Consider the following 144,179-nt stretch of genomic DNA (forward strand, 5'->3'; position numbering starts at 1 on the left):
TTTCTTAAATATGGAGAAAATCACTATTTGAGATGGTAGCTGGTGTAACAGTTTTCACATTGGTCGTGTCCTACTGCCTTGAGCCCTCTAAGGTCGTGCCTTTAGATGCCATGGTGGGAGCGAAGGACCAGGTTACAATTCTATTAGTCCTCGTGTTGGCTTGGAGTAGGTCCAAATATTACTTACTAATTGCATGATAGAAGACAAAGAATTCGATTTTCAACACTTGATGAGATGATTTGATAAATTTGGTAAACTTGATTTTGATTTTTTATTTTGATTTCTAATGAATTTGATAATTTTGATTCTATTGTGGGTTGATTTGATGAATTATAAACTTAATTTCAAATCTTTATGCTTTGATTTTGATTTTTGATATTTGGTGAATTGATTTGAAGAATTTGATAATTTTATTTAATGTGTTGATTTGATGAATTTGATAAACATAATTTCGATTTTTGATATTTGATGAGTTGATTTGATAATTTCGATAAATTTAATAAACTTAGTTTCGATTTTAATGCTTTGATTTTGATTTTGGCTATTTAATGAGTTGGTTTGCTAAATTTGATATTTGATGAGTTGATTTAATGAATTTGAGAATCTTGATTTTATGATTTTGCTACTTGATGTTTTGTTTGGTAACTTTTGATTTTGCTGATTCGATGAATTTGATACTTTTGGCAATTTTAATTTATGGTAATTGAATATGTTCAATTTGGATTTTAAAATTGGATATTTGTTTTGACATAAAGTTTGTTAGAAGTTTGATGCAACCTAGTGGAATGGTATTTGAGTGAGACAATAATGGCCACAAAAAAAAGGAAGTTTCTTCATTATTATTCACTACATCCACTTTTTCTTCAAAACTAAAATGAAATACTACAGCCATGATCAGTTGGGAGGGATGTCAATGCCATAATAATCAAGGTGCCTTCGAGTGTCGCCATTCAATTTGCTACTTGCATTGTATATGCTTCCATGCGGTTAACTAACTCCTCATATATGATGTTGGCACTAGTATCCTCATTCCTAGCTTGATGGAGTTGGTGGTGAGTTTCCTTAGTTTCGACTTCCAACATTTACTTCTCTTGAAGTGCCTCTGCTAATTTCCCCATTGTTTCAAGATGGTTTACATGGGCTTCACTCAACTTTTTCCTTTGATTTTCCAATCTTTCTTTTAGTTCCATAATTTCCTTCCTTAAATCCAACTCTTATATTTTCATTTGTCGCTTTTGCTTGATGTGCTCTCTTATTTACTTATTTATAAAATCATTATGCCTCTCAATCTTTACCTCATGCTCCTCATTTATCCTGTTTTGCTCATGAAGTTCTAGTAGTGCTTTCAAATATGGACAATCTAAAGGTCATTTGATAGATTCTTTTAATATAATACCATTGGATGGATGGCTTACCATGGTGGGGAGTTTGGGCGGTGGCGCCAGAGCTGACGAGAAACTTTAATTGCACACCCAATCCGTGTATGTATGATCACACATCGACTTGGAGGTTGGCAACAGGGTCAATAATTCCCTTTTACCGGAAGCCTAATGCTCTCTGAACCTCATTTCCATGTTCTTGCAATATTTAATAAAGTCAATAATGTCCTCTTTGATGTCATCGATTGTTGGAATGAACTGTAAGAAGGTTAGTTGCCTTAGGACTCGTATTGGGACATATGGCACCGATTTGTATAAACATGTTGGAACCATGCTTTGTCTTACTTCTGCGAATAAATGGGGTTGATTACACCCTTCTTAGATGGACAACCCAATGTTCCAATTGATCCTTCCCTCCGTGGCCCTTTGCAATAATACCAAGTTTTGTTCCTCTATCAAGGTTGTTGCATGTAGATTAATGCTCAATATTTCTTTTACCTTGTACGTGGGTTAAGATAAAAACTTTCCAGTGTGGATAAACCCTTAGTGCAGGAAACAAGGTTCTGGATGAGAGGAGAAGTTGGTGTTAGGCTGTGTATGGTCTTAGCTCCAATCAGATTGATGTACATATACATTTACTGTAAATGAATAAAAGTATATAATTGATTCATGTTATATTTGGTGTGTTTTTATGTAATTACCCTTAAACTGGACACTTGTGAGACTCGTATTAGTTTAGAATGTTCTCAGTCGTTTGATAGACTTGGGGAAGTTTATCCTGCCAAGGTTGACACTAATGTGTTGCCAAGTAGGTTGGGGTAGTTTGTCTCAGCTGCCAGGGTTAAACCTGAAGCACATGTAGTGTGTGTTTGTTTGAAACACCGAATGCATACCATTTTCTACTTATGCCCTGAACTTTGGAAACTGGTGGGCAAAACTGAAAAGTTACACATAACCCCTAGACTTAATTATGGTACTTTACTGGGTGTTGGAATTCACTCGAGCAGGTGATCCTTTAATGTGCCAATCAGTGAGATCTTTTGGGGGTCAAAACCTAAGTATGTTGGGGTGGTCTGAGAATTCACCCGAGTGGGTGATCATAGTGAGAATATCAGCCTCTTTGTCAGATAAAGTTAATGATTAGGACTGCACTCTTTCTGATGGAAACCAAAATTGCCAGCAGTCGATTTCAAACTTATTTGAGATTTGTTTTGCAATATATATATCACTAGGTGTTGGAATTCACTCGAGTGGGTGATCCTTTGATGTACCAATCAATGAGATCCTTTGGGGGTCAAAACCTAAGTATGTTGGGGTAGTCTGAGTTCACTCGAGTGGGTGATCATAGTGACAAGATCAACCTCTTTGTCGGACAAAGTGAATGACCATGACTGCACTTTTTCTAATGGAAACCAAAACTACCAGCAGTCGATTTCAAACTTGCAGCCAAGGGAGTGCAACACTGCACCTTGCAGCCAAGGGAGAGGTCCTTCCCTGTCGGATAGTGTTTGATTATTAAAGGGTGAGAGGTTAAGAGTATAACCATTTAGAGTTGTTATACCTGATGGGCTAATCTAATTTAAGACCATTGTCCTTGGGCCTTTATAGAAATGGCTAGACTCAATGACCATTTAGTGTAAATGTTGGGCCTATTAAGAGCCCATACTGATGGGCTCAGGGGTTCATTGTGCTTAGCAGTGAATTCGGCCAGGTTTTGTCATAGAAGATAGGCCGAACCCATATGGACTTATGTGAGATCATTGTTGGGGTCCCACGCCATACAAAGAGAGCCAATTTGCCCAACAACTAAAAGGGGACATGAACCACTTGTTAAATGGGCCTAAGGCCCATGGTTAATTGGATTAATTAGGGTGTCCCATGATAGTTTAATTTAGCAAATATGGGCCTTAGGCCCATGATTAAAGCAATCACGTGACATGGGTGAATATGGGTATGGATATGGGCTTAGATCAACACTATAATAAGAGCATAGCTCTTATCCACTTAAAAAGTCCATATCCAAATAAATATTTTGATTAGGAAGCTCCTAATTGGATTAGGAGAGCTGATCTTTAAGACTTATAAATAGAGGAGGGCGAATTGCTCTAGAGATCACCTTTCTGCTCTCAGTTTTCTCCCTTTACTCTTGCCACCCAAACCTTAGTTCGTTCTCCATCTGGTGACTGATCTTGATCAGTCTTGGTTTCTGATTTTTGTAAGAAAAATCATATTTGCATCATGCTCACATTCCTTGTTTGACCTAAGCTGTTTGATTGTAGTGCTTGCTGAAGGTCTACGTTGCTGAACCGACTTCAATTCAAAGTGCGCCATCTTCAATGGAAACTGGTTTTGGTACCCTCTTTGGATGTGAACTACCACTTTGAGAACTACACGTGTGGATTCCATATCAGGCATTCTTCTCCCTTTCTTTTGTTTCAGATCTCGTCTGGTTTGATACAATAATGATCATTGAAAAATGCAGTTTTTCTAAAACTATGAATACGATTCCTGTAAGGGTAAAAATAAATTTTTGAAATTTTGCCATACCATCAAGCACGGTTCGGCCATCCATATGATGGATTTCCCCTTCCTTTAGTTGGATGAAAAATGAAACCTTGGAGGTGTGTATTTGGCCAAAAGATTGATTGGATGTAGAAGATATATTGCAATGTAAATGAGGACATGACACATCATCCAATGTATCACCAAAAGAAGAAGAAAGTGGGACTTTAAGAATTTTTTATTATTGTGAATTTTGAAATTATTATAAATTTTGGGATTTTCAATTTTATTTGTAATTTTTTCAATTCCGTTGTAAATTTTTTAATTTCAATTTTATTATAGCATGTTTTCAATTTCATTGTATCATTTTATATTTTTGTATAAATTGATTATTCATGTGGAATAAAATTTTAAGATAACCTTTTTTTTCAAATTATTGTTGCAACGTGTCATTTTCTCCTTAAAATTTTCATTATTTTTTTATAGTTTTTTGAGTATTTAATTTTTTGAAGTGAAGTAAAAAAATAATGGCAAATTTCTTAAACTACCCCTAAGGTTTAGGAAATTGTTTAATTTTACCCCTACTGTTTCAGTATTGTCTTAAAGTACCCCTATTGCTTCTAACAATTGACTAGCTCTACCCTTACTGTTACCGTCTATTAATATTCCATCAAAATGTGTACACACATGCATATACTTTTTTTAAAACCCAATTTTACCCTTACCATCTTCTTCCTTTCAATAGCAGCAAACCAAGCTGGCTCGGTCCTTACCATCTTCTTCGCAGAACAATCCCTCTCGAAAGCATTGATGAGGACACTGAAAAAACTCAATCACCATCATCAATAGCCTCCATCAAAGCGTTCTGGATCTTATCCAAGCTGCCATGGTCGATAATCTTTCTCCCATGTGAGTCAGTCACGAAGAACTTCTTAACAAAGAATCCGCCCTCAAATTCAACAAAGGCCTTCTCGATTTTCAATACTCTAGTAATGATATGAAGAAGATCGATCCTATTGCGAGCTTTGATCTAGTCATCATACTCATTGTTATCAACGCTTATGCTTGAAATCTCAGTTATCATCCCACTAGAAGCTCAAAGAGGCTTAATTTGATGAGAATAGTTGCGGCGAAGAGGAAACGACGAGCATGGCTTTGATGAGCCAAAAAATGAGGAGACTGAAAGAAGGGAAGCCGAAGAGGAGAGCATTGTATGGTGCATATAGAAGGTGAAAAGAGACAATGGGATCACAAACATTGAAGAAAAAACAAAGTTGTAGAGAAGATTACAAAGAAGACTATGATTTTTTTGTGGACTAATGGATTTTCCACAACTAACTGATTTCGTTTGTTCGAAGGAGATGAAAGCAGTTTGTACAGGCTACAACAATAGCTGAGTAAGCTAGTGGAGAGTTTCGAGAGTGGGGAAGAGAGACCATCGAAGGGAGAAAAATGCACACACCTATTTAATGTTACCGGTGGTTGCTGATGATGGTTGGGGAGGAAAGAAGGATTCTCTACCATAAGTCGTCGTAGTTGGACACAAGTCGTCGGAGCCAAAATTCTCTAAAATGTCATTAACGAGATCTATGGCTAGATCTCACCTTGAAATGCCACTAACATGGTCAAATCTCACCCGATAGATCTTCGTTCCTGAGCATATAAAGGACTTGCACATACTCCTGCTCATGTTCCTTGAAGACGAGCTCTTGCTTCTCGTCATCTGCTTCGTCAGCGGTGTTTGATGCTATTGTTAGAAATAGGGAGCAGTCTAGATTGAGGTCATCAATTGTGTCTGACAATGATGATCTTCACACCCCCTTCATTTTTCATCCATCCTTCTCACTCCCTCTTCTCTCCTTCCTCTCTTCGTCATCTCAGCATCCTAGCTGGTTGGAACCCTGTTTACTTCTTTCTTTTACCTCCATGGGTTTTCTCTTTGTTGCTCTGTTACAAGGCACATCCCGACGAAAATGAAAAAACATATCCAACCGAAAATGGCTGCCCTCGCTAGTGATTCCCTCTTCCCACTTGGGTTCCAGCACATCGTTTTCCCAAACCCTGTTTAAACTCACCAGTGATGCCCTTTCACCTCTCTCTCTCTCTCTCTCTCTATATATATATATATATATGTGTGTGTGTGTGTGTGTGTGTGTGTGCGTGTGGAATGGGAAACCTTCCACTTTGGGCTCCTATTGTCCGTAGCTGCCAAGATACGTTGGACACAACACTGGACCTGGGCGGTGAGATTCATGGTGGCCAATTCTTCTAGATTTTCTCTTACAGGCTGAATGTCTGACAGTGAGATTTGTGACGGGCTAGATGATCCTGATGAGGGGAAGGGGGTGGGTGAAGAAGATCGTCGATCGATGAGTACTAGACACTTGGTCAGCGAAGACCATACTGAAGAAGATGAAGAACTGAAGATTTTAATTTGATTTAAAGGCAAAATAGACATTTCAGCCCTTCCATCAATATTTTAACGGCAATAACAATTTTCCAAAACAATAGGGGGTAGTATTAGACAATAGTCAAATAGTAGGGGTAGAGTTAGATCAATTTCCTAAACTTTAGGGATAGTTTAATACGGGTTAGTCCCTACCGGCCCTTCCTGCCCAAGGCCAGTGGGCCAGGGCTTGTCTGGCCCCACCCCAACCTTCACTGGCCGGTCGAGTGCGGGCGGCATGAAAATGTGAGCTGACCCACATTACACTTCTAAGCCTCAGGCCGTACGTACCTATGTGAAGGGAAGGAAGAAGGATTGTTTTGGCCGAACGAATCGTGCCATATGGTTCAAATAAAACCCGAATTCTGCTATGCCTAACGCATGTTTTTTCGAGTCCACGTTCTATGTACCCCACTGGACGCATGAACCTGCGAATGAGAAAATGGCACGTCAACCAAGCCAATGTTAACGTCTGTTTGAGCGTTAACGTGGTCTGGTCAATTCAATCGGATGGTTTACGCGGACATGAACCGATTCATGCGGACACGAATCAGTCTGGAACACAGACAAAAGGGTCTCATTTCTTCGATTTTGTTTCCCTTGGAGAACTCCTACCACCGAACCCTACCCTTCCTCCATTGGCGACAACAGAGTTCCGGTGGTTGATCGACGATGACAATGAGACCTTCGGTGGCAATGTGTTCTTCTCTCTTCTCTCTTCTTCTCCTATTCTTTTCTTCTTCTTCTTCTCCTCTTTTTATCGTCTTCTCTGATGGTAGGCGGCGATGACCAACCTTTTAACTCTTCTCTTCTTCTTTTTTGTTTAATTTCATCTTTGGTTTTGTTGTTCTGATGCAGGCTTATTGATAAAACTGTATAGTAAGATCTTTTTCATTTTTGTTGTTTGTTGTTCCTGTCTGTAGGAAATCTCAGTTTGCTGTACATGTCTATAGGAAATCTCAATTTGGAAATTAAGGTATTGCTGTTGAGATAAGCCTACAAAACATTTGGATGGATGGATGCAACCAATCATTTCGAAAAATTCAACAAATTCAACAAATCCCTAATCTCTGAATGCTCTGTTTTTTGATGTTGTTAAACCCTAAAATTTCCTACGGATAAGCAATTGCTGCATCTACCATATGCCATTAGTCCTGTTCATGGGCCGGCCCGGCCCCCGGATGGCCTTGAATGTGGTTATAGGCCCGCGGGCTTAAATTCGGGCCAAAAAGCCTGGCTCGCAATAAATTCGAGCCGAGCTCGGGTTTTGTTAAAATAGCCCGACCCGACCCGACCTAATATTAGACTTAAAGTGAGTAATGTGATTATGTCCATTTGAATCAATTTTTTGATTTAAGAATGTAAAACTGTGTTTTAAAATATAAAAGAAAAGGGGAAAAAACCATATTGTAGGCCTATTGTTCATTTAAATAGGAAAAAAAAAACTATCTGAATTTTTAATTCTAATTTGAATAGGGAAACTTGTTTTTTTTTTATTAGGTTGGGCTTCGGGCTCGGGTTCGAGCTTTTTATCAGGGCCAGGCTTGGGCCCAAGTTATAGACCCGTTAGTTGGGCCGGGCTCAGACTCGGGCTTAGCATATTTCCCTTAATGACAAGTGAAAGTCCGGCCCGAACTCGGTCCAGCCCGGCCCATGAACAGGTCTATATGCCATATGATGCTTAGATATTCGGTCTGAATACTCTCATTCTTCTTTTCCTTTTTTTTTGTTGATATATAATCAAGTTTAGGACCGTATACTAGCATCAAATGTAGTTCACTTTTTTGTTTCTGGTGTGGAATCCTCACTCACGCTCATCTATTACTGTGTTTCAGTACCGGTCCTATCACCTGTACCTGTTCGTCCTTCGAATCGGACCTATGATCAGATAAGACGAAGAAGAAGAAAAATGATCGTCGGTCCTACCACGAGAGTTACTTGTCGAAGAAGAAGAATGAAGAGTAGAAGAAGAAGAGAAGAGGAGAAGAAGAATATGTCGCCGCTGGAGGTTTTTTGTCGCCGTTGATGAACCGCCGGAACTCTATCGCCGCTGATGGAGGAAGGGTTTGGTGTATGAGTAGGGTTCGGTGGAAGAAGCTCCCAGTGAAATGAGGCCCTTTTGTGCTAGACCGGTTCGTATCCGCGTGAAGCATCCGATTGAATCAACCATACAAGGTTAACGCTCAAACGGACGTTAATGTTGGCCTGATCGACGTGTCATTCTCCCATTCGCGGTTTCACGCATCCAGTGCACCGACGGGTGCACAGAACGCGGACTCTGTTTCTCCGGTTGACTTTCGGTAAATTCACACTATAAGGGCATAAAAGTCAATTTAACTTCAAAAGAGAAAACTGAAATCCAACGTAGAAAACCAATGATGGCCAAAAGAGCAACATTCACCCGCCAATTTCCTACTAATTAATTACTAGGCGACCCCACCCGTTAAACATCGAACACGTTAATTTTCTCTCTGCCGCTCAGACAAAGCAAACGACCGTTTCTCTTCTCGAAAACCCATTCGATGTTTAACATACGTAATAGCTACGGCTCCGGACCTATTAAACATCGATCATCTCCCTATCCGAAGCTACAATCTACTTCCCGAACTAAACTAAAAACCAAAGCGGAGACACCTGGCGTACAAGTACAAAACAGACGCGGAACCCGAACCACAAGCTCGTCGGATATTTGATATCGAGTTCAGTGGAGAAAGAATCAAGGAACTCGGTTTGATTTTTGATTTTTGACTTCTGGCCAGGCGGTGAATGTCAAAAGATGTTTTTTTTTTTTTTTTGCTTTCGTTTGCCGGTTAAAGGTCCTGCTGCTACTTGAGCTGTTCTCACCTCTGATCAGAAACCCTAAATCATTGTCTGTTTAATATAAAATGTCTACGTTGAATGAATTTTCACTTTAGTTAAGCTGTGAAATTTCTGATTTTTATTGAGTATAAATTCGAGAGTTTAAACTGTCTGAGCAGTCTGGGTATGAGTTTGGATCATGATTGTTGCTCGAAAGGCATTCATTTTTGGAATTTGTTTTGAAGATCACAACTTTATGTTTGAGTTGCTTGCTTGTTTTGATTAATTTGGTGTTCGTTTAGTTCCTAGAGTTTGAAATAGGGTTTGAATATGGAGATCAAATTTGGATGGAAGCCAGGATCAGTAATGTAGGCTTTGATCCGTGTAGATAGTGGGATCTGAGGTTAGTTTTTGCTGAAAGCAAGTCTCTTTGTTCATCTTTTTGCGAAATTTCTGTTTTGATTTTGCTCAATCTTCTTCTCCGGATTGAAGTGGGTTGAATTCTTCCTCCCGAGATCAATGACGCGAAGTTGTTGTTGACTGCAGGAGCTACTTGCCATTGTTTTAGCTCTTCTCATCGGTTCTTCAGTTTCTATTTTATGTTTCTTTTGCCAGTGGTGGAATCCAACCATGGCTCAGAGCAACTGGGAAGCGGATAAGATGTATTGCACTGTTCTAATTTATCTGTTTTTCTCTTGAAAGTCAATTTTTTTTTTTTACAGTTAAAGCTTACCAATTTTTTATCGTTTTTTCATTTACCTGCCAGGCTTGATGTTTATATTTACGATTATTTATTAAAAAGAAATCTGCATGCTTCTGCAAAGGCTTTCATGGCTGAAGGAAAGGTTGCTGCAGATCCAGTAGGTAATAATTTTTTCTGATGCTTTACGGACCATTATGCATATTTGATAGTTCTTTCTGTGATTGAATTGGAGCATCTAAGGAGGATAATTAAAGTATTTGAAGTCGGCCCTTTATCTAGCTCATGGATTGGAGTTCGATATGCAGCAATTGATGCACCTGGAGGATTTCTATTTGAATGGTGGTCTGTCTTTTGGGATATCTTTATTGCGAGGACGAATGAGAAACATTCCGAGGTTGCTGCAGCATATATAGAGGTGCTTTTTAAATATGGCAATAATTTTATCTCTTCTTTCAATTAGGCATTTCTTTTGATTGGAGTATTTTAGGGGAGTGGTTAGCTGAACCTTCCCAGAATTTCTGAACGATGCATAGGCACAACAAATGAAGGCAAGAGAGCACCAACAACAGCTCCAAATGCAGCAGTTGCAACTCATGCAGCAAAGGCATGCTCAATTACAACGAAGGGATGGTCCTACTCTTGGTGGTCCAATAAATTCTATGAACTCTGAAGGAATGCTGGGTCAGTCTACGGCCACTGTTTTGGCTGCAAAAATGTATGAAGAACGTATGAAACATCCCCACTCGATGGATTCAGAGACATCCCCACAATTTATTGATGCTAGCAGGATGGCCCTTTTGAAATCGGCAACTAATCATGCAGGGTAATGGCTTCAGTCATAGACCTTTTCTTGTGTATATCTTCTTATGTATGTGCCTGTGACCTTGAGTTAGTAGCATGTTCATTTCTTTTGCTCTTATTGCTGGCACAGTCCCTTGGTCCAAGGTAATTCTGGAGGAGTGTCTGCTGCATTGCAGCAAATGCAGGCACGGACTCAACAGACCACTGTAACTACTTGAACTATATTTTCTTCCTTTTACTGCTTTCCCATTTTTAGGTTTTATGCATCTATTCCTGCAGCTTTTGAATTAATTACATTGTTTTGTCTTGGTTACATTTTGGCATTATAGGACATTAAAGGTGAAGTTAACTTGGGTGTGGCTCAAAGATCTCTGCCTATGGATCCTTCATCAATGTATGGACATGGAATAATGCAATCAAAATCTGGACTAGCTAATTCGGGTATTTTTTACTCAATTACTTCTTCCTTCATAATGAGGAATTTTTACTAGGATAGGGATTTTCACATTGGAAAATAACTTTTACCTATTTGGTTTGATTATATCATTTTGATATGGATGAATTATATTTTAGAGGGTAGCTTGCTGGTCAAAGTTTCTTGACAAATTTGCTCCTTTACTTCCTAGTATGGCAACTATGGAAAGCTTCCTTAATTTTCTTGGGAGGGCCACATAACTTATGTTCTGAATTTATCACAACTTATGTTCTGAAAATTGTACTTTGTAGTAGAGAAAATCGAATCAAATCAAATCAAATCATGAATCATTATATAAATATATATGTATGCATGTATGTGTCATTATATAAATCATGAATCATTAGCAGGATCCATTATTGGATCCCCAATAGGAATGCACCTTCGAGCATATACATACAAACTGTGTTTTGAATTCATGCGACAGTTTGTACTTACACGCTTGAAGGTGCATTTTTATTGGGGATCTAGAAATGGATCCCACTCATAGGTAACCAGAAGGTCTGTGCTCTTTAAGATGATATAATCAAGTTTGACTTGAAAATCAAATAACCCACATACAATGGTTCTTTAACCTACATATGACGGAAAATAAACTCAACATCTGATCTTAAATAACCTAAATAAATGATTAGAAGTTAGAGCTTTAAAACGTTTCCAGACTCTCCCTTGACAAAACTAAATAGAAATAAGTAAATGATAGTGGATAATTAATTCTTAATTAACTTGATTTGGATCACATGGATCGTGTAAATTGTAAGATTCATGAATCAAATTGTAGAAACAAGCAAAAATCTTATTCAATTGGAACAATTCAAATTCATGATTCAGATTGTAAATTGTATCATAAATCGTAAAATTTGTGCAATATTATACCTAACATTAAAAATTTCCATAATATAGGCCCATAGTATGAACCTTAACTTGCAAATTGCAATGAAGAAAATGGTGGTCTGTTGTTTCATCTGTTTCTTGCTATAAAACGCAGAGGAAATTTGGAAATATGCCTGCTTAGAACCATGAAGGCCATCTTTGTAGTTGCCATAGTTGTCAAGGCGTTGCCTAGGTGACTAGGCACCTGCGTAGGCAATAAGGTACCCACCTAGGTGACAAAAATAAACAAGGTGGGAGATATTGCTACATCTTATTAACATATGTGTTAATACATTCTATTATATACAGTATATATCATTTATACTTTGTTTTATAGTTTTACTATTGAAATTTAAAAGATAAAAGAGTTTTAAGAAGAGAAAAAGAAATAAATAAATAAAGAAAGAATAGAATTATAAAGAGATTTCTTTCATTTTTGGTTTTTCTTTTTCTATTCTCTCTCTCTCTCTCTTGCATTAAATAAAATAGCAGCTCCATTCTTGTTCCCTTTCTCTTTTATTTTATATCTTAAATTCTTACCAAATAAAATTATATCCTTCCTTACTTGTTAATTGTTATGAAATTATATACATATTATATTGGTATTGTTTTTGAAAATATTGATTTATTAAACTATTTTTGTTTTTCAATCAATATGTTTGCTAAATGGTATATAAGACTAGGGAACTAGCAAAATGTTATTTATTTTTATAAAATTCTTATTGCCCTAGGCAACCTAGGTGACTTGGGTGACTAGGTGCCTTACTGCCACCCAGAATACACCTAGACACCTTGACAAGTATAGTAGGTGTCTGGGTTCCATTTGAGCTTGAGAGGAATCTTCCCTATGTGGTTGCAAAGTATAAACATCTGGATTGGTTCCAAGAGCAACCCTAGAATCTTTTTGGTAAGCCTTGTTTTTTTTTCTTTTGGTGGGGGTGGGGCAGCTGGCAGCATTCCTTGTTTTAAATTGCTTCAGTGGGACCTATCTTATAATGATGTTTGATTATCCCTTCTCTGTCAGTGGGCATTAACATTAAGGGCTGGATAGATCTTTTATTTTTTTTTCTGGGGTGGATTTTCCTTGAAATTTTAGCATGAATGCTGTGAAGTCATTGATCTCCAATTATTTATCCAAAATCTAGGGTGCCAAATTGCTCCATTAGGACCCACCCATAATAAGTTTTAATTAACCTTTCTCTATTAGTGGCATAAGCATTAGGGGCTGGAAATATCTCCGAGGGAGCTGTTCTTGGTTTCGGGCAGTTTTGTTTCTTGAGTTTTTGGTGGTTTTGTCCAAGTTTGTTTCTGTAAAACCTTGGTGGTAGGTGGTGGCTGTTTGTTTGAGGGTTGTTTCTTTCTCTTAGGTGGTGTCTTATCACCTTCCTCTTGTATCCTCTTTTTGTAATGAGAATTTCTATTTTACTTTAAAAAATTGGAAGATTATTGCAGGGACTGTACCAAACTGGACCCTGGCACCGTCTCCTAATCTGTATTTGATGCCTGAATGAAGAAAGGATTAGGCTTTCCAATACCCTTCCACATTGGACAACCATAGGAAATTTGGGACTTCACTTGGATCCCACCCTAGTTGCCCAGTGCCATACTTTTTTATTTTTTCTGTGGGGATTGTTGCTGAATCTCCATCATCATTTTCCAAGAAGAGATCAATTAACCTTCCTTAGTTGTCTTGGGCTAGGTTCCTTTCATTTTCATAGAGCAATCCTTCTCTAGTCCATCAAGTGAAGTTCAATTAATCCTTTAAACTATGGAAAGAAAAAGAAAAAACTCTAGAACTTTTCCAGTATCAAGCCTATAGACCATTTCAATTAGGACTAGAAAATAGGGAAAGAAATCAATGGGAAAATTTGCTAAAGCAGAGTTAGTTAATCTCATTTTGATAATTATCTGATTTTTCAAGAGGCTGGTCTCATTGTTCAATTGTCCACTCCCAAATGGGCTTCAATATGAATCTAGCACCCAGTGGTAATCCCAGGCATGTTGAGGGGATGCTTCCTATATTGCATCTGATGCTGAAATTAATTGTACTATATGATTTAATATGAATATTCTTTTGGATTATTAATGAGATCAACGTAATTTATTGAAAATGTATATCTGAAAAACACATTCTAACCCAAAATAATGTGGGAAGGGAAGGGCAACAATGATAGAGGCCAACCATAGTTGTCAAGGTGTTTAGCCGATTCTGGGGGACATTGAGGCATGTAGTTGCCTAGGTGATAAGAATTTTATAAAATAAAGAGAACTTTTGGCTAACTCCTGTTTTTATATTCCATTTAGCATGCATATTAATTGAAAAGTACCAATTCTCTTTATTAAGAACATAAAATTTCCTCTCAAAACATAGCAACACAAATCATCATATTTAAAAGATAAAACATTTAAATATATTAATTGAATATTTTCAAAAATAATACTAATATAATTAGTGTATAATAGAACAATTTCATATCATTTAGCAACGAAAAAATGCTACAACTTTATTTGAAAATTTCAATATGGAAAGTAAAAGAGAAAAAAGAACAAGGATGGAGCTGTTATTTAAAAAAAGAGGGGTTTGGGCAGCACGAGGAAGAGAAAACTATTAAGAGGTAATTAAGAAGTTTAATCCGGATGTGGTAATGCTTCAGGAGTCCAAAAGAATGGACTTTGATTGCAGATGGGCTAGGAGTGTGTGGAGATCCAAGGGAATAAAGTGGGTGGCTGCTCCCTCGTGGGGTTCCTCAGGAGGGATTGTGATCTTGTGGAAAGAAGAATTACTCCTAGGAGTGGAGGAGCTAATCGGAGATCATTCTGTCTCCCTAAAGTTCAGACAGGTGGATGATGGGTATGAATGGTTACTAACAAACGTGTATGGCCCCAATGACTATAGGCAGAGGGAGAAACTTTGGGAAGAATTGAGTGATATTAGAGGCTTTTGGGAAGGTCCTTGGTGTGTGGGTGGGGATTTTAATATAGTGAGATTTACAGAGGAAATAACAATCCCGGATAGAGAGTGACAACAAGTATGAGGAAGTTCAACCAATTTGTGGACTCTTTTGAACTTAAAGAAATTCCTCTCCTAAATAATAACTTCACTTGGTCCAACCTTCAATCTAGGCAAATTTGCTCTAAGTTGGATAGATTTTTGTTCTCAACAGATTGGGAGGAACATTGGGGTAATCTAACTTCTAGAGCTCTTCCAAGACTTACTTCAGACCACTGGCCTTTAGTGTTGGTCAAGGAGGAAATGAGAGGAGATGGTCCTACCCCATTCAGGTTTGAAAATGTGGTTGACTCATCCGGGTTTTATTGAGAAGGTCAGAGAGTGGTGGGAGTAAACTAATCCGACAATTGAATGGGAGGGAATGAGGTTTCACAAGAAACTCCAATACTTAAAATCACAATTAAAGGAGTGGAGTAAGCTAGAGCTTGGAAGAATAGAAGAGAGAAAACAAGTGTTGATGGAGCAGATTGAGGATTTGGACATGAAGGAAGAGAGAGGCTCCTTTGGAGAGGAAGAAAGGAAGTTGAGAAAGCAGATGGAGGACATCCTGGTTAAGGAGGAAATCAGCTGGAGGCAGAAATCCAGGTGTAAGTGGCTCAAGGAGGGAGACAAAAACACTAGGTTCTTCCATTCAGTGGCAAATGGGAGGAGAAAGAAGAATTTCATCTCTAGTTTGGAAGTTGAAGGAGCAGTGTTGTCCCACCAAGTAGAAATTGTAGAGGCTCTAGTTAACCACTTCAAATCTATTTTTAGAAGACCTCTGAATGGGAGAGTGTGGTTGGAGGGATTGGATTGGCCGACTCTAAGTGCAGAGAAGAGAGAGTGGTTAGAAAGGAGTTTTGATCTATAGGAGATAAAGGAAGTAGTATTCTCAATGGATAGGACAAAAGCTCCGGGTCCAGATGGTTTTACAATGGCCTTTTACCAAGATTGTTGGGATATACTGGAGAATGATCTTATATCAGTTTTTGAGGAGTTCCATAGAAGGGGAATAATAAATCCGGGTCTGAACTCAACTTTCATTGCTTTGGTCCCAAAGAAGAAGGAGGCTTCTCAACCAAAGGATTTTAGACCTATCAGTCTGGTTACTAGCTTGTACAGAATTATTGCTGAAGTGCTGTCTCTTAGGATACAGAAGGTGCTTCCCTCTATTATTGCACCCAACCAAGGTGCATTTGTGGAGGGAAGACAGATCACCGATTAGATTCTCATTGCAAATGAGAGCTTGGAGAGTTTTAGGAAGTCAAAGAAGAAGGGTGTGGTCTGTAAATTGGACTTAGAGAAGGCTTATGACTTGGTTGATTGGTCTTTCTTGTTGGAGGTTTTGAGGAGCTTTGATTTTGGAGGTAGATGGTGTAAGTGGATTTGGGGCTGTGTCAGGACCCCTGTCATTACTCTAACCTGCTAAACGGCACTGTGGTTGACTTCTTTCCTACGTTGAGAGGCCTAAGACAAGGAGATTCTCTTTCCCCTTTTCTTTTCTCCCTGATTGCTGATGTTTTTGGGAGATTGATCCATAGAGCAGACTCGAAGAATCTGATAAGAGGGTGGAGAGTAGGAAGGGAGGAGGTTCCTTTAACACATCTACAGTTTGCAGATGACACAATTTTGTTCTGTGAAGAAGGAAACCTTAATTGGATCCGAAATCTAAAGTTGGCAATACGTCTCTTTGTATAGATTTCTAACCTCAAGGTGAACTTTGATAAGAGCTGTGTGGTGGGAGTGAATGTGGATGTAAGGGACCTAAGGGAATATGCAGGTGAGCTAGGATGTGCAATCTTAGACTGGTCCTTGACATACTTGGGCCTCCCTTTAGGGGACAATCCTAAGAATGTAAGCTTCTGGAATCCGGTAGTGGAGAGATTTGAGAAGAGGCTGGCGGCTTGGAAGAGAAATTATCTTTCTCTAGGAGGGAGAGTCACTCTTATTAGGTCTACCCTTGTCAACCTACCTGTCTACTATTTGTCAGTGTTTAAGATACCCTCAAAGGTCTCCAATCTTTTGGAAAAATTAATACGGAATTTTTTGTGGGAGCCTGGAGAGGAGAAGAGAGATCATAGGGTGAGTTGGAAGGTGGTTACTAGGTGTAAAAAACTAGGTCTTGGGATTGGTAACTTCAAGAAAAGGAATATGGCTCTGCTGGGGAAATGGTTGTGGAGGTTTTCAGTGGAAAGGGATAAATTGTGGACTCAGATTGTGGCTAGCATACATGGGATGGAAGACAATGGTTGGGATCCTGGAATCATGGCAAGGGCTACAACTACTTCTCCTTGGAAATCCATTCACAATCTACTTCCCGTCTTCTCCCCTTGGATAAGGTATGGTCTAAACTCTGGTAAGTGGTAACCTATCTCTTCTTTCTTGGTTCCTTCAGATTCCACTTCTGGCTTTGGGTGGAACCTAGGCCTGCGTAGGGCAATTAGGGATACAGACTTGGATAGCTTGGTATCTTTGCTTGCCTCCCTTGAGAATGTTTTCCTAAATCCTGCTAAGGAAGACACCAGATTTTGGACTCCTAGCTCTGGTACTTTTTCTTGTGCTTTGTTTTTTGAAACCTTAACTCAGCCTCCTGTCCCCTTCAGGTTGTCCTTTCCGGCTAAAGAAATTTGGAGCAGGCTTATTCCTCCTCAGGTTGGCTTTTTTTGTTGGGAAGTTTTGTTGGAAAGAATTAATACATTTGACTTGCTTCAAAGAAAGAGACCCAACTATTGTCTACTTTCTAATAGATGTACTCTTTGTAAAGCCAATGGGGAATCCGACTACCACCTCATGGTCTCTTATAAGGTTGCTAAAACTGTTTGGGAGTGGGTTTTCTCCCGCTTTGAGTGTTCTTGGTTTCCTCCAGAGAGTGTCGAAAGGATGTTCTCTCATTCTTTTTTCAGATGGCCTAAGAAGTGGGGGAAGACTATGTGGAGGAGTATTAGGGCAACAATGTGCTGGTCATTGTGGGAAGAAAGAAATTCACGTATTTTTTTAGACAAGGAAAGAACCCTGGAAGAACTATTAGACCTAATTCTTTTAAGGGCTGCCCACTGGCTGAAATCTTTGGAGTTGTTTTCAGACTTTCCTATGGATGACTTGCTAAGAAACTGGAAAGAGATATCTTCCACTGCTAGATGCAAGAGGACTCTTTGTCCCTCTTGGTCCCCTCCCCCCTTGGGTTTCATTAAGTTGAACTTTGATGGAGGAGTTTTCAGGAACTAGGAAGGGGTTGTTATTGCTCTATTTTCTGGCCCTATTGGAGAAGGTGACTCTCTTAGGGCTGAGATCCTTGCAGCGCTTGAAGGAATTCAAAGAGCAAAGGAATTAAATGTCAGCCGATTGATCCTGGAAGGTGATTCGAAGGTGGTGATTAACTGGTTGAAGAAAGAGGACAGTGGTTTGTGGAACTTTAACAATGAAAAGAAGCAGTTCTTATGGATGTGTAGGGACATTGAGATCCAATACAGCTGGGTGAAGAGGAGTGCCAACTCATTTGCGGATGGGTTGGCCAAGCAAGGGGTGAATAGGGAGTCTGTATTTTGGGCTATTTTTTAATTTTTTCTCTCTATATTCTCTTTGTATTCTGTATTTGGGGAGCTAAGATATTTTATCTCCCCTCTTGTATACATACTTCCTCTTTTCTCTTAATTTAATGAAGCTGGTGTTATTGATCAAAAAAAAAAAAACTCTTTGATCTTTTAAATTTTGATAGTAAAACTTTTAAACAAAGTATAAATGATGTATAGTATATAATAGAATGTAATCACACATATTTGTAAGATATAACAATATGAATGGTATATAATAAGGTGCTCACCATGTCATTTTTGTTGCTTAAGTGGGTACCTTGTTTGTTAGCTCAAGGCGTTTAGGCAGAAATATCTAGTCTGGGATCACAATTCCCCAAGGCAATGAGTTCTATATGATCTTTACCTAGTACAACATGTTCCGTCATCTATGCTATATTTTATAATATGTTTATATACTATGGCCTTAATTCATGGGTCTAAGTTGGAATTTCTTTCTTTGACAAATTTTACTTTTCTATTTTTTAATTGTTATATTTTATTTTTTGGTAACATGACTGTTAATTATCAGTGGATGGGTAGAACAGCTAATACCATAGCGGATAGGTTAACTAAACAAGGGAACATTTATTCTGGGCAGCGCTGTAAACTTTCTTTTCCTAGTCTGAGGTAGTACTTTGTTGTTGTTGTGGAGAGGTACCAGCTCGTGCCTCTCCTTTGGGCAGGCTGTATTGTAATATCATTCTGATTATTATGAATAAATTTTCAATCATTTATAAAAAAGAGGAATTTTTTATTAATAAAATTTCAAAAGTACATCCAGACCGGTGATGAGAGATCATCAAAAACCAAGAGGTCCCCAGCAAATAGAAAAACAATACAAGTTAAAGAAGAATACCTCAAAAACAGTTTCTCAACTCTCAACTCTAGTAAAGACCAAAAACCACTTCCAAGCTTTTCTTTGGAGACTCCTTCAAAAGTTCAAATTCTGGTAAAATGATAATCCACTCAATAATTCTTTTACTGCAAATAGTACTATTTGATCTCTTCTCTCTTTTTCTTCAAAAATCCTCCTATTTCTTTCTTTATGGACTTACCCAACATATGGCATAAGGTACACAACTCAACAACTCCAAGCAATTTTTGCCTTGATATTTACTCACATTGTAGGTCACTAAGCAAAGTAGGGGTGCTCATAAAAAACCAAAAACAAAAACCCGAAAAACTGAACTGAACTGACAAAACCAAACCAAAAATTTCAGTTAACTGAACTGGTCAGTTTGGTTTTGGTTCGGCATTTTTGAAAAACTGAAAGTACCAGTTTAGTTTCGATCAACCAATATGAAGAACTGGCAATTAACTGAAGTACTGAACTGACTGCCATATATATATATTTATAATATAATTATTATGTGTATTTCTAGTATTTATAAATTATATATTTATAAATAAATATGAGAACCAAAGAACCAAACTGGGTAAAAACTGAACCAGTTTGAGATTTTGTTCACTTGCTTTGTTGATCTGAGACTAGATTTTTCAATTAGTATTGTTGAAGTAATAATGCAATGTCAACACCCTGATAAAAGATTTCTTCCAAAACTTGTCTTTTAAATTACAGGAACTCAAACTGTGATTAATTTTTGGCACAATCTTAGACCAATTAAACTCTGAAGTCCATCGGTGGATTCTGGAGCCAACTTGGACTTATTTTTATCAGCAAAGGATTGATTATAATGAATGAATCAGAGAATGGTTACAACTTTGGGTCAACTTGTGGTTATTAACCTTTGGCAGAAACTGATACGTGTAGTTTCTCCTCTCTTTTCAGGATTGAGTCAAGGTGTCAGTGGGCTTCCTTTAAAGGGTTGGCCTCTAACAGTAAGTTACATATTGGAGCCTCCCTTTCTCCTGGCCCCCTCTGAGGATGCCAAGCATTGATGTTTTAAGTTTGAATATTCAACATTCTGACTGGTTATTAACAAATCATGCAGGGTATTGACCAATTACGACCAGCTTTAGGAACACAAGTACAGAAACCTTTTCTACAGACCCCAAGCCAGTTTCAACTTTTGACCCCACAACAACAACAGCAGCTCCTAGCCCAGGCTCAGGCACAAGGCAACATTGGTAGTTCCCCTAGCTATGGAGACATGGATCCCCGGAGATTAAGGGTTTTGCCTAGGGGAAACTTAAACACAAAAGAGGGTCAACCTGCAGGAACTGATGGATCTATAGGTTCTCCTATTCAATCAACTTCACCAAATGTTAGAGTACCCTCCCAGGATCAAGCAGAGTATCTGATGAAGGTCAGCATTTATGGAGATTTAGAATAAGTTTAGTGTGGCATGTCATATATATCTATATCTATCTATATATGTATATATATACATATATATGTATGTATATATGTATATATATATGTATGTTTGTAACAAATAAATACACCAAGTAAGCCCAACCTAGAAGTTCCAAGATTGATCTGCTAAGGCCACTTCCACCTCTATTCTAACAACTACTCATAATCATATGATCCTCAATTACCTGAAAAAAAATTGATTGATACCATATCCATTTTTATTTTATTTTTTTCTATACCTCTTCTGCTCCTCTCTCTTGGAGCTGCAGATATTCCTCTTTCAAGCTTACTATGCTTCTTTTTAACTTTTTTTAGACTAGACAAAATCTTACTAAACAGTAGGACATTCCTCTTGCTATTTTTCTTCTTCTCTGTCTCTAACTCCTCTCTATCCTTCGCAACAAGTTGCTTGAAAACTGAGTTGGTAAAAACTATCAGTAAAAACCATGTATTTGTTGTTAACCATCTACTAGTATGCGCTTGGAGGGTGGAGAAGAAAAAGGGGGGGGGGGGGGTCAAACAAATACTTACCATAAAACATGTGGAAATGTTTGGACATATTAGGCAAAAATAATAAGAATATATTGTCTTCAAAATGCTTTCTTTTTGTCCTGAATACTCATAGCTTGAATTTTCATCACTAAAAACTACAAATTTGTAGAACCATTGAATTTGAGAAGGTAATTAGTTTTAAGGTGCTTTTTCTATGACATCTTTTTGAGTCATTGGTTACTTTAAACAGATGAAGATGCCTCAGATGCAACAGTCCTCTCAACAACAGCAGGACCAGCTCCAACAGCAACAATTACAACAGGTTGTGTTACTCACATCTAAACCTAATAAGGATTTTATAGTTGCAGTTAACATTCTAGGTGATGATACAAATCCTTTCCTTGAAGCAATTTTCATCTATGCCTTTTGCACTTCTCATCATGTTTCTGTAGATTGGTATAGTCTATGTATCTTTGTTTTGCTTTGCACGATCCTGTTTAGCTATCAGATGATTTGTCTGTGCACCAGTTATGTAAAAACCTAATTACTGTGAAAGTCATAGGTGCAAAAGGCCCTTCTAGTTAATATCATTTAAAAGATATTCTTTGTTTGGTTAATCTCATTAATGTAGTAGTTTTTTATCGTATAACAGAATAATAGAAAAAGGAAACAGCCTACTTCTTCTGGGGCTGCTAATAGTACTGGCACGGGAAACACAGTTGGCCCTTCCCCCAACTCACAGCCCTCAACCCCATCAACTCACACACCTGGCGATGCAGTGGCTATGACCAGTGGATTACAGCATGTTAACAATATGCAGAAAAGCTTGATGATGTATGGTCCAGATGGGACAGCTGGTCTTGCATCTTCTTCAAATCAGCTGGTATACTAAATAAAATTTCTCGTTTACTTCATACATGTAACACTTACACCAAGTTTAGAAGTAATTTTTTTAAACACTTGCACCAAGTTCAGAAGTAATATTTTACTTTTTGTTAGATATGCATTACAAGCAGTTCTGTCAGAATTCAGACATGTTATGAGCATGGGGGCATTTTGATAAACTCATCTAAGTTGCTTCCTAGTCTATATTGCTTATTATATTGTATCTATATACCTTCATAATGTTGGCTTATTTACCAGCCTAAAAACAAGAATTTAATGTTGTTTTTTCATATGGTAAACAATTTGAGCTTTGAGGTATGATTAATTTATAAATCAAGTGTTTTGACCTCTTGGGTATTATCAGAGTTAGTGTCTTGTCAGTTTATATCTGCAATGTTCATACAGTTACCTGTATGTTGCATATCTTAGGAATCAGTCTATTCACTTTCTGTCTTGCTTCTTATAACATCCTTACATACGACAGGAAGATATGGAACATTTTGGAGATGTAGGTTCCTTGGATGATAATGTGGAATCATTTCTCTCGCATGATGATGGAGATGGGAGGGACTTATTTAGCACAATAAAACGAAGTCCTACTGACCACAATACAGAGTCCAAGGGTATTTATTTTTTATCCATCCACTATTAACATGATTGTTTGGGTTAACTGTAACTTTACCATATTCAGATTCACTATTGCAGGTTTTACTTTCAGTGAAGTTGGTTGTATTCGGACAAGCAACAGTAAAGTTGTCTGTTGTCATTTCTCATCAGATGGGAAACTATTGGCTAGTGCTGGCCATGAGAAGAAGGTACTGCTCCTTTGCCTATTTAATGAGCGATAACTGTGGAAGGCATTATCTTTCTTCTCTGGGACCACCTGCAGTTTTGTTTACCTGTTGTGACTGTAGGACTTCATATCAAACTAAGTCATGTTCTCTTCTTTCTTTTGATCTGTTGATTATACTACTTTCCTTATCATATATAAGGTGTGGAAAACACTAAACAAAAAATAAGTGGATACTTATTTGTCTTTCATGTCAGTAGGCTGTTCTTTGGAACATGGATACACTGCAGACAGAGAGCACTCCAGAAGAACATACACTTATAATTACAGATATTCGTTTTAGACCGAATTCAACTCACCTAGCAACATGCTCATTCGATCGAACTGTGCGCCTATGGAATGCAGCAGAAGTAAGGATTTCAACTTCTTTCTTTTATGTAACACTTTCTCGTCTAAATTGATTGCTTTTCTGTTTCTGTATTTATTTTGTAGCTATTGGTTTCTGTTCCATCTTCCTCTTCTTTTACTCTGCCAATGGTTTGTAAATCTGAGAAAGAACCTGTCTGTAATCCATGCCTTCTCTTTTTGTTATCTCTCAAATAAGTTGATTTTTGTACGTGCAGCTTCTAGTCATTCTCTTATTGTCCAGTTTTGAGCATTTGCTATAGAACACCATGAGGCTAAAGAATTTATTGTTCCAAAACACAACCATATTGGTGTACTTTCTTTCTGTTCTGACAGACTGTACAATACCATGATGTACAAAACCATCTCGAAGATACATTAGTGCATGGCCAATTGGCAGGAGTCTGTTCACCTAATTGCCCTTTTCATTAAAATTAGAACTGTTGAATCTAAACTAACTTTTCTTTTTCAATTTCATTATCATTTTTGTGCTAAAATCTAAGAATTAGTAGGAGGTTGATAGAATTTTATTCTTACCATATTGGTTCCATTGCTTTGACACAGATTTTTCACAGCCTTTACCATCCTTTGTCCATCTAAATAGAAGACTAGTTTATATCTAGATATAATCTTCACAGATTCAATTTATTTTTGCAGCCAAGCTACTGTTTACATGCTTACACTGGACACAGTTCACATGTGATGTCACTAGATTTCCACCCTAAGAAGACTGATCTTTTCTGCTCTTGCGATGGCAATAATGAAATTCGCTTTTGGAATATCAGTCAATATTTATGCACTCGTGTCTCCAAGGTTTGTCCCTGAACCTTCACCTGCGTGTGTGATACTTGGTTCTTTTTGTTTTTTTTGCTTCTAAGTCTAACTGTTGTTTATTGGAGTAGGGAGGTACAGCACAAGTGAGATTTCAACCAAGAATTGGGCAACTATTGGCAGCTGCAGCAGATAACATTGTGTCTATCTTTGATGTTGAGACTGACAGGCAGATAAATGCATTTCAGGTAGTCTAAAAGCACAACTACATTTTGTTAGCTTCTAAAAGGTTGAAAAATGCCACTCTTTAGTTCATGGTTTTTAAAACTGACCTGGAGACCGAACCGGTCAGGGGTCCGGTTACCGGGTTGAACGGTTGGCCCGTTCTGACAAAAAAAAGAATTAAAAAAAATAAAAAAAGGTCAAAATCGTTCGAGCGGTTCGAACGGTTAATCGCCCGGGTCAGTGGTTTGCTGACTAAAATCAACGTTTTTTTGAGAAATCCTGGTTTTGGGGAAAAATGAAACCAGCCACCTGACTGGTTCCTGGTTTTTCCAGTCCGGTCCAGTTTTGAAAACTGTGCTTTTGTGATGCACTGTCTATTTATATTGGAGTGGTCGTTACATCTCTATTTGTAGTTGATTTTTATTTACCACTTGGTTTTGTTCTCAGGGGCATTCCAAGGAAGTACATTCTGTTTGCTGGGATGCAAATGGAGATCTTTTGGCATCTGTCAGCCAAGATTCCGTAAGGGTGTGGTCAGTAAATACAGGGGAGTGCTTGCATGAGCTTAATTCCAATGCAAACAAGTTCCATTCCTGTGTTTTTCATCCAACTTATCATTCTCTCTTGGTGATTGGGGGTTATCAGGTATGGTGTACTATTACCACTATGAAATTTATATGTCTTTGCTATATGAGATTCAATTTGAATATTATTAGCACGGTGGTATATTGCAACAGCATTTATGTTGCACTTCTGTGGAGACATGCTGCATTCCTACGTGCTGAACAATTGTAATTGTCATGCCATGTAGCATCCATTGCTGGAGTTCCCTGGGGCTGGGGGTATGGCATTAAGTGGATCAGATTCTACTGTAGATCCACTGTGCTCAAGGAACATCTCTCTTCATGCTGCATTCCTACAGTTTTTCATGGGTTACACCCCAGAAGACATTCCAAACTCCAAAGATATGTGCACTTGGGTGGACATGTCTTTTGCATGTTGAATGGATTTCAAGTACATGAGAGTTCTATCTTGCAGTTGATGTGGGAATGTTTCATCTTATGGTCCTCACTCTCTCTGGTCCCTACATGAAATCCAAGTCCAGTCCCTATTGTACATTTCAGGCATGTTAAATGCATCTGGTCACCCAAAATTAAAGAAAGATGAATTAGAATGACCCATATCTATCCCTCAACTTGCTTACCATTCCCCCAAATACTTGTGTAAGCACGGTGGACATTGCATGGATGGCTGAGCTCTGAATGTTCGAGGAATGACAATCAGGAAAGGCGGAGCTCTAAGTCTGTGAGAGAGAGAGAGAGAAACTGGATCCCTCCCTAGAAAGGGGTCTTTGGATCCCCATTTGGGCATTGGGCCCCTATTTATATTATTTCTCCCTTCTAGAATGCTCAGGATGCTAGGTTGGTTTACATAGCTTTGACCAAGTGACTTGGCCTATTGCCTTGGGTTGGACCCAAGGTTCAAAGTATCAATATGATATGTGAGGGGGAGAGGGAGAGTGGATCCCTCCCCAGAAATTGTTCTTGGGTCCCCATTTGGTTATGGGGCCCCTATTTATATTATTTTCTCCCTTCTAGAACGTTATTGATGCTAAGTTGGTGTAGATAGCTTTGACCAAGTGACTTGGCCTACTGTCTCGGGTTGGACCCTAGGTTCAAAGTATTGATATGATCATGTATTGGGTGTATCGTATTGTATGTTTGGGTTTCTTAATGTTCAGAGAACCGGAGTAAGCATCAGCCCGAAAAAGGGAGAGGTTCATGAGTCAGAGGTTTAACCAGGGTCGAACCGGGATGATGTAATATTAGAGATGACAATTTGACCCATCCGGGTTTTTTGACCACTGATTTGGGTTCAGGGTGTGTTTCGGGGAAGCCTGAAACTCTAGGGATCGGGGACTGAGCAAGGATGGTATTTGTCCACCCAGCCCCAAACACACACACACACAATTAATTTATGTTAATATATGTTATATTATACTATGTTATGTTACATAATATAAAATTGTTCTAGGTATGTTTAAAAAATAAAAAAATTGCAAATATGCAAGTAGGAATGACCGAGTTGGGGTTACTGGTTAAGATTTGTAGCCCCGGTGGGGTTCGAGGTGGGGCATTTGAGTTTGGGGTTGGGGACGGGGCATGCAAAACCTAGCCCCCCATATATATATATATGTATTGAATAATTATAATATATTCAAAATATATAATTATATTCTGTTACAACATATTTTTATATTATAATGTAATGTATATAATTTATATAATATATAGTATATAATATGCACAATTACATGATATACAATTATATACATAATAATATTAATTATATGCATATATTTAAAATATATAATTATATTTCTTCTATAACATATATTTTTTTATTTTAGTTTCAATTTTTATATTAAAAATTAGGATTTGAGGAAAAAAAGCGTTTTTTTATAAAAAATCATAGGGGGCAAGGCGCCTTTGGCCCTTGGAAACATGTAGATTTCGAAAAATAATCCAAAATAAAAAAAGACCACCCCAATCAGACCTCCGATCGCAAACTTATGGATTTTAGAAGTTCGCATTTGTGTTCTAAAAAATTTCAAAAAACTGGCCAGTTTTCTAAAGCCAGGACTGGGTCACCGGTTTTCCGATTCGACCATCTGGGTCAGCGATTTTGGCCGGTTTTTTACCCAATGCAGTTTTGGGGGTATGACCGAACCTGCCAAGGGCTGGTCATGGTTCAATCAGTCCGACCTGCTGGTCTGGTCTGGTTTTCTAAACATTGGGGTTTCCGATACACCAATTTGAAGGTGTTTTCAGGAAACTGATGTTTTTAATTATTAAACAATCTTAAAATATCTGTAAAACTGAAATTTTGAAAAAAAAACTAAATTAAAAGTGTGGGCTAAAAAGTATCGATACCTTAAACCTTGGTTGGACCAGGGCAACTTGGTCTGGGCTCCAGTCTGGTCAGCTGAGTGTATGGAGCTTGGGGGTCTAGGGGTTTTGCAGGCCTATGCTCTTAACCTCTTACAACTTGAATACTGGACTTTGATCAAACAATCTGAACAATAAGGTACAAGGAGGGGGAGCTAAACTTTCTTAACTCCCAACTGAGGCTAGAGCCCCACAAAAACTGAAATTACAACTGAGCCCAGAAGATAGGTTCCCTACCCACCCCCTGCTTTACTAACCTATCAGCAAAGGAGTTAGCAGATCTCTTCACCCAGCTGAGTTTGACATCCATGTCCTTAACCATCCACCTGTACTTTTTCTTTTCATTGTTGTAAGCCCATAACCCATCACTGTCATCTTTCAGCCACCCTACTACCAGCTCTGAGTCCCCTTCAATTACAAGTCTTCTAATGTTCATTTCCTTAGCTCTTTGGACACCTTCCACAACATCATAGATTTTAGCTCTGAGAGAATCACCTGTCCCAATTGGGCCTGAGAACAAGGCAGAAACAGTCCCATTCTCGTCCCTAAACACACCCCCAATTCCTGACAGCACCGGGTTCCCTCTACTACTACTACACTTGGCAATCTCTCCCCATTTTCTCAGCAGATCATCCACTGTAAAGTCTATTAACAACTCTGAAGATTTCAACCACTGTACCACCCTCACATGAATCAAATCTATCAAGTTTTCAGCCCTTCTCTCCTTTTCTGAGAAAATCCTTAACTCCTTTCTTCCCACAATGACCAGCACACCACAGCCCTTGAGCATCTCCACATAGTCCTGTTGCCCCTTCTCGGCTGCCACCTGAGAAAGGAAGAAGAAAATAAACTCTGAAAGTTCAGTGGGGGTCCAGCTGCATCAAAAAAGGGACAATGCTCATTCCCTATTAGTTCTTGCAAACTGGCAAGAGACCAAAAGGTGAAAACCAGTCTCCCCATCAGCTTTACAGAGAACACACCAGTGAGGGGATAAGCATGTCTTGGATCTCTTCTTTTGGAACAAATCACTTGCGTTGATTCTTTCCAGAGAAGTTTCCCAACAGAAACTCCCAATCCTAGGAGGAATTGGCTTACACCAAATCTCTTTAACAGGGAAAGAAGGGTTAATGGGTCTGGTGGGCTGGGTAAGGACTTCAAAGAAAGAGGTGCAAGAAAAAGATCCCGAGGGTGGGGTCCAGATTCCAGTGTCATCCTTTTCAGGGTACAAGAAAACATTTTCAAGAAGACCAAGGAGAGTTGAAATGCTGTTCAAGTCTGTGTCTCTAACAGCCCTCAACCCCAAATTCCAACCAAACCCAGAGTTTGAAGATGAGGGGACAAGAAATTTTGGAGATTTGCTGGTTTGTTGCGCAATGAGTCTGCACCAGCATTAATTCCTTCTGTAAGCCCTAGTGACTCAATACAAAAAAAAAGCCCTAGTGACTCGAATCCAACCTGATGAGTTCATATTTCAATGAGCAATCTCTTGCTTGATAAGAGAGGGTTCAGAGGCTACCTATTTGTGTTTACCCTGGTAGGGTTCTAAAGGGAAACACATTTTTTTTGCTCCGAAGGGCTATACAACGGGGGTTAGCCCATGGGAAACACTTGGTGAGACCCAGATTGGGTCTAAATTTTGTTTTGATGAATATTGATTTCGTTTCCAGCTAATTATGAATAGATTTTTCATTGTCCAAACCCATAAAATATGGGTATGGATGGAGCATATCATATTCTGTGAATCTGCTTGCTTCACAGGGTATACCCATCAATGACATTATTTTGAGTGTTATTCATTCTACTTTTTGTAATGGGTGGGGTTGTGATGCAGTCACTGGAGTTGTGGAACATGGCTGAGAACAAGAGCATGACAATTCCAGCACATGAAGGTGTTATTGCTGCTTTGGCACAGTCACCGGTAACAGGGATGGTTGCTTCAGCAAGCCACGACAAATCCGTCAAGCTTTGGAAATAAGTTGGGTGTTTGGATCTCTCCCTCAGAAACAGCTAGCGTTGCCCCAATCTAGGGGATCCCAAAATTGTGAAATCGTGTCTTTTTTTTTCTTTTTACCTTCTTTTTATGCCCCCCTCCTCTCTCTCTCTCTCATTCTTCTTTTAGCCTTTTAAATTAAATTTAATAAATTGGGTGGGGGTTTCTATACTTTTTTGGGACGGTACTTGGGGGTCAAGAGGTGTATGTGCAGCAGCAAAGTGTGGGTGCTAATATTATTTGAACAGAAATATAGGAAAAATTAAGAAAGGAAAAATTGCACACTTAAGCCAAATAGCCTCCTACATTTGATAAGCCAAAAGCCCTTCTACGTTTTTACAGATTGCCCCTCTTTTGTCGTCCAACAACATTGGCTCAAGCTTTGCTTGCTCTCTAGGAAAAAGTTTCTGGAGTAGGCAATATTACTCCGAGTTTCTCTGCAAAGAAATTATTGGAAAACGATTTTCATTCTCCTTTGTGTTTATTTAGGTTCGGTCTTTACAGGCACAAACTCTCTCAAATCCTTAAGGCTGTGTTTGATTTGAAGGAAAATGAAGGAAAACCTGTACAAAGTTACAAACCTTGTATAGATTTACCTACCTTCTCCTTCAGACCAAACATAGCCTAATGAACCAAGATTGCCGTCAGGGTGATCTCCAGATTATTAAGGAACTCAAGTCACAACCACCTTAATAACTAGGTTTCTTTGTGATCTAAAGAAACATTTATGTTTTTTTCCTTTCACAGGAATCCGAGCATGATTATGAGAAACAGTAAATTGCTATTCGTTTTTAGACAGGAACTGTTCGTTAGTTGTTACGGGCTGTTGGGATTATATATCTGTAATTCTGTAGGAGTGTATTCTCAAGTCAACCAATGAGATGATCCCGAATAAAAGGATGGTCCACAACAATTATTAACAAGGAAGTTTAATTGTGAACAAGATTGGAAGTCCCACCAAAGTGGGGGGCGTCCAAATTGACCTTGATGTAGGAGTGCAACTTCGGTGGGCCCATCCTGAGCCAGCCTGAATATTGCACGGGCTGGGTTTAGATTTTGGGTCCTTGGGCTGGGTTTGGGTTGGGAAGGTTAGGATTAACCTTGGGCTCGGACTGGGTTCAGGTTTTAGGCCCAAATCTTAGGGTTCGGCCTGGGTTGATATTAACCTGGTTTAGCCCGCCCTACTTGCTCTTCTACTTTGATGCCCACCTTAATGATCTAACCTTGATGGAGGATTATTTCTTGTTTAGGGCTTAATTTTCCTCTTAATCTGATGTTGTGGACTATCCTTTTATGTGGAATCATCTCATTGGTCAGTGTGAGGAAAGATTCATGGAAATCTATGATGTGGGAAAGATATGGTATCTGAAGAGTTTTGATCAATCAAAACCCAAAGGTGCATACAGATGAGCCAAAGTGAATCAAACCTAGAACTGTTACCGATCTCTTTAGGCTAGTTTTAACGAAGATAGGTTTAGTGCAAATGTGCAACGGAAAGGAAAGACAGAAATTGCTTAATGACCTAGTGGGTAAGTTGCATTGTTCTCCAAAATCCAAATCCATGGGATTGAATCAATGCTGAAGTCATGGAGACTATGTAATGAAATCACGGTATCCATGGATTTCTTCTATAAGAGAATCGGGGATTTCCTTGACAGTGAACAATCACCGCCCATAAAGTGATGGTAGCCTGTTTGTGTGAAAGGAAACCAAAGAAGGGAAATTAGGATAAATGAATCGTTCTTTACACGCTGAGTTTGTAAATAGTGCAAATAGAAATATGATCAGTGCAAAACCTTCTATTTTATATTTCTAAATATTGTATTTGCACTCTTCCCCAATTGGATGATCAGAGTTGGTTACATTCTATAGGTTGTTGCAACTAACTTGTCAAATTGACAATTTCAATGGTTTGGATACGATTGCTTATGATTGAAATACTAACGATCAAGTAACCCATTCATTGGATCATGTACTGGCATTGAATACTTGATGGGCTAGATAGATATTTCTCTTAGGCTGCTTTTGGAACCGATGTACAATTTTGTCGATATTTGGAAGGAGTGTGTAATCATGATTGATGTAAAACTCCATTCTGATTCAGTTTTGCATACATTTGGGTGGAGTAGGGTTTTACGTCGTAAATCGATGTAAAGGTTCATTAAAGCAGAGTTTTATATCAATTATAGATGCAAGTATTACATCGATAAAACCGATGTAAAACTCACTTTTTTCAGCACAATTTTTGAAATTCAAACAGTTATTTTATTAATGGTTCGATGTAAAATGTCATCGATGTACTTTTACACCAATGGTGTTTTACATCATTTCCAAACGTAGCCTTAAATAGGCAAACATTATTGGTGGTTTATATTAATCCCCCTCCCTTGAGACTAATTTGCATTAGTTGAACTCTTTAGCTGTGTAGCAAGCTGTGGAAATAATGATAATGCCCCACACCAATGACAAAATACAAGGGGCTCGTTGAGAGGATGAATGGTTGTGGCCCCCATGTATTTTATGACTGGTGTGAGTGTTATTATTAGTTCCACAGCCTGCTAAGAAGTTATTGTATTTAGCTAATCCTAAGACTGGCCTTGTTCTCTTGGCTAAAGTCTACAAACTTTCACACAAGATCATCCCATCTTTATGACGCAGAATCTATTTTGATGTACCTCCTAGTGGACTATGACCTCAGTGATAGCTTTTGTTCCCTTTCCCTTTTTAAGTATCCATTTGTTGAGTATAGCTGGTTGTCCCTTTTAACCTAATAGGGGTGAATTGGGTTTTTACCACTTTTGAAATTCAGTTTTCAAAACTCCAATGTTAAACCTGAAAGATATTTATAAATGTTCAATGAACGCAATTGTAAATATTACCTTAGCCTAAATACCTATAGTGCTGCGTTGGTGTTCAAGTGGGAGATGAGATCTGCTCCTCACAGAGTGTGCATCACACCAACCTCATAGTGCATTGCAGTCGTGTATTGAGAACATCTCCTGCACATGATATTATCATTCATGAGAAGATATTCCCAACGCAAGGTTGTGATGCACTATGAGGATGTGGCAAGGCATGCTCTGCGAGCAGCAGATATATTAAATAAAGTTGAGAATAAAGGTATTAGAATTCAGAATAGAAAAGATAACGAATTGCAAAGGATTTATACAAGTTCGACCAACCAAGTCTATATTCTCTCCACAAGGATGTCACGATGAGAGTTCTAAAACACTATTCACAATAGTGATTACAAACACTGCTTCTATCCTTGAAATAGCACACCATTCCAACCTTTTCAAACACAAAGATGTATTTACACAAGAGAGTAGCTTGAATCCCTTGTTAGATTTGATATGAAAATACAATACAAAACTCTTCAACTTATGTTCTAGAACTTGGGCTTAAAGAACTTAGTAAAGAATCAAAGTTTATTTAGCTAAGAGTTTAAAAAAATTCCTCCTATATTTTCTTCTTTTAACAATCATATATTTTAGTTCAAGAAGAAGTTGTATTTCGGTTCAAATCCGCTTGTGTGGCTAATTATTAATCATTAGCGATTATCAAAAGGTTAGAGCATTTAATGCTTTTTAAATCAAAGCATTTAATGCGGGTTTAAACGGTTATAAAAACAGAGCATTTCCCTTCGGCTGTGTTTGGTTTGAAGGAAAAGGTAGGGAAAGAAAGGAAAAGACAGGGAAATCTACTACAAGATTTGTAAAGGTTTCCCTTCCTTTCCCTACCTTTTCCTTCAAACTAAACACAGCCTTAAGTCATCTCTTCAACCCTTGGAAAATAACCCCCTGGAGAATTTTGCTCGAATTTTTTACTTGGGAGATGACTCCTTATAACTCTAGAATCATCTCCTCACTATTCATCCTTTTGAGTCCTTAATCCATTTTCTTTAGCTGATTTATAGACTCTAAATAGGACTGAATTTGATCGAAAGGTTTTTTGACTCATTTTCCTACTTTTTTCTCAGTTTTGAAATCTCTCTTGAGCAGTATTTTTCATTCCTTTTTCTCTAGATAAGCTCTTCTCCTCTTTCCTTTTTGTTTTAAAAAAAAAAATCAAACCTATATGTATTCAAGAATTAAACCATGACAAGGTTTGCTATCCTTCTCCCCCATGCATAACCAAACCATTCTCGCAAAAATGTGGGAATTTATTTTGATCTATTCTTCTCCCCTTTTTGACATCATCAAAAGGTGGGAAAAACTCTCCCTTGACAGATGTTTCTGTTCATAAACATGTAATGAAAGTTTATATGCCCCTTCCTACCACAATAGGACATGTAATTGAAAGAATGCTAGAAGATGCTGATGCTTTGACAAGATGATTCTTTATATTAGATTGCTTAGATGAATTTTTGTAGCCTAATCCTTCTTTATCAAAAGTCAAAACCATTCTTTGATTTCCAAACATTTTTATCCAAGTTTTGCTTACCTTGAGTAAACTTATTCACAATATTTTGCAAATTATCTGTTCTTTTTTAAGAAATTAATCTCATTGTTTGAGGATGATAGTAAAATATTTTGTCTTTTCAAGCTCTCATTTTTATTTTTCAATTCAAGATTTGATGGTGCAAAAATTATATTTTGTTTTTCAAGCTTCCAACTCGCTTAGAGAAAATTTCATTTTTAGCCCTTAAATATCTATTCTTGTATGAAGTCTTAATGCTTTCTCTAAGTGGTTCCTCAAATGCATTTAATAAATCATCATATGAAATTTTCATATTCAGCCTCTTGCTTTAGATTTACTTCTTCATATTCAGCCTCTTGGTTTTCTCTTCACTCTCGCTTGAGTCATCCCATAAAGCCTTGCGTGCCTTATCTTCTCTTGCATGAGATGGCAATCAAGTTCAATGTGTTTGGTTCTTTCATGATAAATGGGATTGGCTGCAATTTGCATAGCGGACTAATTATCACAAAACATGGTAGCGGTATTGAGGGGAAATGCCCAAATCAAAGATAAGATATTGCAACCACTACAATTCATAGACAGTGTAGGCCATGGCCCAGTATTTGGCATCAGCTGATGACCAAGAAACGAATGGTTGTTTTCACTTGACGGGGCTATAACCCAAAAAAATGCAGTAGCCGGAGAGAGAGTGGTGTGTAGTAGGGCAAGAAGCTCAATTTGAGTCTTTCTAGTCTCTCCAACTGTAAACCAGAGGTGGAAGGTAGAATAATGCAGATGCTTGGGGAGGATTTGATGTAACGAACAACCCAAAGGGCAGCATTCCAGTGAGAAGTATGAGGTTTGGAGACAAAATGACTTAGAATGTTGACACTGTAGAGAATGTCCGGCTTTGTAACTATGAGGTACAACATCTGTTTGGCATCGATGTTGTTGCTCGAGAAAACGACATCACATCAGTGCCATGTTAGAAAAAACGGTGCTTCAAAAAACGTGTATTTGTTTGGAACCATTTTTCTATAAAAAATAATGTCCCAAGCCATGCCTTGAAAATCGGGAAGGCATGGCTTGGAGCAACGCCGAATAATAAATTCTTGCAAATAGATGGAACATGGCAGATATCCTTTAATGTAAAAGCATGCTGATCAAATAAAAGAGACAATGGACCAATATGATGTATGCACAAACCTTGTCCATTACCAATTTTGACTTGATTTGATCCCACATACTTAGATCCGTTTTGTAAATTATCCAATTCTGGTGTCATGTGAGTAGCATCTGAGTTCGGATACCATGTTCGATCAAACGAGGGAGCACTACCATTATTTGGATTTACAAATTGCATTTGGGGAGAACTAACCCCTCCATGAGAAGCTGCTGGTTCATTGTAAGAGTCATTTTGAAGACTGAAAATATAATGTGCACAGCGGCATTGAAGGGCACTATGTCCTATCTTGTTGCAGATTTGACAAATAATTCCAGATTTCTTACCTCCACGACCACCTCCATTAAATTGTTGTTGTTGATTAGGAAAATTATTCTCAAAGAATTGATGATGATGATTGTACTCAACGTTTCCGCATCCACGACCGCCTCCCTTAGACATAGTGTAAAACAGTTGCCGTTGTTGCTTATTGTGCTGAGAGTTGTTATTTCCCTTGACTCTAAGTCCGGCAAGATTGGCATTAGGAGATTCAGAAAATCGGGCATGATCTTCAAGATTCATGATTGAGTAAAGAGTCGAGTACCTCTGAGATGCTGAGATCTGCTGCGTCTGGACGATTGGTGAGAGTGGTCACTACTGATTTGTACTCGCTACCCAAACCAACAAGGATGTAGAGAACAAGTTTTGACTTCGAAATCGGTTTTGAAATAGTGTAATGGCTATCTGCAATTGAGTTGGCACGTTGAATGTAGGCTGAGATAGACTGTGATCCCTTCTTGAGATTTTGAAGTTGCCTCTTCAGTTGAAGTACCCTTGATTGAGAGTGTGTTAAGTAACTCTGAGCCAAAGCACTCCAGAATTCGGCCTGAGGATGTCAGACCCACGATATGTCCCATTACGCTTTCGGTGAGGGATGAGATCAGTCAGCTGAGAACAAGCTGATCAAGATCCATCCATTTGTCGAACTCTGGGTTCCGCATGCTCCCTGAACCAGTGGGATTAGGAACCTCTTCTGGTGGTGGTTTCTTTTTGCCTTTGACGAACTCCACTAGATGGTGATGACGAAGGATGGGTAGAAATCGCGCCCTCCGTAATAAACATTTGTCTGTAGTCAACTTGATTGGCAGATGGTGCATCACGTTCTGCATGGAGGGTATAGGACTTGTAGTAGCCGAAGAACTGAGTTCACCGCCTTGTGCATTTGAGAACATGGAGTCGGTGCTATTGTTGTTTGAACCAGTCGAGATGGCTCTGATACCAAGTTTGAACAAGAGAATTACTGAGATAAAACTGAGTTATAGATAAACAGTAATTTACAAGTAGAGTTATAGATAAACAAGAAAACTACTGTGATAAACTATACAGGGATAAGTTTTATCATGATAAGCTTATCAAGAGGAACCCTTGTCACGATCCAGATCTAACAGAGTCAGTTTTGGATAAGTTAGTTATCGGTGTTCTATCATATGGATGAACATACTTTGGAAAGCAATCTGCACATAGTTCCTTGTTTTCAAGTCCAGATTAGATGGTGCTTGTGAAAAGGTCATTTAATGTTTTAAGATGAACCTTACTTCCATGGTTGCTTCTTTGTATACTAGTCTCTATCATGCCTATGACAGGAGAATTGAAGTAGCTTGCAGTGGCAGCTAGAAAACTTGCCTAAAGGACATTCTCAGTCCATCCAACCTAATAAACTCTCGACAGTCTTGCTCGAAGAAGAGAAACCAAGGTTCTATAAACCTCTGTTTTGCTCCATCAGACCGATCCATATGTCTGAACCACCCCCGCTTCGCACCATTGCATCGAGAGACTTCACCTTACGACTTTGTGGTGGTCCTAGGGCCGATCCTTGATGTTAGTTTAGACAACCTTATGCCCTTCTGGTACAACTTCAAGGAGAGAAATCGTGCTTTTTGTTTTTGAAATTAATAGATGTTGGATTAACTTCATACAATAGTATTAATAGTTGCTGATTAATGGAACACTTCACCATTGAGAAACCAATACCGTGTGATTTTACAACAACACGTAAAAACTATTTCTTTTTCCTCACTGACTATCTACATGAATGTCGTTCTTACTCTAAGAGAACAATTTTCCAAACCCGTTTCGGCTCTTTTTGAAAGGCAACTACATGATTTCACGTTGGGATTGAAGCTCTCTCAGGCTCAGCTTCATTTCTCTTGATCAAGAACTAATCCTCTAATTTCTTTCTTACGTGTGGCTACAGATTCTGCTGACAAAGCACATTCCTTTTAATTTTCTTTTTCCGATGAACTCACCTTTCTTTTTTCGATGACTCGACCACTTATCTCTGTATATTTTCACCTTGGCGAATGTAAATGTCATTGTAGATCCACCAAATTCTCCTCAGCTTCCCTCATCACTCGGTTAGGGAGACATAATGTCGCTTAATAAGGGAGTTCCACCGTGGGGTTGAAAACTCAGGGACGAAGAACTACCGGGGACCATGAAAACGGAACTAGTTCCCGTAGCAACGACTCAACTGGAAGGAACCAACAGAGGTGGTTTTGAGAAGAAGAAATCTCGAGCAAGGAAACAACCGTGAGGGGCATTTTGGTCAAAGTATAGGTAACGTTACGTGTACAGGGGGTGGAGTTGAATTTAATTACACGTTATTAAACCGGACACGGGAGACATTTCAGCCACCGTACAAGGCTAGACGCAAAAAAATTTTATTTTCTGCGCTGGAGTAGAGAGTGGAGTCATACATAAAATCCCGAAATAATAAAAAAAATTCCGCGTTGGGCCCGTGCGGCACTCGTAAAGGAGAATAAGCCTATGCAATAAAACAAACACACAAAAAGGAAACAAATGATACACGAATTAACAAAAGATTATTTGTATTGTATTAATACAGTTTAATGTCGAAGGAATATTATATTTAACTTTTACACGCTTATAAATTCATTCGATTAATTTTGGGCAAATAATATAAAAAAAATAAAAAATTATATTACAATATTATAATAATGCCATCGACAATCTCGAGTACAAAAATCATGTTCTTCGTACAAGAGTGGCATCTGAAGAGAACACTTGTTACATGTTGTCAGTATTGTTAATCACGCCTTTTTGGTGTCAGCAGATCCGATCCGGGTTCCGATATCTTCAGAGTCTCTTCTCCACACAACTCTCACCACCAGCCAGCGGCCAAAAATTTTGACCATTTTATTCTCCCTGAGATATCTCTTCTTTCGATCTCTGTTTTTCTCGTTATTTTTGCGAGGGTTTTAAGAAGGTTCTGCATGAACAAAAAGCAAACACCCAATGGTTCTTCTATGGTGTCCTTTGGAGTTCCCATGGATGCTGAAGGCAGAGATTGTGACGGTGAAGAAAAGGAAATCGACGAAGCTTTTATTTGTTGTATCTGCCTGTGAGTTCTTTTATATTCAACAACTCAGTTTTGATTCATCTTCTCTCTGTATATCTGTACATATTTGTTTTGTAGTCAGTAAGTTCATTGCAAGTTTTCTTTTCTAAACTCTAAAGTACTAATGGATGATGCACCGAAAAAACAAGAGAAGAGGAAGAGAAATGAATTTGGGATAGTTTGTTTTCTTCATGTATTTAAGATTTATTGTATCACAACGTGCGGGTATGGGATGAAGTGAATTAGTTTGTTGTGTTTGCTTTCCCTTGGGAATTTGGATTTGGATTTCTTTGTTGCTCTGCTTGAATTTGGATACTGGTTGGATTATAATCCGAAGTTGATTATTCTTCTTCTTTCTGATTTCAGTTGTCCAACATGTTCTCTTATTATTTTTTGATTTGTAGTTTAAATTAGGAAACGATTTAGGGCCTTATATGTTCCCACTTCCCAGTGTCTGGCAATGATTATATTCTCAGTTCGTTCTTCCCACTTTAATTCTTCTTGAGTCAGAATAGATCATTCATTGTTCCATTACTTTGTGTTGTTATTTTAGCTGGTGGAAATAGTGAAAAGGCTTCATGTACTCAAGATAGTGCTTGCGATCATTTCTTTTTATTTATGCCAACGAACTGTAAAAAATACATCATTTAATAGTAGAAAAGAACATGTTGATAGACAGGTATGTGTGCAAAGGCGCAGCCAGTGACTTCTAATTAGGGAAGAGTGGAAAAGCCTCAACAGGATAGCTTATGCCGCCCATCATTGTATAAAAATGTAACCTAAAATACCGTACACAACAACCGGAACAGCAAGAGAAAAGCTACAGAAAACCTTCTTTACCTTTGCCTGGATTCACAAGCACATGCTAACGAAGTTACATCTTATCTGCTAAACCAACATGAACAAGAAAATGTTTTAAAGATGACAGAGAACCAACTCTGCTAATAATACAAAAATTACAGGGCTTGATCTTCAAATTGTCATTTTCTGAACGTTCCATAATCAGATGCCATTTTCTCCACCTTTTATATCACCTTCAACTTCTTACCATCTGAAGGGTGTCTACCATCTACCCACATCTCAATATGATGATAATCATCAATGCTTTCCCTTACCTCACGGACCTCATCCCTTTTGGATTGAACTTCAAACCACTTAAAAAGGTCCTTTTATTTATTTTTCCCCTCATGAACAACTCTTCTCCTTCACCTTTTTCTTCCATTCTTCTTCTCTCTTGTGTTTTGATTCTTCTATCCACTTTCTTTCACTTCCTCTGATTAAATATCCATTTTTATTTCAATTTTGATTTTCTTCTTCCAAAAGGACCTGGGCTGCCTGTACTACTGTCATGGTGTCACCAAAGTTTAATTTAATATGGTAATCTTCATGTGATCTCCATTGCGCTATGATGTGCTAGTCTATTTTGTAGTAGAATTGGCTATCCAAAACTAATGACTTGTTGGCTCGTCCATGGAGAATATCTCAAACAATTTTTAAAGTTTTACCCAATCTGCTACCTTGATTTCTATATTATCAATAGTGTTACTTCTATTACATTTCCTCCCCCTAAAAATTTGCCATTCCTTTCCTTCAACTGTCTAATGGCTTCCCTTGTACATCTCCATAGAATCCTTCCTCCTCTCTTCCTTGATTGGGAATAGGATGGAGAGAAAATACTTTCCAAATCCTGAGATGGGTTCTACCTACACCCATACAATGATAGAAAGCATTCCCAAATGGTAGCAATAAAAGGGTAGGAGATTGGCAGATGTTAAGTGGTCTTTTCACTAGCCAAGCAAGGAGAGCACATGTGTGGAGATAGAGTCTAATCTGTTTATTTTCCCTGAATCAATTCATAGGAATAAATTCCCTGTCATGAAACACCTCCCAGCAAAATGCCCTTATTTTAGTTGGAATTGGGTTATTCCAATCTTCTTTGGCCAGAAAAGTGAAGTACCTAGATGGTGTTGCCTCAGATAGCTAACCAAGAGGGGGGGGGGGGGGGTGAATTGGATACTTGAAAACCTTTTCCCCCTTTTACCTATAGCCTTCTATAAGATATGAATGCAAGAACAATAAAGGTGAAGGTTGTGTGTGCTATGTGAATGTAGCAGAATATAATGCAATCAAATAAATAATAATAAGCAAGAAAAGTAAAGCACATAGAGATTTTTATAGAGGTTTGGCCAACCCTGGCTTACGTCCTCTACTTAGGTGTTAGGTTTCTCTTGAGATTTCCACTAATCAAACCAACCAGACTTTCCGAGTGCCAGCCGTTTACAAAAAGTAAAGCACATAGAGATTTTTATAGAGGTTTGGCCAACCCTGGCCTACGTCCTTTACTTAGGTGTTAGGTTTCTCTTGAGATTTCCACTAATCAAACCAATCAGACTTTCCAAGGGCCAGTCAAGTGTTTACAAACTAGTAGGTCTTTCTGGTGCTTGCTATACTTGGATAGGCTTTCTTTTTCTTATTTTGTTTTGATAGATTATACCTAGATAGACTTTCATGGTGCTATTTTTACCAGCATCAATGCTTACTTCTTAGAACACCCTAAATGATTTAGCACAGAGAATTCTTCTTTTGCAAGGGCTCTTGCTCACAACATGCTCTCTTTACTTAGATGAATATTCACAATTGAAGTTCTTGTTTTCTTTTAGTCCACAAACATCATTTTATAGATGTTGAGAGCAAGGTTCAAAGTATCAATAAACCTTTGTGTATCGGTACTTTAAACCATGCACCTTTAATGTTTTTTAGTTTTTTTTTTAAATTTCAATTTTATATACATTTATATATATTATTAATTAAAAAAAGGGTTTCGGAAAGCACCTGTAAATAGGTGTATCGGACCCCTAAAGATACGATATGATATGCCTAGGGGTGGATTCGAGTCGAGCCGAATAGTCAGAGGTTCGAGCTTGGCTCGCCAAGATTGTATAAGGCTCGAGTTCGAGCTCGAGCTCGGCTCGAGTAAAAAACTCATAAGTTTGAGCTTGATTTGAGAAAAAATATTTTATAAAAATAAAAAATTATATATAAAAAATATTTTTTATTTGATATTTAAAAAATTAAGAATTATAATATTTTTATTATATATTATTTTCTATAATTTTATTATATATATATATATATATATATTTTTTGATCAATAACTTTGAAACTTTTATCGATTAAAATACTTTAGGATACAACAATAAGTTACAAAAGAAATTGGCATATTAAGCTGACCCAATACAGAATTACAAGGGTGCCCAAAACATATCTGTTTTGTGAACCCCTTGCTTTGCTAAGCTATCTGCCAAACTGTTGGCAAACCTCCTTACCCATCTCACCTGAATTGATAAGTTACTTGACATCCATTTAAATCTTCTAAATTCATTCTTGAACTCTCATGTCACCCCTTCCCCTTTCTGCAACCATTTTATCATAGTTTTTGAATCTCCCTCGATGATCAGTCCATTGATCCCCAACTCTTTAACCTTCTCAACCCCATATACTGCAGCTAGAAACTTTGCCCTTGTCACATCACCTACCTCCATAGGATCGGAGTAAAGGGCAATGATGGAACCATTTTTGTCTCTAATGGCCCCCCAATACCTGAAGGGCCTGGATTACCCACACAATCCCATCAAAATTTAGCTTCTTCCAACCCTCTGTTGGAGGGGACCAAGTCTCAACAAATTGTCATCTCATAGATGATGAAGCATTAAGTCCCCAAACCCTGAAAAAATCTTCAATCTTGAAAGCTGAAAACGACTTCAAACTTTTTACCCAATGAGCTACCCTCAATGTTATTGTTTCAAATAAAGCTTCTTTACATTTTTCTTTACTTTCAAATATCCTATCGTTTCTTTCCTCCCAGATGGTCCAAAGTATTGCTGCTCTAGTGCATCTCCAAAGAATCCTTCCCTTTAAATAAGCCTTACACCCTGTCAGGAGAGGACCACCTGCACCCAAAAAGGGAAGTAAACCAATTCCAAATAAAACTGACAAAAGGGCAAGATGTAAGAAGGTGGAAAACAGTCTCACCATTTAATTTACACAGGACACACCAGTTAGGGGACAAGCACTAGTTTGGCCTTTTCCTTTGAAGTACATCAAAGGTGTTAATACAACCATGAGAAACTTCCTTACAACAAGCACCGACTTTAGGGGGGATAGTAGGGCACCAAATTTCTTTGACTGGAAAATGAGAAGAAGATTGTGTGGCAACCATTGAATGAAGAAAGGATTTACAAGAGAAGGACCCTTCGGCATTAGGACCCCAAATTCTAGAATCTAAGGTGGAAAACAGTCTCACCATTCAATTTACACAGGACACACCAGTTAGGGGACAAGCACCAGTTTGGCCTTTTCCTTTGAAGTACATCAAAGGTGTTAATACAACCATGAGAAACTTCCTAACAAAAAGCACTGACTTTAGGGGGGGAAAGGAGGGCACCAAATTTCTTTGACTGGAAAATGAGAAGAAGATTGTGTGGCAACCATCGAATGAAGAAAGGATTTACAAGAAAAGGACCCTTCGGCATTAGGACCCCAAATTCTAGAATCTGACCCATCTTCCCCCAAACAAACTGAACTCAACAATCCTAACAGCTCGGACATTGCAAGAAGTTCAAACTCTCTAAGGTTCTTGTTAAATACAAAGTTCCAATTCAACCCTAGAAGGTGAGATGGTTGACTTAGGAACTCAGAAATAGGCTTACTTTTAAACCTGGACAGGTCACAAAGAGAAGGAAATTTATCACCCAAAGGAATATCCCCGATCCACACATCTTCCCAAAATCTGATTTTGCTACCAGTAGACAAGTCATACCTGATAAAACTTGGGAGTGTAGGGAGAACATCATGGATGGCCTTCTAGGGAGCAGCCAAGTTAGCCCTACGGAGACATCTAGCATCCTATCCGTTGCTCGACATGCCATGAATGCTTGCAACCACTCTGTGCCATAATTTCTCATTTTCTTTTGGAAACCTCCAAAGCCATTTGCAACCACTCTGATTTTTGAGTCTAACATTCTCTATTCTCAAACTCCCTTCCTCTTTCAATTTCCTTACAACCAAATGATCCTTCTTCTTTTCCCCAGGCTCCTAGAGAAAATCCTTCATGATTTTTTCAATTTTCCTCACTATCCCTTGTGGCATCCTAAACACTGACATGTAGTACATTGGGAGATTTGCTAAAGTGGATTTAATTAGGGTTATTCTCCCCCCCAATGAGATATGGTTCCTTTTCCATGCCGCCAACTGTTTCTCAATCCTTTCCACTACCGGAGATCAGAAGCTAGTAGATCTAGGGTTATCTCCAAGGGGTAAACTCAAATATTTCATTGGCCACTCACCTTTCTCGCAGCCTAGGGAATTTGTCAGATCTCTCACTTGATCCTCTTCAATATTAATTTCAATCAATAAACTCTTTGACCAATTAATCCTCAAATTAGACATCCTCTCAAAGAGTTTCACAACCAACATCAGATTTTCCACTCCCTCCTTGTTTCTCCATCACAAAAGGTAAGAATATCGTCTACAAATTGTAAATGAGTGACTAGCACATTATCCCTCCCAACTGAGCATCCCCTAAATAATTGCACACCATTTGCTTAGGGCTTCCAGCAATCAGAGTAAATAGAAAAGGAGAAAGAGGGTCACCTTGCCTAAGTCCATGAAATTTTTCAAAGAAATCATACACTGTCCCATTAACTATTATTGAAAAGTGACTAGTTTGTAGGCATCCCATGATCCATTTACACCACAAATTTCCAAATCCACATTTCAATCAAGGAGTTCCAATCCACTAAGTCATAGGCTTTTTCCAGATCCTGTTTTATAGCCACTCCCTTTCTCTTTAATCTTTTTTGAGCCTCCACGCATTCACTGGCAATTAAGATCTGATTAATAATTTGTCTATCCTACACAAAGTCCCCTTGAGCTTGAGAAACGATTGGGGAGATCACCTTTTTAATCCTTAGAGACAACACCTTTGCTATCACCTTATAAATACTAGTGACTAAACTTATTGGCCTGAAATCCCCTGGTTGGTTGGCATTATTCTTCTTTGGGATTAGAGATAAAAAAGTAGAATTCATTCTCGGCTCGCGAGCCTCACGAGCTCGCTCTATTAGGCTCGAGCTCGCTCGTTTATTAATCGAGCCTATAAATTAGGCTCAAAGCTTGATTGAAACCGAGTGAGCCGAACTTTTCACGAGCCGAGCTCGAGTAGCTCATGAAGAGCTCGGCTCGTTGCCACCCCTAGATATGCTCGATACGGGGCGCATTCTATCGATACTTTGAACCTTGGTTGAGAGCATATGACCGTTAGAGAGACACATTGGGAAGGCTTCAAATCAATCTTAGTAATGTTTTGGATCAATCTCCCAATGAATAAAGGCATACCAAAATTGGAAATAGCCGTTATGCTTTCTAACAATCCATCTTTATTGTAATTAGTTGATTGATAACTTTTATTGGTCGACTATCACTCACAGATGGGAATTTTTTTCTTTGGTAGTTGATCAACCCTACTTATTAGTCAACTAACAACTTATGCCAATTCTCGGTTGTCCAAGGTGGCCGTTGACTCATCAAGAATCTATAGTCGACTCATGAATAGTCAATAGTGACAACATATTTCATGCCTCGGTTGTCAGTTAAATCATGAACAATGCTCCCATAGACATAGGCCTTGATTGTCAAGGGTAGTCGGTTACTCACTGTTCGAAACCTTAGAACCTTGCATAACTTCATTTTAAAGGAGAATTTAAAAATAAAACAGAAGAAAAACAGTCCTTGAGAGTGTGAGACTGTTTAGAATAGATGCAGAAATCAAAAGAAATCGAAAAACAGTAGAAAATACTTCTTCTATGGAGTATAAGAGTTTCGAACCTTCCTCTCTCTCTAACACCCTAACACTATTTTATTAAGTTAAATTTGAATAATTACAAGGAGACCCTTAGTTGGGCAAGAAATTACAAAGAACATAACATAGAAAGGATGAGCCCAGAATAAGGCCCATTACAGAAAGGAACATAAACAGTAAAAAAGGATAAACAGCCTATGGGCCATTCGGCCCATCTTCTCTACACTCCCCCTCAAGCTGTGCATAGATGTCAATCATGCCAAGATTGCCAATATCATGCTGAAGTTTTGCCTTGGGAATGCCCTTGGTGAGAAAATCTGCTAACTGTCCTTCAGATGTGATGAAAGGAAGACATACTTCACTTGAAGAGACCCTTTCTCGAATAGAGTGTCTATCGACTTCAATATGCTTAGTTCTATCATGTTGCACTGGGTTGTGAGCAATGTTGATGGCGGCCTGATTATCACAGTACAACATCATTGGCTTGTCATGCTCAACCCCTAGTTCCTCCATCAATGATTTTAGCCACAATAGTTTTGAAACTCCATGTGCCATGGCCTTGTATTCTGCTTCTGTTGAAGATCGAGTAACAACTGATTGTTTCTTGTTTCTCCAAGAAACAACATTACCAGCCACCAAGCTGCAATACCCAGAAGTAGATCTTCTGTCATCAATGTTTCCAGCCCAGTCAGCATCAGTATAGGCTTCAAGTTTCATATGACCATGCTTGGTAAACAGAATTCCCTTTCCTGGGGAGCCCTTCAAATAACACAGGATTTGCTCTGCTCCTGTCGTATGAGTGTCTCGGGGAGCATGCATGAATTGGCTAATGCAACTGACAGCATATGCAATATCTGGCCGAGTCATGCATAGGTACAGAAGTTTCCCAAGAAGTCTCTGGAAGACTCCTTTGTCTTCTAACAATGTTCCATCTGAAGTAGAGAGTTTATGACTCATATCAATAGGAGTAGCAACTGGTCTAGCACCCATCTTCCCAGTTTCAAAGAGCAAGTCAAGAACATACTTCCTTTGGGAGATAAGAATCCCATCCTTGGATCTAGCAACTTCTATGCCAAGGAAATATCTCAATTCCCCCAAATCTTTAATCTCAAACTCTGTATGGAGGAAAGATTTGAGATCATGAATTCCTGAATCATCATTACCAGTCACAACAATATCATCTACATACACAATGAGGTATACTGCCAGAGGTCCACTCCTCTTCACAAAAAGAGTATGATTAGACTGTGTCTGTACATAGCCAAAGTTAACAAGTGCTGTTCTAAATCTCTCAAACCATGCTCTAGGGGACTGTTTTAGTCCATAAAGAGATTTCTTCAACCTGCATACCTTTCCTTTCATATCTGTTCCATACATTCCTATAGGAAGAGACATATAAACCTCCTCATGTAATTCACCATTCTGAAATGCATTCTTTACATCCAATTGATAAAGGGGCCAGTCAGAATGAGCAGCTAGAGATAGAAGAACCCTCACAGATATCATCTTGGCTACAGGTGCAAAGGTCTCCAGATAATCAATCTCATATGTCTGTGTATAGCCTTTTGCAACCATCCTGGCCTTGTACCTCTCAATGGTGCCATCAGCCTGATATTTGATGGTAAAGACCCACTTGCAACCAACTGGATCATTCCCTTCAGGCAAATCAACCACTTCCCAAGTGTCATTCTTGTGTAGGGCATCGATTTCAGATCTCATAGCATCCCTCCATTCTGGAATATTAAGAGCTTCTAACACAGACCTGGGAATAGGGTTAGAGGCAACAGAAGAGAGGTAGGCAAAGTATGAAGGGGAAAGCAGACTGTAAGAAAGGTGTTTGGAAATGCAATGTGCACACTTCCGTTTTCCTTTCCTAACAACAATGGAAGGTCAGGGAAAGATGGCTCCAAGGGGGCTGAGACAGTACTTGTTGTTTCATCTGTGACTGAAAGTGCATGAGGCTCATGTGTTGTAGGGGAAACAAGCTGCTCATTTCTGGATCTTTGCCTTTGATACACCTTGGGATTGAGAATAGGACGATGAGGTAAAGGAGGAAGAACACTGGGACAGGGAGAATGGAACGACTGATCCTTCCTTGATTCATTTGAAGGAGAAGTAGACTCATCAAAAGACTCAACTGGGACAGGAAGAGGAAGAGCAAACACCTGTGACAAATCCTCCCCTTGTGGACAATGTTCTTCCAGAGAGGAACCATAAAAGGGAGAAAGCTCATCAAAGGTAACATCCATTGAGACATACCGAGTGCCAGTCTTTGGATCAAAACAATAGTAACCCTTCTGTGTGGGGGAATAACGAAGGAAGATACATTTGTGGGCTTTTGGTTCAAATTTATGCCTTTGGACACTTGGAACATGTACATAACAGGTGCAGCCAAAGACACGAAGAGGAATAGGAAAAAGGTTCTTGTCTAGATGAAGGAGATTGAAGGGAGACTTAAACCCTAAAACCCTAGATGGCATACGGTTTATAAGGTAGGTATCAGTGAGAACAACATCACCCCAAACCTTGTAGGAACATGTGAGGCAAACAAAATACTTCTTGCAACTTCAACAATATGCCTATTTTTTCTTTCAGCAACTCCATTCTGTTCTAGGGTCATAGCATAGAACTTTGATGAATAACCCCCATGTCAGAGAGATAGCAGGATAAGTTCTCAAAATATTCTTTTGCATTGTCAGATCTGAAAATTTTAATCATGGTATCAAACTGGGTTAGAACAAATTCATGGAATTGTCTTACAAGTCTTGGAACTTCATCACGGGATTTCTTCAGGAATATCCAAGTGAATCGAGAAAAGTCATCAATAAACAAGATAAAATATTTGTAGCCACTCATAGAGGGTAAGTGGTAAGGCCCCCACACATCAGAGTGCACAATATTAAAAAGGAAAAAAAAGATCTTTTATTGCTCAAAGGATAATTGTTTCTACAATGCTTTGACAACTCACAAGATTCACATTGAAGATTGGACAAACTAATACTCTTGAACAGTTCAGGGAATAAATGACTCAAAGCAGAAAAAGAAAGATGACCCAAAAGAAGATGACACAACATAATTTGACTAATAGACTCTGAAGAAACAGGCCCAAAAGCTACATTCCCAGGATGATCAGGGCATTGTCTCGGAGTATCAAGCAGGTATATTCCGTTCGCCTCATGGCCACTCCCAATCACCTTCTGAGACTCCAGATCCTGAAAAACACAGTAGGAAGGAAAGAAGGTTACACAACAGTTTAATGACTTGGTTAGACTACTTACAGATAACAAATTTGTATTTAGTCTAGGTACATGAATGATAGAAGGTAGGAACAAGGAATCTGTAGCCTTGATTGTTCCCTTGCCAGAAATAGGGGCAAGAGAACCATCGGCTAAGGTGATTTTATCACGTCCAGGAAGCAAATCATATGAAACAAACAAGGTAGAAAGGTTGGTCATATGATCAGAAGCACCTGAATCAAAGGGATCTTAAGATTACCTGAAGTAGTTGCATGATTGGCAGAAGCCCTTATACCTAAATGAGCAAATGCAGAAGAAGCTGAATTTCCTGAAGGGTTGGAAGAAGAAGTCACACCCTCTAGATGACTGATCATCTTCCCAAACTTTTCATATTCTGCTTTCATGGTTGCCAACTGTGCACAAGCAGACATCTCTTCAGTATAGTACTTGTCACTATCTGGACCAGTAGCCACATTTGCACTCCCTGTCCTTTTACTATCATGCTTTTTTTGAAACCGAATGGGAACAAGATTAGGATGTAATTTCCAGCACTTGTCTTTGGTGTGCTTTGGCTTCTTGCATTACTCACATACAACTTCTTTCTTCCCAGAGCCACTAGAAGTTCCTGCAACTCCTTTGGGTTTAACCCCCATATTCGCAATGTGATCACTAATACCAGCCCCTTGAACCTGGACAATCCTTCTACTCTCTTCACTTCTCACCAAAGCATATGCTTGTGACAATGAGACACTCTCCTTGGACAAAATATTTTGTTTTGTGATATCATATTCTGGGTTTAGTCCGGTTAAGTACTCAAACACCCTGTTTCTTTCAACCAGTTTCCTGTAGGTCTCTGCATCATTGGTGGTGTCCCAAGTTACATCTTCTATTAGGTCTATTTCTTGCCACAGAGACTTCAGGGTTGAGAATTATACAGCTAAAGGTTTCTCCCATTGCCTTAAATTCTTCACATCACTTCTCAATTTATAGGCTCTAGCCACATTTAGTTTTTGGGAATAGGTTTCTGCAACACTGTCCCAGATTTCCTTTGCTGAATTCATCCATAGATAGTGTTGGCTAATCTGTGGCTGCATTGAGTTCACAAGCCACCCAATAACAGTGTAATTCTCTTGCATCTACTTCTCATAGGATGGATCATCCTCTGGGGGAGCCTTCTTGCTCCTGGAGATAAAGCCCCACTTTCCTCTACTACATATATTAATCTTTACCGATTGTGACCATGCCAGATAGATGTGAATCAGTCTTCTAATATCAGGTTTAATATCAGTAATTAACAGTGCAAATCAGATCTTAATAATAGTGCAAGAGCTGTGTATGTCGAAGAGAAGAGGTAAGAGAAGAAGTTGAATAATTCACCCTTCTCCTCTAACCCTATTTTATTAATCTCTAAAAATTAATGATGACAAGTATGCCCTTAAGTGGGCGGCCAACTTGGCAAGTACATAAAGAAAATAAAACAAGAACAAATAAAAGGCCCATTAAGTGAGGCCCATCAACATAAAATAAAAGATAAAAATAAAGGATATCACACAAGCAACTGTTAGGGCCCATTCGGCCCAGTCTCTTTACACTCCCTCTCAAGCTGAGCATAGATGTCAATCATGCCCAACTTGCTTATATAGTGTGTCAATTTCCCTTTGGGAACTCCCTTGGTCAAGATGTCAGCCAGTTGCTCTTCTGATGTAATAAACAAACTTCACCTGAAGAGACTCTTTCCCTTATGAAATGCCTATCAACCTCAATGTGCTTAGTTCTGTCATGTTGAACAGGATTATGTGCAATGTCGATAGCAGCTTGGTTGTCACAATAGAGCATCATTGGTTTCTCGTAGTCCACCTCCAATTCCTCTAGAAGGGATCGTAGCCATAGTAGTTCTGACACACCATGAGCCATTGCCCTGTATTCTTCTTCAGTTGAGGATCTAGCAACTACTGATTGTTTCTTACTTCTCCAAGACACAATATTCCCAGCAACTAGAGCACAATAACCAGAGGTGGACCTTCTGTCATCCATACATCCTGCTCAATCTGCAGCAGTAAAGGCCTCCAACTTCATGTGACCATGCTTAGCAAATAGAATACCTTTCCCTGGAGTACTTTTCAAGTAGCACAAAACCCTTTCCACAGCAGCTAGATGAGTATCTCTAGGCGAATGCATAAACTGACTAATAACACTTACTGCATAGGAAATATCTGGCCGAGTCATGCAAAGATACAACAATTTCCCAAGCAGTATCTGAAACACTCCCTTATCAGACAAAGGTTCACCATCTGTGGCAAAAAGTTTATGATTAGGATCAATGGGAGTGGAGATGGATTTAGCTCCAAGTTTACCAGTTTCAGTAAGAAGATCAAGGACATATTTGCGCTGAGATATGAAAATACCGTCCTTAGACCAAGCAACTTCAATGCCCAAGAAATACCGAAGGTCTCCCAAGTCTTTGATTTCAAATTTAGAATTGAGAAATCCTTTTAGTTTCCTGGCCTCTTCAATGTCATTACCCGTGACCACAATATCATCAACATAAACAATCAAGAAGGTCACCAGAGTGTTATTTCTCTTCAAGAACAATGCATGATCAGATTGTGTTTGAATGTAGCCAAAGGTGACAAGAGCAGCCCGGAATCTCTCAAACCAAGCCCGAGGTGATTGTTTGAGACCATAAATGGATTTGTGTAGTTTACACACCTTGCCTTTCATTTCTTTCCCATACACCCCTGGAGGTAGAGACATATAGACTTCTTCATGCAGATCTCCATTCAAGAAAGCATTTTTAACATCAAACTGGTGTAGGGGCCAATCAAAGGTAGCTGCTAGGAGAAGCAAGACCCTAACTGAAGTCATCTTAGCTACAGGAGCAAAGGTCTCAAGATAGTCAATGCCATACGTTTGGGTGTAACCCTTGTTAACCAACGTAGCCTTATACCTCTCAACCGAGCCATCAGAGTGATATTTAATGGTAAACACCCATTTACACCCCACAGGTTCCTTCCCTTCCGGCAAGTCCACAATATCCCATGTATGGTTCTTATATAATGCTTCAAGTTCAATCATCATAGCATCCCTCCATTTAGGTTGAGATAATGCTTCCAATACAGACCTGAGTATCACATGTGAAGAAACAGAAGCAAGAAAGGAGTAGTAGGAAGGAGAGAGAAGGCTGTAAGATAAATGTTTGGAGATGCAATGGGCTGTACACTTCCGCTTGCCCTTGCGAAGAGCAATAGGAAGGTCAAGGTCAGGGATGGTCGAAGGTGGGTCGATAGAGGGCTGACCTATTTCCTCAAGAACTATGGGAGTGGCAAGATGCTCTTCTGAAGGAGTGGAAACAACCTGCATATGTCTGAATCTCCGCCTTTGGTAACACCTTTGGAGAGTAGGAGCAGTAGCAAGAGGAGGATCAGGGGTGGGTCCAGTGGAAGAGGTGGACACCCCATGATCAGACTCACAAGGGATGGGAAGAGGAACAACTGGAGACATAGCAAAGGGTTCATCAGATGTCTCCCCCTCGGGAGGAATACTAAAGAAAGGAGTCAACTCTGCAAAGGTGACATCCCGAGATACAAAGCGGGTGCCACGAACTGGATCAAAACAATAATAACCTTTTTGTGTAGAGGCATATCCCAGAAACACACACTTATGAGCCTTAGGTTCAAATTTATGCCTTTGGTGACTATGAATGTGCACATAACAAGTACTCCCAAATACACGGAGAGGGAGAGAAAAGAGATCCTCATCCGGGAAGAGAAGACTAAAGGGGGTTTTAAAGCTAAGGACCCTGGAGGGCATACGGTTGATTAGGTAGGTAGCAATATGAACAACATCTCCCCAAACCTTACAGGAACATGGGATGCAAATAAAAGGAATTTGGCAACCTCAACCGCATGTCTGTTCTTTCTTTCTGCCACCCCGTTTTGTTGTGGAGTGTAGGAATAAGAACTTTGATGAATAACCCCAAAAAGTTTCAAGATAGGTGGAGAGGGTTTTCTCAAAATACTCCTTAGCATTGTCAGAGCGGAATATTTTGATACGGGTATTAAATTGGGTGAGAATGAGTTTATGAAAATTTTTCACAATAATTGGTACTTCATCCCGGGATTTCATGAGATAAATCCAAGTATAACGAGAATAATCATCAATAAAAAGGATAAAATACCTGTAGCCCCCCATGGTTGGCATGTGATATGGCCCCCACACATTAGAGTGAACAATATGAAAAGGAGAAAGAGATCTTTTATTACTGATTGGATAGGAATGTCTACAATGCTTTGCTAGCTCACATGACTCACAATGAAGACTAGATAAAGACACTCCTTTAAATATATCTAGGAACAGATGACTTAAAGCAGAAAAAGACAAATGACCAAACTGAAAATGACATAACAAAATTTTGTTAACAGACTCTGACACAACTGACTCTAAAGCAACTCCATGAGGTGGTCCCAAGGCTTGATCTGGTGTGTCCAGCAAGTATATTCCGTTCACCTCATGGCCACTCCCAATCGTCCTCTGAGACTACAGGTCCTGAAAAACACAATGAGTGGGAAAGAAGGTTATGCTGCAGTTCATGGACCTTGTTAAGCTACTAACAGATAAAAGGTTTGTGTTAAGCTTAGGAACATGGAGAACAGAAGATAAGAACAGGGTGTCAGAGGTCTTTATATCTCCTTTACCAGAGATGGGGGCAAGTGACCCATCGGCAAGGGATATTTTCTCTTTCCTAGAGAGGAGATGATATGAACAAAAAAGGTTAGATAGGCTGGTCATATGGTCTGATGCACCGGAATCTATAATCCAAGGGAGTTTATGATTACCTGAAACTGAAGCATGATTTGCTGAGGCATATGTACCTGAGTGAGCAAAAGCTGATGAAGAGGATGTACTGTTGGAAGGGTGGGCTGAAGAAACTCTAGCTTCCAGGTGATTTAGGAGCTTCCCATACTTCTCAAAGTCTAACTTCATTGCAGCCAACTTCTCAGTGGTTGATGTTTTCTCACTCTCCTTATTTCCCCCTTCAGGTACTGTAGCAGCATTAGCAGTCTTGAGTTGTCACACTTGACTGCCCTTCTTAGGATTGTTCTTAAACCTCTCAGGGAGTAGTCCAGGGTGACGTTTCCAGCAGGTGTCCTTGGTATGCAGTGGCTTCTTGCAATATTCACACACCTGCTCCCCCTTTTCAGTAGGCCCCTTAGATTTCATTCCCGCATGTGCAAAGTGTTCTGTAGGTGGACTCTGCAACTGAACTTGTCGTCTACTTTCCTCACTACTTATCATGGCATGTGCCTGTGATAGAGTAACCTCATCTCTGGCCAAAATATTCTGTTTGATAATATCAAACTCAGGGTTGAGTCCAGTGAGAAACTCGAACACCCTATTTCTCTCCACCAACTTTCTGTACATTTCAGCATCCTTTTTACTCTCCCATACCACAGTTTCCATAACATCAATTTCCTGCCATAGGGATTTTAGTATAGAGTAGTAGATTGCTACAATCTTCTCCCCCTGTCTCATGTTCTTCACATCACTTTTCAATTTGTACATTCGGGCTACATTCAGTTTCTGTGAATAAGTCTCAGTTACACTGTCCCATATCTCCTTAGCAGAGGACATCCAAAGATAGTGCTAGTTTATATGGGGTTGCATAGAGTTAACTAACCATCCTATAACGGTATAGTTCTCTTGCATCCATCTCTCAAATTCAGGATCTGTCTCTTCGGGTTTCACCTTACTGCTTGTGAGATACCCGAGTTTTCCTCTACTACAAACAAATTTTTATAGACTGTTCCCAGGCAAGATAGTTCGTCCCATCTAGCTTAATCATGGCAACACCAGTCAAAACGGAATCTACTGGAGCAGGTCCAGAAACCGGCACCTGCTTGAACTCACTTCAGTATGCCTCCATTAATCAAACGGAAATCAAACAACTGAAATTTTAACTATGCAAACTTACTTGAAGTCAAACCAGAAATAGGGTGCTTGAAAAACTAGGGTTTTGCTCCGTCCAGCAGATGGAAGGAAGAGAGAAGATGGTGCCGCACCAACCAGACTGACCCAAACTCTTCCTAACCTGAACCGCCCTCCTTTAGCAGTCACAAGACACCTTCCAAGCACAGAGCGCCACACCCAAGCTTCACCTTTCCTGGTAACCTCGAAAATCTCTAGTTGGCTAGGGTTTCAGGCAGCGGCAAAACAACATTACTTCTTAGAAAAATTCGGCCAGAACTTAAATCTCCAAACCCTTATACCAACTAGGCAAGTGATTCTCTATACTATAGAGAACCTATCTTTCCATGCACTCTCTTGATTTTAGAGTGTATAGGAACGAAGAAAAAGGAAGAAAGAAGAACTGTACCCACTCTGATACCAAAATGTGAATCAGTCTTCTAATATCAGGTTTAATATCAGTAATTAACAGTGCAAATCAGATCTGAATAATAGTGCAAGAGCTGTGTATGTCGAAGAGAAGAGGTAAGAGAAGAAGTCGAATAATTCACCCTTCTCCTCTAACCCTATTTTATTAATCTCTAAAAATTAATGATGACAAGTATGCCCTTAAGTGGGCGGCCAGCTTGGCAATTACATAAAGAAAATAAAACAAGAACAAATAACAGACCCATTACGTGAGGCCCATCAACATAAAATAAAAGATAAAAATAAAGGATATCACACAAGCAGCTGTTAGGGCCCATTCGGCCCAGTCTCTTTACACAGATAATTAGTTCCATCCAGCTTGACTGTGGTCATAGTCAATAAAGAATCAACTGGAGTCCCCTGAACTTGTCCAAATTCAGCAACATTCTTGTTTTCAATCTCTGAGGAGTCCATCATGTAAACACTTCAAATAGGATTTCAGCCGACTTCTATAAGTGTACTGAATGAGGATGGAGCAGGGACTGTGTTAAACCAGCCTCAAAACAGCAATACATAAAGCCAAACCACACCCGGAAGCTGTGAGAACCAAGTCTGAAGCAGCACCTTGTTGTCTACACGAGACACTAAACAGCTTGATTCGGCCTTCAAGAAGTAATTAGAAAACCTCCAACCACTGTGCACCCAGTCGAAGCTCCTTTTCTAATCAGAAATTCTAGGTACTCACCAAAAAGTACCCCAAAAAGAGCAAAGACCAGTCCGTATTGATGAAGAGGCCTTTTTACAAACACAGTGTGGGCAGCAGAGAGGACCCCATTGTCTAAGGTGAGAAACACCTCAGGAACAGTCCGTACAGGGCCCAAAAACAACCAAATAGAAGCGACAACTCGCAGCACTGAATCCAAAGATGTTTCGGCAGTTTGACAGTCCAGAAAAGGAATGAAAACAACCCAGAAATCTCTAGGTTAAACCAGATTAAAAATAGTCGAATAGCTGTACAGTTTTCAAAGAAACTTCAGACACTTCAACAGTCCAAAAACAGAAAAAATAACCCAGAAATAACTGAGCACAACTTACAATCTCTGACTTAAGCTCCAAATCAGAAACCGAACTGTTATTTTTCTCTGATTCTTCCTGGTCACCGAACCACTCTCCAAGAGATTTGAGTCTTGGGCACCCTCCAATGACCTCCAAGCATCAGGCGACACAAGCTGAAGCATCTAGCCCTAGAACACTCTCATGTAGTCGGCTGGACTACACCCACATGAGAGCCCAAGCCAAGTTCAGGCCTGCTCTGATAGCAAGAAGAAAAACAGTCATTGAGAGTGTGGGACTGTTTAGAATAGATGCAGAAATCAAAAGAAATCGAAAAACAACAGAAAATACTTCTTCTATGGAGTAGAAGGTGAAGAAGGAGATGGGCAATAAGGGTTTAGAGTATGAGAGTTTCGAACCTTCCTCTCTCTCTAACACCCCAACACTATTTTATTAAGTTAAATTTGAATAATTACAAGGAGACCCTTAGTTGGGCAATAAATTAAAAAGAGCATGACAGAAAGGATGGGCCCAGAATAAGGCCCATTACAGAAAGGAACATAAACAATAAGAAAGGATAAACAGCCTATGGGCCATTCGACCCATCTTCTCTACAAAAACCAAACCTATTATCTAAAATTAAAATACATAAACATAACATGTAAAGGAGATTTGGTGTCAGCCTTTACCCCCAAAAATTCGGGCTTTTTGTTAGGAGGTGGTTATCCATAAAATCAATACTCTAGATATGTTGCAAAGAAAGATGCCAAATGTATGCCTATCACCCCATGTTTGTAGCCTCTGCTTGGGATCTGGTGAAACGATCACACACCTATTAATTTCTTGTCCATTTGTGTACTTTATTTGGACTTGGTTCTCTTCTATCTTTGGTTGTAGGTGGACACCTCCCCCAGATGTGGCAAGCCTTTTTGACCCAAGCTTTTTCAGGCAACCGAAAAGACATGGAAGATTAATGTGGAGAGCCACAAGAGAAGCTATCTTATGGTCAGTTTGGGAAGAAAGGAACAATAGAATCTTTAAAGGAGTTGAGAAATCCAAGGAGGCAATTGTAGAAAGGATAATTATTATGACTATTCAATGGTTGAAAACTTTGGATTTGTTTAAAGACTTCTTAGCTGAAGACATTTTCAGGAATTGGGAAGTGGTGGCATCTACAACTTCCATGAAACCTATTGTGCAGGATTTGTGGTCCGCACCCACACAACAAAGAGTGAAATTGAACTTTGATGGGAGTCCAAGACGTAACCCGGGCCCTTCAGGGAGGAGTATTCAGAGATGAAAATGGCAGTATTGTGGCTTTGTTTTCAGGACCAATAGGAGTGGGGAACTCATTGAGAGTGGAGGTGATGGCCTTGCTTCAAGGTGTAAGATATGCAAAACAATTGGGGTTACACCAAATTGAGATAGAGGGAGACTCTAAATTGTTGATTGAGTGGCTGCAATCTAGCAAGTTGGGAGCTTGGATTTATAGAGAGTCCATAAGGGAAATCCTCAACATAACAAGAGAGATCGGTGCATGCTTCAAATGGACAAAGAGATTAGCTAATGGTTTAGCTGATACGTTGCTAAACAAGGGACTGTGAGGGAGAGAATGTTCTGGGCAGTTTTGTAAGAAAGATTACTGGGGGTCAACACCTACTTAGGGGTTGACAGTTGTACTTAAATCTAGAAAGTTATTCTTAAGTTATATTAATGAAGTTATAGTTTCCAATAAAAAGATTCAAATGAGAATTTAAAAATAAAATCAAACATATAAAACATTTTCAAGCATGTAAAACCCATAATATCTTTTTTTCCTCAACTGCATTACTTCAAGTAGCTAATGTGATGTAAAACATATTACATTCCTGATTTTACGAGCCACCCTTTGAAAGGGCTGCACCTATGACCTAGGTGAGGTGCATACCCTAAAATGTGCCTCGCCTGTGAGGTGTGCCTTTTGAATCATTGGATTAAACATTATTTTTTTTTAAGTTCAGGAATGCCTAAGAACCAGAGTTTGGTCATGATATGCTCTTAATGTGCATCTCAAGCTTGTGATTCATATCAAGTATTAGACATAATATGACATGACACAATGTAGATTTCTTAGACTTAAAGCTTCATCTTCTTTTAGCTCATGGTAGCCAATGTCTTCTTTTGGAAAGATTCATCATGATTGACAGCTGCTCAATATTTTCATTCATTCTTTGCTTTTTTTTATCTAGCATTTTTTGATCATTTTCAGCTCAATGGAAACAACTGTACACTTAGCACAAACCATTAATACTCTCAATGTGTTTGTTATCATCAAAACACATAGGGTCAAGAGAGGGGACAAAAGTAACTTGAAAAGGGAAGTATAAGTGAAAATGCTAGAAGAGTTTGGATTCCAGATTCAATAGTCATCAACGGTGGAACAATGTATAGTTGTATACTGCATCCAGGATTTTTAGAAGCTCACAAACTTGAGGAAATTCAAAGTCCCCAGTCCTTCTAGACGAGATCCTATGTGAGTTCTGTATTGTATTTTTGTTTTTATTTATTTTCATCTATTTAGTGGACTCTCACTTTTTCCACTTTCCCTAACATTCATTGGTCGTGTCTATGTTCATTTTCCTTTTCAGACGGTGTGTCTGTACAAGTTCTTCTATTAACTTATAGATGGCCTCTTTGCTGTTAAATCTTTTGTGAACAAGTTGATAGTGCAGCTTTGGCTCAGTTTCTGCTTCCATGATTTGGAACCCACTCCCCCTCACAAGTTAATGCTCAAGTGTGGGCAGCAACTCTAAATATGTGTCTTACTAAGGCAAATCTGATCAGAAGGAATGTCTAGATTCAAGATCAGAGCTGTAGTTTTGAAGATACTGATCACCTCTTTCTCCACTGCAGTTTTGTTTCCCACTTCTGGTGGCACTATCTAAATTCAGTGGGGATTGCTTGGGTCATTCCCAGCTCTGGATCTGCTGTGGGGTTGGAATCTGCAAGGTCTCCCAAAGTTAGCTTCCTATATCTGGGATTCTATTCCTGTGGCTGTAGTTAGCACTGTGTGGGCTGAAAGAAATAGAAGAGTGTTCCATCAGAAAACTTTGGATGTGGGGGATATGATCTCTTTGTCCTTTGGAAAGTCAGTGTCCTGGATTTCAGCTGCTAAGGGTAATTCTAGGAGCCTGTGGGAAGTCTAATGTTGTTGTATTGTAGCTCTTTTTCCCGGCCAGGGTCTTTATCCTTGGGGGCTGTTTGTACTCCTTGATTAATAAAATTCTTACCTTACCTTTCTTCAAAAAATGCAAAAATATAGAATGCTATTTTATGAAATGGCAAAAGAAGCATAGGCACAGCTTTTTTAAATCATTATCTTGTTGCAAATCAAAATAATACGTTGTGAAGTTGTCTTGTAAGCATTAAGAGTCAAGACTACATGATAAGGGGTTTGATGGGTTGTCTGCTTGATTGGCTTTGGAAAGATGGGAGATAAGTCTTAGATTGGGTCTTTGGTTATGTTTTGGGTTGTGCATGTGGGAGGTTTTGAGTTTTTTTTTTTTGTTTTTTGTTTTTTGTTTTGTTTTGTTCGAGGACTTTTTTGGATTTGGGTTGGGCTGGTTTGACTATGGGGTCTTCGGGTGGTACCTAGTAGTCACCTTTTGTAATCTTTGTCGTTTTCTTTAATAAATTTTCTTCTTTATTTATTTTCAAAAGAAAAAGGAGTCAAGACTATAGGAGAGAATGAGTTCAAGACTCAGAGAAAATGCAAATGATTCTAATAGATCAACCAAATAATCTATTACATAGACAAAATCTACTATTTAATTTCATGTTTGAAAAGAATATCAAGCTGGCTCAAAGTGGTAATCATGTCACCAAATTTAAGTTATAATACTCTCTTGTAGCATGGTGCTGATAGTAAGGGTGCAAATGGATCGGATCATGATCCGATCCAATCCTATTTGGTCAAATTCGGATAACCCCTGGTCGGATCTTCGGATCGGATTGGATCCATCAGAAATCAGATCGGATTTGGATCCACCCCTATCCGATCCGAGAAGATCCGTTCTGATGTGCTATATATTTATAAATATATATATATATATAATACATATATATATGTTATTTATTTATTTATAAATATTATTTATATTGTATTTTTATAAATTTGTTATATTATTTATTTTTTTTTATAAAAAACATGTATATATATGATGAAAATAATTAAAAAAATACTTGTATTTTTTGTTTTTTCTTTATTTAAATTGGTATATTTTATTTTTTTTTTTAATAATTTATTAATTTTTAAAGAAAACAAGTTGGATAAAATCAGATCCGAAGATCCGATAGGATTTGAATTCAGATAGAGTCCTATCAGATCCGATTGGATTGGATCCGACATGAACAGTGTCAGATCGGATTCGAATATACCCTGATTTGAATCCAATCCGATCCGATCCGATCCGTTTGCATCCCTTGCTGATAGTGTTCATCTCCAGTAAAATTTTGGTTTGGTACATGGAAATATGTCATGGAAATATTAGGAAATTTGTGGACATTTTAAACCATGTCTATAGGCCTCTCTCTCTGAAAATACAATGCATACAGTTTTTGAATAGTAATAACAAAAATTTTATCAACGGAAAAAAGATTACAAAAAGGACGTGACAAAATGGCACCTCAACAAACACAACAACTAAAAACCAATAAAAACATACTAATGGCTGTTACAATTCTGGATTTCAAGTACATTCCAAAAATTCTCCCCCAAATCTGATCTACTAATCAGTACTGGTCAAAAAAGAAAAATATTTGATCTACTAATCAGATCAAACTCAGGGAGCACCAGAACCCAATCCGAGACAAAATGTCCTACTGAGGCCACCAACGCCTTGATATTTTTGGATTTGTCTTCAAACAGTCTCCTGTTCCTCTTGTTCCAAATGACCCAACACAACAAAAGGGTACAACTCCAGAGTATTCTTCCTTTCCTGCTCCCACTAATCTTTGGCCAAGAAGAAAACAGCTCAGCTGAAGACCTTGGCTGGAAAGTAACTGCACCAAATAGGGATGAGCAGAAGTTCCAGATGAAGTTTGCTAACCGGAATTTGATGTTCTGTCAACCTGTATATCTTGGACACAGCTCACATAATCTCCCTACCCCACACCAATCATCCTCCCAAAATCTTACCCTGGACCCATCTCCCACATTGAAACTCACTGAGTTTCTAAATTCTGGTGGAAGCACATAATTTCTTTCCAGACGCTTAAGACTCTGAAACCTCTCTCAATTACCACCCAAACCTCACCACCCCATACTTTCCAACTACCACCCTTTTCAAAAGAGAGTCCCTTTCCCTCTGACTCAAACCTCCATAGCCATTTGCCCAGTAAGGCTTTGTTAAACAACCTTAGCTTCCTAATACCCAACCCACCTACTTCTTTAGGCCTACACACTTTTTCCTGTTTTACTAGGTGAGATTTCTTAGGACCTGCACCCCCACCCATAGAAAATCCCTCAGCAATTTCTCAATTTTCTTAGCCACCTTAGCTGGAATTTTCAGTGAAGTTGGCAAACTCGAGAGAACACTTCTAATGAGGGTAATCTTGCCCCCCCAAAGAAAGATATTTAGCCTTCCACCGCTCCAATCTTTTTCCCATCCTATTCACAGTTGGCCTCCAGCTCTCAGCTACAGACACCTTGCTCCCCATTGTTTAGCCCAAATAGAGGAAAGGTAACTGTCCAATTTTGCAATAAAAAACAGTCGCCAATTGTGCACCCTTCTCCAATAGCAATTTTTTTTTGATGAATAAAGAAAAAATTTATTACTTCATAACTTAATAGAAAGCTTTAAGCTCATACAACAGCCCTTGGTGAGGCGTGATCTGTAGCCTCTGCCAACTGAATACAAGGAAATTAGCCAATTGTGCACCATTCTCCAATAGCAAGTTCAGTGCTTCCATAACTAAAACAAACAGCAAAGGGGAAATTGGATCCCCTTGCTGCAAATCCCTAGAAGTTTGGAGACAGATGAGATGCACAAAAACATCCAGCTCCTCCACTTTTCCCCAAAACCTATCAATCTTTGGATTTCCTCTAGAAAGTCCCACTCCACATGAACATATGCTTTTTCAGCATCAAGCTTACACACCAATCCTGGTCTCCCACTCCTCAACCTTGAATCGTACATTCACTAGCCACTAACACCCCGTCCGAAATCTGCCTCCCCTCCACAAAGGTCACTTGAGTTTCTCCCACCAGGCTCAACTGGTGGTCTATTCTCACTTTCCATCTCAAATGGAGACTCCTGCTACCACCGGTGAGTTCTTTTGAACATTCTGTGGTTTCTTTCCATCTGGATAGGCCAAAAGACAGCATCTGGGATCAATTGCCAAATTATCTTGCCTTTTCTGTCCAACCCATCAATGTGCTAGCTGGCTAAACTTAAAAGGTAAATATCAGGAACACCCAGTTCACCTGCAGGCTGCTGAGGAAAGATCAGCTGTCTCCATTTCATTAGACTGCTAGCTGTCCAACCCCTCAATCAGCTGTCTCCATGTCAAAATTGCAGAAAGATCAGCTAGTGGAGGGAAGGAAAGGGTATGATTATCTTTAGTTAGACATTTGTGAAGAGCAGCTATCCAAAGTAGAAAAGAGCTACTTTAGATGGAACTTTGTGGGCCCAAACAGTTTTGTAGGAGAAAACAGAGGAAGTAAAATTGTTGATCATAGAATTGACTGAGATGGAGCCAGACTTTTCCCACATCCAAGCTCTACTATCCTCAGAATTTATGTTCAATGGAGGAGGCTGAGCAACCCTTCCAAATACCAAATCTCTAGTCATGAAGGTTTCTCCTGAAAATAAACAACTTATATTCTACATACCTATTTATAGGTGGAAGATTTTATGCAAATATCTTCTTTTGATGTGACTTCTCTCATATTAAAATTTTCTTATTATTGTCTCCTCTCTCTAGTTTAGTCTTGATAAAAAATTTGTTTGCAAAAGAGGTAATTATAGGGATTAAGGTAACTATCTACCATCTACAGTTGAGTTCATTAACCTTGCTGATAATGGTCCCCCTACTAAAGATACTTTGAAAAATATAGGGATTAAGGCAACTACAGCATTGTTCTTTAAATTGGCTGACTATTGCTCCTTTTAAATATAGATACGATGACTGATGAAGGGATACAAATTGTCTACAGCGATTGTTTAAAAGGATTGACTATGTCTCCCCTAATTCAAGATCTGGAAGAGTGATGTTGTCTATGATCAGATTAATTAATCCAGTTGACTATTGTTTACTGTGCAAAGAAGAAATGAATGATGGAACTTGTAATCCAAGAAGTAGTTGTATTATCCTATCTGTAAAAGAAACGTGATGCTGTAAAGTTTCTTGGTTGTATTTCTCATTTCTGTAAAATTTGGAGTTTTGGATATGTTGGTTTCTTTTGTTCATTTATTTCCCCAATTCAGAATCAAAAGGTTTTCTTATTGCAGCGATGTAATTAAGAGGATGATCTATTTGATACTCCAAACGGGATTTACCCAAAATAATAAAAACTTAATTATTTAATGTGCATTTTGTTATATGATAATTTGTTCAAATATGATAACCAACACTAATAAAAAAGATGTACTAGGGCTTGGCTTTTTTTCTTCAGTTCTTTTGGGTGTATGAGACATTTACTAGGTTTAGCCTGGGGTTTCTTTGTGGTCTCTGTATTGTAGATTTTCCATGTTCATTTGCATGTAAGGTAGTTTTTGGTCTTACGATTTAGATAAAGTAAAAAAAGAATTCATGTTTACACGTTATGTTGTTAGTTTGAGGAGTTGTCTTCATGGATCCTTGTACTTATATTCAAATTCTAATAAGTGGAACCCTTTGTTTATCGTGTTACTTATTTATCATTTTTATAAAAAAACCCATGTAAATATCTATTTTCTTTCTTCTTTTCAAAAAAGAAAAGAATAAATAAGTGGTTACCTACATTTTTTTTCTTCATTGCTGACATTTGTATTCCCATGTAGTTGTTGAGATTTTCTTTTGGTTAATGCTCAACCTGTCTAATGGCAATTTCTGTTTGATATTGACAGGGATCTTTTATACAAGCCAATTGTACTTGGTAAGAAGGTATTTCAAAGTTTTCAACTTGAAATGGTGTTATTACTTTACTAATTTTATATTCATCTTGTCACAGCATGTGGCCACATTGCTTGTTTCTGGTGCGTTCATAGAGCCATGAACAATTTGCAGGAGTCCCATTGTCCAATATGTAGGTGCCCATATAATCATTTTCCTAGCATCTGTCATCTACTTCACTTTTTGCTCCTGAAGATGTATCCTGTTGCCTACAGGAGAAGGGAAAAACAAGTGTTAGGTAAGCTTAGTTTTTAATGATGGTAACTTGGAATTTTACAAAATCTTAAGTTATAATTTATAAATCATTAATATAGTATCGATCTTTAAAATTTTTAAATGCTTAAATTAATTACCTGGTTAAAAGAGCTCCAATTTTACTCACAATTGGATGAACTACATGTGAGACTCAACAGTCTCACAACAAATCTAGTCAATTTTGGAGTTTCATCAACATATGCTAACCACCAATTAGCTGTAGAAAAAGTAAATACAAATTAATTCAAGTTGGTAAATGTAATTTACAAAAACAAATATAATGGCTCTTGGGACTCCAAGAATTATAACATGCCAGGGTCCCTTTTCTTTCTTAAAGAAATTGCCATTTCCTTCCAATAATTCCAAGATACTTTCCAAAATGCATTTATTTGAGATCAACCTTTCCCTTTCCTTTGGTTTTGGAATCAATTTCTATATGCAGCTTAGCAAGCCGAGTTTGGTGTTTGGATGGTTTAAAAGATCTGACTCATATTGGAAATGTGGATTAAGAAAATAAGTTGCAGCATGCAAATGCAGTACATTTAATTATCCCACCTTCTATCATTTATCTCCCAAATAGGTTCATATTTGCTACTTCATTGCTCAAACTTTTAGCAACTTCTTGTTTTGCCTTATCCATTGCATTATAAATGAATCCCATGAGAGGTTTATTAGAGTCAACCATCCTTAACACCATTACTAAGGGCTTTATAGTCCTCAAAACAAGAGAAATAGCTGGCTGAAAATGCCTATCACTTTAAAATGATTGATTTCATTACTTTTCCTTTATACTTGAATATGTGCTATGCTTCCATTTTTCTGATGGAACATTGCTTGCAACTTATCTTTTGCTTGGCACAAATTTGTAATGTAAGAAATGTGGTTGCAAAGCATACTTTATAGTTAGCTGCATAAAATTTTTCTGAACATACTTCTTTTTTTGGTTAATAAAGAAAATAAACTTTCTTTAAAATAGAAAAGGAAACATTACAGACCAATTGGTTGTCAAGATGACACGTCAATACATCAATTACAACTAGTCAAACTGAAAATGATTCTACATTACACGGTTGTAATTCAAGAATACTCCATAAATTTTCTAGAAAATCAGATTCTACATTACTTGGTCAAAATTTGGAAGGACTAAAACCCAATCTGTTACCAGTTTTCCCACAACTGCTACAATTAATTTTCATAATCTTCGATTAATTCTCAAATAGTCTTCTGTTCGTCTTCTTCCATAGTGACCAACAGGATGCAAATGGGATGTAGCTCCACATGATTCTGGCTTGCTTGCTTCCTCTTTAGTCTTAGCAACATAGAAAAAATTTCTGCTGGAGATGATGGCTGAAAGACACTTATTCCAAAAAGGGAAGAGTAGAACTTCCATATGAAATTTGTCACTTTGCAGGAGAGCAGATGAAAAACTGTCTCCTCATCCATGTTGCACAAATGGCAGTAACTTGTCAAGCTAAATCCTCTGTTTTTCAAGTGATCAGTGGTTAAAATACTGTCGAGAGTGACCAACCAAGCAAATGCTTCTACTCTTGGAGGCACTGGATTTCCACACACACCTTTTATATGATCTGAATCCCAATTATCTCTAACCAAGGCCCTATAAAAGACTTCATCGAGAATCTTCCATCTTTACATTCTTTCCCCTAGAGACCATCCTCAGGAGTAGTAGAGATACTGGATTGTTCTAATTTATCCAACAGTATAATAGACTTCCATTTGTTGATCATGCAAAGGTCTTTTGAATTTTGGACTCCCAACCAGCTGCTACACCCTCATCTCGTAGCATTGATCAATTGTTACTTGTTGCTCAGTCAACCTGTTGAGGGCCCCGCGAATAGGATCTTGTCACGGGTCGGTCCACGGGGAAAACCTCCTGTTTTCCCTTGTTCCTCCATGCTCTTGATGAACCTATCTTGGCCGCCCTAATGGTGATTTGTCCAAGAGATCACCAACTCTCCTCACTCTCTTCTTGACTGAATATTCGATATTCTCATTCAATAATGGTGTCTCCTTAAATAGGAGATTGCAAGAGTCCTAATCCTAGGGAGTCTCCTTGCTGAATAGGGAGATTTCTAGCTCTATCTTGATAAGGATAAGATAAGTTAATCCTAATCTGATAAGATAAGATAATCTAATAAACTAATAAGATAAGATAGGAACAATAAGATAAGAACAAGTAAGATGGTCTAATCTAATCTGGATAAGTCTGCTGTTGCCGAACTGGGTAGGATGAGAACATTGAATCACTGTTGCTGCTGGCGGTGGTCAGGTCTCTGCTGCTGTCGGCGGTGATGATACTTCTTCCCGAGGAATGCATCCATAACATTACTCCCCTCCTAGACTACGAGCTTGTCCTCAAGCTCGAACTCCGGATATGTGGCTTGGAACTCTGCCAAGGGAATCTAGGTGGCTTCGGCTGATGGTAAGCTATCCCATTCCACCAAAACTTCAAGAATACCTCGATTGATACGAGAGCGGATGAGAGCCCTAGGCTGGGGAACAAGTTTGGCTTCTTTCAAGGGTGGCAGGGAGGGGACTTGGTCCGGAGGAACACCCGTAAATGGTTTCAGCAAGGAGATGTGGAAAACATCATGAATCTGACTGTTCTCTGGCAATTCCAGCTGGTAGGCCACACTGCCAATCCGCTGCAGAACCTTGAAGGGCCCATAGAACTTGGGGGCCAGTTTCAGGGCGGCCCTATGGCACAAGGAGCGTTGCCGATAGGGCTGGAGTTTTAACCAAACAAATTGTCCTGGTTCGAACGACAATTCCCGGTGGTGCTTGTCATAGTTGAGCTTCATGCAGAGCTGGGCTTGCTGTAAGCGAAGGTGTACGTCGGCTAGGAGGGCGTCGCGTTCTTGTAAGGAGTGATCAATTTCCTCCAAACGAGTAGAACCGGGCTCATAGGTCAGCAAGCGAGGAGGGTCCCGGCCATAAACGACGCGAAAAGGGGTCATGCTGAGGGAAGAATGGTAGGCCGTGTTGTAACAGTACTCGGCCCAAGGAAGCCAGTCCACCCATCGTCGCGGTTGATCCCCTACGAAGCAATGGAGGTACATCTCGATCGTGCGGTTTACCACCTCCGTCTGACCGTCGGTCTGTGGATGATATGCTGAGGAGAAGGCCAGGGTGGTGCCGTGTAGCCGAAATAACTCCTTCTAGAAGGCACTAGTGAAAATCGGGTTCCTATCGCAGACGATGGATTCTGGTAACCCATGTAAGCGGAAAACATGCGTAAAGAAGGCGAGGGCAACTGAAGTGGCACTGTACGGATGTGATAGAGGAATGAAGTGGGCATATTTAGAGAAACGATCTACTACCACGAAGAGGACTGATTTGCCGCCTACCTTGGGTAGCCCCTCGATAAAGTCCATGGAGACGTCGGCCCAGATCTGTGTCGGGATCGAAAGGGGCTGAAGGAGGCCTACTGGGTGCAGGTTTTCCCATTTATGCTGTTGGCACGTGGAGCAATGTTGGACAAAATCCCGAATAGAAGTCTTCATACCTCACCAATGGAAATCAACCCGGACGCGGTGCAGCGTTTTCTGAACGCCCACATGGGTGGAGTTATGGATGCTGGCGAGGATGGTGGGAATCAACGGGGAGTTTGGCGGAAGATGTATCCGGCCTTTATACAGTTCCAACCCATCCTGAAGTGACCAATTGGAGTCGGTAGCGCTGGACTGGATCTTCTGAACCAGGAGCGACCATTCCGGAGACTGTGGCGTTGCCTTCTTGATGTCGTCTAATAGAGAGATTCGGGGTTGGGAAATTTCACACAGAGCCATCGCGTCTTCATCGCGCCTAGACAAGGCATCAACTGCGCGATTTGAGGTTCCCGCCTTGTATTCCACTCGGAAATCGAACCCGAGCAGTTTGCTAACCCAATGCTGCTGAGGGGAAGTGGTGAGACGTGCTCCAACAAGTATTTTAGGCTGTAATGATCAGTTTTGACGACAAACGTCCGCTCCCACAAGTACGGTCTCCAGTGCTGGATGGCTCGAGCTAGGCCGATTAGTTCGCGCTCATAGGCTGGAAGTTTCAGATGTCGGTCGACCAGTCTGCGGCTGAAGAAGGCAATCGGGTGCCCTTGTTGTTGCAACACGGCCCCAATACCCATTCCCGAGGCATCACACTCGACTGTAAATTTGAGAGCGAAATTTGGTAATTGCAGGACTGGGGTGGAAGACAGGGCATTTCTCAGTGTCAGAAAAGCTGTATCGGCTGCGTCGTCCCACCGGAAGGAATTTTTCTTTAACAGGTTGGTTAACGAGGCAGCCAACAGTCCATAATTCTGTACAAATTTGCGATAGTAACCCGTTAATCCTAGGAACCCGCGTAAGGCCTCGGCGGATTGAGGCTTGGGCCATTCCTTGATAGCTTGAATTTTGGAGCTGTCAACCGTCACACCTTGCCCGTGGATGACGTGGCCTAGATAAAGAACCTGCTGCTCCCCGAAGGAGCACTTGGACCATTTTAGAAAGAGTTTGTGTTGGTGCAGGAGCTCGAAGACGGTCCGCAGATGGTGCACATGCGCTACCCATGATTTGCTATAAACGAGGATGTCGTCAAAGAATACTAAAATAAATTTGCGCAGATGGGGCTGAAATACCTCGTTCATCAATGACTGGAATGTGGATGGGGCGTTGGTGAGACCGAATGGCATGACTAAAAATTCAAAGTGGCCGTGGTGGGTTCGAAAGGCAGTTTTCTTCACATCATCGGGAGCCATGCGCACCTGGAAATACCCGGACCTGAGATCCAACTTAGAGAAGTACTGAGCACCATGCAGCTCGTCCAGCAGTTCGTCCACAACGGGAATAGGGAACTTATCCTTGACTGTCCGACCATTGAGCTCTCTGTAGTCAACACAGAACCTCCCTCCAAGTCCCATCCTGTTTCGCCACCAACAGAACCGGCGAAGAGAAGGGGGAGTGGCTCTTGCGTATGATCCCTTGTTTCAACATCTTTGCACATTGTTTTTCTATCTCGTCCTTCTGTAGGTGAGGGTAGCGATTAGGCCGGACAACGAATGGTTCTGAACCCGCCACCAGTGGAATTCGATGGTCTCATGCTCGGGGAGGAGGGAGTCCCTTGGGTTCCTGGAATACGTCTGAAAACTCGACGAGGAGTCTTTCCATGGCCGCCGGTTCTGTCTGAAGTGCATGGACCTGTGGTGTCTTCTCCTTAACCCTGCAACCGTGCCAAGAGACTTGCTTCCCATTTAAGTGGAATGTCATTGTGAGTGCGCTGAAGTCCCATAAAATCGGACCTAGGGTAATCAACCATTTGACCCCAAGAACAATATCGAACCCATCCAAGGAGAGTACGGATAAATCAACAGGAAATAGTTCAGAGTTGACCTGTATCTGGACGTTCTTACAAATTCCCGGACTATGAACTCTTTCACCATTTGCGACGGCTACCTGTAGTCGTGGCCGGAGTTCCATTGGTAGTTTTAACTGTAGGGCTGTTCACTTATGAAGTTGTGTGTGCTCCTTGAATCAACGAGTATGCGCACCGGATTAACTGCTATCTGTGCCTGTAACTGCATGGTTTGAGAGGTTTTTATACCGGTGATTGCATGGAGAGAGATCTCCGGCTCGAATACGACGGGTTCTTCTTCATCCTCCTCTTGCTCATCTACTAGGAGGCAAAAAAGCCTCTTGCACCTATGTCCTGCCGAGTAGAGGTCATCGCAGTTGAAACATTGGCCTCTCGCTCGGCGTTCTGCCATTTCTGCCCTGGTCAAACGCTTAATGGGTGGAGCCACCATGTTGCTTCCTGTACTTGTCTCCGATCTAGAGGCGTTGGTTGTGTGGGATCTCAGTTCCCGGCTGGTTGCAGAAGAAGGGGTTGCTGTCGCCGATTTCGGGGTTGCCCATGAGTTCGGTGGACAACCCATATTGTAGGTCTCGCGGCTGAGTTGCAGCTTGCGCTCGAACGCACGGGCTAAGTTCATGGCTGTAACCAGATTTGGGGGATTCTGCATCTCTACATCCACTTGCAGGGGTTCTGTTAACCCTGCCGTGAACATGTCCACCTATTGGTCCGGTCGAATTGAGGATGCCCTCGCGAGGAGGGTTTGGAACTAGCGCTGGTATTCTGCCACCGTGCCGGTCTGTTTAAGGTTAATCAGCTCGCCTAGGGGGTTGCTTGTCAGTGGGGGTCCGAACCTAAGGAGGCAGTAGGACTTGAACTGGGGCCAACTGAGCCCGGGTTCTTCCTGTTCTAACCGATAGAACCAAAGTTGTGCTTCCTCTGTTAAGTGAAAGGCGGCTAGGCTTACCTTATCTCGGTCGTCTATCCGTTGATTCTGATAAAACTGCTCGCACCGGTACAGCCAGCCCAAGGGGTCTCCGTTGCCGTTGTACGACGGGAATTCTAACCTGCTGTACTTGGGGATGACTGCGGCCCCTTGGCTAGTGAACTGCTGTTCGCCGGAAGACTTCGGCAGATCTGGTCGGCAGCCGCTAGTGGCTGTCCCCCCTTCAGTGTTCCTTTCCTTGCTAGAAAGGAATAACTCCATCAGACGCCGTAGCTCCCTTACTTCGTCTTTGATCTCATGTACCTCTGAACTGGTCTCCACGAGTTGGTGCTCGAGGTCGTGGACCCTGGATGGCAGCTGCTCCAGATCTCCCATGACACCTTGCTCTGATACCAAGTTGTTGAGGGTCCACGAAGAGGATCTCGTCACGGGTCGGTCCACGGGGAAAACCTCCTGTTTTCCCTTGTTCCTCCCTGCCCTTGATGAACCTATCTTGGCCGCCCTAATGGTGATTTGTCCAAGAGATCATCAACTCTCCTCACTCTCTTCTTGACTGAATATTCGATATTCTCATTCAATAATGGTGTCTCCTTAAATAGGAGATTACAAGAGTCCTAATCCTAGGGAGTCTCCTTGCTGAATAGGGAGACTTCCAGCTCTATATTGGTAAGGATAAGATAAGTTAATCCTAATCTGATAAGATAAGATAATCTAATCAACTAATAAGATAAGATAGGAACAATAAGATAAGAACAAGTAAGATGGTCTAATCTAATCTTGGTAAGTCTGCTGTTGCCGAACTGGGTAGTATGAGAACATTGAATCACTGCTGCTGCTGGCGGCGGTCAGGTCTCTGCTGCTGTCGGCGGCGATGATACTTCTTCCCGAGGAATGCGTCCATAACACAACTTATATAACCTTGGACAAACATCACATAGTTTCCTAAGTCCAGTCCAATCATCCTCTCAAAACCTTGCTCTAGAACCACTTCCTACTATAAACTTAATTAAGCCCCTGAAATCATGATTAAACCTCAAAATTCCTTTCCAAAAACTCACCCCATAAGTCCTTGAAAATTGAGACAAGAAAATTGCAAAATATATTGTGCATACTGAGTAGTCCTTTTTATTTTTTAAAGATCCTAGGCTTGAAAAATTTTTACAACAATCTGTAAATCCTCAATTTAATTAAGCTTCTAAAAATACTATAAGAATGGATACTTAAAAAAAAATTTTATTCATAGTTTCTCTTTTAAATTTTAATTAAGCTTCTACTCTTTTAAATCTTAATTCCAAAGTTTCTCTTACTTTGATATCTGGGCTTCAAAATATAATATTAATTATATTTGTGTCACTAGGCATTTTATTGATGAATCATGGATTTTGCAAAAAAGAATTTCAAGTTTTACAAGACTTGAATGCCCATATATTGGCTTAACAATATCTGGAAGTATTTTAAATACTTTAAATATTTATGGTATTGAAAATAAATATTTTCTATTAGTTTTGATAATGCTAGTAATAATGATTCTATTATAAATATTTTAAAATCTCAATTAAAATCGTTTTTAAATGGAAAATTGCTTCATATTAGGTGTGCTTGTCATATTTTAAATTTATTTGTAGAAGAAGTTTTAAAATAATATTTCACCACATATGTATATTAGAATTTCTGGTGCAAGAGAACAAGAATCTAAAAATCTCTGTCATCAATATGGAAAAAATATATAAAATAATTATTCTAGGTGTTCATCTTATGTGGAATTCCACATTTTGTATGTTAGAAAGTTGCATCCCATACAGGGAAATTTGTAACAAATTTTATAATGATAAAATGCCCAATAACTTTCTAACTGATGTTGATTAGGAAGTTGCAATTTGTATAAATTTTTTTACAACATTTTATGATTCAATTAATTTATTTTCTAGTGTTTATTACCCTACATCATGTACATTAATTATTCAATTGTATATAATTAATGATTGTTTTGTAAAATGTAGAAATGTTCCAAAATTTAAAAATATTTTTGAAATAATGGGATTTAAGTTTAAAAAATGTTGGGAAAATATTTCTCCTTTGTATTGTTTAGCTACAATATTAGATCCTTGGGTTAAAAAAACAGGTTCAGATATTTTACTTGAATTTTATATTATGAACTAGTGGAATGGCTTGTACGGTGCACTGGGTATTTGATATTGAAGATGATGTTTGACTATGCCTTTATATCTTAGGCAGTTAGGCATAAATGAAAGTTCACATTACCCTTCAAGTCCTAAGGCAATTATATAATACATAACAAAGACTATCCTCACAAAATGCCAAGATCTGAATTTTATAATATGCTTATAATGTTGGTTGCAAATGCATCAGATTGAAACATTAATGCACCAAATCAATGATAAAATTACATTCAACAACATTATATACAGATACAGTTCATCCCAATGTAACACAAAATTTATGGAGAATAGGCGATGCCACTCTTAACCGATCTCCTGTTTTGTGATAACCTAAAACCTATGAAAATAAATACTATTAATGGTTTGAAGTAACAAAGCTATTATGTTAATTTACTCAAGTAACCATTGAATACCAGAAGTCATTATCTAAGATGACTATTAGATAACTTACATTTAAGCCTAAAAACATTTTCTTCTTACTTTTTAACTAAGAGGAGATAAAGAAATTAGTTGGAAGCAAAATTTATCAACAAACCACTAAAGTAACATGTATGCAATATGCCAACACCTTATAGGCATGTTGAGCACCTCCACACATTTGTCCAATAATAAAACAATCAAACAATTCATAATGTGTCACAGTGTTGCATATGACTGAGGACAGAGTTGCAAGCCCTACTTAACAACCATACACATGATAACATACAATCCCAGTGGTCAAATGCCCTTATAAGACTTGGGCCTAATTAACAAACATGTCTAGGGGCCATGGAATGAAATTTCATTTTCATTTTACTATAATTGATGGTTTTTCTTTGTTTTTTTTTTTGTAATTTTTGTTATTTTTCATCATTTTTTATGATTTTCTACATTTTTTTTTTTGTAATTTTTCTGTGTATTTCTTTGCTTTTTGTAATTTATATTATTTTCTTCATTTTTTGTGTTTTATCATAATTATTTTGCAATTTTTATTTTTTCTTTCATTTATGTTATTTCTACATTTTCTATCTTTATTTATCTAAATGACCAAAAAACTAAGGGCTAGAATTAGTACGAAAATTAGTGTCTTTTGACCACACTAACTGAATCATTCTCATTTTTTATATATGGTAGTAGATATAAATTTTTATTTTATTCTACAATTTTTTATTTTTATGTCATTTATGGTTTTTCTTTGTTTTTGTAATTCATGTTTTTTCTTCAGTTTTTATGATTTTCTATATTTTATTGTAAATTTTCTTTGCGTTCCTTTGTTTTCTTTGTAATTTATGTTATTTTCTTCATTTTGTATTATTTTCACAATTATTTTGCAATTACAATATATACAATGGGAAAAAAAATAGAAAGTTGAAGGTAATGTTGGAATGTAAAATCGGGGTCTTTTGGCCAAACCAATAGCAACATTCTCATTTTTGAGTATGGTATAGATTTGTAATTTATGTTATTTTTCTTCAATTTTTATGATTTCTATATTTTTTGTAATTTTTCTATGTATTTCTTTGTTTGTTGTTGTTTATATTATTTTCTCCAGTTTATGTGTTTTTTCATAATTATTTTGCAATGACATATATATAATGGGAAAAAAATAGAAAGTTGAGGGTAAAGTTGGAAAGTAAAATCAGGGTGTTTTGACCAAACCAATTGCAACATTCTCATTTTTTAAATATGGTATAGAAATTTCTGTGATTTTTCTATATTTTTTGTAAATTTTCTATGTATTTCTTTGTTTTTTTTGTACTTAATATTATTTTCTTCATTTTATGTTTTTCATAATTATTTTGCAATGACAATATATACAATGGGACAAAAAATAGAAAGTTGAGGGTAAAGTTGGAAGGTGTTTTGATGAAACGAATTGCAACATTCTCATTTTTTTAGTATGGTATAGAAATTTTTATGATTTTTTATATTTTTTTGTAAATTTTTTGTGTATTTCTTTGTTTTTTTTTGTAATTTATATTGTTTCTTCATTTTCAGGAGAAAGGTGTGTAGGATAAGAGAGATGCCATTTATGCTTCCTCCTTCCTACTATGAAGTAGGGGGGAATTGATAAGATATACACTAAACAGGGGTTTAAAGGAGAGAACTGGGGTTTTAGAATTTATGTCTTCGCTTCATGTGTGAATGATGACGTTTGGCCTTTTGCCTCTTGCCAATCTGCTCGTCAATGGTGGGGCCGTTATTTGCATATCTAATGAATAGCGTCTAGATATAGGTTGATCCTGATTCGTTTATATTCAGATTTAAATTGAACATCTGTTCGATTTATATAGAAGAGTTTGGATCTCCTGCCAACAAAACGCATTCCAAACCCCTACAGCCCTTCCAAAACCCCTACGGTATTACATTGGTAGGGTGTTAGATTACTGGGTTGGCCCGATGATCATCGAGAAAAGACACCCTAAAATGAACCAATATAATGAACCTAAAAGCATTTCCCGATCAAATACAACTTATCACGTTAACAGAGACAATCGAAATAGAGGGAAATGGGAAAAATACTTGAAAAAAACAGAGAGAAAACCAAAAAAAGCTTCATTTAATTTAAGCATCTAATTGATTGTTTGATGATGAAAACAAAGAGGTTGAAAAAAATCCATTCCTCCCTTCAATTCGAATTTGTGGTTTGGGCAAACCATCCCATACTTGACACGTGTTGGCTCTAATCAGTGAAGAGGTTTGTCAGGTAAGTGCTTCGGGAGAAGATTAGATAAGGCCTAAGGGAAGAAAGGAGTAGGTTCCATAGTGGTTTTATTATTATTTTATTTTCTTTATTCAACTACAAATGTTAACCGTTAATTAAATAAAATTGGAAAAATAAAAAACATTAAAGGTAAAAATGGAAAGTGAAAATCAGGCTTTTTGACGAAACATTGCCACCATCCTCATTTTTATAGATGGTACAAAAATATGCAATCTGATACTAGACTTTTAGAAAGATGAAGTTAATTCTTTATTATTTCAAATGTATGATTTATATGAATCACAAACAACAATAGGACATCAAAAAATTGTACAACCACACTATCTGAAAGTACTAGTGGTGGTAGTGTAGCAGATAAAATTTGGTCATTGATAAGAAAAAAGGAGATGGTCATCAAGTTCATTTACTGAACTTCATTTTTATTTGCAAGTTAATTTTACAGATTTTCTCACATTTGAGTAATTAAATAATTTTGATATTTTCGCCTAGTGGAAAGCACATAAAATGATTATTCTATGCTTGCTATCATGCCATGTGATCTATTAACCCCTCTAGTGTCCACAATTCTATTAGAGTCTTGTTTTAGTGTAGGTAAAATCCTTCAGTCTGCACTTCTACCTTCCCTGGAATATGTTCCGGTTTTGCCCTCACAATTACTTTTGCTGTTGCTGACTAAAGGTTTTCCACCATCATCTCCTCCATTATACTCACACAGAATGGCAATCTTCTCAACATTTCTTCTGACCACAAGTGAAAAGGCAGCCCACTACAACTTGGTCTATGTGATACCTCATCCTTGTATTGCATGCTAGGTTCCATTTAGCTATCCATAGAGATCCTGCAGGTGATTTAAGTCATCTTCAACTTCCATTATCACCTGAGTGATTGAACAGAGCTAACACTGGGTTCCTTTTCAGAAGGAGCTTTCTTGACAAGATTGCCGATCTCTGCGCAATCCTCAACTTTCTTTGCTGTAATAGTCTCTGCTTCCATCTCTTTTCTGCCATTTACTAGGATTTTTGGATTGACTAGGGTTGTCACCATGGTCACTTCTTCCCCATTTACTGCCCCTTTCTCTTCCACTTCTTCCTTTCTAACCTCCTCTCCTTGTTGATTACATTCTTCTCCTTTGCTCTCGGACCACTATTCCATTACCCTCTGTAGCTCCACCTTGATGCTCTCCTATGTTCCAGGAAGCAAACCAGCTGGTTGTTCCTTTCCCCAAAGAACTCAATCATCCCATAAACCATCCTTTTTCATTCCATTTTCTCTCCTTGACATAATTCCTTCACATGATGTGGTATTCCTTGAGACCATGGCTTGGTTTGGGAAGAGTGCAAATACAAGATTTAGAAATACTGTATACAGGGTTTTGATAGAACATATTTGTATTTGCACTCTTCCCAAATTGAGCTAAGCTTCTTTGTGTAGGTCGCACCATCCAAAAAACCTTTGTACCAAGCTACATTTTTTTTTTGTAAATGATCCATACTGCTATGTTAAGGGCCCGCGAATAAAATCTCCTGCTTCAATTTATAAAACCAGAGCTGCGCTTCCTCTGTCATGTGGAATGCGGTTAAGCTTACCTTGTCCCTGTCCTCTGTCCGTTGGTTGCGGAAGAACTGCTCACATCTGTACAGCCATCCCAAAGGATCTCCAATTCCATTATAGGAAGGAAATTCCAGCCTGCTGTATTTGGGAACGATCGCAGTTCCCTAGGCAACAACCTGCTGCTCGCCGGACAATTCTGCCATGTCTGGTCGGCGGCCGTCTGTGGTTGCAGCCCCTTCTGAACTCTTTTCCTTGCTGGAAAAATATAACTCCATCAAGTGCTTCAATTCTCGGACGTCGTCCTTGATCTCGCGCACCTCCTTGCTGTTTTCCACGAGTTTGTGCTCCAGATCATGAATCCTAGTCTTCAATTGCTTAAAGTCACCCATGACGCCCTGTTCTGATACCAAATTGTTAAGGGCCCGCGAATAGGATCTCGTCAGGTCGGTTAACGGGGAAAACTTCTTGTTTTCCCTTGTTTCTCCCTTTTCTCGAGGAACCTATCTTTAGCGCCTTTATGGTGATTTGTTAAAAAGATCACCAACTGTCCTCTGCTCTTTCTTGACTGAAATTATCGATAGTTTTATTGAATAACATCTGCTCCTTTAAATAAGAATTACAAGAGTCCTAATTAAGGAAACTTTCTAAAAAGAACATTAAGAAATTTTCTAAAAGACATAGGAAATAATAATGCTACTGCCTAATTAATAGGAACACTGAATTTAGCTAAGAGATAAGATAGGAACACTGAATCTAGCTAAGAGATAAGATAGGAACACTGAATCTAGCTAAGAGATAAGATAAGATAGGAACACTGAATCTAACGCCCATTACTGCTGCTGTTTGTGGCTGTATTCCTTTCCAACAAAAGCATCCGCAATATGCTACATTTTTCTTGATAAGTGACCCATACTGCTACATTTTTCTTGATAAGTGACCCATACTGCTACATTGCCAACTAACAGCAGTAACAACATGGCTGCTTTTGTTAACTCCCTATCTTCAGAGCCAGAATTCCTTTTCCTGTAGTTTCCTCAAACTTAAACTTCTTCAATTCCAGCTGGTTGTAGCAGAGATTTGGGATCAAATCCTGTTGTCACCAGGGTTTGGGGGGTTATGGGTATGGGGGACTGGCTGCCCTGTATTGTGTAGGTTCATGAAGCACAAAAAAATCAATTTGATAGGCACTTCTTCTCAATCTGGTTGTTGGATGAAAATCTGCCATGGTTTCTTCCTTTACTCTTAGAAAAACCTAACCTGAATGAGATGTTCACTCTGGAAATCAAGGTTTTCGCCTCCCTGATAAAATGTAACCAATGTTTTGAAACACGGAGGCGTGACGCGAGGCATTCCACTACCTAGAGGCGTGAGGCATAGTTCAGAATGCAAGAGGCATAGCATTAGTTGAAGGGGGGGGGGCAAACCACTTTCTTCCCCCTTATCTTTTCTTCCCTTCCCTTTCCTTTCCTTTTCTTTCCTTTTCTCTCTTTTTCTTCTCTTTCTTTTTCATTCCCTTCTCTTTCTTTTCCTTTCCTTCCCTTTCCTTTTTTTCTTTTTTCTTTTTTCTTTTTTCTTTTTTTTTTGTCTTTTTATATCAGATGTGCATGAGGCATACGCCTCTAGCACGCCTCATGAAAAAAGCGCAAGAGGCATATGCCTCTTGCACCTGAGGCGTACGCCTCCAAGGTGTTAGTGCCTCTGGCGTAGGCATATGCCTCAGGGCGTTTTAGGGGTGCCTCGCCTGGAGGTGCGCCTCCAGGCGTACGCCTCCCACGCCTTTTAAAACACTGAATGTAACAAACTTCAAGGGCTCTCAAAACCATCTGATTTTGCTTTGTCTTAAATAATTTGCATAATCAAAAAGACATATTGACACATGTTTTGTGTCAACATGTGTGCAAAGCCCTAAAAATCTATAGGAGTGATGATTTCTTGTCATAGTCACATCCACTTTTCATCTCTATCATTATGTCTGGACTTACTGGTGTAGATTATAAATTTCCTCCATTGCAATAGTTTCCCAAGTTAAATTATTTTGGTGTTCCTTATGTATGGGTGTGTGTCCCTAGTTTATAAATTTCCTGAATGGTCATTTGGGATGTTCTGTGTTCTAATAGGTAATTTTTGTGTACAAAAAGAATGGCTAGCATATTAACAAAGCTCTTCTCTTTATTTTCCTGGAAAGTCTTTCTGAAGTATATTTGCTTCAAAATGTTGGACTGAACTTTGACAAGAATATAGATTTGCATCCATGAAAGAAATCCAATTTTCTCTCATCAGTCTACCGACAGTTAATATTGAAGAAAATGCATACCATGTTCTTTAGTGGACAATCATGAAATTTACACTAGATACAAAAGATCTGAAGCCAAAACAAAAGGTAGTTTGTAGTTGTTACATTGCCAAAAATTTATTATTGGAGGGTTTGTAAGTAGGTTATTGTAAAAGTGTAATTGAATTGCATCTTATCACATTTCATCTGTTTCAGACTTCTATACTGCTAGTTTATTGCTACAAGCACTACCTTTGTCAAGCTCATCTTAGCTTGTATCTATTGTATTAATTGTTTCTCTGTGCATTTCAGCAAATACTAATTCTGTTTTTATAACATATATGTTCTTTTTGCATGTTTCAGAAGTAGAACAAGAAAATGATATCTTCTCGCCTCAGTTTGATGATCCTTTAATCAGATATGAAGAATTAAATCAATTCGATGGTTGTGCACATATCTCTGCGGATTCTCAGATCAAATTGTTAACAGATTCTTGTTCCACTTGGAAAATGAATTCTTCTGCTATTGAAGAAACTTCAGAATATGATGGATCATTTCATGATGGTGCCACTGCTATTCCTAAAAAGGATTCTGCAGGGAATTTTGAAGCCACAAAAAATCTAGCTGTTGAACAAAACAGAAATGATCTTAATGACAGAATTTGCAAGCAGATTTCTGTCACTGATGTAATGTGTGCAAAATGCAAGCAACTGCTCTTTCAACCTGCAGTTCTTAATTGTGGTCATGGTAAGGTTTTGCATTTGATAGCAGAAGGAAAAAGTTTTATTAAAAGAAAAAGATAAAGATAGTTACCATCTGGTGCTTTTTTTTTGTTTTTTTTCTGCTGGTGGTGTTTGAGTTAAGTCCCAGAATTCTCTTTATTCAAGTCTTTAAATTTACGAAGAGATAAAGATTAGTCCACCTGATGAGCACAAATATCATCAACCGATTTTCTTCCATGTCAATATTTTCTTCAAAACTATCTTATTTCTCTAAAAACATGGAAAAATACCCGAAACTATAAAGCTTTCTTTCCCCTACCCAACCTTTTCCATATGGAAAAAATCTCTATTGGTCAGCTCTGCTCCAAGTCTTGAAGATAGGCAAGCACCTGAAGTTGTAGAGTTTAGTAGTTGAAGGTGACTAGAAACAATCTCATACAGCCCTAAAAAATCCAAAAAATAGAGTTGACACCAAACATTGTGGAGAGAATAGGGTTGGGAAAGCACTATCTCACAATGTTTCTCAAATCCCTGCTAAGCCTGAATTACCTAGAGAGAGCGTCTGTCAAAGTTCTTCAAAGTTTTGATACACCATGGTGGTGAAAGAGATCTTTGTGAATTTGAGTGAGGTAGAGGTTCTAAGGTGATGAGGTAGGTCGTTTCGTTAGCACTGAACCTGATGAGGTAGACGTTCTAAGGTGGGTCAGATTAGAGTGGAGCTTAAAAGAAGACGTTCAGCTGAGAAAACTAAATGCAGGCTTTTTTCTTTTTATTTTCTGTAGTAAGGAAGAGGCAGATGAAGTCTTGGAAAGTGAAGCAACTAAGCTTAGGATGCCTAATTTACAGCTGGGTAGATGGAATCCACTTGTGGGGGCAATTCGAGAAGTGGGAGCAAAAGCCTTGTTTGGATTAATGTCTTTGGGATTCCCTTCCATGCTTGGAAGTTTAATAGTTTTTGTGCCATTGGAAACGCCTACGGTTGCTTCAGAAGAGTTGATGCTTGAATGTACAAGTTGAAGAGTCTGGTTGCCACGAGAAGCCTGGTTGGAGTAGAGAACTTACAGTTGATCCCGTTGAGCCTAGTGCTAAACTTTGGTACGACTTGAGGTTGGTGATAGAAGGATGCTTCCTGCTACGCTAGCTTCAAGAGGACACAATGATGTTGCCTAATTGAACTCAGGAGTTTGTTTGTTTTGCAGAGGAAATAAAGGAGTCGTTTGAGCAGGGGAATAGAAGTTTGGAGGAAGAAGACGATGGAAACCGAAGGGTTGGGCAGTTGGATAGTTAGGAGGGGGAGAGGGGAGAATCTAGAGAGATGGGGGGGTAAAGAAGTAATTTCTCAGATGGGAGCTGAGAGGTCTTTAGTGGAGGAGGGACATGTGGGTGGAGCTTTTAAGAGGGGGGTCATTCTCGATAAATCTAATTGCACCTTCTCGAGTATGAATTTGGAACAGATCAAGAGTAGGACCCACAAGTTTAGAAAGATTTTGAGTAATTTTAAGAAGGGTGGGACACACATGTTGGGTAAAGTAAGTTGGGAATTTGAGAGGGGAGAATTGAGAGAAGAATTAGAGCAAGGCATGGGACGGCTTATAGGATTCATTTGCTGGTTTGTCGGATGTTGGTGCTTCTAAAGTTTCATTTTATGTGCGTGGCTCGGGGACATGTGAAGATAAATCGAGTTCGAAGGAGTCACTTCAAGATTCACAGGGCAAGGTCACTCCCATTATTCTGTTGCTTGAACCTGTAAAGGTAAACAAGAACCATGCCCTTTATCTCCTTGCTTGCAGCTGAGTCAGGAGAGTGGAGGTTTTGTTTCTTGTCACTAGGAGGAAGTCTTGGAAAGGTAGTTGGGAGTAAAGGAAGTCAGTGAAGCTAGGGTGGAGGTGGAAGAAGGGTTGAACAACAAAACCAAGGACGAGGAGGAGGGAGGCATTAACGAAGAAGGAAGCAACCTATTAGAAGTTGAGGGTGAGAAGGGGATTGATTTAGATTTTCAAGACGTTGCATAGGAATGATGCTGATTATGTGGTATCCGAAGTGGTTGTTGGAAGATTGGGAGTGGACATGGGCCGTAGGGGTAGCCATGTTGTTAGGGCCCATTCTGGCTTGAGTCTCCTAAGGTTCTACTTTACTCATTTTGCTCATGTGATGTGGGTAGTTTATGCACAACTATGTTTGTACTAAGGCCGGGCATGTCCTTGTAAGACCAAGCAATTTTTTTTTTCAAACTACTTTAACAACGTTACCATAAATTCTCTCTATGGGACTAAAGGTAGTGCCTATCTTAACCATCTTTGGACCATCCTCAATGCCTAGGTTAATAGTTTGTCTCATCCTCTATTGGTTAGGACCTTTCTTCGTGCCTTTCGAATGATTTTGCTAGCCCTTCTTGAGTATCCTCGTGCTCATCACTTGGACCATTTTCGGGGTTAGAAGGCAAAGCCAATTTGAAATTTTCAGAATTTTCAAAACAATTTTGGATTTTTCCTGATTTTTGAAATTTTTTGATTTTTGCAAAATTCTTGATTGTTTTTGGATTTTAAAAAATATTTGATCTATTTTTTGGTTATTGCAAAATATTTGATTTTTGAAATGATGATGCAATGCAAGGTGATGCGATGCTAGTTGATGCAACACAAGAAGCCTCCAATATGGGGAGGTTCATGAACCTTTTTTTTTGAACCACAAATGGGTCTAATGGTCGGCCAGATGACCTTGGGACTGATTTCCCTATTGAAGTTTGGACCTGTCATTGGTCGGATGCACATGATTGGGTCTATGTCTTGCCCACTATGAATTGGAGCCATGATAGTGCAATTATGGTACTCTACCCAATTCCCACTCAAAGCTCATGGGGCCCCACCCCCAAGATGATAAAATGGAGATTCCATACTTGGGATGTGGAGTTACTGCCCATCTACTGTTGGGTAAAGGTGGCAAGCCAAACCGTGGGCTTGATGACATTGAAACGATTTCCATTGGGTCCGACTCGCTCGACTCACTTGCTTCCACACTAGATTCCAATGCAAGGGTGTTTCGCTCAGCCCAATGTCCTTCCTAGGCCCGTCTCAGGGTGTCCATGAGTGCTTTCTTTTTACCTCTGTCCTTTTGTAGAATCTGTGGATTCTAACTCTATCATTTGATGACTCATCCTCCTTAATATCTATAAAAAATCTCTAGATGCGATAATAGGAATCTTCATCCATGGTGTGGGGGTTTCAAGTAAAAAAATACGAGGAGTGCCCCACCAAGGTTCAAATTAACATGATGAATCATGCAGAAAACCAGTTTCTTTCTTCATTGGTATATAAGCAACATTGTTCAAGGAGGTCTATCATCTGCATTGGGTCCACATAAATCCATTCTTCATTATCCTACATTGGGTCGTACATTAGTGACTGTCAAACGTTCGGGCTAACCCAATCGCTTGGAGGGATGGGAGTGACATATGCCTCCTTATTTCCCCAACCCTTTGGGCATGATACCATTGTGGATAGGACTCAATTTCAAAGGCAGCCAATGTATTTGACTGTTGACTGACTTTGGCTGGATAAAGAGTTTGAGGTCCCTTGTAGTCAACAATCGGGTTACATCAGGCAGTGCTTCACCATTTAGTTCATGGAAGAGATCAGTTAGACCGAGGATGTTTGAATCATCAAGTTGAAAAGGGTCATCGATCGTTTCAATCGGCTTGGGAATCGGGCTAAGGAAATCCCCATCTGCAGGGTCTTCTAATATCATGAGAGTGCCAACATTGAGATACATGGGATATGTGTTAGGGCTAGGATTGGGTAAAGAACAACACAGCATTATTGAACCAATCTCAATACCAGAACTCAAGGGAAGGTTTGAAATAGAGCACAAGCCAACAAAGGCTAAGTTGAAGGCAGCCTGGTTAAGGGAACCGATGCCAATCGCACCTTACATGTTGAACCTAAATGACTATTTCATTAAGGCCGGGCAAAAACCAATTAACCTTCCAACCCTTAAGTTAGACCCAAGGGCCATAGCCTTTGGTGGGAAGAGGAAAGATTTCAAGAAGAAGATTTTGACTCTTACAAGCATAAAATCTAATTGATGATTCTAATCTCCTCGGTCAATGACCCTTTTCAACTTGATGATTCTAACCTCCTCGGTCTAACTGATTTCTTCCATGAACTAAATAGTGAAGCACTGCCTGATGTAGCCCGATTGTTAACTACAGGGGACCTCAGACTCTTTAACCGGCCAAAGTCAGTCAACAATCAAATACATTGGCTGCCTTTGAAATTGAGTCCTTTCCACAATGGTATCGTGCCTGAAGGGTTGGGGAAATAAGGAGGCATATGTCACTCCCATCCCTCCAAGCGATTGGATTAGCCCGAACCTTTGACAGTCATTGATGTATGACCCAACGTAGGATAACAAAGAATGGATTATGTGGACCCAATGTAGATGATAGACCTCCTTGAACAATGTTGCTTATATACCAATGAAGAAAGAAACTGGGTTTTCTACATGACTCATCATGTTAATTTGAACCTTGGTGGGGCACTCCCCGTATTTTTGACTTGAAACCCCCACACCGTGGATGAAGATTCTTATTGTCGCATCTAGAGATTTTTTATAGATATTGAGGATGAGTCATCAGATGATAGAGTTAGAATCCACAGATTCTACAGAAGGGCAGAGGTCAAAAGAAAGCACTCATGGACCCCCTGAAACAGGCCTAGGAAGGACCTTGGGTTGATCAAAACACCCCTGCATTGGAATCTAGTGTGGAAGCAAGTGAATCGAGCGAGTCAGACCCAATGGAAATCGTCTCAATATCATCAAGCCCACAGTTTGGCGTGCCACCTTTACCCAACAATAGTATGGGCAATAACTTCACATCCCAAGTATGGAATCTCCATTTTATCATCCTGGGGGTGGGCCCCCATGAGCTTTGAGTGGGAATTGGGTAGAATTCCATAATTGCACTATCATGGCTCCAATTCATAGTGGGCAAGACATAGACCCAACCATGTGCATCCGACCAATGACAGGTCCAAATTGGTCTTCAATTTTCACAAAAGGGGTGTTGATATCAGCACTTTGAACCTTCTCTCTATCAAAATGGCAATCCACCTCTATATGTTTTGTCCTCTCTTGAAAAACATGGTTTGAGGGAATATGGATTGCTGCTTGATTATCACATGTAAATGCATGGGCAGTTTAATAGGTATACCACATGAAGAAGACTTTTAAGCAACAACACCCCAATTGCTTGATTCAGCCCTATACTCAGCTTCAGCACTTGACTTCGCAACAACATTCTGTTTTTTGCTTTTCCAGGAGATTGAGTTTCCATCTAGGAAATTACAATACCCTCTCGTTGATCTCCTATCAGTTGGTGATCCAGCCCAGTCTACATCTGTGAAGCCTGATACAGTCAAGTGACCATTATCTCTATAAACAATTACCATACCAAGTGAACCCTTGAGATATCTTATGATTCTAGATACTCCTTCAAGGTGAGGAACACGGGGAGAACTCATGAACTGACTTACCACCTCAATGGCAAAACAGATGTCTGGACGAGTAATAGTCAAATAATTCAGCTTCCCAACCAGTCTCCTATATTGTCCAGGATCTTCAAGTAAATCAAATGTATACTTGCGTTGCGACAATGAAATTTCTGTGCTAGATCTCATGACTTCTATTCTAAGAAAATAATGCAGTTTACCTAGGTCTTCGGTATGAAATTTCTCTTGTAAAAACAGTTTCAGCTTACTAATACCTTGTGAATCACTTCCTGTAATCACAATATCATCTACATAAACAACAAGATGATAAGTCCCAGAAACTTGACACACAATTTGCAGACTCACAGAAGAATCCACACCACTAGAATATCAACAGGGAATTGGTAGTCATTCAGAAGAAAAGAAGAACATTAATAGTTGGTTGGTTCTTCAAGAGACCGCCGGCTCTCCCAAGCATTCGCAAAATTCTTTACTCAACAAAAACCTACCTCTCCCATCCCCCAAAGCCCCTTCTTATACTCTTCTCACAGCATAACTGACTCCCTCAATAAATGCCCAACACTCTTCTTATTCCTAACTGACATAGCTATAAATGCCTCAAGACTCTCCTTATTCCCTGCAGCTATAATTTCCCCCATGTGATTAATTGTTCAATTATTTCCCCCCCTTAGCCGATTGTTGACCTTTCCTCTTCCTGGCATACGTAAGGTTAATTGGGGGCCTATCATTACCCGCCGCCCAAAGTCTAACCTTGTCCTCAAGGTTAAAATGAGGAAATTGGTCTCGAAGTAAGTCAAAAGGCTCCCAAGAATCTTCAAAATCAGGCAGGCCCTGCCAATGAATAAGCACTTCCAAACCAGTAACTCCAGGCATAGTGGATGGACGCACACCGCGCACTGATATGTCCTTGCACAGGCCAAGCAGCAGCATCGCCCAATGCACAGATGGTGTGTTTGCTTTGTCACCTCTTGAAGCATGTCTATTTCCTCCAGCTTCGCGTTTCCAACCTTCCGCCTCTCCATGATCATCCACAGCCAACCTGTCCCCTCCCTGCATGGTGTGCACTGCCCACCACTTCATGGTTATAGAAGTAAGAGAGCCTAGCAATTGCATCCACAATATCAGTTGACTTGTCCATCACAATTACAACAGCTGTCTCTAAATCCGTTTGGACAGCCTTGAGTGCATCATAATCCGTCAACACATCATCACATATGTGCTTTGGAATCAGTGGAACAGAAGAACCCCCTGGTATCACTGTAAGCAAATTATCCCATCCACCTCTAACTCCTCCACAGTGCCTCTCTATCAGCTCCTTCAATGGAATACTCATCTCCCCTTCAACTGTACAAGGCTTATTCACGTGGCCTGAGACAGAATAGCCTTGTCCCAGAATTGTTCTTCCTGCCAAAACTAGCAAACCATTCAGGACCACGCCTTAAAATGGTGGGGAAAACAACCACAGTTTCAACATTTGTAATAGTTGTTGGACATCCATATAGCCCAGAAAAGGAGGCTTCAACCTTGGTTTTCCTTGTTTTCCTTCAAGGCTTTCCAACAACGCTGTCTCTTCTCCACAAATGTAAGCATCAACTCTATAGTGGATATGAACATCAAAATCATATCCAAATCCACATGCATTTTTTCCCAAAAGTCCAGTTTGATAAGCTTCCCTCCTTGCCTTCTCAAGGTTTTTCCGCTCATTTTCATACTCTCCCCTTGTGTAGATATAAGCAGCAGTGGCCCGCATACCAACCCCTGCAATCAGGCAACCCTCTAGTAGTTTATGTGGGTCATGGTGCATAATTTCTCTGTCCTTACATGTTCCTGTCTCACTCTCATCAGCATTGACAAAAAAGTAAGAAGGACGACCATCAGATACTTTTGGCATGAAAGACCACTTCAGGCCAGATGGAAAACCAGCTCCACCACGGCCTCGAAGACCAGATTTCTTCATTTCATTGACAATCTAATTAGAGCCCTTAAGTACCAAGTCTTTAGTTCTATACCAGTCACCCCGCTTCATGGCACCGTTCAGGAAAGGGTCATGCAAGTTTCCCTCGAATTGGCGACGATATTCCTTAACAGTAGTGGATTGACATAATGATAGAAGCTGCTCCTGCAAGTTTCCCTCCTGAGTTGATCGAAAACGTTCAAGGAGGAGTTCCTTGAATTCTGCCCAACTACGAAAAGGTCGCCGATCATCCTCCCAATAATACCACGCCAATGCATCACCCTCTAAACAGACCACTGCCGCTCGCAGACGTTCTGCCGGAAGCAAGCCATTAATCTCAAAATAGCGCTCTGCGCGAAAAAGCCACCCGTCTGGATTTTCCCCATCAAAAATAGGCAACTCCAACTTCCGAGGAAGTGAATCAGAAGTATGTTCCGGGACTGACATTGAAGGAGACGTCAGGAAAGCTGCACTTTTCCCTTTGTCAGCCGCACGACTTGATGCGGATACAGGAGGAGCATTGTCAATTGTAGACAAAGGAGCTGACAAGGTCTATTGCTGAAGCAACAGATCAAAACGTCTTACCAAGTCTTGAACACCTCCTTCCAGGGATGTGATCTTCGAAAGTCCAGCTGTTATCTCATCACGTAAGCCATCCACTTCAGAATGCAGAGAAGTCAAGCGTTCTTCGAAACCCTCCACCTGCGATGCCACTTCCTTAGCTGTCACCATGGCCGAGGAAAGACGCGCTCTGATACCACTGATAAGTCCCAGAAACTTGACACGCAATTTGCAGACTCACAGCAGAATCCACACCACTAGAATATCAATAGGGAACTGGTAGTCATTCAGAAGAAAAGAAGAACATTAACAGTTGGTTGGCTCTTTGAGAGACCGCCGGCTCTCCCAAGCATTCACAAAATTCTTTACTCAACAAAAACCTACCTCCCCCATCCCCCAAAGCTCCTTCTTATACTCTTCTCACAACATAACTGACTCCTTCAATAAATGCCCAGCTGGCCAAGTTATAAATGCCCAACACTTCTTATTCCTAATTGACATAGCTATAAATGCCTCAAGACTCTCCTTATTCCTTGCAGCTATAATTGCCCCCATGTGATTAATTGTTCAATTATTTCTCCCTCTTAGCCGATTGTTGACCTTTCCTCTTCCTGGCATATGTAAGGTTAATTGGGGGCCTATCACAAGAATAATAATACCAATTTTAGAGGTCTTGCAAAACACAGAGTGGTCAGGCTAACACCTAAGGAGACCAAATTCAACAACTGCCTCACTAAATTTCTCAGACCAAGCACGAGGTGATTGTTTAAGGCCATATAAGGCTTTCTTCAAGCTATACACCATTCCCTGATACTCTCCTTGAGCATTAAGCCCAGGTGGTTACTCCATGTAAACTTCTTCTACCAGATCACCATGTAGGAAAGCATTTTTAACATCTAGCTAAAAGAGAGGCCAATGGTTAATAGTAGTTAAAGAAATGATAACACATACTGAAGTAATCTTAGCAACCGGTGAGAAGGTTTCATCAAAATCAACACCATATATTTGAGTAAACTCCTTTGCAACTAGTCGAGCTTTAAGCCTTTCAACTGTACCATTAGGTTGGAATTTCAGTGCATACACCCACGAACATCCAACAAGCTTCTTACCAAAAGAGGGGGAACTAAGTCCCAAGTACCATTTTTATGTAGTGCTAGCATTTCTTCTTCCATAGTTGTCCTCCACCAGGATCAGAAAAGGCTTCTTGCAAGGACTTAGGTAGAGGAATAGTAGAAAGAGAGGTAACAAATGCATGGGCTGAAGGGGACAAGAACTTTTAAGAAACAAAATGGCAAATAGGGTGTGAAGTACATGATTGCTTATCCTTTCGGAAAGCAATGGGAACATCTAAATCCAAAGGTGTCTCAGTAATGGGAGGACTCTCTATAGTAACGGGTGTGGTAGGGGGACCACCAAGACCTGTAGACGTCAAAGCAGGCAGTGTAGAAGCTTGAGCCAATGGCCTCTTCTTGTAAACTTGTTGAATAGGTGACTTAGGATGTACAGATTGAGAAACCTGTGGAGAAGAATTACAAAGAGGAACAGGAAGAGGAATATCACATATTGAAGAATGAGAACAATCATTGGGAGGAAAATATGGAGTTGATTCATGAAAAGTGACATCTGCACTAACAAAGTGACAACGTAGAGATGGGCTATAGCATTTATAACCTTTTTGAGTTTTGGAGTATCCCAAGAAAACACACTTAACTACACGTGGTTCAAGCTTATTTTGCTGGTGTTCAAAAAGATGAACCAAGGAAACACATCCAAATAGTCGTGTAGGTAATGGAAACAAAGGAACATTAGGGAATAAAACAGAATGAGGGGCCTGATTATGTAAAATTGATGAGGGCGTCCGATTAATAAGACAAGCAGTAAGCACAATATCACTCCAATAAGTTTTGTGAACATTATCTGAATGAGAAGTGCTCGAGTCACTTCTAAGAAATGGCAGTTCTTGTGTTCAGCAACACCATTTTGTTGAGGTGTACTAACACAAGAAGTTTGATGTCGAATGCCATGTTCATTATAGAAATTAGTGAAGGGAGAAGACATGTATTCCTTTGCATTATCAGATTGAACAACACAAATATTGAGGCCAAACTGAGTTTTTATTTCCATAAAGAAAGATTTGAATACAAAAATCTGACCTTTTCTTTAACAAAAATAACCAAGTAACTCGAGAGAAATCATCAACAAAAGTAACAAAATACTTAAACCCCAAATATGACACAATAGGACATGGATCCCAAACATCTGAATGAACTAACTGAAAAGGTCTAGACACATGACTGATGGCATGAGGAGGAAAAGTATCCCGGTGATGCTTGCTAAGATGACATGTATCACACTCGAGGCTAATGTTGGCTGGTATTGAAGGAAACAAAAGACAAAGACTCAGCAAGGAAGGATGGCCCAGTTAGCAGTGTAGCTGCAAAGGTGACACATCAGAAGATGATGATTGAAGAGCAGTATTCTCTAAGCCACCCTCTAGATAGTAGAGACCACCAGACTCATGTCCTCCACCAATCTGCTTCTTCCTCTTGAAGTCCTGAAACACACAATAGGAAGGAAATAAGGTGACAGAGCAATTTAGTGCCTTGGTCAGTTTACTCACAAACATAAGATTAAAAGGAAATTGAGGAATATAAAGTACAGATGATAAAGGAAGTTGTGGAGTTGGATTGATACTTCCAATTCCAGAAACTGGGGATGTGCATCCATTGGCAAGGGTAACATGTTGTGTAGAAGAAGGTAAAGAACGAAACTAGGTAAAAGTAGATGGAGTACTTGTTATGTGGTCGGTAGCTCCTGAGTCAATGACCCATGCAGATGTGGTAGAAAGAAGGCAAATGGAGCCAATACCTGATGTCTGAGCAAGAGTAGTAGTGGATGAAGATGTAGTTGCAACCAATCTATTATACTCTTCCTTTGAGATAGTCATAGTTTCTCCTTCTGGTTGATTATCTATAGCAATAGTCTGTAAAGATGTATTAGTCATTCCATCATGATAAGTGGTTTGATTTGCATAACTCCCCATTTTCTTTAACAAATGACAATACTCAACTCTATGGCCCTCACAATGGCAGTGTGAACAACATCGAACTCCATATAAGTCTACAATATCCAATGGTGTGACCTTCTAACCCACAATGAGTGCAAAATCTAGTAGTTGTGTTCCTTCCACAACCACAACCACCTCTACCTCCAATATCATCTCTCCCACCATATGGTTCAGATGGGCCACGTCCACCACTTCCACGTCTTCCACCATGTACACCTCGACCACCACTTCCAGAAGTAACAAGAGCAGCACGATCATATAAAGGAGTAGATTCAGATAACCTAGCCCTCTGAAGTCTAGAGAACACATCCTCTAAATCAGGTAATTCTGGACTCCCAAGTATTTGGGCTCGTACCGATTCATATTCAGGTTTGATGCCTGAGAAATTTAGCAACATATTACCCTTTCCTCTGCTTTTCCATAACTTTAATTTCACCAGTGACAGGATGGTAAATATTTAATTCTTCACAAAGATTCACCATGTCAGAATAATAGTCTTCAAGAGACTTATCTCCTCTCTGTAAACTAAAAAATGATTGAAACAACTGATATATTTGGGTGATATTATTGCTACCTGAATACATCCTCTTCACTTGATCCCAAATCTGTTTAGATGTATCCAGAAAAATAAGTGTGCTACTGTGCTGATGATTTTGGTCTCCATTCAGTCCCTGGCTTCTTATCAGTAAGATACTTAAGTTTTCCATTGGCTGTGAGAGGAACTTCTACAGATTTAGCCCAAATAGCATAGTCTCCACTTCCATTCAACTTAATGGTGGTTAACATAAAGTTTGTAGGTATCATAACAGTTTCCTTGGATTCCATTGTGTCTCGCTTAACCTCAATCAAAGTTACACACACTTCCAAAGGTTATCTCGACCTAACAAAACTTGTGAAAGCAAATAGGGGATGAAAATACCAACCTTGTCACTCTCACGATTATAAAAAAAACAGCACCTTTCACTTCATGATTTGAAATACTTGTCTTGGCATCACTATTCAATCACCTCACAACTTGTACACAGTCCAGATTCAGTGTTTTTCATAGAAATGATGGATTCCCTCTTGGTTTGAGTCCACTAGAGGGTAACACAACTTGTACACAGTCCAGATTCTGTGCTTTTCATAGAAACAATGGATTCCCTCTTGGTTTGAGTCCACTAGAGGGTCACACACATCACCAGTCACTTTTCATAGCAGCTATGATGGTATAAACCATCACAAATCACCTAGAAATCTATCTGGGTTTGACTTCAATCACCAACAGTAGTTGCAGCACACTTAGAAGAGAAAAAGAAATCAACCGATTAGGGAGGAAAGAAGAAAAGCATCCCTAATCACTTCACCTGCTTTGGTACCATGAAAAACATGGTAATCACTGTCAATCAATAATGAGGCAGCAACCAGAAATAAAATAAAGAAACAAGGAGAAAGTAGAGAACGAAGAGGAAGAGAAAGAGAAAGGAGAAGACTGAGAGAAGAGAACTAGGTCAAAACTGATTAGAGAATAGTTTAGAAGTCACTAATCCTCTAAACCAGTCGGCCCACTACTTATATTAGTGTAAATAAAAGGTGTTTGCAAAAATACCCCTGTTTATGATAAATTCTGGACAGGAATTCCCTTAATAAAAGAAAGGAAATACTAAGCTATCCTACTGCCCCAAATACAAGAAATCTATTCCCCTCAACAAAAGAAAATAGGCAGAAAGACTCCTGCCATCCAAAGATAAGTACCTGGATTTCCATGTGGCTAGTGTTTTCTCCAACTTTCCCAATATTAGTTGCCACATAGCAGGCTAATGTTCCTGGAACATCTAAATAAGTAAAAGCAGAATTTCCAACTTGGCAGCCTAATGCACCAGCCAAATCTTAAAGTTAAGCTCCATCTAAGTCTCCTGCTCCAAGTCATAACACTTTTTTGAAAGTTTATCTTCAAACCCACAATACTTCAAAGTTCTTTAGGAAGTCCATTTTCCCCAATCTTTAAAGCCTTCAATGAAGGTTATCCTTATTTCACCATCACACTTGGAACCTCCATTACCAATGTATACAATAATGGTGATAGGAAATCCCCTTGTCTAATTCCCTGGGAAGCTTGGAAGAATTCCATAGATGAATTGTTCACCAAAATAGAAAAGGATGATGAAGCTAAACATGAAAACACCATCCTCTCCATTGTCATCAAAACTAATTATTCTTGTAACATTTTCTCAAGAAACTCAATCCATCTGTACACAATCATAAGGGGGAGGTATTGGTCATTTACTCAAGGACCGATTGGACAAAAGAACTCCATAGAAGATGAACTAATGGATGTACTTCAAGGACTAAAGCCGGTTAGGAAACTTGGGGGTGCAAAAACTTAATGGTGGAGGGGGACTTGATTACAATAGGGCAGATGAGTCAAACAGGTTTAGTGCAATGGAAGCAAAGACCACTTGTAAGAGAGGAAGAAAACATTGCAAGGGAGCTAAGTTCTACCTTCAATTGGATTCAAAGAACAGCCATTGGCATGACTATCCCCCTCACCAGACAAGGAACTAGCAGAAATCAATTGTTTTGGGTCAACAATGCTAGAGAGCCAGAATGGTGTTTGTAATGTAAAGAAAGGATAAATGAGAAGCAAATGAGAATGTAAAGGACTAAAAGGGGTGTGGGTAATGCCTATAAAAACAGCTTTGTACATTTTATCTTTCTTTTACCACAATTAATAGAAGTTTTCCAACTGTACTTGATCATATGTTTTACATATCAATCCCAATTCACCACTTTTAAGTGTTCCTTCAACATACTCACTTCCAATGAGCACATATCAAGAATTTGTCTCCCTTTCATAAGCACCATTTGAGTAATGCCTACCACTTCTTGCATAACAATTTTGAGCCTTTCTAGGGAACACATTGACAGATATCTTATAGGGGTTAGAGATAAGACTGATAGGACAAATGCCTTTCAGATTACCTTCCTTTCTCTTTCTCAAGATTAATGTAATAAAAGTAGCATTAGAACCTCTATCCAGCAAACCCAAGTAAAAAATCTGCTAAACATCCTCAGATGTCCTTTTTAACAGTTTGCGACATTAGCTTAAAAAGCATTATTAAATTCATCTGGCCCCGGTGCTTTATCTTCATTCATCAATTTTACTGCCTATTAATCTCTTCCATACTGAAGTTTCTTTCAAGTGCAGCTGCTTTCTGTTTGATAAGGCACATGAGTGGTATATTTCCAATTGCAAAGTGTCTCCATGGCATAACATTAATTCTTATCAAATCTTCTAATATCTAATATCAAATTTTGATTGACTATTTTGAATTTAAATGTTCCTGTTGTGATGTTTAAATTTCTGCAGTTTATTGTGAATCTTGTATAGCCACTAATGTGGATGACACACTTAAATGCCAAATTTGCCAAAGTCTGCATCCAAAGGGATGTCCAAAAGTATGTTTGGAGCTTCATAATATTTTGGAGAAACAATTCTCTGTAGAATATGCATTGAGAAGAGAGGCAGTCCAGCACAAGCAAGTCCTTTGTCGAAGTGGGAATCCATCAATTGGTATGCTTCAATTTGCTAAGAAGTGTTTCTCGTACTTGTTTGATTATATTGAATAATATTTTAGGACTAAAATATAACTATAGAGAAGAGTAGAGAAAAAGATTAGAGAATTAGAGAGAGGAGAATATTACTATGATTTACACAAGAAATGACTATACTACCTTGTTGAGGGGAACCCTGTGTAAGCTTATTATATATATTGATTATGCCCAACTTCTCTAGAAAACACTCTTGCTTCTAAGAAAGCATTCAATTTTTTAAATATTCTCTTTCCATTATCTGATCTAAAAATCTTGATTGACCTTATATTATTGTGTAAGAATCATCTCAAAGCTCTTAACAAGAATAGGAACCCCATCTCTTGAAGTCTTGATTAAAAATATACAACACATGTCTTGTACAAACATCTACAAAAGTGATAAAATACTGAATGCTACCATATCAGAAATAGGGAAGGTTCTACACACATCAGAATGAACAATATCAAAAGGAAATAAACTTCTTTTATTACTTGGATAAGAAGATGTTCTAAAATGCTTAGAGTATTGACAAATTTCACACTACAGACTAGACATATACACAAACACAAAAAACTCAGGAAACAAGACTTTCAATGGTTGAAAATTAAGATGTCCTAGTCTAGAATGCAACAAATAGATTCTAGACCTATTAGTACTCTTAACTAGATGACTACAAAGTAGGTAGATGTAATAAAGAATCCAGAAAATAGAGACTTTCAGCTTCAAGACCATGTCCAATCATTCTCCCTAAAGACATGAATTAGGGTACTAAGTTACTCTACAATTGGAATTTTTTGTAATATGACTGATGGAAAAGTAAAGATTAGCATCCAAATGAATATCTCTCTTCCCAAAGATAGAAGAGAGAGGTCCATCTGCAACGCTAACCTTTTCCCTGAAAGGGGTTGATGGGATGAAAAGAGGTTGGAAGTACCAATCATATGGTCTGAAGCTCCTTAATCAATGACCTAGGAAGCATTTGGGGCATGTCTGGAAGAAAGGTTACTTGAGTGAACAAATGAAGAGGTAGAAATACCTCCCAAAGGAGAGGCTACATTGCTATTGGCTTCAAGATGGACAAAGAGACAACTCAGTAAAGTTAACTCTTCACTAGCAGAGTAGAGATTTACCTGAGGAGAATTCCTAGTAGTAGTAGTTGGCTATTTAGAAGAAGCAATTGAAAGGGATTTCTAAGATGTCACTGCATTATGAGTACTCCGTTTCTGGGGTTGTTTTTCCTTCTTGAACCAAGAGGATAACCATGCAACTTGGAATATACCACACAAGAGGATAACCATGCAACTTGGAATATACCACACAAAATGGTCTTTCACCTTCTTACTCATCACATGCTTTTTAGTAGAGGATTTGTTTCCACTTGTAGAAATGAGAGCAGAATGTTCTAATTCAGTCTTCATCACAACCCTTCTAGAAGCCTCCTGTTGAATAACAGGGTATACTTCATCAATAGGAGGAATATCACTGCATCCCAACCAACTGCATTGTAACAATCTCAAAGTTGGATTCATCCCTAACAGGAATTTAAACACTCAAATTTTATTTTTTAATGTTAGAGTTGGCCGAGTAGGGGTAACTTAGTCTTTTTCATTCTACTTTAAATGGTGACTTGGCAATACTGTTTTATTTTTAGTTTCTTGTCCCATACTTAAGTAGGGGCATATTTGACTTTGTACCCTTAATGAATATAATAGAAGGTTATGGTCGACTAGGAGGGTTAAGACTTTCTAGTTCGACAGATTTCTCCTTTCTCCTCCTCTCTTCTCTCTATCTCTGAACAGAACTTGTCTGAACCATCAAAACATTTAAGAATATCATATTGTGTGGCATCCTCATCAATTTCCAGTGGATTGTCCTTTGGTAATCGAGTTCTTCCCCTATGGCTTGTAAGGCAGCATAGTATGTAGGTATGCTCGCCTCCCCTTGCTTAAGATTAGCTATATCTTGACTAAGTTGAAAAATCTTATCTCTGTTTCTCCTCTGAGAATAAGTTTAATTCACCTTCTCCCAGATTTAAGCAACTGTTTTGAGAATCATGAGACCCCTACTGATTTGGGGTGTTGAGTTCCATAACCATGATATAATAATCATATTCTCCTGTTCCTACATATCCAACAATGGATCATCTTCAGTCGGCCTCTTCATCTTCCTAGTCAAGTACCCGAGCTTACCTCTACTGCCAATATAGACCTTCACAGATTGGGACCATTCGAGAAAATTAGTTATATCAAGTTTAATTGTTATCATCTGTAAGTTTGAGTGCTCCCCAAGATTAGTGATAGATTGCATGGCAGATGAAGTGTTGATAGATTATGAAGAAGAGAACTCTTGAGCCATCTGCAATCAACTTCCAACCAGTTCACATCAAGGAAACCAGGTCCAAAAGACGAAGCCAAGAAATAAGTCAAAACAGTCCCTAAAAGACAAACGACTGAAATGGTGGCAACATATAGATCGAGAAATAATCACCAATTATCCATTCATCCACCAAAAAAGACACTTAAAGTTGTAGAGAAATAATAACCCCATATTTGCTAATGTTGCTCATTCATTCGTCCTAATAAGAGATATTTTTAGAAGACACTTAAAGTTTTGAAACCTTTCTCTTTTATAGGGATTTAGAATTTATGACCCTAATATGCAGATTTGGTTTTCCAAATCAAACAATATTTATATCTATAGAAGTGATTTCAAGCAAAGAGAGGGGGATAAGGGGGATTCAATGTTTGCTATATATTCATGGCATCTTCCATTATTGTTGAATAATCCATTAGTTATAAAAATTATTAAAAATTTCTGGAAAATATTCTACCAAAAATTATGAAATAATTATTTCAGAAATAATCCATTACTTAATAAATATTAAATAATTTAATAATCTACCAAACATTAATAAACAATCCATTATTTAATAATTTTTGGTTGTTAATAAATGTTCAAAATTTCAATGTTTAGTGAAATTTACATTAATCATTGTAATTTAATAAATTTTCATTAAATTTTTATAATAATAATTTATTTGAAAAAGATATTACTAATTAGTGTAATTTAATAAAATTATGAAATAATTATTTCAGAAATAATCCATTACTTAATAAATATTAAATAATTTAATAATCTACCAAACATTAATAAAAAATCCATTATTTAATAATTTTTGGTTGTTAATAAATGTTCAAAATTTCAATGTTTAGTGAAATTTACATTAATCATTGTAATTTAATAAATTTTCGTTAAATTTTTACAATAATAATTTATTTGATAAAAGATATTACTAATTAGTGTAATTTACTAATTTCTATAAAATCAATAATTATAGCTAACAATTATCAATTAATTTAGGGAAACTCTTTAACTAATAATCCATAATTATTTTTTAAGTAAGCAATTAAAAAAATTAAGAAATTAATCTATGAAAAAAATATTCTCCAAAACTATTTAAATAATAATCCGTATTATTATTCAACTAAATAATTATTAAGAAATATAGGAAAATTAAATTAGGAAATTAATCTATCAGAAATAGTTTCAAAATTATTTAAATAACAATCCATTATTATTATTTCAATAAATAATTATTAAATAATTTAGGAAAATTATTAGTATTGTAGGGATGGCAATTTCCCCTGTAAAACTAGGGCCTTAACTTGTACTGCCCTGAATGGGGCAAGTTTTCTCAAATCTTAAACAGGGATGGGGTAGATACAGGGGGACAAGGAAAATATTTTTGCCCCAACTAGGGATGGGCTTTGCATATAATTCAATAAACCTGATGGTAAATTAATAAAATACCCATAGATTTAATATTGACTTTTAAAAATTCTCTAAGTTTTTCTTATATTCTTATAATCCTAGGATCCCATAATTTCATTTATAAAATACCCCCAAATTGTCATAATCCAATTCATAAAATACCCCTAAATTCCCATAACCCTATTTGTAAAATATCCATAAATTATATTTTTTTAGTTGGTTTGGTTGCCTCAGGGTGGGGAAAATTAAATTTTGGGATTCCCCATCCTTGATGGGGAATGGGTGCTTCATGCCGAACTCACCTGCCACTGGGGTCATGGTAGTGATGGAATAGAGTGTCTTGACTTACGGGGGCAAGGGACAAGGAGTGGTGCCCCATCTCGTGCATCACACGAGCCTTCACTTGTTTATGGATATTTTACAAATAAGATTATGGGAATTTGGGAGTATTTTAGGAATTGGGTTATGACAATTTGGGGGTATTTTATAAATGAAATTATGGGATCCTAGGATTATAAGAATATGAGGAAAACTTAAAGATATTTTAAAAATCAATATTAAATCTACGGATATTTTAGTAATTTACCATCGGGTTTGGGGAATTATATGCAAACCCCATCCCTAATTTGGGGCAAAAATATTTTCCTTGTCTCACCCTGTCTCTGCCCCGTCCCCATTTAAGATTTGAGAAAACTTGCCCCGTTCGGGGTAGGGCAATGTAGGGCCCTAGTTTTACGGGGAAAATTTCCATCCCTACAATTCTAATAATTTCCTATAACTAATTAACTAATAGTAAATTAAATAACAATAAATTACAATATTTTATGATAATTTCCAAAAAATTTATTGAAGTTTCTATTGATTAGTTGTAATGTATAGTAAATTAATTATTTACAATAACAATAAACTAATGTAAATTATTTACTTTTTAAGCCTAAATTATTTACTATTAATCAAAGTAAATGTAATTATAGTAAATTAATGTAATTATGTTAAATTACATTATTTGTAATTAAAAGTAAACCATTTGTTGTTAGTTAATGTAAAACTAGGTATGGTCAAAGTCAACCAAGTGGTCTAGATCGGTATGGATAGGCTTAATAATTTTCCTAAATCATTTAATAATTATTTATTGAAATAATATTAATGGATTGTCATTTAAATAATTATGAAACAATTTCTGATAGATTTAAATAGTTTTGGAGAATATTTTTTTCATAGATTAATTTCTTAATTTTTAATTACTTATTTAAAAAATAATTATGGATTATTAGTTAAAGAGTTTCCCTAAATGTTTTGACAATGGTTTACTATAATGATTGATTATATAGAAATTAGTAAATATTTTATCAATAAAATATTATTGTAAAAACTTAATGAAAATTTATTAAATTACAATGATAAATGTAAATTATGCTAAATGTTGAAATTTTGAACATTTATTAATAACAAAAAATTATTAAATAATGGATTGTTTATTAATTTTTGGTAGATTATTAAATTATTTAATATTCGTTAAGTAATGGATGTATTTCTGAAATAATTATTTCATAATTTTTGGTAGAATTCCAGAAATTTGTAATAATTTTCATAACGAATGGATTATTTCACAATAGATTATTATTTAGGAATAGATTATTTAACAACAATGGAAGATGCCATGAATATATAGGATATGCTAAATTCCACTTATTCCCCTCTCTTTGCTTGAAATCATGTCTATAGGTATAAATATTGTTTGATTTGGAAAACCAAATTTTAAAAAATTATGTTCCTATTTTTATGGGATAGTGGAGAGAATGGAGGGGAATTAGAGATAGAAGTGAAGGAGAGGATAAAAATATGTTTAGCTAATTAAGGAGAGAAGTTAGGTTGTTATAGAAAGTGAGAGACGTGAGTTGTGGGGGGAGAGAGAGAACCCAATGGGAAGGGAGAGGAATGAAGAGAGAGGGTGTTGAGATGGCAAATTGGGAGTGGCGGGAAGGGGGAGAGGAGAGAGAGTCAAGGAGAATGCGGGGTTGGGAGTAATGGAGAAAGGAGAAACAAGGTGATGTGGACCTTCTTGCTATATATATATATATATATATATATATATATATATAGATTTTCATTTTAAGGAGTTTTACATGTTACATTTTTGAATTTTAATTTGAGATAATAGGTTATTTTAAAACTTATGCTTATTTTTAATTAATAGTGTTTAATATTTTAATAATTTGCATTTTTTATTTTTTTGGCATTTTTGAAAATTTTAGCATTTTTTCATTTTTTAGATTTTTTTTTGCATTGTCACCCTGCTTCAAAAAGGCACGTGCCTTTCCTTGTGCCTTGGGCACAAAATGGCCCTTGCGCTTTTTTTGTGGCTTTCACTTTTAAAACACTAGGTGTGTCTAAGTGGTGACCTCACCTAGAGAATGATCCATATATATAATGATGGTGAATGTTCTGTCCATACAAAAGTGTTATAAATATATGTACAAGAATGATTAATGTATATAGGGTATGATACAACAGTACTCCCTATGTATAAAAGAATTGTAAAAGTACACATTTATCCCTCATCAACCATTCCTTTATAGACCTTACCTCATATGCTGTCGATATAGTCCAATATCTAAATGTACCTTGATTGACTATTGGAGAAAAGGATATTCCAGGGACCAGATCACCAATTGCCTTAAAATTAATCAAGAAACTTCTTGGCAATAATCTCATTCTTTTTTCTTTTAAATTGTTAACTTCTTGGCAATTATTTTTGAAGATGAAAGTTGATTTCTTGAACTAATTTGGCTCTTATACCATGAAAATCTGGGTAGAATCAATCTGCCCCAGATTTCTATGCTTCAAAACAATGTTATCAAAGCACCAACTAGTCAATTATGGTCTAGACCAACTACATTTACTGACCGGTCAGTTGATACTTGTGATGTAGTTGCCTATTATGACTAAGGATAGACTAGATTTACTAGTTGATTAATGACTAATCAACCACAAAGTCATTTTAAAGCTTTATTTGTTTGTTTGTGTTTGTATCTAGAGCTTGAAGAGAGAAGAAATAAGAAGAAAAGAGTTCCAAGAAGAAGTGGCAGTAGCTTCTCACTGTTGGTGTCCATGCTGCATTAGGTTTAGGAACAGTGAGAATTACATGTATACCCTTAGTAGAGCGGAGTTGACAATCAATTCTGTAAAACAGTATGTTTAATCATAAGAAAACAGTAGAAAATAGATCTGAAACAGCAAGGAAGAAGAAGAGAGAAGAGGGAGAAGACAGAAAGGATATGTTTGGTCTGAAGGAAAAGGTAGGAAAAGGAAGGGAAAGGCAGGGAGCCCTATACAAGGTTTGTAAAGGTTTCCCTACCTTTCCCTTCCTTTCCCTACTTTTTCCTTAAAACCAAACACAGACAAAGAGAATTTTGGAAGAAGAGATTGTAACTTTCTCCTAGTAGGGTGGTTGCCAACAATAATAAAAGAAACAAAAGAAATAAAAGCAGTAAAAGGGGCCTTAGTCCATAACAACTAAAGCTCACAATAATACAATTAAAAAAATAAAGAAAGGGACACCGACAACTAGGGAGCTGTTTGGCTCAATATCTCAACACCCCCCTGGTAGCTAAAGCATAGATATCGATCATGCCCAACTTGCATATATAGTGTTGCAACTTAGCTTTAGGTACTCAATGAGAACATCTACCAATTGTTCTTTTGAAGCAACAAATGGTAGAGAGACTTCTCTAAATGCTACTCTCTCCCGTATAAAATGTCTATCTACCTCAATATGTTTGGTTTTGTCACGCTGAATGGGGTTGTGAGCTATATTGGTAGAAACTTCGTTATCACAATACAACACCATTGGTTTGTCATAACTGATACCCATCTCTTCTAGCAATGATCTAGGACATAGCAATTCTGACACCCGATGAGGCATTGCTCTATATTTTGCTTATGCTGGAAATCTTGCCACAACACTTCACTTCTTACTTCCCTAGGAAATTAAATTATCGGCAATGAGAGTATAATATTTAGATGTAGGGCTCTTGTCATCAATGCTACCTACTCAATCTGCATTTTTATATGCTTTTATCCTCCTATGCCCATGGTTAGAAAACCAAAGACCTCTCCTTGGAGATTCCTACAAAGAACATAATATCCTTTTAGTAGCAGCCAGATGAGTGTATCTAGTAGCATGCATGAATTGGCTGATCACACTCGCTACTTAAGATATATCAGGCCGTGTCATGCATAGGTATAATAACTTCCCCACAAGCCTCTATAACACTCCCCTATCAACCAATAACTCTCTGCCTGTGGTAGATAACTTATGATTTGAATCAATAGGTGTGGGAGCAGGTTTGGTACCAAGTTTACTTATCTCAATTAATAAATCTGGGCCATCCGGCACATATCTTCTTTGTGAAATAAAGATCCCATCTTTTAACCTTGCCATTTCAATACCCAAAATAATAGCATAGTGCACCAAGGTCCTTAATTTCACTTTTAATATTAAGAAAATGTTTAAGCTTCCTAATCTCCTCCACATAATCCCTAGTAACAACAAAATCATCAACATAAACAATCAAAATAGTAACTAAAGCATCTCTCCTCTTCACAAAGAGGGTGTGATCAGATTAGGTCTGAACATAGCCAACTCCAACAAGAGCATTATGAAACCTCTCAAACCAAGCTTGTGGAGATTGATTGAGCCCATAGAGAGATTTCCTCAATTGAAAAACCTTCCCTACTAACTCTTTAACATACATGCTAGGAGGGAGAGACATATATACTTCTTCATGACGGTCACCATTCAAAAACGCTTTTTTCACATGAAACTGATATGAAGGCAAAGACAAAGAAGCTGCCAAGGATAAGAGAACTCAAACAGAATTCATTTTGGCAATGGGAGGAAAAGTTTCCAGGTAATCAATCCCATACTCTCGAATATAACCCTTAGAAACCAGCCTTGCTTTATACCTGTCAGTATCTAATACTGTATGCACACTTACAACCTCTAGCTCTTTCCCTTTAGGTAAATCAACAAATTCCCACGTGTTACTCTTCTAAAGTGCTTCCATTTTGACTCTCATTGCATCCCTCCATTCTGGTTTACATACTGCTTCTAACACATTTTTGGGTATGAGATGAGAGGAAAAAAAAGGCTAGAAAGGAATAATAAGAGGGAGATAACAAGCCATAAGAGAGGTTCTTAGAGATTCAATGCGCAATACATTTACATTTACCTTTTCACATGGCAATGGGAAGGTCAAGATCTGGTATAGTCAGTATTTTAAAAGCGCAAGGCGCAAGGCGAAGCACACGCCTTTTTGAAGCAAGGTGCAAAAATACAAAAAAAAAAGCTAAAAAATAAAAAAAAGTCAGAAAATTCATGAAAAATGCCAAAAAATCAAAAAAAATATTAAACATAATATTAATAAAAAATATAAACTTAAAATTTAAAATAAATGTTTTAAAAAACCTATTATCTAAGATTAAAATACATAAAAATAAGATGTAAAGCATATTCAAATGAGAATTTAAAAATAAAATCCAACATATCAAGCATTTTCAAGCATGTAAAACCTCTAATCTCTATTTTCACTCAATTGCATTACTTCAAGTAGCTAATGTAATGTAAAACATATTACATTCCTGATTCTACAAGCCACCTTTGTGCCACACCCCTTGAGGCAAGCCCAAACAAGGCCATGTTAGGTGTTAAATTCATAGTTCTCACACAAAAAATAATGAATTTATAATTTTAATTGCTTTTTAAGAAAATATTTTATTAGGATGAATGAATGAACAACATTAGCAAATAGGGGGTTCTCGAGGCCCTTGTGATGGGAGGTCCAAGAGGCCCTTGTGATGGTGGAGAAACAACTTACACATGTGTGCCAAAGATAAACCCTCATGAACTAGGTGGTAGACAAAGGAGAAATAGTAGGGGGGGGGGGGGGGGAAGAGGTAACATCAGAGGAGGAAGGAATAGGAACCAGAGAAGAAGGAACTAGAGAGTTGTGTATAATTGGTTACTTATTAGAGATGTCACTAGGGATAGGAACTCGAAGATGAATATCAAAAAGAGGAGACTTCTTCCCCTGAGAAGGAACTAGATAAAAAGGAGACGACTCAACAAATGTGACATCTAGGGAAACAAATTGGGTACCACTAAGAGGATCATAATAGCAATAACCCTTCTAGGTTCAAATTTTTGCATTTGTGAATTGGGAATATGCACATAGCAAGTACAAACAAACACTTTGAGAGGAATAGAGAATATGTCCTCATAAAAAAAGAAGAGTAAAAGGATATTTGAATCCAAGGACCCGTGAAGGTAAACAATTAACCAAATAAGTTGCTATAGAAACAACATCTCCCTTGTATTTTATAGGAACAGAGGGGGCAAACAAAATGCATCTGGAAATTTCAACAATGTTGATTTTTCCTTTCAGTTACCTTGTTTTGTTGAGGGGTGTAAGGACCAGAGCTTTGATGGATAACTCCAAAGCTAGCAAGGTAGGTAGAGAGACCCTTCTGAAAGTACTCCTTAGCATTATCAGATCGGAATACCTTCAAACGAGTTTTAAACTAAGTGAGAACAAGTTCATGAAATTGTCTTATTAACTTTTAGACCTCATCACGGGAATGCATCAAGTAAATCCATGTATATCTTGAAAAATCATCGATAAACAAAATGAAATATCTATAACCTCCCATAGAAGGTATATGGTACGACTCCCATACAATAGAGTGCAAAATATCAAAAGGAAATTTGGATCTTTTATTACTTAAGGGATTAGTATTTCTATAATGCTTTGATAATTGACATGCTTCACATTATAGACTAGAAAGACTGACACTTTTAAAAAAGTTAGGAAATAAAAGATGCATAGAAGAAAAGGACAAATGACCCAAATGAACCAAAATGACATAACCTAATTTTATGAAAAGACTATGACACAGTTGACTTCAAAGCCACCCTTTGTGATGATAACTAGTTCTTCTTAGGCACTTCAAGCAGGTATATTCCATTCGCCTAATGGCCATTCCCAATCACCTTTTGAGGCTTTAGGTCTAGAAAATACAATGTGTGGTAAAGAAGGTTATATAACAATTCAAAGATTTAGCCAATGTGATTTGATTTACCAGAATCCATAATCCAAGGGATACAATAAGTGGGGGCCACAACACACTTGTTGGTTCCCTTTGGAGTGATGCTTTTAAGTTTTTTATTCAGTTGTTTGTGTTAACTGCCTATAAGGGCATATTAGTCATTGTACTCTTTTTTACTTAAAGTATAAGTACCGATGGAGAGGGTGGCCAAAACTGGTATTGCTCTCTCTTTCTTTCCCAACCTCCTCTCTTCTCTTTTTTTTTCTTCCACAAGAAACACTTATTTTATTTTCTTCTCTACAGATTTTTTGATTCAACAGATTTCTACTTCGTATCAGAGCAAGGTTAGGGTTTCATGGAGTTCATCCATGCAGTCCTAGATCAGCCGATTTCATGAGTAAATAAAGGGTTGATCGATCTACTTCAGATTGCCCAGTTCTTGGATTTTTTTGGTGGGTTTTAGTCATCAAGAAGGTGATTTGTGTTTTGGAATCAAAATTAGGGAGAACTAGAGTGCGGGGAAGAGTACTAGTCAAGTTGAACTCTTTATTTTTGACCTAGTATTGGGTGCTCAGATTGTTTTTGGATTCCTTTAGGTTTTTACAGGGGCGGTTTAGTTTCTGGCTGTTTCTGAGCCTCCTGGAGAGATTGATGCACTTTTCCAACAAGTGTCCCTAGTGTGCTTCGACTTCTTACAGAAATCATAGAACACATCCCTCTTTTTCCTCCTTCTTCATGTCTTTCTCCCTATCCCTACCATGCTTTGGCTTTACAGTTGCTAAGGCTGATTCTATATGTAAAATCTGTAATATCACCTTCATCCTACTTTCCATACTGTGTTCCAAGGAGTAGGCTCGAGATAGAGTGGCACTATCTCTAGTAAGTAGTTGATATCTTACAATGTCATATTCTGAATTCAACCCAGCATGAAACTCAAATATCCTATTAGTCTCAACCAATTTCCTCTATGTTGTTGCATCCTTTTGACTTTCCCACTCAATCTGTTCCAAGTGATCAATTTCATACCACAATGATTTCAAGGTACATAAGTAAACAAAAACTGGTTTCTCCCCCTATTTAAAGATTATTCACTTCATTCTTCAACTCATATGCCCTAGCAACATTAAGAGGCTGAGAATAGGTCTCCTTCATGTTCTCCCAAATTGCCTTGGCTGTCTTCACCCATAAATAGTTCCTACTAATATGTGGCTGCATAGAATTATACAGCCAAGTCATTCCAAATAGTTTTCTTGAACCCATTTGGCATGAGATCGGTTTTCTTGGTGTCTCCAGTCACATAACCTAGCTTTCTTCTTCCTCCAATAGCCATCATGGGTGACAGAGCCTATTCCAATTAATTTATGCCATCAAATTTAATTGTTATGATTTGAAATGAGTTATTTGACACACTTCCAGCCCCGATAGAACCTTCTCCATGTGATCTCATCTCATTCCCTGCTGTCTCCATGTCAAACACAGCTCCTAGGGTTCATAATAGTCCTTAAAGAATGCTAGGCAGGCCTGAACAGCTTCCAGAAAACAGAAAACAATCCTCTAACAGCTCTCCAAGAGAATATTCAATCACAGAAATTGAATCAAAGCAGAAAACTGATCAAGGATTTATAGAAAATCCTAGATTAGGTCTGGAGAAAAATAAAAACAGCAGCCACTCCTTTCAGAACTGTCTAAACAACCTCTAATCACTGTTGTTCTCAACAAAACCTGGAAATCAGCCCAGAAAACCCTGAGCTCCACTTCCAATCTTAAGTTTAAGCCTAAACTTTGTGCCTGGTTTCTCTGATTCCTCCTGGTCACTGGGCAGTCTCCAAGTACACAACACCCTGGGTAGCAATAGAAATCTCCAGCAACCTTGAAGAACCAGACAACAAGTGCTGAAGTTCCAGCAACCTTGAGGAACCCTAATCAGAAGTAACTTTGCTCTGATACCAAGTTGACAGTAAAGATTGATGACCGGACCTAGTTCGGTTAGATTTCACCACAGGAAAAGAGAAAAAAGGGGAGAAAGAGTGCAGAATAGAGAGAGAAGAGTGGACACAGAGAAAATTAATAAAATGAGGTACGATGATAGTAATGCCCTGCCGCCTATAACAAGAAATAAAAAAAAGCTGCATAACAGAAAGTAATAAAGCAATAACATAAACAGAGACAATAAAAATACTGTGGGGATCACCATTAAGTTTTCTCCCTTCTGTCTTCTCTCTTTTATCTCATCTCTACGGGGTGTTCATTCAGTCAGTTTGGATCGAAAATGGAACCTAGGTGTTTCCTTGACAGCTATGCTCTGATCTGGAATGTATCAATAGGAACTATTCTTAATGTCAGCTTCAGGCTGCTTAGTTCTTTTTCATATTGCCTCTTGAGTTTGCTTCTATTAAGAGTTCCATATCCTTATATGATGCTTATGTGGCATTTTCTAAATCTATGCTTTTAGGGACAATGCAAGATGGGAAACAGGGTTCGAGAATGCTCTTGTCAACTATCAGAGACAGCTTATCTTGGTTCACTGAGCATGAACCAAAGGTTCACTTTGGTGCTGGTTGTGATTCGTGTGGGGTAATTCATTTTGTTCATTGCTTTAATTCATATTACATAATGAAAGTATGTATTTTTAGGCTTTGATACATGCACTTCATTTTGCCCAAGCACCCATGTCAGAAACAACTAACATTGGTGTAGGACCACATGTACAGGATATGTTTGGAATACTGCTAAATCGATTTGTTCCTTTTTTTTTACAAAACTAGGTTTTGATGGATTGGATATATATTCACTTAATCTGGCACATACTAGGCCTAAATTATTTACTGTTATTGTTAAAACAAATACTATCAGAAGTTGAATATATGCAATGCCCAGCCAGAAATGCAACTTGATGTAAGAGATGAGTGGTCAGATATCTGATTTTCTGAAATTTCTGAATATTTTTATTTTTTATTTTTTTTTGTAGAGATGCCAAGGACTGATTCTCATTTTATCTTTTTATTTTTCATATTTATGGGGTTTGAGAGTATAATTGTACTATGTATCATATACATTGTATTGTATTTGTGCAACTCTTTTTTTAACCTTTGTAAGAGGACATAATGGTCCTTTCTCATATGTTTACCTAATGATATATAAGTTATTCTTTGTGGCATGCGCATCAATTAGACACACACACACACATTCAAACATTTGTCTCTTGTTCAAACTGCTTATAACATGGTATCACAACAGGTCTCTCTTACCTGTTCTCATGTGATGTTTTGGACCTTGGATTAAAGTAATTGATCAAGGGTTTCAGGCTTATATTTCTGCTTTCAGTTTGAACCTTGGATTAAAGTAATTGATCAAGGGTTTGTGATTAAAGTCTATCAATCAGCATAGTTTCTCATCATTGTTCTGGAGAATCGTGGTACAGAACTGGTTTTCTCTGTTTTTCTCTCTGTTGGATAATCAGATCTGCATGGAACTTTAGATTTGAAGCTGTCCATGTTAGCTCTATTTACTCTGCAATCTGATTGGAGATTGGATTTGTTTGATGGATTTTGGTCCCTCTTTTCTTGTTGGCAGATCAGTTTTCATTTATTACTGTCATCAGTATGTCTCTCTTTTCAGCTATATTTTTGAAGGGACTTTTCCTTGTGTAGTGATGGTTTATTACTTTCTGTTGTTGTTTCAGAGATCAGATCAGTCTTAATAGGGCGGCAGCTCAGTTCTTTCCACTTTTATATTGAAGAAAGCCTTTATTCTAGGTTACTTCTTCTAGGTGTTATATTGCTTCAATGGCATTAGAGAAAGCGGATGTTTTGTCTATCAGATTTGATGGGAGCAACTATGCTCTATGGGAGTTTTTGTGGTTTATCACTTTCTGTTGTTGTTTCAGAGATCAGATCAGTCTTAATAGGGCAGAAGCTCAGCTCTTTCCACTTTTATATTGAAGCAACCCTTCACTCTAGGTTACTTCTAGGTGTTATATTGCTTCAATGTCATTAGAGAGAAAGCAGATGTTTTGTCTATGAGATTTGGTGGGAGCAACTATGCTCTATGAGAGTTTTTGTTTAAGGAAAGGGGCTGTGGGGTATATTGATGGGTCAATTTCTAAACTGGGTGATTCAGATGCAAAGAATTTGCCTTAGTGAAGGATAGATGATGCAAAAATTACTTCTTGGATTCTTAGCTCAGTTGATACTGATGTGGCTATTCCTATAAGAAGTCTCTGGACTGCCAGGGAGATGTTTGACTATTTGTGAAAGTCTACAGCAATTTAATATATCTTGTCAATACCAAATTGAAATTGAGATCTTCTCCTATGGTCAAGGGGAGAAAAGGATCCAAGAATATCATGCTGTTGTTGTGAACTTGTGTACTGAATACGAGTTATTACACTTGGAAGAATTTTTATCTGATTGTTGCATTAAATTTATGAAAGTACACTTTGATAGGAGGAGAGAATATGCATTTGGGACCTAAATATGCAGTGATTAGATCAAATATTTTTAGTAGTTCCTAGCTTGGATGCAACCTTAGGAGAACTCCTAAGGGGAGAAACAAGGTTGATCAGTTAGTCTACTATAATGGAAAACATGATTCTAGAGTTGAAGTTGCATTCCTTGCAAATAAGTCAAAGTAGGACTTGTCCTTGGTGCAATGCTATGAATGTAAGGACTATGTTCTTGTGCATGGTTGTCAAGGCGATGCCTAGGTGGCAAGGCGCCCTTGGAGGCTCGCCTCGCCTAATCGCCAAGCAGTTTTCTATAGCGTGTTATAAAAAACTTTTATATTCTTAATTTTTTTTTAGGTTATGTTGAAGTTTGACCTGCCATAGAATTCTGTCTTGTTCGTTGACTGTAGAGTAAAGTAGACAGCAAGAAGTAGGAGAGGAAAGAAGAAAAGAGAGAAGAGAGAAAAGAGAGAAAGGCTGGTTCGAATTAGGGAAAAAGTTGATCCCTTGATTCGGCCAGACCTATTATTATATTATTGACTTATTGAAAAAGACTTGAGTGCCCTTCTTTAAGTAAGAGGCACTCGAACTAACATAACAGTACACATCAGCATTCTCAACAAGTACAAAGACTGAAATACCCCTTCACTAACACCACTAACACTCCCCCTCAAGCTGGTGAGTATATATCATATAATCCCAGCTTGTTACATATGTAGTCCACTCTCCCCCGACTCAAGCCTTTTGTAAACAAGTCTGCCCACTGGTTTCCCGTACTAACATATGCAGTTTCTATCACCCCATTCAGCACCTTCTCTCTCACAAAATGACAGTCAACTTCGATGTGCTTGGTTCTTTCATGAAACACTGGATTGGAAGAGATATGAACCGCTGCCTGATTGTCACAGTAGAGCTTCATTGGAGTACTGATGTCATATCCTATCTCCTGTAGAAGGTTCCTCAGCCACACTAGTTCACAAGCAGTATGTGCCATGGCCCTATATTCCGCTTCTGCACTGCTTCTTGCCACAACTGTTTGCTTCTTACTTTTCCATGTTACCAGGTTACCCCCCAGAAAGGTGCAATAGCCTGTGGTAGATCGTCTATCAGACATAGAACCTGCCCAATCAGCATCGGTGTATCCTTCTACTACCAGTTTTCCACCACTTCTGTACAGCAAACCACGACCAGGAGCTCCTTTCAGATACCTCACAATCCTTAGCACTGCATTCCAATGTGGGACCAAAGGTTTCTGCATGAACTGACTCACCACACTAACCGCAAATGAAATATCTGGCCGAGTAATGGTTAGATAGTTTAGTTTGCCTACAAGTCGTCGGTATCTGCCAGGCTCTTCAAACACTTCACCTATATCACTGCTCAGCCTCGTATTTGTTTCCATAGGTGTCTCAGCCGGTTTAGTACCCAACAATCCTGTTTCTTCCAGTAAATCAAGCACATATTTCCTCTGGCACAAATTAATGCCATGCTTAGATCTTGCTACCTCTATGCCCAAAAAGTATTTCAACTTGCCAAGGTCCTTTGTCTGAAAGTGTTCCTGTAGGAATGCCTTCAATCTGTCAATGCCCATTTTATCATTCCCAGTCACAACGATATCATCCACATACACCACCAATATTATTTTACCTGCCGAAGAGTCAAGACTGAAGACAGAGTGATCAACTTGGCACTGTTTCAGACCAAACTTCTTGACCACCTCACTGAACCTACCAAACCATGCTCGAGGGGACTGTTTAAGTCCATAAATAGCCTTCTTAAGTCTACATAACTTACCATCCTCCCCCTGAGCAACAAACCCAGGTGGTTGCTCCATGTAGACCTCCTCGAGCAAATCCCCATGCAAAAAGGCATTTTTGATATCGAGCTGATGGAGAGGCCAACCAGACATAGCTGCAAGAGAGATGACGACACGAACTGACCCTATCTTAGCAACCGGGGAGAACGTCTCCGTGTAGTCAATGCCATAGGTTTGGGAGTACCCTTTGGCAACCAGCCGCGCCTTCAGGCGCTCAACACGACCATCTGGCAAGTACTTAACACTATACACCCACTTACAACCGACAGCCTGCTTCCCAGGAGGAAGAGCGGTGAGATCCCAAGTGTGATTATGATGCAAAGCAGAGAGCTCTTCTTCCATAGCACGGCACCACTCTGGAGAGGTAAGGGCTTCCTGGACATCCTTAGGAACAACCACGGAGGATAACAAAGATATGAACTGGCGATGGGAAGCGGAGAGGTGGGTAAGTGAAACAAAATTGGAAATAGGGTGAAGGGTGCAAGTACGCTTACCTTTCCGTAAGGCAATAGGAAGATCTAGGTCGGAGGCTGGTGTCGAAGCTGGAGCTGGATCTGTCGACGGTGATGAAGCTGGAGGAGCTGCAGCCGGTACACGTGGGCGATGTGTATACACGTGACGGATAGGTGGACGGTCAACCAATGGTGGCACCGGAGGCAAGGACGTAGGCATGACTGGAACCAAAGGAGGTGGATCAGCCACAGGAAGAGGAAGAGGAGGTGGTGATGTGGGGGAAGCAGCAGCACCGGACCCCACGAAGAACGGAGTAGACTCAAAGAATGTAACATCAGCACATACCAAGGAACGACGAGAACTAGGATGATAACACTTGTACCCTTTCTGAGTTCGGGAATAACCAAGGAAGATACACTTCATGGAACGTGCATCTAACTTGTCAGTCCCGGGACTCAGATTATGAACGAAGCAGACACACCCAAATACCCGAGGAGAAAGCGGAAACGGAGACATGTTGGGGAATAAGACACTAAAAGGAGAACGACCATCAAGGATAGACGTGGGCATCCGATTAATTAAGAAACAAGAGGTGAGCATTGCATCGCTCCAAAAAGTTTTGGGAACATTCATGTGGTGCATGAGGGAGCGTGCCGTTTCTACAAGATGGCGGTTCTTTCTCTCAGCAACCCCATTTTGTTGCGGAGTATAGGTACATGAAGTTTGGTGTATAATGCCATGTTGGTCCAAGTATTCTCGAAAAGATGAAGACAAGTATTCACGACCATTATCAGAACGGAAAATTTTGATGTGAACACCAAATTGATTGCGGATCTCAGCATAAAATTTCTGGAAGATGGAAAATAATTCACTTCTTTCTTTCATTAAATAGAGCCACGTCATTCTCGAACAGTCATCAACAAAAATAACAAAATATCGGTATCCATTATATGACATCACTTTATAAGGACCCCAAACATCTGAATGAATTAAAGAAAAAAGACTCGACACACGGTTATCGACCCTAGAACGAAAGGGAACACGATGGTGTTTCCCAAATTGACAAGACTCACAATCTAAAATAGAAAGTTGACTCAATGAAGGGACTAAGGACTGCAACACTTTCAGCGAAGGATGACCAAATCTACAGTGCCACTGGAGAGGAGAAATGGATGACTGAAGAGCCGTTGACGTTCGTCCACCACCATCAAGATAATACAGTCCACCGGCTTCATGCCCTCCACCAATCTTCATCCCCGTCTTGAGATCCTGAAAAACACACATAGAAGGGTAAAAAGTGATGGAGCACTTAAGTGACTTGGTCAGCTTACTAACAGACATAAGATTAAATGGAAGCTTAGGTACATATAAAACAGAGGATAGGGATACAGGGTCTAGGTCAACATTACCAACACCACAGATAGATGACGTGGAGCCATTAGCAAGGGTAACAGATTGTGATGTTGAGCAATGAGTGAGAGATGAAAACACACCTGGAGTTCCCGTCATGTGATCGGAGGCTCCAGAGTCAATAATCCAGGGGTTGGGTGTGGATGCCAAACAAGCCATACCTGAGTGTGCAAAGGAAGCTGTGTTCTGCTGCGACTTGGATTGAACAAACCTCTCATACTCATCACGAGGAACACTCACCATCTCCTTGCCTGGACCATCTGAGGGAGTAGAAGGCATCGGGTCAGCTGACCGTTTCTCCTGTGTAGGGCTGAAACTGGTGTCACTAGTCATGGCATGGTTGGCCCACGTCGAGGGAGGACCATGTAAGTCATAGCAGTAGTTAATGGTATGTCCATCCAAACCACAGTGAGTACACTTCCGTGGACCCGAGCCACGTCCTCTACCACGAGCTCCCCCTGAATCTCTGCCTCCAGTACGACCACCACCACGGATATGTGTAGATCCACCACTACCACTCCTGCCAGGCTGGGTTCCTCGAGTCCCACTTCTGCCACCTCGGCCTCTTGACACTGCAAATGCTGATTTATCGGAGACATTAGAGTCCATAGATCCAATGGAAGCCCTCCGAAGACGAGCAAACACCTCCTCTAAAGATGGAAGAGCAGATCCCCCTAGTATCTGGGCTCGTACTGGTTCATACTCAGACTTCAGCCCCACCAGAAACCGTGTTACATCAAGCTGCTCTCGCTGTTGCTGTTGAACTTTGACATCTGAAGTGAGAGGATGATAGACATTTAACTCATTACGGATATTCCTCACATTGGCATAGTACTCCTCAAGGCTCTGATTTCCCTGTTGCAGATTGAAGTATTCCTGATACAGTTGATATACCCTAGTGGTATTATCCTGACCTGAATACAGTTTCTTGGCATGATCCCACACCTCTTTGGCTGTGTCAAGAAACATGAAGTTCACACTGATTTTGGGTTCCATACTGTTCCACAACCATGTAATGATCTGTGCATCTTCCTGTTCCCAGTCTTCATACTCCTGAGAATTAGCGGGGGGTTTCTCCTCTCTTATATGCTTCACTTTCTTCTTCGCCTTCAGAAAAACCTCTACAGACTTGGCCCAAGGGACATAATTCTCTCCATTCAGTTTAATGGAGGTCATTTGGACATTCAGGTAGTCAGTAGATATCATGACACTAGGTTTACTATCACTGTTATCTGCCATTGCCGAACTCCCTTAATTCTGAGCACTGAATTAGGAGCACTACACACTGCACACTACACACAGACACTTCATCGAAATCTGCACACTGATTTCAACAGCTGAGAACTGCAACACCACAAACCCTACTCACCGAAGTCTGTACACTGATTTCAGCAGTATTAAATGTTGAAAACTACAACACCACAACCCCTACTCACCGAGGTCTACACACTGATTTCAGCGATATCAAAAGCTGAAAACCACACTTGTAACACCACCAACATTAATCCACAACTATAGGAAGCTTCACCATTAAGTAGACACTATTGCCATTCGAATCACACACAAACCAGAATAAACCCTAGCATAAACCCTAGCATACTGCAATCTGAGAACCCATCATGCGAACTGTACTACACCTCTCATGTATTCCATAACAAAAAAAAAAAAATATATAAAAAAAACTTTACCTCATCGCCTGAAGGCCAACCATACGAAGGGCTGAGACACCACTGCACCACACGTACCAGCCCTAACTAGGGCTTAGAAACCACAGCAACCAATCACCAACGACACAATCGGAGGCATAGAGACCTCCTAGGGAAGAGGGCGATCACTCCTTTTCAGCCCTTTTCCCAGTCTCCAACTCACAACTGAGAACCCCAAGTGAAACCCTAATTCGAATGCGCAGAAGGCAGAATTCTAGCAAGTCTGATTTGGTGAACCTAGCTCTGATACCATGTTGAAGTTTGACCTGCCATAGAATTCTGTCTTGTTCGTTGACTGTAGAGTAAAGTAGACAGCAAGAAGTAGGAGAGGAAAGAAGAAAAGAGAGAAGAGAGAAAAGAGAGAAAGGCTGGTTCGAATTAGGGAAAAAGTTGATCCCTTGATTCGGCCAGACCTATTATTATATTATTGACTTATTGAAAAAGACTTGAGTGCCCTTCTTTAAGTAAGAGGCACTCGAACTAACATAACAGTACACATCAGCATTCTCAACAAGTACAAAGACTGAAATACCCCTTCACTAACACCACTAACAGGTTATAATTATAAAATAGACATTTTCAAACTAAAATATTATTTTTGTGTGTTTATATACTAATTTCTTTTTATTATTTTCTTATTTGTTAGGGTTTAATCAACACAAACATTGCTAAATGCTGTATGGAACACTCAAAGACTTTAAAACCTGAACCAATAAGTAAGGAAGAACATAAAATGTTGTCCAATCAACACATTTCTTCTTTTTCTTTACTAATTTTGTGTGTTTATATACTCATTTCTTCTTCTTCTTCCACCTTTTCTATTCTTCTTTTCCTATAACAGAAATAGGGGTTCAGCCCCTATATTTTTTGAATTTTCTTTTCTTTCTTCTTTTTCTTTTCATGAATATGTTGATTTTCTATACTTTATCATGAAGTTTATACTTTTCTTATGAAAATTATGGATATTTATTAAGGAAATATGATTATGGAACCTAGGGAACTACCCTAGGATACATGTTTTTACTTAAAAAAAATCCATTGCCTAGGTGATGCCTAGGCTCCCGCTGGACTAATTACTGTGTCTTTTCGTCATAACACCTAAAGACTCACCCTTAACTGATGTGGAGGGGTTAAAAGGTTCTGTAGTTTTTTCCACCCCCACCTCCACATCAGTTAAGGGCAAGTCTTTAGGTGTTCTGACGAAAAGATACAATAATTAGTCTCTACAGCCATTTCCCTTGTATTTTTAGCCATTGGTCTCCTGGGAATTATCATATTGTTGTTCCTCTCCCAATCATCTTTGAATAATCGATTTTGGTGCCTCCAATAAAAAATTATCATTATTGCTAAGGATGAAAAACTTGAAATCATTGGTTTAATGACTTATCTATATCTACTTTTGCTATCTCATAGTTTCACCTTCCTAAAACTCTTCTTGTTCCTAAACTTACTACTAATTTAATTTTGTATTTTCGACTTTGACAACCTGTTTCTTTGTCGAATAAACACTTTAGACCCTAAAGGATTTTAAGGGCCATTTTTGCCCTCAGTCTATTTTGGAAAGGCCACTATAAGGCAAAAAACAGGCGACGTTAGAGACATCATTGACAGATCTGTTAGACAATGAATAAAATAATAAAAGCATACTTATGTGGCATTGCTCAAGTTTGAAAATGCCACTTAGACGCTAAAGTTTGAAATGCCACTTTAGATGTTAAAAGGTTTATTAGTTAAAAAATAAATTCTATTAACCTTGAAGTAAATTACTTCAAGGATTTTATCAAATTAGAGTTAGTAAATTAGCAATAATTAATTTAATAGTAAATAATTAACAATAATTAAGAGTAAATTTTTACTTAAGCACTAACTTAATTAGCTAAACTAGTAGTAAACTAACAATCACTTAATTTACTTAATTAACAATAACTTTACTTTTTTACCATAATTAGCTTTGATTATTTAATTACTTTGTTTCCTTAGCTTAATTTACTTAATCAATTAGTTAATTCACTTAATTACATGGTTTTAAAATCATCGTCACTTGGGCAATTGAACCATTCGACCTAGAAACCGATTAATTGTTAGGTTCTATTTTTTACTTGGCCTGGAGTTTTCCAAAAAAAGTTGACTTGGTTAGCAAACTGCTGACCTGAATGGTTGAACCACTGAAGTCCCAATTGATGATTTTTGAGGAGTTTTTAGTTATTCTTTTATTTTTAAAATTTTTAAAACATCATGGGCTTTTTGTTTTTTATTGATTGGTTTCTAGGTTGAACAGTCTGATCGCTCGAGTCAATGACAATTTTAAAACCACGTAATTAAGTGAATTAACTAATTGATTAAGTAAATTAAGCTAAGTAAATAGAGTAATTAAATAATCAAGGTTAATTAAAGTAAATAAGTAAATTAAGTTACTATTAATCAAGTAAATTAAATAATTTTAAAGAAATTCAATAAATTAATGTAATTAAGCAAATTGAGTTAATTAAGTAAATTAAGTAAATTAAGTATTGTTAGTTTGCTACTAGTTAAGCTAATTAAGTTAGTGTTTTAGTAACAACTTGATCTCAATTATTGTTAATTATTTACTGTTATATTAATTGTTGTTAATTTAATGACTCTAATTTGATAAAATCCTTGAAGTAATTACTTCAAGGTTAATAAAATTTATTTTTAACTAATAGACGTTTTAACATCGAAAGAGGTAGTTCCAAACTTTAGGGTCTAAGGTGGCCTTTCCAAACATGAGCAATGCCACATAAATGTGCTTCTATTATCTTATTCATTGTCTAATGGATCTGTCAATGACATCTCTAACGTCGTCTGTTTTTGCCTTATGGTGGTCTTTCCAGAATAATCTGAGCGAGAAAATGGATCTTAAAATTCTTGGGTTAGTGAGAGGGAACATGGTAACATTGTTGTCATGGGTTGTCAGAGCCGAAAATCCATTTAATTTCTATTGGTCAGACATGGTAACATTGTTTCTTTCTCTCATGATGGCTATTTGATTCAGGACTAACACATTGGGTTAGTGAGTGGGAAAGGGCGTAGGCTAGGTCAACTGTTTGCCTTGGAATTCAAGAAGACCTAGTCTTCTTCCACTCCATTGTGTCTGTTTTTGCCTTGGAGTTCAAGGAAACACATGTTTGTGTTTTATTTTTTTTACCTTTCTCTTTGATGAAAACTTGCAATCTAATCTAAGCCCTCCTGCGGATCTCTTTTGTGAGAATGAATTTAGTGCTTTAATTTTGTACTTTTTTATTGCAGGTAATTCCTATAGTTGGGGAGAGGTATAGATGCAAAGATTGTGTGGAACGAATAGGTTTTGACTTGTGTGGAGACTGTTACAATACAAGCTCCAAGCGTCCAGGTCGATTCAATCAGCGGCATACACCAGATCACAAGTTTGCGCTTGTCAAGTTAAGGTTTAGGTTCGTAGTTGAACGAGATGGTGATACTTCTGTTCAACTTGTCTCATATGATGCTTCGGAGGATCAACAAGATGATTCACATGTTCCCACTGATAAACAGTCAGATGACGGTTCTACTGTTCAATTTGTCTCCTATGATGCTTTAGAGAATCAACAAGATGCTTCACATGTTCCCACTGATGATGCTGCAGAGGGTAGGGAAGATGCTACACCTGTTCCTATGGGTGAATCTAGATGATCAGGAAGCTGGTTCTGGGTCTCCCACCTTCATCTCTAATACCAGAAGGCACCAATTCTGCCATGTGAAATAGTAAGCTTCAAAAACTCTGATGAGTGTGTGATGTGCATTGTGGAACTATTTATGTGAACATCATCAAAATTCAAAAACAATTGGAGACTGAAAAAACCTAGTTTATACAGATATTTTAAGAAAGGGGAAAATGATTGTTTGGTAGTTTATCTGTCCCCTCTTTTTTTTTTTTTTTTTTTTAATAAAAATAAAAAAAAAACAAAAACGTTATATCTACATTTGAGTCAGTTGCATGGCTAAAGTCGCCTATCTAGTACTTAGAGAACTGTAGATGGATGCAGTCCTCTTGATATATCCTTTAGGCTGCTTTTCTTAATGAGTAACTGTAAATTTTGTTAGATATAAGAAAAGTTTAATGTACACAGTTGCTCCTTGCTTGGCAAGTGAATCAGCCAAGCAGTATGCTGATTTATTTACCTAATGATATGCCTCCAATTTTATTGACAGAACTTTCATTTCCTCTATACTGCCATAAACCATGGTTCTTAGTTCTCAGCCATTCCCACTACTACCTTTGAATCTCCTTGTCTGTTAGAACGAGTTATCTCTGCAACTACTTGACACAAATCCGGATTTGGGGAATTTCCTTTAGCTGACAATTTTTCTTTGGTTAGAAATTTGTCTATGACAGTCATGGAAACCACAAAGGAAATTGTGTCATCCTTCTGCTCATTGTATATCTTAAGTAGAGTGAGATCTTTTAAGAGAAATGGTCGTAAGTAGAGCCAATTTAAATGGGAATCAGGCCCTAAATTAGTTTAAAGGAGGCTTGTGACCACATTTAGTTAAAGGTGGCTTTGAAACTGAACTGGTCCCTTTATTTTTTGCAATGAACCAAATCAATTGGTTAATCGGTTGATTGTTTCAGTTCGGTTTTTTATATGTATAAATAGATAATTATAAATATAATACACACACCAGTTGGTTTGGTTAACTGCATTTTTTTGGTTTGGTTTCAGTCGGTTTGTTGGTTTCTCAGATTTTTGTGTGCACCCCTAGGGCTTATTAGGAAATCCCATGGGCCAATCCGTCTCTATCGACAACTTGTGGGTTCTCTTATTTACGTTGCTATGACTAATGCCGACAATACCCATGCGGTTTAGGTTGTTAGATTGTTTCAGCCCCTCATCAACCTCATCTGACTGTTGTTCATTAGATTATTAGGTATGTTTGTGGAACATTATCCCAAGGCCTTTTCTTCCTCCTCTCTTGTTCAATTGAGGGCATATGCTGATTTTGGTTGGGTAGCTTGTCCTGACACCAGACGCTTTATTACGGGGTGGTGTGTCTTCATGGGTGATTCCCTCATTTCTTGGAAGTGTAAGAAACAACAAACAATTTCCAAGTCATCTACAAAAGCAGAGTATAGAGCTATGTGTCATTTGTTTGCAGTGAGATTGCCTGGCTACAATCCCTTTTTGATAATCTCGGTGTTCATCTTCCTACCCCTATTCCTATTTATGTTGACAACACCAGTGCTATCAAGATTGGCTTGAATCCAGTTTTTCACAGGAGGACTAAATATATTGAGGTGGATTGTTACTTTATCAAAGACATTTTCCTTAGTTCTATTTCTCTTCCTCATGTGGCCTTAGATACGCAGATTACTGACATTTTTACTAAGGTGGCGTTTGACAGCGCTGAATCTGCTTCTTATCTCTAAAAAACTTGCTTTTTAAAGGTAATGGGCGTTGGGGGTCATGTCTAAAAGTGGATCTGAATGTCACTTTCAGATCTGAAACCGTAAGAGGTCACCTAGCTACTTAATGCGGTCAGAGGCAATTCAGAGCTGATAAAATATCCTAAATGCCTCCTATCATTTCTCAAATGACAAAAATTGCTTCTTTTAACCTAAATACAAGCCCCAATTCACTTCCCGAGTTAAAGCTTCAAGTCTCCTCCAATGTTGACAAGTCTACTAGGGATAGCTTCCAGGTAAAAACAACGTACTTTTTATTTATTTTTGTCTTCCTTCTCCATGCTGGCAGCTCTACCAGCGATGGTTTCCATTTCTCACAATGTAAAAAAACATTGAATTTTACCAGCGACGATTTCCATTTCTCACTTCGTAAACTCTCCATTAATAGCAGAACTCAAGGAACACTTTCTCCTACCAAGATCCTGGCCAGTTGTAAATGTTAGAGAGCAATTGTTCAGACCTTCTACCTCCAACCAGTCGCTTTCCCAAGGCATGAATTTTCCTAGGGCTGAAGAAGCATGGGCAAAATATGCATCTCAGTGTTGATACCTTTGGGAACTCTCACTTCATTTTTGTAGAACTGGTGACATCTACTGATGATACCGACAGTGGTTCCTTGTGGAAGTTGCATCCACCAACCATTTGCTATTTTGACTTGTTCAACCTCAATATTAAATGGCTAGATGAACTCTTCCCTTTGGATTAAAATGGTAAAATCCACCATTTTCAGATGTTGAAGGATTGATCTATCTCAAACAACTTGTTTAGAGCCTCTAAAAAACAGAAAAGCATGTATACCTCTTTTCAGACTTCAGAGCTAAATAATAGCTTTTATACTTTTCAGATTCCAGACTCAGTGTTATCAAACGACACCTAAGGCTATGACAAGAGCAAGACATCTCTTTCTTTAGGCCCATAAGGGCTTACTTTTAAATCTTTTAGGCTCATAAGGGCTTACTTGTAAGTATACATAATATAATAAAGGTTATTTGGGGGTAGGGGTTGAATTCATTCTTTGATACCACTGAGACCTGGTGTTAAACTCTCTTCTGTTCAGCTTGTTGTAATCAGCTACTAGGGTTGAGACCCAAGGTGTTAGAATGGGCCTAAAACACTAAACTAGACCAGTTTCAAATTGTTCTTGGACTTTGAGATAGGTGGAACAACTAAAACGCTGCATGTGATCCAAGATTTGATAATGGTGTTTTGTCAGTATCAAACTGACCTACTTTTGATATGCCAATCAGTGATACTTTGAGGGTCAACACATTGGTATGCTAGAGCAGATATGTGAGTTATCTGGGCAAGTGACTATTATGATAGGATCAACCACTTTGCTAGACAAAGAGAACATTTGTATATGGCAAGGAAATTAGTCTTATTGTTTTCCAATGATTGATATTTATGGTTGAGAGATCATGTTGCAAATGTTTAGTTAAGCCCAATTCCCTAATAGACATATATTAGTTATGGGCTCATAGGGTGGTTGAGATCCAAGTAGTTAGTATTAAGTACTAATAGGCCACCGAATTGTTTAAGCCCATTTAATTATGGACGTTCCACTCCTTATTAGAGCGAATTCGGCCATGGTGGACTCACTCTCACATCTCTTCAAGATAGGAGGTTGACCTATAATGGTTCAATCTGATGGCTAATGAGTCCCATGCCATACAAGAACACACTCTCTCTCTCTCTCTCTCTCTCTCTTTCCTATTCCTTGAGAAATTAGAAACTTTCTTGGACTGATTTGCACAAGATTACTAATCTCCTAGTATGACTGGGAACTTGACTGGTTTAATTAGTCAAGATAAGATTGAACTAGGAAACTTGCTTTAACCTAACCTTTCCTAATCTGTTTAGGATATTTCTATGGATTAAAGAAGATTTAAGGGAAGTCTATTTAAACCCAATAGGAGATGGGAATAAGCACTAGAGTCCAACCATTTTTCTAGCATTAACCAGTCCAAAACCTAGAGCTTTTACATAGGATCGAACTTGCAACTTGTGCACCCATTTTTCACCTTTCAAATCAGTCCTGGAGGAGCCTTTTGGGGTTTTACTTTCTGAAGGAAACCTCCATTACCAGCCATGATTGAGGCATCATATCACTACTGCAGCTCAATGGATCGAATTAGGCAATACCAAGGGTTGTGCCATCTTCATGTCGATTGTAAAGGAGAAAGAGAGGTTTGGTCTATTGGGCAGGAGCACCACTACTGTTCTTTGTATTTTGTGAATATTTACTACGAGGTATTTTTCTTTCTGAGAGTTTGAGTGTGATATGACATAATTGAAATCCAAGATTGATTGTTGGAGAAAAGCATGTTTTCTCATAAGTGATTTAGTGATTTTACCAGCTGATTTCTTTGGGTTCTTGAAACCTAATTGAATTTTAAAATTCACTACTTATCATGTGAAAGTCACATCTTGCACAGTGGGCATGTCTTGTGGTAGGGATGAAGTTAGGGTAGCTGATGGATCCATTTTTTACTATTTTGGGAAAACGAGACATTAAGCTTCATGATTATTCATTCTCTCTTCATGTTCCTTCTCAACCAGCTCGCTTTCTATTTTTAGTTTCTCTCAATATTGTAAATCAACATTTTTAGAATTTTGCCAACGGGGAATGATTGGTCGTTACAATACAACGAAGACCAGTGGCTATTTGAGTTATAGTCTTGGCGAGTTATGATACCCGGATTCCTATACAAGGGTGTCATGTTGATTTATCCAAAAGTGTGTTATCATGTTGTATACTTCAAATTTTAATGTAAATTTTATATTGGACACTGCGCCTAGAAATGTCCATATCAACTAACGTAGGTAAGGTGAGTTTTGTGGCATATCCAGAATTCATTCTGGCATCCTTGGCCAGGTAATATAATTATCTGAAAGTTTTGTGTCCTAATTTGTTTGGATCAATCTCTAAGGTCTGTGAGTTGTCCATATATTGTAGAAACTCTTTTTCTTCAATAATAAAGTAAGTGATTTCCCATTTAGTGTCATACATAATGTAATGACTAAACCATCCCTATGGTTGTATGCGTGCCATTTGTTTTGTCTTTTTTTTATCCTTTCCCTGTGAAATAACAAATAGAGTGGAATTTTATCCTTGTAGTCATCAACATAACAGAGTGGAATTTTAAGTTCATTCATCTCTAACCATCATAAAAGGGCTTCAAAAAACATTATAGAAAAACCTAGGAAGAGACTCGTGGGATGCATGGGCTGGTGCTAAAAAGATGCCCATGTTACATGAGTTCGGATGGGCTACACATTTGTTGTTACAACTTACAATGCCGGTTATACTCCCGTTACTCTTTTAGGGAGAAATGTAAAAGTAACAGGTGGGTTAACACTCCCGTTAAGGTTCGAAATATTGATACGCCTGATACGTCAGTATGGGTGTATCGGGCGAATCGATACCCTTTTTTACGTTTGTTTTTTATTTTATTTTTTTTTGAAACAGGTTCAAGGGGGGTGGTTTAGTTCTCCCCCACACCCTGAACCGGTCAGACTATAGGGGTGTATAGGAGGGGTCCGGGGATGATACGTATTGCCCGATACAGGCCGATATGTGTCGGTACTTTGAAGTTTGAACCTTGACTCCCGTTACTTCCTTTTTTCCTTTTTTTTCAAACAAAAAATGAAAAAATCATTTATCTTTTAATCCTAGCCTACCCAAAATGTCAATGAAATTTTACCCTGCTCAAAACCTTCTTCTCACACCCAAAAGTTCAAAGAGAGAAAACAATTGGTCATGTCTTCCATCCGATGAATAGAGAGAACATAGAACCTATTGAAACGTTTCTCTTTCAACATTCTTCAAGTTCTCTACTGTTAAGGTATTTGTTTCTCTAATTATTTTTCTATCCATTGAGAGGTCAGTCCCTCTCTATTGTTCAAAATCTTCATCCCATGATGCCAGCAACATGAACAAAAAATGGCAAACGGAGAGTATGCCTTCCCATCGTTATTATGGCTCTTGTTCAAAATAAACCCATGTACCTTAGTAATTGAGCATGGAGGCTTTGGATGCCTTTGATGTCTCTAAAATGACATAAAGGCTTCAAAATTTTTATATGGTATTAATCAAATCATATTAAACAATATTACACCAATTCCATAATCCTTGATAGTTTATTGCCCCTCTTGCTCAATACAAGCCCCTATAACCAAGGTTCAAAGTATCGACACGTATCGGCCCGTATTGGCCGATACTTGTCGTTCTGGGACCCCTCCGTATGCCCCTATAGTGGGTGTATCGGGGGTGGAGGAGCCCTAAACTGTCCCCCCTGAACCGGTTTCAGAAAAAAAAAAAAAACAGTATCGATATACACCCCTACCGGCGTATCGAGCGTATTGATATTTTGAACCTAGCCTATAACAATTAAACACGAAGACTTTGGATGCCTTTGAAGATTTCTGAAATCTCAGATTTTTTTATATGGTATTAATCAAACCTATTAGCTTTTATTGAAAAATCTTTATGCTTTAGTAAGTATGTTGTACAATGGAGAGATTGTGCAATATGATACACTAAGAGTCTTTAAAAGAATGAGACACTGGGCAAAAAAAGGGGGGGGGGGGGGGGAGAGGAAGAGGTTCAGGGTGCAACATTGTTGCCCGTAGCATTAAAGGGGTAAGGGGATTATAACAGTTGGTCAAGCAACTATTTATGAAGTTTTACCCTATTCAAGACCTTCTGCCAAAGTCTAAAACCCATTCAAAATATTAGTAGAGAGAGAGAGAGAGACAGAGAACAATCAATGTGTCTTCCTTTTGACGAATAGAGGATATAGGACTTGCTGAAAAACTTCTCTACCACTATTCTTCGAGTCTTCTTCCACTGCATAGGACCTGCTGAAAATGCTTTTTTCATTTTTTTTGTTTGAAAAAAGAAAAAAGGAGTAACGGGAATATTAACCCACTTCCCGTTACTTTTACATGTTTCTCCAAAAGAGCAACGTGTTACAATGCGGATAACAGTGCAGTTCACGTTGTAACAACAAATGTGTAGCCCATCCAAATCTAAGGCTATGTTTGATTTGAAGGAAAAGGTAAAATAACCTATACAAGGTTTGTAAAGATTTTCCTACCTATCCCTTCCTTTCCCTACTTTTTTCCTTCAAACCAAACATAGCCTAAGTGAATTGGGTGTCCCAATTCAACATCCTACCATCATCATAACCATGAGTGCCCCAAGCAGCTACTAATTCCCATTTATAGTGGATCAAGACCACAACTGCATTTACTTCGATATAGTGGTGGTGGAAAACTTTTAGTTAAATGTAGCTAAAGTATTACAGATTTCAGAAGAGAAAAGAAATTCTATACTTCTACGAATGAGAAAACAGTCTCTAAATCCTTCTTTGTTTGTTTTTTTTTTTTTTAATTTTTTGGCTATCTTATAATGTGTGCATGTTTCTCTAGAGAGAATAGGCTAGGGGGTGGGGAGAGAGTAAAAAAACAGCAGACAAGTTGGAAACCCGTGAATCAACCTAGTTTTGTTTTTTGATAATTAGGGTTTCCTCGGTCTATAGACTATAGAGTGCATAAATGGGTAGGGTTCTGTCACCATCTTAAAGGGAGCAAAACAAAGGAACCAAACTTTTGTTTGGAAAGAAGCCTGTCGAAAGATCAAACAAACAATATTCCTTTGTCCTTTTGGGCCAACCTTACAAATATTTGGATAACTTACTGTGTAATTCATTCTCTGAAATCATCAGTTAGCATCTTTATTTGCACCCTCTTTGATTTCATCTCTGAGAATGTCTATTACCAAAAAAAAAAAAAAACTCAGAGAATGTCACAGCCCCTTTTAAAACACTTGATTATTACAACGTTCTAAAAGTTCTAACGAAGAGCTATTTGTTTTTTACAGCAAGTACTTCAGTTTTGATTGGATCTAAAAGTGTTACTTTACAAAAATCATATTGGAGCTTTTGTCCTGCATTTATTGGGCGAACCCGGCCCAATCTAACCCAAAATTATGAAAATTGGGTTACCTAGGTTGGGGCTAGGATAAACATATTTTAATGTTGGGTTGGGTTTAAGTTGGGCTTTTTGGGTTGAGGCATAGCTTGGGTCTAGTTATAATATAACCAGTTGAATAGGGCTATCAATGGGTTGGGTCTGGTTGGGATAATCGGGTCTGACCCAATAGGCCCAATTATACTAATATATGTATATATAATTATATATGCAAATAATACATTAAAATTTGATATTTTTGATATAAACTTAACAGAAATGACAGTTAAAATAGCCAATTATTTATAGGTTAACATGTCGAGTTTTTTTAGCTAAAATTATCTTATATATTATCTATCAAATGTGACTTATTAGACATAAAATATAAAAAATTATAAGAAAATTAGGAAACCTTCTATTTTATTAAAAAATTGATTCAGGTCTGAATCGATTTGAAACAGTTGGTCAGGTAGAATCGAACCATTGACAGCTCTAGGATTCAAGTGGCCTTCCCTTCGATTGTTCATGGGGTTGAGCAGATTGAGCTTAATCCGCCCCAATTGCAACCTAAGATAAGTCAAATAATTGTCCTGATAACAGTTAGTTACTCTAACTGAAGGGGCCTTCCTCAATTGGCAACCTATCTCCAAATGTGACTATATCACCAATATTCTCTAAAATATTCTCATGGGAAAGATGGGGCAAATTTGGATGCATTCTAATAATGGGTCTATTTTTGGTGGAATCTGCACGGAGAACCATTCCAGATACAAACGAATGCTCAGAGCCCTAGGGGTCTATGATTGACAGAAACATTTCCTTTCAAATTTCAAATTTGCTCGAACTTGCTTAGGAAATAACTGAAAAAACAAAAACAATAGCAAAAACAAATAGACGAACCAACCATGAAATCCAGTGGGCAGAAACATACAGGGATGTGGTATTCCATTAATGGTACCTAGATGGATTTTCTGTAAAGACGAGTTCAAACAGGACTCTCAATCAGGTGATCATCTTCTTGCTAGCAATAACCTTGCAAATAAGGTTTAAAAGTCCTTGTGTGCTAAGTTCAATATTGTCTACAACCCTTATCAGCGTTGATAAATTTCATGGTTTTCAAACACTCAGATCGTTCTTCTATAATATCTTTCACTTAATTGGTCATGTAGGCCTAATATGCATGGTTAGGGGATTGTTTCAATATGCCTAGGTATCTCTTGAGATAAGCCACTAAAATTAATTTGGTTATGAACCTAACAAGTATTGCTATGTGAACATGTTTACCAAAACTTCTGTACTAAGGGTGAATGGGTAAGTTATATCTAGAACCGAATGGAATTGATCTTGAATTGGCCTTGAACCAACCCTACTCAAATCTGTTATTGAGTAGCGTCTAGTTCTAAATTTTTGGAATAAACTCTTACCCACATCGACCAAGAGAATCGGCCTTGATTGACCTTAGTGTAATAGGCCTTAGAATCAAACTTGCCTTGAAATAAATCCCAAAATATTTTGTGGATGTGAAGTTTTGTATCCAAGCACTCATGGTTACAAAGACCATGGTTTCGCTTGATAATTGAGTCACTCGAGTGATTTGATAATTTTTCTTGGGGAAAATCTATGATACAGAAAAGATATAATATGGAAAGAGTTTTGACCAATCAAAACCCACCCATGAATTTTGATAAATAACACCTTGTGATTTCAGTTTATTGGTCAGTTGTTTTACATATTGTATCTTTTCCATATCATAGTCGAATCTTTTTCTTCAATTTAATATTTGAACGTTAATAGGTAATGTAAAAGGTATTATTTATAAAATTCAAATCAAAATGATAAGTTTTGAACTATATTACTATTACTACTATTGAACTATTATTATTATTATTATTATTGAAAATCAAGTTTTTAAAGAACATGCTCCATTTTTTTAGGTGGTGGGGGGTGGGGGGGGGGGGGGGGGGGGGGTGTTAAAGAATGAACAAGTTTCATGGATAGACCCTGGGCCTGACTCTAGAACTACCAAAGCTAGAACCGACCTTGTAGGGGGTCACTTCTAGGTTGTCTTGGAACCAAATTGAACTGAACCATGCTCACCCTTATCTATACTCTCTCTCTCTCTCTAACACACAAATTTGTATGGAATCTTTTGATCCCCACCAATTACATTATGTTGTACTACAAGTATAACTTAACTTTTATTGTATGTCTTGAAATGTAAGATGCTCAATTATAGATACAAACATAGATATGGATATGCTAAAAAAATAATCCCCCACCAAATAGGAATAGATATATCATTAATTCATTATAGTCTTTCTTCTTTGGAAAATCTAGATAAAAGCAGCCTATTAGCTAATTTTCTTCCTGCTAGAAAACATAGCCTCCATAATGCACCTCACTACTTGACACAAGGTTTGTTCTCTAGTTCATCACCAATTTGTTTCAGATTATTAGATGATATCTTCATGCTTAATTAGTTTGCCAATCATGGCAAAGCATTTGACATAGAAATTAAGGTATAATAAGAACGAACACAATTAATGATCAAATAAGCTAGAAAAGAATTAATGATTAATTTTCCAATCATGACAATGTTTTGACATAGAAAAGTATAAAATAAGAATGAAATAAAAGAATTAATGATCAAATAAGCTAAAATAATAACATTTACTAATCATATATCTTCTTGCTTAATTAGTTTTCTAATCATGCAATACCATTCAAATCTTTTGACATAGAAAGATATAAAATAAGAATGAAGTAAGAGAATTAATGATCAAAATAATAAGGTAGAAAAATAACATTTACTAATCATATATAACATTATTATGAGAGCCAAGGTAGCATATTGTGGAAAAGGCTATTACCCAATGTTGGTCTCAGCTATGTAGGGTCTTGGGAGGGGTGGATTGGATATGGTTCTAATTGACATTTTTTTTCTTCACAAAATGGCAGCTCTTAGACTCGAATCCACATTCTCACGTTTGATAGTCCAAGATTTTACCATTTCACCCATGGTTTTCGAATCATCGTTGAACCGAACGGTTGGACTGTTTGACCCAGGAACCGTTCAGGCAATCGGTTCCATTTTACCCCAAACTCGGTCCTTGGCCAGAAACTGTTGAATCGGTCAATGACCCATTGACCCAAACGGTCAAATTGTTAACCCGTTCAACATTTTTTGACCATTTTTTATTTTAATTATTTTGTCAGAATGGGCCGTCCATTCGAATCGGACCGTTGACCTAGAAACCGGTGGCCAGGACGGTTCCGGTTCCAGATCATTTTTTAAAACATTGTGGAAAATTACCTTGAATTTTATAAAATAAATTAAATGGGGGCCTTAAAATATTGGGCAGGAATAAGCAAACCGGTATCATCATGACATAAGAAGAAGCAAATAGAAATGACCAAACAAATAATATTCCATTGTCGACTTTAGGCCAATCATTGGACTATTGACGCAGCGTGGAAGCAATGGAAACCGGAGCTGGCTTTGCAAGCACCGGGTGTTCACTAGTTCCTAGCGAAGAGCACCGAATTCTCTAGGAGAAAGAAAAGGTGGCGAAAATTGGAAGAAGAGAACAAGAAGAAATTTTGAAAATTGAGAAGTATGAATTGATGAATAATTATGGAAAAATAGCAGTATTTATAATACATTGAGAAATTGTAAAAGAACTAGGAAAAGAAATTAAATTTGATCTAAACATCCCAAACTTGGAGATAGGATCGAACTCTTCTTGACTTGATCTCCACCGTCCGATCTCCCTTGATCTTATCCATGCATGATGAATCTTGGATTATCTAGAATTCTTGAATTCTTGATGAGTCTTGGATTCTTTGAATTCTTCATGAGTCTTGGATTCTTTGAATTCTTGATGAGTCTTGGATTCTTTGAATTCTTGATGAGTCTTGGAAGAGTGTTGGTCTATCTTGATTTCTTGGATCTTGCTAATCTTGGATTCTTGGTTAGACTTATCCTTATCCTAGGAGCTGCTGCCCCTAGGGGTGAGGTGGGTCTTGTGATGGGCCTCCATCATTCTCCCCCACTTGGAGAGAACTCGACCCCGAGTCGTGACTAGGATAGGCAAGTGTGATCTCTAGCAAATACCGGTGAAGGTCAGCAACGTTGAAAGTCTTGGATATACCCATCTGAGCTGGTAGGTCCACTACATAGGCATTGTCATTGATCTTCTTCACGATCTTGTATGGACCATACTTCCGAGGCTTCAACTTGTTGTAAGTACCTACGGGAATCCTTTCCTTCCTTAAGAAGACCATAACCTCATCACCTACATCAAACACTTGAGGCCGGCGGTGCTTGTCTGCGGCCATCTTGTACTTGGCGTTGGTTTGCTCTAGCTTCTGCTTCACGGCCTCTTGGATGGACTGGATCTGTTCTGCCATCTATTCTGCTGAGATACTGGCGCTGGGTATCCTGGATAGCTTCACTAAGTCCAGTTCATGGTTAGGGACCTTCATATACACGATGGAGAAAGGGGATCTGCCTGTAGAACTGTGCACTGCATTGTTAAAGGCGAACTCGGTCTGGGCTATGGTGAAGTCCCACTGTTTTGGCCTCTCCCGACATATGCTGCGAATTAGATTCCCTAAGGTCCGGTTTACCACTTCTGTTTGCCCATCTGTCTGCGGATGGGTTGTACTGCTGAAATTAAGTGATGAATCAAACAACCTCCACAGGGTCATCCAAAAGTGACTAAGAAACCGTGTGCCACGATCTGAAGTGATGGTCTTGGGTACCCCATGTAAGTGGACAATCTCCCTGAAAAACAATTTGGCTGTAGCGGATGCATCGGCTGTTTTCTTGCATGGGAGGAAGTGAGCCATTTTTGAGAACCTATCAACCACCACGAAGACAGAGTCCATGTTCCTCTGGGTCTTTGGCAAGCCTAGCACAAAATCCATGGACAGGTCTTCCCATATAGCACTAGGAACGGGTAGGGGCATTTAGAGACCTGTGTTATGGGTTTGTCCCTTGGCTGTCTGACAAACAAAGCACCTGTTTACAATGGTAGACACGTCCCTTCTTAATTTCGACCAGTAATATAGACCCTTAATTGCTTCTACTGTTTTGTCCCTTCCCAAGTGTCCTGCTAATCCACCCCCATGCAAATCCCTGATAATCTTTTCACGGAGGGAAGTGCAAGGGATACACAGTTGTTCCCCTTTCATAAGGAACCTATCATAAATAAAGAAGTCTTCTGCTGGCTGCTTATTCACACATTTCTCCCATACCTGTTGGAAGTCTTCATCCTGGGCATATAAGTTTTTTAGGCACTCAAAACCCACAATCTCAACACTGAGGGTCTTGATGAGAGCTACACGCTTGATAAGTGCATCGGCCACTTTATTTTGCTGTCCTGTCTTATACACAATTTTATATGGGAACTTGTCTAGGAAAGCAGACCATCTGGCATGTAAATCAATTCTTAATTGCTTTTGCCCACTAAGATATTTTAGGGCCTGGTGGTCAGTATAGAGAACAAATTCTTTTGTAATTAAATAGTGTTCCCATGTCTTCAAGGCTCTAACCACAGCATAGAACTCCTTGTCATAAGTAGACCACTTTCTTCTGGCTTCACATAGTTTTTCACTGAAGAAAGCAATGGGTCTTTTCTCTTGGGACAAGACAGCCCCTATGCCACTCCACTGACATCACATTCAACTTTAAATAATTTATTAAGGTCTGGCAAGGAAAGAACAAAAGCAATACATAATTTTTCTTTTATGAGAGCAAAACTTTGCTCTTGCTCTTCTCCCCATTGAAATTTACCCTTTTTCAAACATTCAGTAATGGGAGCCATGATAGTACTAAAATTCTTAATAAAGCGCCTATAGAAGGTTGCCAACCCACGAAATCGCCTGACATCTGTGACAGTGGATGGGGTCGGCCACTCCCTAATGTCTTTCACTTTTTCCTCATCTACTTTCACACCATCTTTGCTTATAATAAATCTCAGGAATAATAAATTATCATTCATAAAGATGAATTTCTTGAAATTAGCATATAATTTATTCTCCCTCAATGTTTTTAGGACCTCCCTAATATGTCCCACATGCTCAGTGATAGATTTGCTATATATCAAAATATCATCAAAATAGACTACCACAAATTTACCAATGAAGGGGCGCAATACCTGGTTCATCAGCCTTATGAAAGTGCTGGGTGCGTTGGTTAGCCCAAAGGGCATGACTAACCACTCGAGCAAGCCATCTCTAGTCTTGAAGGTTGTCTTCCATTCATCTCCGGGACGGATCTTGATCTGATGATATCCACTCCTGAGATCTATTTTTGACAAAACTACAGCTCCATTAAGCTAGTCCTGCATGTCGTCTAGCCTGGGAATAGGAAATTTGTACCCAATGGTAATCTTATTAATGGCCCTACTATCGACACACATTCTCCAACTGCCATCCTTTTTAGGTGTTAATAAGGCAGGTACTGCACAAGGACTCATGCTGATCTGAATGTGTCCCTTTTTTCAATAATTCTTCTTCATTTTCCCGTAAGATTTTATTCTCTTTAGGACTCATCCTGCAATGTGGGAGGTTAGGTAGGCTGGCACCTAGAACAAAATCAATATGGTGTTGTATATCTCTCATAGGGGGGAGTTCATTTGGTAACTCCTCTGGAACTACATCATTGAATTCATCAAGTAGTCCCTGCACTTCCACTGGAATTTTATATTTATCATTAACATTTTCTCCCTTTACTACTAACAGATGTATCTCATGAGTATCCTTACATTCTCTAACAAATTCAGCATGATGATGGGTGATGGTAAGAAAATTTTTCTCATGTGCTTTTGGAGCATTTGTAATATTTTTTTCTGCTATGGGTAACAAAGTATAACGTGTACCCTCTTTTTCAAGTTGGTAGGTATTTTGCTACCCATGTGCCTTGCATCTGTATCAAACTGCCAAGGCTTCCCTAACAAAATATGGCAAGCATCCATATCTACAATATCACAATATACTTCATCATGGTACTTACTAATTGAAAAAGGTACCTTGCAGCGCTCTTCCACTCGTATGCCGCCTCCTTCCTTGATCCACCCAATTGTGTTTAGGTTGGGATGTTTTTCAGGAATCAGCTGTAATTGTTGGATGACATCCCTGCAAATAATATTTTCCTAATTACCACTATTAATAATTAAATTAAATAATTTTCCCTTGACAGTACATCTGGTACGAATTAATCTGTGCCTTTGAGAAGTATCCTTATTTTTCTGGGACAACATTAATTTTCTTACCACACAAGTATATTCCTCATGTTCATATGGACCCTCTTCATCCTCCCCATCAGGTCCACAATACACTTCCTCCTCAATATCTTCTTCCTCCTCCCTTTCTACCATATTAACTGCCTTCCTCCTGGGATAGTCACTGGATCTATGTCCCACCTCATTACATTTAAAACATTTAATAGGAGCAGGCCTTGCATAAGGGTTACTGGGTTTAGGAGGGTTGGAAGGATTACCTCGAGTATGTCCTCCTGTAGTAGCCTTACCGACGTTACTTATGCTTTCCAGGTGAGAAGGTTGTACTGCCGGGACTGATTTGTTCCTGTCGACAGTTGCCGGTCTGTTGTCGCTCCCGCTGTATCAGCGGTAATTATCACTGCGTGCCTTGTCTTGGAACATTAATTCTGCTTTCAAGGCTAGGTTCCTTGCTTCCTGCACACTGAGAACCATCTGTACACCAATTTTGTCCCTGACGGCCTCAACCCGCTCAGATAACGGGCTGCCTGCTGGTTATCGCTTTCAGACAACTGGTTTCTTTCTGCTAATCTTAAAAATTCTGATGTGTACTCATTAACACTACGTGAACTCTACGCACACCTCTGATAAGATTCAAACATATATTGTTCAGAGTCAGGAGGTAAAAATCTACCTTTGATTAATTGTTTCATGCGCCTCTAGGTTTGAACAGGACCCCTTCCTTCTCTCATCCGGGTCTCTCTCATCCGTTCCCATCAAACAGATGCACCTCCCTTTAATCGGAAAGTTACCAGTTTTACCCTTCGTTCCTCTGGTATCTCCATGTAATCAAAGAACCTATCGACTTTGTGATCCAATCCAAAAGTCCTCTATGCCAAGATCTCCACTAAAAGTAGGAATATCTACCTTGAGTTTAAATTCATCATTATTCCTACGGGGATTGAAAATACCTTGATTGTGCCAATTTCTACCGTTTCTGTCGTTGCCGAGAAGAACTGGAGCATCCCCAAATTCTTGATCATCATCACTGTCATCGTCCAGGACTAATCGTCGTATCACAGTATGGACGGGTGGTCTGTCGTGGTCGTCTCCCTCGATTTGCTGTGGATGTTCCCAGTTCTGTGGAGCAACCTCCTGTAACAAGGTTCGCAGTTGTTCAGCCATCTCTGTCAACTACTGCTCGATGTTACGTGTGGCTGTACGCTGTTTTTCGATTGCTCCCCAAACAGCTGGAAACCCCTGATCTCCGTCACAGGGTGGGTTGCGACTGCTACCGTCTGGGTTGGACATGACTGGGCGAATTCCCTGCTCTGATACCACCTGACGCAGCGTGGAAGCAATGGAAACCAGAGCTGGCTTTGCAAGCACCGGGCGTTCGCTAGTTCCTAGCGAAGAGCACCGAATTCTCTAGGAGAGAGAAAAGGTGGCAAAAATTGGAAGAAGAGAACAAGAAGAAATTCTGAAAATTGAGAAGTATGAATTGATGAATAATTCTGGGAAAATAGCAGTATTTATAATACATTGAGAAATTGTAAAAGAACTAGGAAAAGAAATTAAATTTGATCTAAACATCCCAAACTTGGAGATAGGATCGAACTCTTCTTGACTTGATCTCCACTATCCGATCTCCCTTGATCTTATCCATGCATGAATCTTGAATTATCTAGAATTCTTGAATTCTTGATGAATCTTGGATTCTTTTAATTCTTGATGAGTCTTGGATTCTTTGAATTCTTGATGAGTCTTGGATTCTTTGAATTCTTCATGAGTCTTGGATTCTTTGAATTCTTGATGAGTCTTGGAAGAGTGTTGGTCTATCTTGATTTCTTGGATCTTGCTAATCTTGGATTTTTGGTTAGACTTATCCTTATCCTAGGAGCTGCCGCCCCTAGGGGTGAGGTGGGCCTTGTGATGGGCCTCCATCAACTATGGTACTTAGTTTCCACTCATGTATACTATTCATCCTCTGAACTTTGAACAAGTTCTATCCTTGAGCCTTTGTTTGGTCTATTGAAGAAGATTATTGCCCAGTCAGACTCCTTGTTTCTACCTCTTGGACTGTCTCAGCCCTTATTAATTCCATTCAATGAAAAAGTTGCTGCTGACCATCACACACCGCAGTTCACAAGCAAGCTACATCTTTTTTCCCAAATCAGTTGCAGGAATAGACATTCCATTCTAAAAACTGAAGACCCCCTTCAAATTCTATTCTAAGGATGGAGTCATCTTGAATTTATTTCCAACAATGACTTCCATGACTGGAATATTTCAAATTAGTAGTTCACAATTATTATTGTTCAAAGTACGAGAGGACAGAATAAGCAGTCTGTTATTCATATTTGTAGTTTACAAAATCTGTTATTCAATAGGGAAAATATAATCTTGAGATTCGAGTTTTCAGGGGCTATCTGACATCGTTCATGTTTCATCACTATACTGTATTTTTGCTACATCTTTTCTATTATTGTCGCTCAGAATCAGAATGCAGTCGGTAGAAGTGGACTGCTAAATCCAGTGAAAGCAAGTGGAGAAGATTTCAGTTTCGCCTGTAATTAAAACACTGAAAGCCCCACGATTTTCACAGCTCTGTGACAGTAAAATCTTATTTAGCTTTTTCTGAGCTATATGCACGACTTCAGAGAGGATAACTGTGCACCTGACTCTTCACAGAAAGAGCCTATTAGTTTGAACCGGAGGAATCTTCTCTAGGACCAATTTGTTTAAGTGGAGGGGCTCTGTGTTTTTGGTTCTAGAACTTGGATCGGGCCTGGACCCAGGTAGCTCAACAAGTTTAAATATTTTGTTTAATGTAACATCCTTAGTGGTGTTCTGTGGGCTGGGGCCCTAGGAGCAGACTCAAGAACTGGTTCCAATTTCTACCACTCAAGGTGCTAGACTGGTAGTGGTGCTTAAGAAGGTCCAGGCCTAAATAACTTTGGTAACAAATTTAAAAGTTTTAGAATTTTCACAAAAGAAAATTGTAAGAACAATGATTTCAACTTTGAATCTTAATCAGTTCACATGGAGTCTCATCAACATCCCAGGGAAGATGCTTGGTCTCGTATGGTGGGGAATGTGAACACACTTTTGTGGGACAAATGGGAGACAAGGACCCACTGGGATTCTAATAGAGTTAGACCTACTAAAGTGAAAGAAGTGCTAAAGAAGGTGAAAAAGGGAAAGGTGTTAAGACCTGACGGGATTCCAAGCTTGATGTGGTTAATTAAGCTATTTATTTAATAAGATAGTAAAAGAAAAGAGGATGCTTGATGATTGGAGAAATAGTAGTATGGTGCATATATTTAAAAACAAAGGTGAGATACAAGGTTGTAATAATTATATAGTGATAAACTCATGAACTGCACCATGAAACTTTGGAAGTCAATAATTGAACAAATTATAATTACGACATGAAACAAATGTATCAAAGAACAAAATTGACTTTATTCTAGGGAGATCATGTTAGACAGTTTTGTATGCCCTTAGTTTCAATCAAGAATGATGTACTTTATGAATTTATTGTAAATGAATAAAAGTGCATATTTGATTCATGTTCCCTTGGTATGTTTCTGTGTAATACCCTTAAACTGGACACTTAATGAGACTCGTGTTAGTTTAGAATGTTCATAGCCAGTGGATCGGTCTGGGGAGACCTATCATGACAAGGCTGACACTGTAGTGCCACCAAGTCGGTTGGGGTGGCTTGTCTCAGCTACCAGGGTGAGACCCTAGGCACATACAGTGTAGGGTTAATAGAACCTTTGAATCGGACCAGATTTCCAGTATTGCCCTGGACCTTAGAGATAGATGGGCAAAACTGGAAAGTTACACCTGACCCCTAGACTCGATTATGATACTAAACTAGATGTCGGATTGGGCTGTCTTTGATGTACCAATCAGTGAGATCCTTAGCAAGGGTCAAAACCTGGGTATGTTGGGACAATCCGAGAATTCATCTGAGTGGGTGATCATAGTGAAAGGATCAGCCCCTTTGTCGGACAAAAGTAATGATCGGGGATGCACTCTCTCTAATGGAAACCAAGACTGCCGGCAGCCGATTTCAACCGTTGAGATTTGTTTTTGCAAAGCATATTTTATATGAGATATAAAAGTATATATTATGGTTTCTAAAATGTTTGCAAAAGGTTTTAATTCCCAGGATCCATATAAGTAGAGAGTGCAACACTGTTCCTTGCAGCCGAGGGAGAGGTCCTCTCTTGTCGGGCAGTGTATGATCATTATGGGCTGAGAGGCTAAGTGTAAGACCATTGAGGATAATACCTGATGGGCTAATCTTGCATCTGCCCACAGTCCCTAGGTGTTACAAGGTGGCTTGGCCCAGGGGCTACCTAGGGTAAGTGTTGGGCCCATAGAGCCCATAAGATGGGATTCAGGGGGTGCACTGTCCATAACAGTGTATTCGGCTAGGCCTTGTAACAAAGGCTGGGCTGAACCCATGTGACTGATGTGTAGATCAATGTTTAGGTCCCACGCCTTACAAGGAAGCCCAACTGGGCAGCAGTTTGGAAGGCTAATTGAGTACATAACCTTAAATGAGCCTTAAGCCCATTTCGAACTGGGCTGATTTGATTAGTCAATTAAAAAGGGGGGCGAATTCTGAAGTGGATCAGCTGATGGGATTGGGCTTAGACCCTATCCACTTAGAGAGTCCAAGATCTAAATGTGATTTAGATATGGAAACCTCCTAATTAGATTAGGAGATGGCTGATCTGATCTATAGATAAGATAAGGATTATCCCTTATCACTTAAAGGAGCTGATCCCTTTAAGATTATGAAAGAAGAAAGGGGCGAATATAGTTTTGTGTGATTGAGGTTCAATTCTCTTCAGAGAAAAGAAATCACAGAAAGAGAGAATTTTCCTGCATACTGCGAATTCTCTCCTGCCGCCTCCTTCCTGTCATTGCCATTCCCTTCAGTTCGATCTCTAGTTCTTGGGAGAAATCAAGATTTGATCTTGATTTCAATCTTTTGGGAAAAGATTGGTTGGAACTGTACCCACAAGCCATCCAGTTGATTCTTGCGAAGGGTCAAGTTCTTTTGGAAGAACGTTGCTGATTTTGCTCCATCCTTCACTGCGCCATCTTCAGTGGGAGCAGATTTGGGATCCTTCCTTGGGCGTGAACACCTCCATTGGGAGATATTGATTCTCTGTATCAGGTATATCCTCTCTCCTACTTCTTTTGGTTCAGATCTGATTTGGTTTTTGATTCAAGATTGATCATTGAAAATATGTTTTCTGAAATAGGGAATTCAATTCCCTGCAAAGATGGGAGAAAATTTTTAAAATTCGCCCTATCTATTCCACAAGATTTGGGCGTCCATGTGATGGATATCCCATCCCTTCACCATGAAACTTTGGAAGTCAATAATTGAACAAATTATAATTACGACATGAAACAAATGTATCAAAGAACAAAATTGACTTTATTCTAGGGAGATCAATCATGGAAATTATATTTCTTTTGAAACGACTGATAGAAAAGTACAAAGAGAAGAAGAAAGATCTTCATCTGGTGTTCATTGATCTAAAAAAGGCCTATGGCAAAGTTCCTAGAGAGATCATATGATGGATCTTGAAAACGAAAGGGGTTAAAAATAGGTATATAGACCTAATTAAGGATATGTATGAGGGGGAAACAACCAATATTAGGACACCAGTGGGAGAGGCCTCAAATTTTATAGTTATGATGGATCTTTACCATGATTCTCTTATCTCTATTTGCACTGATCATAGATGAATTAATTAAACATATTCAGGAAGAAGTTCCATGGTGCATGTTGTTTGCGAATGGCATTGTTTTAATTGATAAAGCTAATGAAGCATTAAATGCAAAATTAAGTTTATCGACAAATGCCTTAGAAACAAGAGACTTTAAAATAAAGGCTAAATTAGTATATGACATGCAAATTTCGTAATAATAAGAATGTAAATTAGGATACACTTAATATGGGAAACAAGAGATAACTCAATGTGACCATTTTTAGAACCTTGGTTCAATAATTCATAACTTGAGAGATATTGATTAAGTATCCTAGAGATTTAGAATTGGTTGGACAAAATTGAGGGGTGTATAAGGAAAAATTTATAAAACAATTGTAAGGCTAGCCATATTGTATAGAACAGAGTGTTGGGTAATCAAGAAACAACATGTTCAAAAATGAGTGTGGCAAAAATGCGAATGCTAAAATGGATGAGTGGAAAAACTAAAAAGGATATGATCATGAATGAAGCCATCTGTAGAAACCTAGGAATATCTCTAATAAGTGATAAAATGAGAGAGAGAGAGAGAGAGAGAGAGGGAGAGAGAGACTAAGATGATTTAGTCACATGCATAGAAGACCACCAACAATTCTAATTAGAAGAAATGCTTATAACAAGGGGAAGGGGCTAGTATTAGATAGTGTATGCCTTTAACTCCAATCAGATTGATGTATAGATACATTTATTATAAATAAATAAAAGTACATTATTGTTTCATATTGATATTGGTATGTTTCTGTGAAATTACCCCTTAAACTAGATACTTATGAGACTCGTGTTAGTTTAGAATGTTCTTAGCCGTTAGATAGATTTGGGGAGTTAATCTTGTCAAGGCTGACACTGATGTGCAGCCAAAGAAGTGAGGCAGCTTGTCTCAGCTGCTAGGGTTAGACGCAAAGCACATGTAGTGTGTGTTTGGTTGAAACACTGAACCCAGACAATTTTTCAATTATGCCCTAGACCTTGGAGATTGATGGGCAAAATTGGAAAGTTACACATAACCCCTAGACTTGATTATGATACTGCACTAGGTGTCAGATTGGATTGTCTTTAATATGTCAATTAGTGGGATCCATTGAGGGTCCAAACTTAGGTATGTTGGGGGAGTCTAAGAATTCATTTGAGTGGGTGATCATAGTGAGAGAATTGACTCCTTTGTCGGACAAAGTGAATGATAGGATTTACATTCTCTTTGATGGAAACCTAAACTGTCTGTAATGGATTTCAATTGTATTTGAGATTTGGTTTTGCAAAATATATTTATATGATATATATATATATATATATATATATATATATATATATTATATTTTACAAAAAATGTTGGCAAAATGTTTTAATTCCCAGGATCCATCCGAGTAGAGAGTGTGACACTGCACCTTGCAAGCAGGGGAGAGGTCATTCCCTGTCGAGCAGTGTTTAATCATTATGGGCCAAGAGGTTAAGTGTAAGAGGCCATTACAGGGCTGATTATTTAATGGGATTTATCTTACTTAAGTCCATTATACTTGGGCCTTCATAGGATGGCTGAATTCAAGGATCATTTAAGTGTAAATGTTGGGCCCGTTTTGAGCCCATAGTGATCTACTTAGGGGTTCATTGCGTTTAAAAATGAATTCGGCCAGGCCATTTCACAAAGACTGAGCCGAACCGATGTGGACTTATGTAAGGTTATTGTGGGGTCCTATGCCATACAAATCAACTCTAAGTTGGCCATGCAACACTCTTGGGTTGTGAGCCTTATAGCTGGTGGGCCTAAGGCCCATAATTAATATGATTAATTAAATTGTCACATGACATCATAAGTTATTATGTGACATGGGACAAATCTGGGTTTAGAAATGAGTATGGAGCACCTATCCTGTTAAGAGGATAAGGTTTATCTCTTAATAGAGTCCAAATCCAAATTAAATTTGGATAATCTCCTAATTTGATTAAGAGAAGTGCTCTGTAAAGAGATAAAAGAAGAGGGTGAATTGATCAAGAACACCTCTCAATTCTACTATCTCTTCTTCTTTTTGTCTCCCAAGAAACCCTAGTTCGACCATAGCTATTTTGGGACTGATATAGATAAGTTTTATTCTTATTTTTGTAAGAAAAATTCAGAGGAATTTCGTGCTCACCTCCCCAGTTCGACCCAAGCAGTTGGATTGCAATTTTGCTAAAAATTGTGTTGCGGAACCGGCTTTAGGAGTACACTGCGCCATATTCAATGGAGGCTGGTTTTAGGACTGATTTGGGCATGAACTTCCACCTTGGAATCTGTGTTTATGGCATCCGTATTAGGTATACACCTCCCTCTTTGGTTGGTTTCATATCTAGTTTGGTTCAGTGTAAGATCGATTCTAAAAAATGCAGTTTTTTGAAACATAAGGAATTTGATTCCTAGAAGGATTAGTAAATTTTTGAAATTTTGCCCAGCCACCTAACATAGTTTGACCATCCATATGATAGATCCTAACCCTTTCTTCAGTGGTATCAGAGCACTAGGTTCAGCCCTTGGATTAAACCAAATCAGATTTGAACCAAAACTCAAATCGGCAAGAACTAGTCTAGCCAATTTGAGCAGTTAGCAGAAAACTTTGAGAAATCGGTTCTCAGAGTGGGTGAATGATCTAAAATTTTGGTGAATCTATTCTAATATAATATAGGGTTGTTCTATTTTGGATTCTTGAAATCTTGGGCTGAAAGTGTGACGGAGATCAAAATCTTGTTAACGACAAGTTTTGTGTACATCGAGTTCATTAGTTTGATTATGTGGTTTGTAATTAATTATTTTATTTTCTACAAAGAATGTAGTAGGCTTTTTCTGATATAATCGATAGAAATTAGGATTTTTCTATTTTTTTTTTACATCAGAGATATCGCTGGAGCATGCGAAGAAGATAGAGCTTGCAGGTGGAGATCAATATGTAGATTGCAGTTTTCGCAGGGTTGTAGTTTTGTCCAGATTGGATTCAGACCATCACACTATCAGCCTTAGCTATTTATTTTAGTTTATTTGCTGCTTATTTTCTGTTTTGATTGTGAATCATAATTGATAATTTCACATCATTTCCTATGTGAATTGATGCATGTTTTGGACACCAAACCATAGGCCGATTTGACTTAGTTTTGGTCCAATCTTGTTGGACCAAACCTATGGTTCTTTGGGGTTTGATCATAGCCCCTTGGGTCACGGTTGAAGTGACCCAAAATCAGTTTTAGGCCAGGGGTTTGATGACCCATTGCATGGACCAATTCGGTCCATACTTGAAAACCCCTTTTATGTTAGATTAAAGAAAGGATAGCCCATTTCAGCATGGACTGCTATACCGGTCGAACTACTTTTTATAGTTTAGCCCATATACTAAGATAAAATTATTAGATAATTTGGTTTATTGATGGATTAATTATGTGTTAATCTAAATGGATATGGGTTTTACAAGTTTTAAATTGATTTGAATCAATTTTGTGTGTGTATGTGGAAGACTCTTCCACAGTATCTTGGGGCACACGATATGATAGATCTGCACTTACCAGATAGAAAGGTTTAACCTAAAATGACAACAAACCTTGTCTAATGAAGGCCAAAGGGAAAACTTATTGGGTGAGTGGATATGTGATCATTCACAAAAAGTGGTGGGGTTATGCAGCTGAAATAGTTGGCCCCATGCACCTATGTGATTTCCCACATTTTCAGGGACATGAACTATGTCTTCGTCATTGAGATAGAAGGGAAATCTTAGTGATGAACAAATGGAAATGTAGCATAAATAAAAGTCCATTCTATGAAAGATAACATGAAACAATATTATGGTCATGGACTAATTATTCATGCCTTTTATCAGAAATGATACATAGACAATTCACTAAATTGTTAAACGACAACAAACTAAAAGGACCCAACTATTTAGATTGGTATCATAACCTAAATATAGTGTTCATGTCCGAGAAACTGGACAAGGTTGCCAAAAACCCAGCACCGGAATGTTTGAGTGATAGGGTTTTTGAAGTAAGAAGGAAGGAATATCAAGAATGGGAAGAGAAAAATTCTCTTGTTTGATGTTATGTCATAGCCTCTTTGGACAATTCTATCTAGAGACAATTTGACAAAATTGATATCTGCAAAGATATCTTGGATAGTCCGAAGACCATGTATGAGGAGTAAAATCATTCTACTAGACTGAAGGTCCTTAAACTGTTGGTGACCACATGGATACCGAAAGCTAACCAGTTCATGACCATGTCATGCAGATGATAGGTTACATAAATGAATCAGAGGCTCTTGGCTCCCAACTTGACGATGACACCAAGACTAATGTCGTCCTGAACTCTCAATTCTCGTTCTTCAATCAGTTTGTCATGAATTACAATATGAAGAAGCTAAATGTTAGCTTGTAGGAGCTCAACAATATGTTGCAAAGA

At 38.5% G+C, this 144,179-nt stretch overlaps 2 protein-coding genes across 6 annotated transcripts; both read left to right on the forward strand.

The window, feature by feature from the left end:
- Positions 1-9,001: 9,001 nt before the first annotated feature.
- On the forward strand, positions 9,002-29,657 carry LOC104602189 (transcriptional corepressor LEUNIG_HOMOLOG-like). 3 transcript variants are annotated; one of them, XM_010265791.3, is made up of 18 exons: positions 9,002-9,529; positions 9,673-9,788; positions 9,893-9,990; positions 10,135-10,244; positions 10,363-10,652; positions 10,761-10,836; positions 10,960-11,071; positions 20,329-20,378; positions 20,492-20,806; positions 21,599-21,670; positions 22,001-22,231; positions 22,718-22,856; positions 22,939-23,048; positions 23,284-23,433; positions 24,086-24,241; positions 24,331-24,447; positions 24,872-25,069; positions 29,204-29,657. In XM_010265791.3, the coding sequence occupies exons 2-18, from the start codon at positions 9,757-9,759 to the stop codon at positions 29,345-29,347; spliced, it is 2,400 nt and encodes a 799-aa protein (XP_010264093.1). In that variant the 5' UTR covers positions 9,002-9,529; positions 9,673-9,756; the 3' UTR covers positions 29,348-29,657. The 3 variants fall into 3 exon arrangements, with proteins under 3 accessions (XP_010264093.1, XP_088756274.1, XP_088756275.1); XM_088900149.1 differs by having other exon boundaries at positions 9,008-9,529; positions 10,343-10,652; XM_088900148.1 differs by lacking the exon at positions 22,001-22,231.
- An 8,312-nt stretch (positions 29,658-37,969) lies between these two features.
- On the forward strand, positions 37,970-119,220 carry LOC104602190 (E3 ubiquitin-protein ligase PRT1-like). 3 transcript variants are annotated; one of them, XM_010265794.2, is made up of 8 exons: positions 38,213-38,343; positions 58,184-58,372; positions 63,948-63,976; positions 64,052-64,231; positions 79,605-79,988; positions 94,402-94,605; positions 107,956-108,077; positions 118,600-119,220. In XM_010265794.2, coding segments are annotated over exons 2-8 (1,323 nt in total). In that variant the 5' UTR covers positions 38,213-38,343; positions 58,184-58,370; the 3' UTR covers positions 119,002-119,220. The 3 variants fall into 3 exon arrangements, with proteins under 3 accessions (XP_088756410.1, XP_010264094.2, XP_010264096.2); XM_010265792.3 differs by lacking the exon at positions 58,184-58,372 and having other exon boundaries at positions 37,971-38,343; XM_088900284.1 differs by lacking the exons at positions 58,184-58,372; positions 94,402-94,605 and having other exon boundaries at positions 37,970-38,343.
- Positions 119,221-144,179: the final 24,959 nt, after the last annotated feature.

Source organism: Nelumbo nucifera, chromosome 3 (genome assembly GCF_055504915.1).
Source record: "Nelumbo nucifera cultivar China Antique chromosome 3, China Antique-T2T, whole genome shotgun sequence".
Lineage (NCBI taxonomy): Eukaryota > Viridiplantae > Streptophyta > Magnoliopsida > Proteales > Nelumbonaceae > Nelumbo > Nelumbo nucifera.

Coding starts and splice junctions, on each gene's coding strand:
- LOC104602189 (XM_010265791.3), top strand. CDS start 9,757: ATGGCTCAGAGCAACTGGGAAGCGGATAAGAT. Junction 11,072..20,328: donor ATCTGGACTAGCTAATTCGG/GTATTTTTTACT, acceptor CTCTCTTTTCAG/GATTGAGTCAAGGTGTCAGT. Junction 21,671..22,000: donor AACAGCAACAATTACAACAG/GTTGTGTTACTC, acceptor ATCGTATAACAG/AATAATAGAAAAAGGAAACA.
- LOC104602190 (XM_010265792.3), top strand. CDS start 38,216: ATGAACAAAAAGCAAACACCCAATGGTTCTTCTATGGTGTCCTTTGGA. Junction 38,344..63,947: donor TTTATTTGTTGTATCTGCCT/GTGAGTTCTTTT, acceptor TGATATTGACAG/GGATCTTTTATACAAGCCAA. Junction 63,977..64,051: donor ATACAAGCCAATTGTACTTG/GTAAGAAGGTAT, acceptor ATCTTGTCACAG/CATGTGGCCACATTGCTTGT.